Consider the following 144,179-nt stretch of genomic DNA (forward strand, 5'->3'; position numbering starts at 1 on the left):
GTTCAAGGGGGCCGAATACTTTCGCAAGGCACTGTATCTGTGATGGGAGAAATATTGGGTTGTCTGAAATACAGCTGTACAGGTCCTTTGGGAAGAATTACACTTGGTTAAAGTTCTCTACTGTCCGTGAGTTATTTACCCTGAAAAATAAGAACCTAACAATAGGTACTGTAATTGTTTGCTCCCAGGCAACAGGAAGGCGCCGTATCAGTGGAGGAGAGCATTAGAAATTCTGCTTACTGCATTAACCATGCAGGGAAAACCGAGCATCAGGCTCTGGACCAATTGCCTCGCCTGCCTTGACACTACTCTCCCAAAATGAGGTTCTGTACAGATCATAAAAATGACTGCGATTATGGAAATGGTCTGCAAGAGCCTTAGGGTGTTTTTTCACCCCAGGTCAGAAGCACGTTGATGCGGACACACATGGGAGGCAATTCTCCTTTGCTCAGTGACCATAAATGCCCAGATGGCTGATAAGCTATTGGCTAGAAACGCTAGGAATCAAACTGCCATCATTTTAAGAGCTGATTTCCCTCAGGGCTGTTCGGATGCTCTGGAACTACCCCAGAACAGTGGAGCAGAGGAAGAGGAAGAGGAGAAGGGGGAAGGGTTAATGTTGGTCTATTACCCCTCAGTGCCCATGCAGTCAATGAGACACTCCACTCAAAGTGCTGTTAAAAGGTGAAGACAATGTCGTAAGTGAGCAGGCTATGACTTATGAGTCCTCCTGAATCAAATAAGTCCTTGTGCATCAAAGCTATGATCTAGACAATAAACGTTTCTGAGGGAGGGAAGAGGACAATTGTGGGAATGACATACTATGTTTAGACTGCTTGCCGTGACTATATGTCCCTGGGGAATGACCTGTGTAGTCACAGGGAGTGAATTTCTCTTAAACATTGTAACATGGGGCCCTGAGCTGTTTCGATCTCTGTCTGAAGCACTCATCCTTTGGGGACCCTGAACAAGTTTGACTCACAGAACAGCTCAAAGACAGGCTTGCTGACAGACACACCCTCAGGTTGGAGAATGTTTGGTCACTGTTTTATTCTCAGCAGTTTACGATCGTGTAGACCAGGACCTTCAATAGATGTGAAGAGGCACTGAATATTTCCATGCCACAAATGTAAATCAGTGGGACTAGGTTGGAATCTCTGTCCAGTTGCCAGAGGTTGCCAGAGGTTGTTATTTCAAAGGAACTGTTGTTGTAGATGCATGCAGAGGGTATGTTGCATTCACAAATCTACATACATTATCCGAGGCTGTCAAAACAGAACAGTATTCTGTTCGGATATGCACACATGTATTCTTGCAAGTAAACATCCACGCAAAAACAATTGTTATGCCCAAGGAACTCATCACCTGGCTCATCACCTGGCTCATCGCCTGGCTCATCACCTGGCTCATCACCTGGCTCATCACCTGGCTCCAACAAACTGGGAGTTGTTCTGCAGTCTACAGACAAATGTAATCTGATAAGCTGCACAACCATGGTTAAAAATTATTATGAAAATGCCTTTATCATATTTTACTGTACACACACACCGTTCCACTAACTCAATGAGTGACAGGCACCTGAATGCAATGATTTCTTACAGTATAAAAATACTTCACTATTATGGTAACTACTGAACAAAAATATAAATCGCAACAGTTTAGTTAGTTACAGTTCATATATAAGTAAATTGGTCAATTGAAATGAATTCATTAGGCCCTAATATGTATTTCACATGACTGAGCAGGGGTGCAGCCATTAGTGGGCCTGGGAGGGAATAGGCCCCACAGACTTGGGAGTCAGGCCCAGCCAATCAGAACAAGTTTTTCCACACAAAAGGGCTTTATTACAGACAGAAATACTCATCAGCACCCCCCTCCACCCCATTACACAATAGCGCAGATGAAGAATCCGGATGTAGAGGTCTTGGTGTGGCGTGGTTTTAAAAAACAACATGTATCACTAGTTGGTTGCTAGTTGGTTGCATGTTTCATGAGCTGGAACAAAATATCCTAGAAATGTTTGATTCACACAAAAAGCTTATTTCTCTGCACAAATTTGTTTACGTCCGTTAGTGAGCATTTTGTCTTCGCCAAGATAATTCATCCACTTGACAGATGTGGCCTATCAAGAAGCTGATTAAACGGCATGATCACTACACAGGTGCACCTTGTGTACACAATAAAAGGCCACTCTAAAATGTGCTGAAAATGTTCCACGTGTAGCATGTTGGCACGTAGGGTGCACGGATTGGCTTCAACTCGTTAGTCAGTATGGGTTACAACTGTGCTGGTTGCCATCTCAATGGTAGTGTTTCACCTGTGCTGTCCTAAGTGCTATTTAAGAGTGGCTGGCCCAGTGCTCCAGTTGTCTGGATAGATGCAAAGGGTTAACATCGTTATTTGGCCCTCCCTATTTTTATTTCTAGAAAAACAATTGTTTATCGGATTTTCCTGATTTTGTTTTGCTCCAACTTTTTGGTTTGCTTCCTGTCTTTAAGTTTGGTGTCTTCATTTGTTTTCCTCTTGGGTAAAATGTTGTGGGTGTCTTAGAAGTTGTTGTTGCTAGTCAACTCTCAGTGGACAGCCCCATGAGTGTCTTTCCGAACACCTCCTAAAACCACACCTGTTTTGTTATAGATGTTGGTCATTGACTGTTAGTTCCCTCTTACTTTTTAGCAACCTTTTTGCTGTGGAATGTAAGGAAATGGGGTCTCAGCCAAGATCTTGTTTCCCATGAGTATGGTACTCGTTCTTGTCACCTACTCAGAAGCTCTGCTGTGCCCAGATATTTGAGTGTTCAAAATACACTTTTGTAGTAGAGTTGGTCACAGACATCCACCTTGAGTGGTTATAAGATTGGTGGAATAATTTTGAAAGGTTCATAAACAAAGGCTTACAAATTGAAAAAGCCATGGACTTTAAGTTGGAAGCATTTGTGGAAAACACTAGACAAATGTACAAAGGTAAATATGCTCTTTTGGCAATCCAAAAGCATTAGTCAGAGTTGATCGGCACTGCTTTGGCGGAGAAGGAAATCCCTTTGAAGAGGGAGGTTGATGAAAACGTGCAACTGTGAGAGTTAGAATTACAGGCAAAGTTGGAACAATATAAATTAGCATTAGAGCTCAAGAACGTGAGGAGAGATTGGAGCAGATCCTCTCAAACTCTGACAGGTTGGATGGGAAGCGTCGCTACACAGCTATGTCCATGTCTCTCCAGAGATGTTCGATCGGGTTCAAGCCCTGGCTCTGGCTGGGCCACTCAAGGACATTCAGAGACCTGTCCCGAAGCCACCCCTGCATTGTCAAATGCCCTCCGCAAGGCAATCAAACAAGCTAAGCGTCAGTATAGAGACAAAGTAGAGTCGAAATTCAACGGCTCAGACACGAGAGGTATGTGGCAGGGTCTACAGTCAATCACGGACTATAACAGGAAAACCAGCCCCGTCGCGGACCAGGATGTCTTGCTCCCAGACAGGCTAAACAACTTCTTTGCTCGCTTTGAGGACAACACAGTGCCACTGACATGGCCCGCTACCGAAACCTGCGGTCTCTCCTTCACTGCAGCCGACGTGAGCAAAACATTTAAATGTGTCAACCCTCGCAAGGCTGCAAGCCCAGACGGCATCCACCACTGAGTCCTCAGAGCATGTGCAGACCAGCTGGCTGGTGTGTTTACGGACATATTCAATCAATCAGCCCTCTCCTGTATTCCCTGTTCACCCACGACTGCGTGGCCATGTACGCTTCCAACTCAATCATCAAGTTTGCAGACAACACTACAGTGATTACCAACAATGAGGGACGGCCTACAGGGAGGAGGTGAGAGCCCTCAGAGTATGGTGTCAGGAAAATAACCTCACACTCAACATCAACAAAACAAAGGAGATGATCGTGGACTTCAGGAAACAGCAGAGGGAGCACCCCCCTATCCACACCGACGGGACAGTAGTGGAAAGGGTAGAAAGTTCACAGTAGTGGGTAGGGTAGACTGTTCACCCCGCTATCATCCAGAAGGTGAGGCCAGTACAGGTGCATCAAAGCAGGAACCGAGAGACTGAAAAACAGCTTCTATCTCAAGGCCATCAGACTGTTGAACAGCCATCACTAACATTGAGTGGTTGCTGCCAACATACTGACTCAACTCCAGCCACTGGAAAAATTCATGTAATAAATGTATCACTAGCCACTTTAAACTTTGCCACTTAATATAATGTTTACATAACCTACATTACTTATCTCATATGTATATACTGTACTCTATACCATCTACTGCATCTTGCCATCTTGATGTAATGTATTACTATCCACTTTAAACAATGCCACTTTTATATGCTTACATACCCTACATTACTCATCTCATATGTATATACTGTACTCTATACCATCCACTGCATCTTGCCTATGCCGTTCTATACCATCACTCATTCATATTTGTTTATGTACATATTCTTATTCATTCCTTTACACTTGTGTGTATAAGGTCATTGTTGTGAAATTGTTAGTTTACTCGTTGGATATTACTGCATTGTCGGAACTAGAAGCACAAGCCTTTCGCTACACTCGCATTAACATCTGCTAACTATGTGTATGTGACAAATAAAATTGGATTTCATAACGTCACAAACAGAAGGGGGAACTAATGAAATTAAACAGGTGGGGTTTTAGGAGTGGTTCAGAAAGACAGTCATGGGGGTGTCCACTGAAAGTTGACTAGCAATAACAACTGGAACCTAAAAGACACCCAACATTAGCGCTCACTAAATTTGCCCAAGAATAGAAAAACAAAATAAAAACCTACACCAAACTTAAAAACAGGAAGCAAACCAAAAAGTGGAGCAAAACGAAAACTGGGAAGATCAGATAAAGGATTGTTTTTCTAGAAATTGAATAGCCAACTAAAAGGTGTTAACCCTCCACGTCTCTCAAGATAACTGGAGCACTGGGTTAGCCACTCTTAAATATCACAAGGTGGACAAGCCAGCACAGGTGTAACACATACTTTTAAAGAAAATACCAACCGTTCTTTTGTATTTGTACCATCATCTTTAAATGCAAGAGAAAGGCCATGATGTTTTATTCCATCCCAGGTGCAATTTCGATTCGAGTATTGTATGTGCAAAGTTTGAGACTGATTTAATGAACCATTGCATTTCTGTTCAAAATGTTGTATCAAGATGTGCCTAATTTGTTTATTAATAACTTTCCATGTTCAAAATTGTGAATTCTCCTCAAACAATAGCATGGTATTATTTCACTGTAACAGCTACTGTCATTTGGACAGTGCAGTTAGATTACCAAGAATTTAAGCTTTGTGCCGATGTCAGATATGTCTATGTCCTGGGAAATGTTATTGTTACTTACAACCTCATGCTAATCGCATTAGCCTACGTTAGCTCAACCGTCCCGTGGAAGGGACACCGTTCCAGAAAAGGTTGACGAGGTAACATCAATCGGTTCGCCCCATTTGCTAACCTCCCACCTCGAAATATAAATGGAAAAACCAAAGGCTGTAACAGTTGCAACTTGAGATGATCAAGTCTCCAAATATACAATTAGTCACCTCCATACCAATTGGAAGGGTTGCCATAAAAATACATTATTGAGAGCAACCAACACATGTAATTTCCTGGAGTTTGCGAAATGGCATTGGCACTTAGAGCTCTGGCCATGCACACCAGTGGTGGGTTTGGCCTCAAAAGAAGGATGCATATGCATACGGTATGTAAAATATGGTGGTGGATCTTTGATGTTATGGGTCTGTTTTGCGTCCACTGGTCCTGGGGCCCTTGTTAAGGTCAACTGCATCATCAATTCTACAAAGTACCAGGACATTTTAGGCAAAACCTGATTGCCTCTGCCGGGAGGCTGAAAGTCGGCCGCAAATTAATCTTCCAGCAAGACAATGACCCCAAGGACACATCAGAATACACAAAGAAAAGGTTAATTGACAACAGAATAAACATTTTGCTATGGCCATCACAGTCTACGGACTTGAACCCCAATGAAAACCTGTGATTTGAATTGTGGAGGGTAGTCCTAAGGATGTCAAGGATCTGGAAAGATTCTGTTTGGAGAAGCCATAACAGCAGCAGACTATGATCGATAATGTCAAAGGCCACACTTACACATCAGTCATTTGTGTAAGTGCTGTGCTTGTTGAAAACGTTTTTTCCCAAAAGTTTACCAACGGTTGGTAACAGGTTGATTGGTTGGCTATTTGAGCCAGTAAAGGGGTATTTGCTATTCTTAATGGCGGAATGAATTTTGCATTCCTCCAAGCCTGAGGGCACACACTTTATATAATTTATCTTTTTTTCATAGAATAGTTTCTTTTAATTTAGTTTAGTCACATTATGTCTTAATTTGCAGTATATTTGCCAGTTAGTTGGGCTGTCAGACTTATTTGCCATACCTTTTGCCTCATCCCTCTCAACCATACACTTTTTCAATTCCTCTTCAATCCAATGAGATTGAACATATTTTACTGTCATTTTCCTAATGGGTGCGTGCTTATTAGTAACTGGAATAAATGTGTCAAGTGCAGTGTCTGTTTTCTCCTCATTACACACCACAGACCAACAGATATTATTTACATGAATGACACAGGAATCACTACAATACTTATTGTATGACCTCTTATACACTATATTTGTAAGGGCCAACGCCGGACAGGAGAAGCAGTTATGGGGAGTCAGATATTATTTCGGCAACAGACATAGAACAAGACTGGAACAGCGTCAGCACACGGGTAACACGGACATATGACAAACATTAATCTAGCAGCGGGAAACAGAGCTGGGGAACAGACAGATATAGGGGAGGTAATAAACAGGTGATTGGGTGAGTCCAATATCGCTGAAGCGCGTGACGAGGGAAGGCAGGCATGGGTAAATTATGGTGGCAGGAGTGCAGGGTGGCGCGGGAGCAGGCATGACAATATTAGGCCCAGCCTTTGGGCCTTTGTATTTCCTAGATATGGCTACTATATTGTGATCACTACATCCGATGTACATGGAAACGGCTTTCATGCAAATTTCTTCAGCATTAGTAAAGACGTGATCAATACATGTTGATGATTTTATTCCCGTGTAACTACCCTGGTAGGTTGACTAATAACCTGAACCAGGTTGCAGGCACTGGATACAGTTGGAAGCTTTTTCTTGAGTTTGACGAAAGCCAGTCAATAATTAAATCACCCAGAAAATATACCTCTCTGTTGATATCACATACATTATCAAGCATTTCACACGTTATCCAGATACTGACTGTTAGAGCTTGGTGGTCTATAGCAGCTTCCCACCAGAATGGGATTTAGGTAAGGCAGAATGGGCTTTAGGTAAGGCAGTAATATGTATATATATTACTTCAAGAGTAGTTGACACATGAGATCCTCTCTAATTTTTACAGGAATGTGGAAATACAGCATTTCTATACAGGAAATACAGCATTTCTATATTTTCTATAAATGTTATATCCTTGCTACCACTGTATCGTCAAATGTATTATCTAAGTGAGTTTCAGAGAATATGTGAGAATATGAATGTCATCTGTTACTAGCAAATTATTGATTTTCATGAGCCTTGTTTCTTAAGCTACATAAACTCAGCAGAAAAAGAAACAGCCCTTTTTCAGGACCCTGTCTTTCAAAGATAATTTGATAAAATCCAAATAACTTCACAGATCTTCATTGTAAAGGTTTTATACACTGTTTCCAATGCTTCTTCAATGAACCATAAACAATTAATGAACATGCACCCGTAGAACAGTAATTATGACACGAACAGCTTACAGACAGTAGGCAATTAAGGTCACAGCTATGAAAACCTAGGACACTAAAGAGGCCTTTCTACTGACTCTGAAAAACACCAAAAGAAAGATGCTCAGGGTCCCTGCTCATCTGGTCCCTGCTCATCTGCATGAACGTGCCTTAGGCATGCTGCAAGGAGGCATGAGGACTGCAGATGTGGTCAGGGCAATAAATAACAATGTCTGTACTGTGAGATGCCTAAGACAGTGCTACAGGGAAACAGGACGGACAGCTGAACATCGGTGTGGGTCGGTGTGTCACAGCATCATTGGACTGAGCTTGTGCGTTACAGGGAAGACATCCTCCTCCCTCATGTGGTACCCTTCCTGCAGGCTCATCCTGACATGACCCTCCAGCATGACAATGCCACCAGCCATACTGCTCGTTCTGTGCGTGATTTCCTGCATGACTGGTGTGTCAGTACTCTGCCATGGCCAGCGAAGACCCCGGATCTCAATCCCATTGAACACGCATGGGACCTGTTGGATCGGAAGGTGAGGGCTAGGGCCATTCCTCCCAGAAATGTCCGGGAACTTGCAGGTGCCTTGCTGGAAGAGTGCGGTAACATCTCATAGTATGAACTGGCAAAACTGGTGCAGTCCATGAGAAGGAGATGCACTGCAGTTCTAAATGCAGCTGGTGGCCACACCAGATGCTGACTGTTACTTTTGATTTTGATCCCCCCTTTGTTCAGGGACACATTATTCCATTTCTGTTCGTCACATGTCTGTGAAACATGTTCAGTGTATTTTCAGTTGTTGAATCTTGTTATGTTCACACAAATATTTACACATGTAAAGTTTGCTGAAAATAAACACATTCAACAGTTCTTTTTTGCTGAGTTTAGAATTTCAGAAGTATGCTTGTGGTCATTGTCCATTTGGAAGACCCATTTGCGACCAAGCTTTAACTTCCTGACTGACGTCTTGAGATGTTGCTTCAATATATCCATATCATTTTCCCTCCTCATGACACCATCTATTTTGTGAAGTGCACCAGTCCTTCCCGCAGCAAAGCATCCCCACAACATGATGCTGCCACCCCCGTGCCTCACAGTTGGGGATGGTGTTCTTCGGCTTGCAAGCCTCCCCTTTTTCCTCTAAACATAATGATGGTTATTATGGCCAAACAGTTTTATTTTTGTTTCATCAGACCAGAGGACATTTCTCCAAAGTACGATCTTTGTCCCCATGTGCAGTTGCAAACCGTAGTCTGGCTTTTTTACGTCATTTTTTGGAGCAGTGGCTTCTTCCTTGTTGAGTGGCCTTTCAGGTAATGTTGTTATAGGACTCGTTTTATTGTGGATATAAATACTTTTGTACCTGTTTCCTCCAGCATCTTCACAAGGTCCTTTGCTGCTGTTCTGGGATTGATTTGCACTTTTCGCACCAAAGTACATTCATCTCTAGGAGACAGAACGCTTCTCCTTCCTTCCTATGACGGCTGCGTGGTCCCATGGTGTTTATACTTGCGTAATATTGTTTGTACAGATGAACGTGGTACCTTCAGGCATTTGGAAAATGCTCCCATGAATTATTTTCTGAGGTCTTGGCTGATTTCTTTTGATTTTCCCATGATTTCAAGCAAAGAGGCACTGAGTTCTTATTAAAATACACCCACAGGTACACCTCCAATTGACTCAAATAATGTCAATTAGCCTATCAGAAGCTTCTAAAGCCATTACATAATGTAAACTTCTTATCCACTGGAATTCTGATCCAGTGAATTATAAGTGAAATAATCTGTCTGTAAACAATTTTTGGGAAAATTACTTGTATCATGCACAAAGTAGATCTCCTAACCAACTTGCCAAAACTATAGTTTGTTAACAAGAAACTTGTGAAGTGGTTGAAAAACGAGATTTAATGACTCCAACGTAAGTATATGTGAACTTTCGACTTTACATTAGAGGCTCAGTAATTGAGGAAGAAAGATACTGATTTCACCATAGGGCCACCAATCTCATCATGACCTGCTGCTAATAGCTTTAATTTACCAATTACCTCCATTACATCAGGAGGATCAATCTGAGTAAGAGAAGGGAAATGTCCCTAATGTAATCCAAGGGATTTCCATCAGTTCTATATTTTCTTCGACAGAGAGGAACCCACATGAACAAAGTTAATACATTCAAATGGAATAAAATCAGGATCACTGTCTTATTTCCAACAATAAATTGAGATTGGAAAGTTGTCGATGCTTTTTTCATATCCAGCAGTTGATTAATTATTTTCCAAGTTGACTTTATATTATTTAAGGATAATTGGAATTTGTTTGTAAAATTTATTTTTTGAGATATCCGAAGTAGGTGAGTAAATTTGTTCTCATACTTTTGGAAATTTGCAGAATTCAGGGGAGAGGGATTTGTGAGTTACTTTTTATACCACTTGGGTTTTTTTTTTTTACTGGGGAGGGAGAGTAGCCTAGTGTTTAGAGCGTTGGACTAGTAACCACAAGGTTGTAAGTTCAAATCCCTGAGTTGACAAGGTACAAATCTGTTGTCCTGCCCCTGAACAGGCAGTTAACTCACTGTACCTCGGCTGTCATTGAAAATAAGAATTTGTTCTTAACTGACTTGCCTAGTTAAGTAAATGTAAAATCTATAAATAAAAACAGAGGTTTCCAGAAGCCATCTCCTGCTCTCTCAAGTGGTTTAACTAAGGGAATGCAGTGGTGAAAAAAGTCTGGTCAGCAGACTCCACTTCAGCCTGATTATTAAAATGTTCCCATGAAATATTTTAAAGCGCTCACAATTACAGAACTTTGGTGAAATATTCTACTCCCATTTGTTCATTTCCAGCTGCCAAAGAGAAGTGGAACATTGGAAAGTGGTCAATAATGTCATTATAAAGTATACCTGTATTAGCCACATTATTCAAAAAATTTGTAAAAATATCAGTAAGGGTGGAAGATGAACGGGTCGCTCTTGTGTGGTTATAGATTAGGGGATACAGATAGCTGTATAAAGTTTTCAAAAAGTCAGATGTCAGTGAGTAGTTCTCACTTTTAATTGTTTGTTGTAGAAAACACATTTTTATCTTCATTATTAAACAAATCCAAGGTTGATGCAAGGATATCAATGGAACGACCAATTTCAGAATCGGGTGGGCCGATAGATGCATCCAATTACCATTTTCTTACCACCAAAAAATGTACACAAGGGAATTTATGTAAAAAGAGATGAAACATCAATAGTATCAGATGTCATTGCAAGGTCCTCTCTCACAAATAAAATAAAATAATGAACAAAAATGGACACTAATCCTCCCATTCTTAAGGTTCTACAGTGGTGAACAGCATTATAAGGAGACTTGTTATAAAGCATGGCTGTATCTTCAGTCTGAAAGGGTAACAATGGAAAATTCAGGACTGAGAGAAGACAGATATTGAACAAGGAGGTCATGATTTTGAGGAAGACTGTGAACGTTCAAATTAAATCTAGAAAATAAGCTTGTCTTGGAAATAGATAAACGGCTGTACAGGTTGTTAAATTGCTTATCATTATAGTAATCACAAGTGACAGACTCATCTCTTGTAAATCTCAGGAAATATGAATCTGGATCGACACAATCATTATATTTATTGTTTGCTTCATTAATAGCTAATGGGTTAAAGACCATGTTATCAGGGTTGATATCCTGCCCAACTAAGAGAGATACACAGTCGGAATCATTCAGAGAATGGAACGGAAACACATGCCTTACATGTCTAATACAACAAAACATTTGTCTTAGTTTTATCGATAGGCGTGCACTTCCTATGGAATGCACATTGACACTGTCCACATAACACCACTGAAGACTTCAGACGTTAGGTGAAACACATGAACAAAGTAGAATAAATATGTGTGTGTGTATGTGTGGGTGTGTGTGTGTGTCAAATCAGTTGATTATAGCGGAGTCACTTACCTTAGGCCTAAGAAAGGTGGGGTGGGCTGGTGAATTGACCAGCTGATCATACTTTAGGTATGTGATGTTGCCTTGTTTCAATTCTTCACTTAGTCATGGCAGCAGTTCCTTTCTTTTGAGGCATACCTTTTCAGACAAATCTTAATTGATGAAGATGTTGGTTACCTTCTGGCACTTCGCTCTCCTGAGAATCTCCTTCCTTGTCTTTGAACCTGAGCAGTTTCACCAGTATAGATCTGGGCCGTCCTTCGGAGAACAAAGTGCCATTCCTGTGCACCCTCGATGAGTTTGGTGTCCAATTTGAGTTGATCTGCCAGGAGTTTCTTGGCCTTAACTTCTGTGTTATGCCAAGTTTCTGTCTTTATGTCTTGAAACCATCAATTCAAATGCTATTGTGCCTCGATTGATTTTCGAGGTTGTCTCCTTTTGGAAGAGTGCTTGTCAAGTGTTTGGAAAATTGCAAAATGCTCAGAATGCAGTCTGGCTTTTGATATCAACCCTGATTCCCTTTAGCTCCTCCACCTCCAACTGCCTAAATTCCAAACTATGTTTAAATTCCATTACATCCTTAAACAGGTAAACCTTTTTGTTGGTAGAATCCATAAAGGGTTGCAGGAAAGAGTTCAAGTTATTTTCCTGCAGATCTATTAGATCTTTATAGAAATTTATGTTGATCGAGTAGTAAGTCGCTTTGGATAAAAGCGTCTGCTAAATGGCATATATTATATATTATTCATGAGTGTAGTGCTTGATACTATTCCTCCCCCGCATTGAGCTTTGCCAAGATTTTCTGTCTAGTATTCATCATGCTACAAGCTTGTTGTGAGCTAAAATTAGTACTCAAACACCACTCACACCCCGCTTCCCGAAAACAAAACAAAGTGAAATGACAAACACACACAAACAAAACACACTTCATCACACACGCGCCAGTATGATAAACAGAGAGAAAGTGGAAAACTGGATCTCTGTATGGATCCTGGCTGCACTTTACTAACGGGACAAGCAGTATTTATTTATTTAACCTTTATTTAACAAGGCAAGTCAGTTTACTTCCCCAGTCAGATGAACTCGTCGATACCACTGTTATGTCTCTGTGTCCATTATGAAGGAAGTTAGAGATAGTTTTGATAGCCAATGATAACTACATTTAGCCCAATGACTGAAAGTCTATGGGTTTCTGCTAGCATAGACTTCCAGTCATTGCGCTAATGCTAGTTAGCAATTTTGCTCAGCGCTAGTTAGAAACTTCCTCCAAACCTTTTAGATGCTTCCAGAATCTTTATACATGCAAATCACTATAAAGTATTGAGGCTGTAAACTTTGCATCAACAGCATGCAAAAATACACATTGGTTATACAATCAAATAAAATGTATACAATTTGTATACAGTATAGTGAATTGCTTACTTACAAGCCCTTAACCAACCATGCAGTGTTCAGAAAGTGTTAAGTATTTACTAAAATAAACTGAAGTAACACAACAACTATATAACAACTATATAACAATATATACAGTTGAAGTCGAAGTTTACATACACTTAGGTTGGAGTCATTAAAACGGATTTTTCAACCACTATAGTTTTGGCAAGTCGGTTAGGACATCTACTTTGTTTCATGACACAAGTAATTTTTCCAACAATTATTTACAGACAGATTAATTCACTGTATCACAATTCCAGTGGGTCAGAAGTTTACATACACTAAGTTGACTGTGCTTTTAAACAGCTTGGAAAATTCCAGAAAATGATGGCTGTAGAAGCTTCTGATAGGCTAATTAATTGGTTGAAAATTAGTTTTAATGACTACAACCTAAGTGTATGTAAACGTCTGACTTTAACTGTATATATATAATAAAGAGTATTAAATATTAGACAAAAAAAGAAAAATAAATAAAAATATCAAATAACTAAAAAGCAACAACAAAATAACAGATGCAAGGCTATATACAGGGCTACCGGTACAGAGTCAATGTGTGGGGCCACAGGTTAGTCGAAGCAATTGAGCTAATATGTACAGGTAGGTAGAGGTAAATTGAGTGTGCATAGATAATAACAGGGGGGTCAATTAAAATAGTCTGGGAAGCCATTTGATTAAATGTTCAGGAATCTGTGGATTCAGCCTTTTGTACCTAGACTTGGCGCTCCGGTACCGCTTGCCGTGCGGCAGTAGAGAGAACAGTCTATGACTAGGGTGGCTGGAGTCTTTGGCAATTTTTAGGGCCTTCCTCTGACACCTTCTGGTATAGAGGTCCTGGATGGCAGGAAGCTTGGCCCCAGTGATGTACTGGGCCATACGCACTACCCTCTGTAGTGCCTTGCGGTCGGAGGCCGAGCAGTTGCCATACCAGGCAGTGATGCAACCGGTCAGGATGCTCTAGTTGGTGTGGCTGTATACATTTCTGAGGATCTGAGGACCCATGCCAATCTTTTTTTGTGCCAAATCAAGTCAATTTGAAACTCTCAACCTGCTCCACAACAGCCCCATCGATGAGAATGGGGGGCATGCTCGGCCCTCCTTTTCCTGTTGTCCACGATCATATCCTTTGTCTTGGTCATGTTAAGGGAGAGATTGTTATCCTGGCACCACACTGCCAGGATATTCTCTCAACCAGCTTCACCTGGAATGCTTTCCAAACAGTTCCCACATATGCAGAGCACATGTTGGCTGCTTGTCCTTCACTCTGCTGTCCTTCATTCTGCTGTCCAACACATCCCAAACCATCTCAATTGGGTTGATGTCAGGTGATTTTGGAGGCCAGGTCACCTGATGCAGCACCATCACTCTCCTTTTTTATTAAATAGCCCTTACACAGCCTGGAGGTGTGTTTTGGTCAGTGTCCTGTTGAAAAACAAATGACAGTCAAACTAAGCGCAAACCAGATGGGATGACGTATCGCTGCAGAATGCTGTGGAAGTGTGCCTTGAATTCTAAAGATACTCTATAGGAATGAGGCAGTCCATCAAAATCATCTTTGCTCCTGGGCTCTGTCCACGCATTTCAAGGCTGCGTTGAAACAATCACTTATCAATGACCCAAGACCAGCTCAGTTAGTCCCTACCATTGTATTTGTATTTGTATTTATTATGGCAGCAGCTACTCTTCAGGGGGCCAGCAAAATTAAGGCAGTTATATACTTATAAAAACATTACAATACATTCACAGATTTCATACTGTGTACCCTCAGGCCCCTACTCCACCAATACCAAACATCTACAGTACTAAATCCATGTGTATGTATGGTGCGTATGTTATCGTGTTTGTGTGTGTCTATGTATGCATGTGTCTGTGCATGTGTTTGTGTTGCTTCACAGTCCCCGCTGTGAAGGTGTTTAAGTTTTTTTTTTATCTGTTTTTTTAAATCAAATTTTACTGCTTGCGTCAGTTACTTGATGTGGAATAGAGTTCCATGTAGTTATGGCTCTATACAGTACTGTGTGCCTCCCATCGTCTGTTCTGGACTTGGACAGGGGAAGAGACCTCATGTCTTGTGGGGTATGCATGGGTGTCCGAGCTGTGTGCCAGTAGTTTAGACAGACCGCTCAGTGCATTCAACATGTCAATACCTCTCATAAATACAAGTAGTGATGAAGTCAATCTATCCTCCACTTTCAGCTAAGAGAGATTGACATGAATATTATTAATATTAGCTCTCTGAGCCAACTGCAATTTTCCTAAGTCCTTTTTTTGTGGCATCTGACTACATGACTGAACAGTAGTTAAGGTTCGAATATTACTAGGGCCTGTTGAACCTGCCTTGTTGACAATGTTGTTAAGAAGGCAGAGCATCGCTTTATTATAGACAGACTTCTCCCCATCTTAGCTACTACTGTATCAATATGTTTTGACCACGACAGTTTACAATCTAGGGTTACTCCAAGCAGTTTAGTCATCTCAATTTCCACAATATTCATCACAAGATTTAGTTGAGGTTTAGGGTTTATTGAGTATTTTGTTCCAAATACAATACTTTTAGTTTTAGAAATATTTATGGCTAACTTATTCCTGGTCAACCACTCTGAAACTAACTGCAGCTTTTTGTTGAGTGTTGCATTCATTTCAGTTGCTGTAGTAGCTGACGTGTATAGTGTTGAGTCATCCGCATACAGTTGAAGTAGGAAGTTTACATACACTTAGGTTGGAGTCATTAAAACTCGTTTTTCAACCACTCCCCAAATTTCTTTTTAACAAACTAGTTTTGGCAAGTCGGTTAGGACATCTGCTTTCTGCATGACACAAGTCATTTTTCCAACAATTGTTTACAGACAGATTATTTCACTTACCATTCACTGTATCACAATTCAAGTGGGTTAGAAGTTTAAATATACTAAGTTGACTGTGACTTTAAAAAGCTTGGAAAATTCCAGAAAATGATGTCAAGCTTCTGATAGGCTAATTGACATTATTTGAGTCAATTGGAGGTGTACCTGTGGATGAGCGTGGTTCCTTCAGGCGTTTGGAAGGCCTACCAGGCGTATTTCAAGGCCTACCTGCAAAGTGCCTCTTGACATCATTGGAAAGTCAAAAGAAATCAGCCAAGACCTCAGAACATTTTTTGTAGACATCCACAAGTCTGGTTCATCCTTGGTAACTATTTCCAAACGCCTGAAGGAACCACGTTCATCTGTACAAACAATAGTACACAAGTATAAATACCATGGGACCACGCAGCCGCCATACCGCTCAGGAAGGAGACACGTTCTGTCTCCTAGAGATGAATGTACTTTGGTGTGAAAAGGGCAAATCAATCCCAGAACAACAGCAATGGACGTTGTGAAGATGATGGAGGAAACTGGTAAAGAATTGTCTATATCCACAGAAAAATGTGGATATCGACATAACCTGAAAGGCTGCTCAGCAAGGAAGAAGCCACTGCTCCAAAACCGCCATTAAAAAGCAACTGCACATGGGGACAAAGATCGTACTTTTTGAAGAAATGTCCTCTGGTCTGATGAAACAAAAATAAAACTGTTTGGCCATAATTACCATCGTTATGTTTGGAGGAAAAAGGGGCAGGCTTGCAAGTCGAAGAACACCATCCCAGTCGTGAAGCACGGGATGGCAGCATCATGTTGTGGGGGTGCTTTGCTGCAGGAGGGACTGGAGCACTTCACAAAATAGATAGCATCATGAGGTAGGAAAATGTTGTGGATATATTGAAGCAACATCTCAGGACATAAGTCAGGATGTTAAAGCTTGGTCGGAAATGGACTTCCAAATGGACAATGACCCCAAACATACTTCCAAAGTTGTGGCAAAATGGCTTAATTAAGGAAAACAAAAGGCAAAGTATTGGAGTGGCCATCACAAAGCCCTGACCTCAATCCTTGAGAGAATATGTGGGCAGAGCTTAAAAAGCGTGTGCTCTGACTCAGTTACAACATCTCTGTCAGGAGGAATGGTGCAAAATTCACCCAATTTATTGTGGTAAGCTTGTGGAAGGCTACCCAAAATGTTTGACCCAAGGTAAACAATTTAAAGGCAATGCTACCAAATACTAATTGAGTGTATGTACACTTCTGACCCACTGTGAATGTGATGAAATAAATAATAACTGAAATAATTAATTCGCTGTACTATTATTCTTACATTTGCCATTCTTAAAATAAAGTGGTGATCCTAACTGACTTAAAACAGGGAATTTTTATTAGTATTAAATCTCAGTAATTGTGAAAAACTGAGTTTAAATGTATTTGGCTAAGGTGTATTTTTACTTCCGACTTCAACTGTACCTACATAATGGATGACACAATGGAATATCTTTCCTCCACCCAAGTGGAATTATATTTGAACTATTTTAAAGGAATCATTAAAACGATAACATTTAAGCACAATATATTAATTCTAAAACATATTCCCATTACATAATGGAAAACACTATTATAATCCATAGTGAATTATTAAAAACTCAAACCTCAAAGTCTGATAAAGCTGATGCTGATAAAACCTTAAAATGGAACTATGCAAAACAAGAAAACACACTGACAGTGGAGAAGTGTTGGAAACCTCTATCAAATACTTGGGTGTTCGATAACCCATTCTGGAAATAGATTTTTCGGAGGCGAAAGAAACACGCATCTGTTCAGGCGAGTTGCTGGCTAGCGGAGTAGAACACTTGAAAGAGAAAAGGAGAGCCGCATCCTCTAAGAGCTCCTATGCAATATTTTAATAATCAATGTTTCACACAGAACGCTATGCTTTCTGATATACAATAGATAAATAAATACAATGAGAGCTGCCCTAAAATAATAGATACACGTTCTAACGCTCTAACAAAGCACTCCCAGTACACTATATGCTCGTCGAACATCTCATTCCAAAATCATGGGCATTAATATGGAGTTGGTGTCCCTTTGTTGCTATAACAGCCTCCACTCATCTGAGAAGGCTTTCCACTAGATGTTGGTACATTGGTATGGGGATTTACTTCCACTCAGCCATGAGCATTAGTGCGGTGGGGAAGTGATGTTGGGTGATTAGGCTCGCAGTCGGCATTCCAATTCATCCCAAAGGTGTTCGATAGGGTTGAGGTCAGGGCTCTGTGCAGCCCAGTCAAGTTCTTCCACACTGATTTCGATAAACCATTCCTGTATGGACCTCGCTTTGTGCACCGGGGCATTGTCATGGGGCACTGAAACAGGAAATGACCTCCCCTAAACTGTTGCCACAAAGTTGGAGGCACAGAATCATTTAGAATGTCATTGTATGCTGTAGCGTCAAGATTTCCCTTCACTGGAACTACGGGGCTTAGCCCGAACCATGAAAAACAGCCCCAGACCATTATTATCTTCCACCAAATTTTACAGTTGGCACTATGCATTCAGGCATTCTCCTGGCAGATTCATCCATCGGACTGCCAGATGGTGAAGCTTGATTCATTACTCCAGAGAACACGTTTCCATTGCTCCAGAGTCCAATGGTGGTGAGTTTTACACCAGTCCAGCCGACGCTTGGCATTGCGCATGGTGATCTTAGGCTTGTGTGCTGCTGCTCGGCCATGGAAACCGATTTCATAAAGCTCCTGACAAACAGTTATTGTGCTGATGTTCATCCTGAGGCAGTTTGGAACTCGGTATTGAGTGTTTCAACCGAAGACAGATGATTTTTACGTGCTTCAGCACTTGGCGGTCCCGTTCTGTGAGCTTGTGTGGCCACTTCTCGGCTGAGCCGTCCAATGACGATGCCACATTGAAAGTCACTGAGCTCTTCAGTAAGTCCATTCTACTGCCAATGTTTGTCTATGGAGATTGCATGGCTGTGTGCTTATTTTTATACACCTGTCAGCAGCAGGTGTGGCTGAAATAGCCGAATCCACATATTGAAGGGGTGTCCATATACTTGTGTACATATAGTGTATATACTATGTCGTCAAAACCAGACTTTACAAAGCAAAGAGGGCTACACTAGTAATTATAATTATATAGGGGACAATGGAGTCTTAAAACAGAGGTTGTAGGGGGATGACAGTGTGGTGATGTGGGAATATATGAGGAAACATAGTGCGAGGCAGGGGGTGAAAGGACATAGTCATGGGGCGCAGGCTCGGTCGTGCCATGACAGAAATTGGGTCTTGGTAAATAAAGGGAGAGTGACTGTGTGGGCAAACCTCTACCCCCAGTGGCAGGTGAGTGAAGGGGAGGATAGGCGACATGAGTAGGGGCTGTGGCTGGAGAAAGTCAGCATGGTGCTGCAGGAAAGTCTGGTGGATGGTGATGGAGGTAGATAATGGTAGAGGAAGTTGTACAGGGTGTAGTACTATGGGGGAGGACACAGGGATGTGCGGGCTGGCTAAAACTGGTTTCAGTTTGTCAGGGAACGTTTGATAGTCCATAGCCTTCCTGTGGGCTTGGATATGTTGGAGGCAATGCTTCTCCAGTCTGTCCAGTGTGGACCTGTAACAGTCCTTTGAGTTAAATGATTCCTGCTCTAATTTTGTGTAGCTAGCATTCAAGGTCTCTGACATTTTCCCATTGCCTATTGGTAGAAAGCCATCACTCTTACTGTGAAAGTTGGGCTGATCTGGGCTCATCACAGACTTATGTGCAACAATAACATCTGAGCCCTTAGCTCCGGAATCAAAAATATACCTCTTGAGATCTGACCCATTGATCTGGCCTTTGCAGCTGGATCTGACATTTACACTGTCAATACTCTTCTCAAGTGCATCAGGGTTCAATTTATCCTCAGGTCCAGGGGAGTCAGAGCCAGTGCATGGGCTAAGGCCATTTGCTCCTCGACTCTGCTCATATCTCTCTCCACAGCTCACGTCAGCCACTGAACTCTGATGAGCTCCACATGCCCTTCTCCTCCTTCTTCGCCTCTTGTTTGGTTTATGCAAAGAGTTCACACAAGTACTACCGACAGTTTGGTCATCCATAGTCCTTTTTCGACATCTTCCACCTTCCTGTAACAGTGATTCAGGGAGTGGCTGGTGTTTTAAGAGTGTAGGACATATTTTATTCGTCTGGTCTGCACTTGTGATGACCGGGTTGGTCTGGAGAGATCCACAGTTGAGAGATGTGTGTTCTATGGCATTTATGTGTTTGGACTGCTGATTGCGCATATTGCCCTCGTTGATCTGTCCTGGACCCTGGAGAGCCTCATCAGAGTGGGCCAGACTAGCTGCTGTGCCATTCACACACTCTGCCAATGCCTGCCTCACAACACCTGCTGTGTCTCTGTAAGTTTCAATTCTCCCCTCGTTGCCCTCAATTGAGGGTGATTGCTTGGGCTCGTCTGGCTGAAATTGTTTTGCACTGCTATCACTTATTTGGTCATCAAGTCTTTCAAAATGATTGGGAAGTGTCAGGCAATTACCAAATCTTTCTGTTGCCCCTTCATATCTGTCACCCCCCTGGTGAGTCATCCGTCTGTGCCCCTGCCGCCTTCTCCTCCTCTGGCTTGTGCTACAACACCTGCGTGTGTCCACAGCCATAGCTGTGTGTGTCAAGCTTGTGGTTGCCAACTGTGCTGAATAATTGCAACACTGCTCATCCTTTCTGATGAGTGTGTTGCTTGGCTCCTCGCAACCATGACTTTTAGGCCTCTCGCAATCCTCCTGAGCAAGGATGCACTCTGGGCTTGGCAAGCTCTTAAACAGCTCACGTGTTTCCAGGGTTGCTTCATCGCTGTAGGACTTCTTAGCTAATTCAGCTGATTTCTCGACATCTCTTTCCACCACTCTGCAGCCAGCATCTTTAGTGGAGGCTCTGAAGTCAAAATGGAGTGGGTTGCAGCTGAAGGAAATAGATGGACTTGTCCTGGTGAATGTCAACATCTCAGAGGGCCACTGGAGCACCGTTTTCCCATTTCTACTGAGGATAGAGTAGAAAGGTTTACATGGCCTTGCAACTGTCCATTTCTCATCCTCTGACACACGTAGATCTTTGTCTTGTGGTTGAGTGTAAATTGCTTCATTCGAATGATTAGCGCAGTTCGACAATGGGTGTCCTCCCTTATGGGAGACATTATCTGCTAACAGGATTTTGTCAGGCTCTGTCCTCTGTCCTTGTTCCAACTCAGTTTCCTGTCTTCGTTCAGCCAAGTTGCTTTTTAGACTTCCCTGCACCATGTCCTGTTCACAGTCATCTAATGTGTTTGAACGGGAGAGAAACATGGAAGATTGGACTGTGCAGGGAAAAGCCACATCCTCAGAATAAACGAGGATGGTGCACAAATCAGCTGGGGGCATCGAGCCGTCTGACCCCGGTGGTGCATTGGTTAACCCCTGAACCTGTGAGCCTGCAATGTGAATCTTCCCCTTGTTATGCAGAGCCTTCTCGCTGGCAGGGGGGCTGGGGGAGTCGAGGCCAGTGGGAGGCCGTGGGGAGTTGAGCTGCACACTGAGCCTCTGTCTACATGCATGCCTGCTTGACCCGTCCTCCCCGGCCTGGCAGAACACCGCCGCCGAAGACTCCAGCTTCAGAGAGGCCTTTTTAGGGAAGGAGAAAGATATTTTTTGGCCACACTTTCCGGCCACAGTGCTGGGAGTTTGCTGGGCCTGAATGGTGCTGGTGTTATCTGCAAGTGTGTCTAAGGTGACGTTTGGACACATTGTGTGTTCCTGGGTGCTGTTCTGTGGCCGGCTGCTGGCTCTGTCACCACGGGCTCCCCTGTAGCCTCCCTCCACGGCCACAGTGGTGGATCGGAACATGGGTCCACTACCAGGTACGCTGCACAGAAAGGAGTTGACACTAGAATCAGTATGATAGCAGCCAACATCCAAAAATCAACACCAAAAACAACTGGTGACGATGAGTATGTTTACATGCACAATAATAATTATATATTAAACTGATTATGGCAGAAGGCAGAGTATGGCATTAGTCATGCAAACACCTTACTCTGCTTATCGTAATCGGCGTAAGGTCATAATCAAAGTAAACATACACCGATTTAAAACACCTGGTTTTCATACAAACTGTATATGTCTGAACTCAGAATCAAATAGTGTTATTGTTATTATAACACAATAACATGGTCACTGTGGTAGAACGTTTATTTTGATTGCCGATTTTCTGCATTTATCAAAAGTCCCATCAAGCAGCCAGATTTGAGATGTGTCCATGTAAACATAATTGTTAGGGAAATTGTTCTTCTTGCAAAGCAGGACATGTCCTAAATGAACTATTATATTAACTAGACTATCCACACTACTATCACATTGTGTGCATGTAACCGTGCTCATCGTCTTATTCATCCCCCCAAAAATAAATACATCTAACATGTATTTTGATAGGTATTTTAACTTACGTAAATTACAATTCCAACTCGTTCTAAAACTAATTTACAGCCTGTTGCAATTCTGTCATATAGGGACACATACGAATCCATTGGCTGTTCCACCCACCGTTGGCCCTCCAGCCGCTGTTCGGCCAGCTCATGTAAACGTCTTAGTGCTCTCTCTTGCTTTCTGCCATCCTTCTTGGATTTGGAGGACACGTTCCGGGCAAACTCCCGCTGCTTCAGCTCTTTCAGTCTCTGGCAGAGAGAAGAAATATCACCAGACTCATTATCTACTGTACAGAGTCAGCCATTGGAGTAGCTTACTTTTCCGGCCAAACTAATTGAATTAAGTGATATTACTCTTTCAGATCATTTTTTATTTCCTTAGATGGTCCTCTCCAATATAAGGCATTGGATCCCAATGGAGAGATCATTTCTCTATGGAGAAGGTTTTAAACTAACTGTACAGTATCAGACAGCCACCCACAGTGCTGTAAATCTCCGGAGGCACGTGTTGTAAGAATATTATATGTGCACATTTTATGCCACAACAAACTCACATCTCATTCATTCACGTTGGCTAACCTTATCCAACGTATTCTAAATCAGCAATCCTGACGTTCACTAATTGGTTACCATATCCTTACAGTTAACCGTACAACTGTTTTTAGTTCAACGAAAGCACATATCAAAACAAGACAATATTGCAGTGATTGGGAAAATGAGGTTTATTGATCACATTGCTTCACAATTTACAACAGTGGAACAGAAGTTATACAATCCATTTTCCACAACTGTTGTGTGACAAACCAAGGACGTGGTGGACCATAAACACAAATGCAGATTATGCACATTTTGCAATTAGCGTTTATGCCCCTAGTGTTCGTTAAATAAGTGTTTAGCGTTGCTCGCCACAACTATTGTGTGTACAACTGTTGTTACCCCTGAGTGAACTAACCCTACATTTGACATAATATATCTTTATTTTTCACCTAATAGAATAGATCATCTATAGGGTTCTATAATTACCCAAACCCACGAATGGCTCCACCTTATGTATTCTACACAGGCTCTTTTGTATTACACACAACTCAGCAAGGCTATGTGACCTTACCTCTTTGAAGTACTCTGGTGGTTGCATTTAGAGTGACTGGGTCACAAAGCCAGAAGATTATTTGTATGCATCCGAGATCATTTTGTCATGTTAAGTAGCCTCTTCTCTCAGGATTATCGAGCAGAGGGGCCAGGCAATTAATGTGCTGGGCTTACAGTATAGGACGAGCCTGTCCAATAGACACATGTTATTGAGCTTCTACTTCTTGCAGGCTCTCCAAAATGTTTAGCCTTTTCATTCTACAAGTGAGGTGTAGGTACAAGTGACTATTGATGCAAACGTTGCCCTCGAAGGTAGAATGTAATGTAGATAAATGACTGTATATGCAGACACAATCTTTTGTTCAGCCAAATGTCATAGTCTTTACATTACTTATTAATATATTATACAACAGGTGGGTCTAATCCTGAATGCTGATTGGTTAAAATCGCATTACATCCTGTGTCTATTCCACAAGTTACCACCGGCTTAATCTTTTAAAATGCCTATTTACTCTATTCCATCTGACTGTGCAATCCAATCCAGCACAGCCAGGCACTTTATACACTTGATCTCCACTATAAAAAGCATCTAGACATTATCTCACATTCCTTTTGAACTAACATTTAGTTTTCAACAGCCGAGATTTGAAAAAACCTTGCTCTCTGTCTCTCCGACTTTTGCAACATTATTTCAATATTCAAATTCGATCTCCAGCTGTCCCATAGTAATGAACGGAACAGACAGGAACAGACGTTTCCCACCCAGTCGAAATCATGAATCAGCTAGCATCATGATTGATTATATACTTTAAAAAATACCTAAAGTTCGATTAGGAAAGTTGTTTGGACAAAGATTACAGGTAACTTATTAGATATTTTGTAGTCATGTTGCGCAAGTTGGAACCGGTGTTTTTCTGAATCAAACGCGCCAAATAAATGGACATTTTGGAGATATAACGATGGAATTTATCAAACAAAAGGACCATTTATGATGTTTATGGAACATATTGGAGTGCCAACAGAGTAAGATCTTCAAATGTATGGCATGAATTATATAATTATTTCTGAGTTTTGTGTCGCGCCTGGTGGGTTGAAATGTGAATGGGTTAAACATTTCGGGTAGCCTTCCACAAGCCTCCCACAATAATTTGGGTGAATTTTGACCCATTCCTCCTGACAAAGCTGGTGTAACTGAGCCAGGTTTGTAGGTCTCCTTGCTCACACACACTTTTTCAGTTCTGCCCACAAATCTTCTCTAGGATTGAGGTCAGGGCTTTGTGAGTCAATACCTTGACTTTGTTTTCCTTAAGCCATTTTGCCACACCTTTGGCAGTATGCTTGGGGTCAATGTCCATTTGGAAGACCAGTTTGTGACCAAGCTTTAACTTCATTAAGGATGTCTTGAGATGTTTCTTCAATATATCCACATAATTTTCCTACCTCATGGTGCCATCTATTTTGTGAAGTGCACGAGTCTCTCCTGCAGCAAAGCACCCCCACAACATTATGCTGCCATCCCCGTGCTTCACGGTTGGGATGGTGTTCTTCAGCTTGCAAGCCTCCCCCTTTTTCCTCCAAACATAAAAATGGTCATTACTTTTGTACTTTTGTATGAAAAGTACGATCTTTGTCTCCATGTGCAGTTGCAAACCGTAGTCTGGCTTTTTCATGGCGGTTTTGGAGCAGTGGCTTCTTCCTTGCTGAGTGGCCTTTCAGGTTATGTCGATATAGGACTCGTTTTACTGTGGATATAGATACTTTTGGACCTGTTTCCTCCAACATCTTCACAAGGTCCTTTGCTGTTGTTCTGGGACTGATTTGCACTTTTCGCACAAAAGTACGTTGATCTCTCGGAGACAGAATGCATCTTCTTCCTGAGCGGTATGACGGCTGCATGGTCCCATGGTGTTTATACTTGCGTACTATTGTTTGTGCCGATGAACGTGGTACCTTTAGGTGTTTGTAAATTGCTCCCAAGAATGAACCAGACTTGTGGAGGCCTACAGTGTTTTTCTGAGGTCTTGGCTGATTTATTTTGATTTCCCATGATGTCAAGCAGAGGCACTGAGTATGAAGGTAGGCCTTGAATACATCCAGCTTCTAAAGCTATGACATAATTTTCTGGAATTTTCCAAGCTTTTTAAATTCACAGTCAACTTAGTGTATGTTAACTTCTGACCCACTGGAATTGTGATACAAGTGAAATAATCTGTCTGGAAACAATTGTTGGAAAAATTACTTGTGTCATGCACACAGTAAATGTCCTAACTGACTTGCCAAAACGGCGGTTGAAAAACGAGTTTTAATGACTCCAACCTAAGTGTATGTAAACTTCCGACTTCAACTGTACACTTGCAAGTTCCACGCATATGATGAAGCATCATCACAGGCGTCCCAGATCTTGTTTCCATATTTTGTGGGCTTGATTCCATATTTTGCAGGTTTAGACGGTATGTCCTACCTGAAGGGGCAGCGGCCCCAAAATGGCATAAACTGCTCATCAACAGTAACGTTGGCCCAGGGTTGTAAAACCGTGGAAGGCGGTCCACCCACTTGTCCCATACTGACCTGATTGCAGCTAGCTTGTCTCTCTTCCTCCGAGCTGGTCTGCTGTCTCGGTTATCGAAGCGGCTAATCCTTGAAATAATGTGGACGTTTTCCAGAGACATTGTTGCACAGATGTCAGTTTCTGCATCCCACAGGGATTCAAACCCACTTCCCTGGCATTTCAAGTGCCATGCTCTACCAACTGAGCTTCAAAGGACCACACACTTTGTTGAAGGCATGAACATGAATCCCCTTTAGTGGAATAATGTGTTCACTGTAGTTCAGTGTTTCCCAAACTCAGTCCTGGGGACGCCAAGGGATGCACATTTAGTTTTTTTGCCCTAGCACTACACTGCTGATTCAAATAATCAAAGCTTGATGATGAGTTCATTATTTGAATCAGCTGTGTAGTGCTAGGGCAAAAACCAAAACATGCACCCATTGGGGTGCCCAGGACAGGGTATGAGAAAAGCTGCTGTGGGCAAAGGGGGATATAAATGTGTACACTGTAGTAAATGGGGAAAATGCTCATTCAGGGCACAGGTCAAATATTTTTCGCAGGTTAAGCAAGTCATGCAAATACTGTAGTATTTGGAAGAACAAACACCTTTTTATCCCCTCATATTCATCTGATATGTACTTTGAAATCAAATATGCCCTTTTTTTTGGGAGATGTTGATGTTTTCTTTGTCATTCGTAGATTATATATTTTTTTCATTTGGCAACGTTGAAATGTAACTAGTCTGAATGAAATGCATGGTAGGAGGTATTAGGTGCACCATACCTGTTTGTGAGCATGGTCGTAAGAGTTGATGTGGTTGTCAAACTCCTGATGCTTGTAGTACTGCTTGTCACACAGCTCACAGTAGAAGTTAGCCTTCAGGTCCTCAAGTGCCTCGGCCATAGTCCTCTCCTTCTGTGAGTAATCCTGGTCAGAGAAAATTTAGAAAAAATGCTAAACTCAATAATATATCACTAGCTAGGTTTCCATCCAATTTCAAGTGAATATTCAAAAATGTGCATGAACTAATATGCACCTTTTCCCACCAGCGATGTGTTTCCATCAAACAGACTTATTGGGGAAAAAAAGTCTGTACGTGATCACGTAGTGCACATGACAATAATGTTTGTGGTTAAATTCCAATGTGACAAATGAAAAATACAAGTTAAATGGGTTTCCATCGCATTCAACTCTGCTGATGGTTTGGTCACAACAACTGTTGGGTTATATAGCAAATGTGCACACACTGGTCTTGGCACGTGCGCTCTAGCCAACAGCTCGCAGATACATGTAGGTTACCTACATTATGAGATAATTATGGAAATATATACATTTATACAATAGTTACCCGGAGGAAAATGGAGGAGGGTCCTGCTTTTCAATTTCAGTCAGTGGGAGGGTTTAGTATTTATTTTTTTTGTCCAGGGGAGGGTCATGTAAATTTGTAGTCGATTACATGTCATATTTCTCAGGGTTTGAGAATCAGTTGCTTATTAAAGTATCTCATGTGTGCCCCATGATGCCCCCCATCCTTGATTCTCTGCTGGGCACTCAATATAAGTGTACCTAATGTGGTCTCAATAAAATTATCCATAGCCTATATTTCACTGCTGGGATGGTGTGTATACAAAACTAAGCTACATTGCATTACACTGCAATGGAGAGGCATTCCCAATTATGAGCCCTGACCCGCCCTGCTCTTGCTGATGTGAACCCTTGTGTAGTGCCTAAACAATGACTGTACAGTGGCACTTCAGGAGGTGAGTACATTTGTCATTCAAACGCATATAAATACGTCTGGATTTGACGAGAGCTTTGATCGGCATAAAAATTCAACCCTCATGCTACCTGAGCCTGATAAGCCTTACATTAAATATGTTTCATGAGCCCTACATTAAAAACATTTTATGAGGCCAAGCCCAAAAAAAGCCAAAATAATTGTTCCCTTATCAAATACATGGCATATGATATATAGGCTAACGCACATTATACACTACAGAAAAACATAAAAGCCCATTGATGTAGCTATGCTCTCTTGATAAAATAAATTAAACTAACTCCAGTAAGCTAATCTCTTTGAGTGTTGTCTGTAGTACTGTACTGTACATATTGTATTATATGAGCAGGAATTAAGCACCTTGTTCAAACCATGACGCTGGGAGAGAACATGGGATGCTGGTGCAGGTCATGCAGCCTACAATGTTATATAGCTACTTTGCAACTACTTTTGCATGTTAGCCAACCCTTCCCCTAACCTTAACCCTTTAACCTAACTCCCAACCTTAACCCTAACCCCTTGCCTAGCTAACGTTAGCAAGTTACCTAACGTTAGCCACCTAGCCAATGTTAGCCACAACAAATTGTAATTCGTAACATATAATACAAAATGGATGATGGACATCCACATATTAATACATACCATACAAAACATAACATATCACCCTGAATGGTGTGTCGCTTGTTTACGTACAGAATAATACGAAATAGTCTGAGACCAGGTTGGTCAGCCATGAATAAGACCGTTTGCTGAATGGGTCAAAGTTCTGTTTGTTGAGGACATGGTGATGACCTGGTCATTTATGAAAACACCATGTCTGCTCTGACAGCACCAAACAGTAGATCAATCAGCTTTCTCCTGCCACACCACTTAGTGTACATCAACCCACCCACACTCTCACGCTGTGATAAACCAATATATAGACCAGCATGGCTCTAGCAGTAGAGAGAATCGTTCATACACTCACAAAAGGTCATGTGGGACCAAAAAAAGTTTTGAGAGTTCAAGAATGATCTTACATGACTTTGAAACATCAGTGTTTCAGAGTGAATCAAAGTGAATCATCAGTGAATAATTTATCTCAGTAAAAGAGAATTTAATTATCTCAGTAAAAGAGAAGTAAAGCAATGCATAAGAAGGTAAATGTTTTAAGTGGTTGTGGTACTGACAGAAAAAACAACATTTGAAGTTTATAAGATCACAAGTCACTCAAGTATGGATGTTTCATTCTGGGCGGGAGAATATTTAAAATGTCAGGTTGCTTTTAATCTATTCTCTGCCATCAGGGAATTTAGACTAGAGGCATTTAACCTTGTAGTATTCACACTGTGAAAAGATAATTCTATTATATTCATTATTTATTCATTATTTAATTTGTGGTTGTAATTATATTTGGTCTTTTTCAAGTAGTTACTGATTTCCATATGTTGAATGTTATGAAGACAGCTTTGCACACAGGTATTATGTTTGACTCTTGTATTTCAAAGATGACTGAAATGATTGATTTTACAGCTAACTCAAAGTTATTGCAAACCAAAGATTGCATAATGCCTATGTAACGAGTATTAATATGGTCTTATATATTTCATCTAAATCCTTTCATTTGTTTTTTATTTACCATATCCATGGATTGTGAGTGTATCGATTGCTTTTTGGTATTTTGCTCTGGCCTGCAGTATCTTCAAGTGATTCTGCTGAGGAGAGGTACAGTATGTGTTCACGTGAGTGCAAAAGTACATACGGTATAAACATTTTTAACAAGCAAAATGTCATTGTCATCTATTTCGTTGCATTACAACCTGTAATTTAAATATATTTTTATTTGGATTTCATGTAATGGACATACACAAAACAGTCAAAATTGGTGAAGTGAAATTAAAGATTTCAAAAAATATTGAAAAAAATAAAACATGGAAAAGTGGTGTGGGCATATGTATTCACCCCCTTTGCTATGAAGCCCCCCAAATAAGATCTGGTGCAACCAAATACCTCCAGATGTTATATAATTAGTTAGATTGCACACAGGTGGACTTTATTTAAGTGTCACATGATGTGTCATATGATCTCAGTATATATATATGCCTGTTCTGAAAAGCCCCAGAGTCTGCAACACCACAAAGCAAGGGGCACCACCAAGCAAGCACCACCACCAAGCAAGCACCACCATGAAGACCAAGGAGCTCTACAAACAGGTCAGGAGAAAAGTTGTGGAGAAGTACTGATCAGGGTTATAAAAAAATATCAGAAACGTTGAACATCCCACGGAGCACCATTAAATCCATTATAAAAAAAATGGAAAGAATATGGCAACACAACAAAGATGCCAAGAGAGGGCCGCCTACCAAAACCCATCGACCAGGCAAGGAGGGCATTAATCAGAGAGACCAAAGATAACCCCGAAGGAGCTGCAAAGCTCCACAGCGGAGTATCTGTCCATAGGACCACTTTAAGCCGTACACTCCACAGAGCTGGACTTTACGGAAGAGTGTCAAGAAAAAAGCCAATGCTTAAAGAAAGAAAGAAATAAGCAAAGACGTTTGGTGTTTGCCAAAAGGCATGTGGGAGACTCCCCAAACATATGGAAGAAGTTACTTTGAGTCAAATGAGATTAAAATGTAGCCTTTTTTTTCATCATTACTTTGGAGTAATGGTATTATTTCAAATACATTTTTTAGATCCCTTGAATGTACACTATCTGTTTTGATTCTGAGGAGATGTATGCACTGTGTGCAGCATTGAGGTTCACCATTCATTGTATTGCATGTATTTAATCCAATCCAGATGAATAAAGGACCAGAAACCGGCAACTAGCAGACTGATGTGGAGCTACGTTCCTCTGGTCCACTTTCTCGGTCAATCCAGACAATTTTTCTCCCGGTAAAATGATAAATGATCTACCTTGCTTTTTCAATGTGCGCTCATTTACTTGTGTGGCTGCCAGCCAAATTGTGTTGCACTTCTGTTGTCATCTGATTAAAATGTTCTGCCGACTGTGTTGCTCTACTGTGTTTTGTGTTTAAGAGAACTGTAGATGCAAGTTCCTGATCACTATATTAAAGCAACAAAAACACTTAACTTTCATTATAAAATGCGACCCCCAGCTGGACTGACCTGCTCCTGCCTTCTCCCTTTATGTTATTTACAAACAAACATGTGGCTGGCTCAACTGTTCTGGGGAACTCTGGTACGCTTTATGTTAAAATAATGTTCAAAGTGAAATGGAGAACGCTTTATCTCCTAAAGTATTGCACAAGTTGACTGCAGGTATTTACTTAAAAGTAGCTCCTTAATATGAAAATGTCTTGAAACACTTTAAAATAAATAATTTTATTGGAAAAACCATCCCGTGGCTATTTACAAATACCCTGACATATGGTATACCACCCAAACCAAACGTTAACACATTGTCTGGCCAAATCCCATAATTTTGATCAATACAGAATTAATTTAGACAGAGAAATTGCAACCCCATGTTGCCCCAAAAATCTATCTGACCCAATGCAACCTCCAAAGCAAATTGATACATTTGCCAAAACTGCAGGCGACAGAGATTATGGAGTGTGTTGCCATTTTAGTTTTGGAGTGTGGTGCCGTCTGTAGATTATGGAGTGTGTTGCTGTTTTAATTCCGGAATATTTTGCTGTCTGTTAGTTGTCAGTCAAACTGTGCAAAACTGAAATAAGTTTAAGCGTTACTTCAGAGTGGGATGTGTTAAACTTAAGGTTAGGCATTAAGAGAGGTTATGGTTAGGGATAAAGTTTGGGATAGGCTTAAAACAAAGCCAAGCATTGGGATCGAACATGTGATGCTAGGAGCTGTAGCTCATGATTTAAGCTTATCACCAAACCCATCCCTAATGCCCTAGCTTGACTAGATGGTAACATGTTGTCCCTAGTGGACGGTTGGAAATTGCCATGCCATAACTTCATTCCAAAAATGGCCGGACAGCCCATATTCCACTGAAGTTTGGGCTGATTCCACCATCTGTGTATGATACTACGAGCTAATCCTTATTAATTAACATATTGAAAACAGCAATGAAAAGATGTCTCATTGATTTTAAAGTTGAATAAAAAAGTTTTTACTGGACAATTACTACACAACGGTTAGGCCTAGTTCCTCTTTTTGGTGTTTAATTATTTGTAGTGGAGAGACTGTTACCACTGTTAGTGTAGTAGATGGGGGGGGGGGGATCTGTGAAACTCAAGCCTCAGCCTGAATTATCACTGATTGCACCACTAAAAACTGAACATTTGGTGGTGTGATGGGTTGTAAAGCTTCAGGAGGGTTATCACGTGTTTGCAAGGCAGATGTCCCAAGTTCGAACCAGTTACTGTAGGTGCCAGATCATGGGGAAGTGGTCCTCACTAAGCAAGCAGTGTAATGTTCTTTACAATTGTACGCGTGGACTTGGATCTACAGTTGCGCTCAGCTCAACTGCTGGGGTCACCGTGGAGTGTGATTGGGGGGTGAATGTAGCAGACAGAGATCTGGGAAACTCAGTCCATCTCTATGATGAAGATCAATGTCAGAACCAAGTCCCTTTATTGTTATCTGGCTCACTTATGTTGACAGGTAACACTTTATTTAACCATGTCATAACCAGTGGCGACCCCCCATTCAGAGCAAGTGGGGCAGATATCACATATCAGTTTGCAAACAATGTAAAAATGCAAAATGTTATTTGAGTCAATAAAGCCGCATACAAACATGGTCTCTCTTTTGTTTTCTTGAGTAAGACAGCTTCATAATGCAGGTGTTTCAACCTAGCTCAGTGCTTTCTGTGGTGGTGGGGCAGCCAGCGGAATATATGAAGCGTAGTGGTTGGTAATGTTCTCTAGTTGCGCTGTGATTGGCTCAGTGTTCTGTCACTCATGGGGACAAAAAAGTGTTAAACAAATCAAAATATATTTTATATTTGAAATTCTTCTAAGTAGACACCCTTTGCCTTGATGACAGCTTTGCACATTCTTGGCATTCTCTCAACCAGCTTCACCTGGAATGATTTTCAACCGTCTTGAAGGAGTTTTTGAGCACTAGGTGCCTGCTTTTCCTTCACTCTGCTGACCAACGCATCCCAAACCATCTCAATTGGGTTGAGGTCAGGTGTTTGTGGAGGCCAGGTCATCTAATGCAGCACTTCTTTGTCAAGATACATCTCACAAAAACACGGTGATTGGAACCAAAAATCTCAAATTTGGACTCATCAGACCAAAAGACAGATTTCCACTGGTCCACTATGTCTATTGCTCGTGTTTCTTGGCCCAAGCAAGTCTCTTATTTGTGTCATTTTAGTAGTGGTTTCTCTGCAGAAATTTGACCATGAAGGACTGATTCACGCAGTCTCCTCTGAACAGTTAATGTTGAGATGTGTCTGTTACTTGAACTCTGAGGCATTCATTTGGACTCTCATGAGGCTGGTAACTCTAATGAATTTATCCTCTACAGAGGTAACACTGGGTCTTCCATTCCTGTGGTGGTCCTCATGAGAGCCAGTTTCATCATAGTGCTTGATGGTTTTTGCGACTGCACTTGAAGAAACTTTAAAATTTCTTTACAATTTCCGCATTGACTGACCTTCATGTCTTAAGGATGGACTGTCCTTTCTCTTTGCTTATTTGAGCTGCTATTGCAATAAAATGGACTTGATCTTTTACCAAATAGGGCTATCTTCTATATAGCACTCCTACCTTGTCACAACACAACTGATTGGCTCAAACGCATTAACTTCTTAAGGTATAGGGGGCAGCATTTTCACTTTTGGATAAATAGCGTGCCCAATTTCAACATCCTGCTACTCATGCCAGGAATATAAGATATGCATATTATTAGTATATTTGGATAGACAACACTCTGAAGTTTCTAAAACTGTTTGAATAATGTCTGCGAGTATAACAGAACTTGTGTAGCAGGCAAAAAACGGAGGACTAACCGTTCAGATTTGTTTTTTGAGGTCTCTGTCTGTTCAGTGAGTTCTCATTGGCAAACGATATTTCTTAGGAACCTGTTTTCAGTTCCTACCGCTTCCACTGGATGTCACCAGTCTTATTCATTTGTGCAATGAAGAAATAGGTCATCTAGGAACTGGGTAGATGTGAAAAGGAGCATGGTTTGTTGTCTTTCTGTATTGAACACAGATAGACCCGTCTACAATTTGATCGATTATTAACGTTTAAAAATACCTAAAGTTGTATTTCAAAAGTAGTTTTGGCAAAGTTTACAGGCAACTTGTGAAATATTTTGTAGTGGCGTTTTTTGGAAGCTGTTTTTTCTGGATCAAACGCGTCAAATAAATGGACATTTGGATAATCTAACAAAAGGACCAATTGTGATGTTTATGGGACATATTGGAGTGCCAACAAAAGAAGCTCGTCAAAGGTAATGCATGTTTTATATTTTATTTCTGCGTTTTGTGTAGCGCCTGCAGGGTTGAAATATGCTACACTCTTTGTTTACTATTGTGCTATCATCAGGTAATAGCTTCTTATGCTTTCGCCGAAAAAGCCTTTTAAAAATCGGACATGTTGGCTGGTTTCACAACGAGTGTAGCTTTAATTGAGTATCTTACATGTGTGATTTAATGAAAGTTTGATTTTTACATCATTTTTTTTTGTTGCTGCGCTGCATTTTCCCTGTTTTTGCCCAAGTTGGACGCAACCATCGCTTATCCTAAGAAGGAGAGAAATTACACAAATTCATTTTTAACAAGGCATGTGCTAATTGAAATGCATTCCAGGTGACTACCTCATGAAGCTGGTTGAGAGAATGCCAAGAGTGTGCAAAGCTGTCATCAAGGCGAAGGGCTACTTTAAAGATTCTCAAATCTCAAATATATTTTGATTTGTTTAATCCTTTTTTGGTTGCTACATGATTCCATATGTGTTATTTCATAGTTTATGTCTTCACTATTATTCTACAAAGTAGAAAATAGCAAAAATAAAGATACATTCTGGAATGAGTTGGTATGTCCAAACCTCTCACTGGTACTGTATATATTAGGTCTCTTTCACAAGGGAGCCCTACAAAGATTTATAAAACAACTCTTCAAGTTGCAATATAGTCAAGGTATAATGTGAAGGAGTTTGTAGAGCAGTGGTTCCCAACCAGGAGTACTTGGCCTATATACTTGAGGTCTACTGGTAAAATGCACATGATGGGGTACTTCAGGAGTACTCTAGGCAGAGCAAAATTCAACTGGTGGTACTGTAAGTGAAAAATGTAAGCGAAAATTACTCCTCTGTGTTTGGAAATAATGAATTTTTTTCCAAGCACATACCCATTGAAACCTGTCAACAATGGCAGTAGTAAAGTGGTTCTACACCACATAATCAATTTTTGTAGGCTGTGTGGCAATTTGTTTTGCTCTCACACTCAATCAGATTGTGGTTGAATTTTGTGACTGAGGTGTTGGTATTCTATTATAGCCCTTACACGGGGAAAAAGAGCATGATGGAATTGAATAGAGCTTCCGTCCCCGAGAGAACATTGTATTACAAACTCAATAATGTCTGGTCTTTCACTCCACTGTAATGCTTTCCTCTGAAAGGGCTAAAGAGAACAGAGCTTTAAAAAAAATCACTCAGGTGCTGGCTTCTCCTGAGTGCTTAACCCTTGTGTTGTCTTAAGGGTAAAAAAAAATGACCTGCCACTATGTATAACAGCAGAGAAACCCCCCTAAAATGTTTTATTTTTTTACTTGAAATTTGATGACTTTTCCTAGAGTGACCCCAACATTAGAAAAAGTGAAACATTACCATTGTCAATATTCCCATAAAACCTGTACACCACCAGAGTACAAATATTGTCATAGGGTCATTTTCCCCGGCAGTTCTAAAATCATTTACGCATGTATGCACGCAACGCACGCACGCATGCACGCACGCACGCACACACACACACACACACACACACAATGAGGAATTGAGATTTATGTGTGCTACTGATTGAACTCCTGTAGAGGAAGATCAGCATGGTTGGCACAGTTAGAAAGAGCAAGCCTGAGCTCCCCCTGCACTCCTCGCAACACGGGAGAGAGAGGCCTTCTCATCAAAGTTTGGCTTCACCCCCACCACCACTATAGTTTTTTACCTCCCAAAGAGGAACAAGAATGTGGTCCTACAGAGCACACCACAGGAAATGGCTGAGATCAGTAATCGTGAGGACAGGAAGCCAGCCATCATCCTGGACTACAACCACAACAAAGGAGGTGTGGAGAACCCGGACAAGGTGATTGGAACTTACAGCTGCAGGAGGATGACTGCCCGCTGGCCCCTGGTCATCTTCCATAACATCATTGATGTGTCCTCATACAATGCCTTCGTGATTTGGAACAAGATCAACCCTACCTGGATGCCTGATATAAGCGGAACAAGAGGAGGGTGTTTCTGGAGCAGCTGGGAAAGACACTTGTAACTCCACACATTCAAAGAAGGGAGCGCCTCCCCCGCACAGCAGCCTCTGCAACGCTTGTGAAAGCTTTTCAAGGGGCTGAATCTTGTCCTGATCCACCTGTGGCTGCAGCTGGTGCAGGCAAGAGGAAGAGATGCCAATTCTGCCACCCAAAGAAGGACTGTAAAACAAACACTATGTGCTGCACGTGAGAAATACATTTGCAAAGTCCATGCACACTCCCATGCATACTGTCCTACATGTGCTAATTAGAGTTGATTGATTTATGTTCTTCACATTTTTGTTTTGTATCTATTATCTTATTTTATTCTTATTTATTGTTGTTGTTTATACACCCTGTGGGTGGGGAAATGGTTAAAAAATGGGAGAAGACTAGTATTTTGTAGTTGAATTCTTAATTGTACAGTGTATATAGGAATATATCACTATGTTGCAAAACAAGTTCAAGACTGTTATTGTTTCCTACAATAAAATTCATTCAAACTACTATCTGCAATTTTCTGCACATTTCTTAGGCTATACAAGTGCTATCGGTTGAGTTTTTTTTTTACACCTCTGCAATACCTTTAGCAATAATAATAATAAACCTCTACTTTAGTAAAGAAAACAATGACAGATGTGTTGTAATAAAAATTAGCGGTGTCCACTGATTAAATGCAGTCTTTCTGCATTGTGAAGAGGGAAAACCCAGATATTCACAAAGTTTGTGATGAATGACAGGTTGATTCTTCATGCAAAATAGATTTGGGGTTTAAAATTCAATTAAGCTGCTTTATTTAAGGGGTTCAGTGAAGGCGGGTAATGTTTTACCCTTAGGGCAAGGGGAATATACACAATGTTAATACTACACAAGGGCTTAGAAAATACACAGGTAAGCCTGGGTTAAAAAAGATTGAAAAGTAACGCAAACACAGTAGGTTAGAGTCTGATTTGATGTACTGAAATTATGGTTAATTCATTATCTTCTTGGTACAGATATAGGATCTTAATTTGAGCCAGTTTGCTACAGTAGGAAAATAATCCTGCAGCAACAGAAAGTTAATTATTATGTGGATTATAATTAATAGAGACTTTTTGTAGGGGTTGATACATTTTTTGTTAGGGCAAATCAAATATGACATTTTGAAGTGGAAATTACAAACTTTAGAATCATTCTATGCAGGAAAATTCCTGAAACAACAGGATGACCAAATTAAGATACGGCATCTGTACACATCCTCACTACACTATAAGGCTGCGTTGAGACAATGATTTATCAATGACTCAAGCCCAGCTCAGCTAATCCCTACCATTGTGATGCAGAGTTGTCATAATGCTTCAGCAATTGTACAGTACACCAGGGGCGTCAGTAGAAACAATATAAGTAACCTAATTTGCCCTGAATGCCTCTACTGATGCTACAGCTATTGTATGCAGTAATCAAGTGCCTATGAACCAGATGTATACTGTTAGCACTAAGCCGGTGTGCCCAAGTAGGTCCACTGTGAGCAGCTAACTCTGCACTAACATAAAGAACATGAGCACATCTACTGCTGCTAAGCTTCCCGGTAAAGCAATGAAAGCAAGTAAGCATCCCATAAGACAAGTGCTCAAAATTAGCCCACGTTTATATATGTAGCTTAAGAAACAAGGTTAATGAAATCAATATTTTGCTAGTAAAAGATGACAATCATATTCTGACAATCTCTGAAACGCAATTAGACAACACCTTTGACAATACAGTAGAAGCAATTCAAGGTTATAACATTTATAGGAAATATAGAAATGACAATGGTGGAGGTGTTGCTTTTTATATTCAGAACCACATTCCTGTAAAGATTAGAGTGGATCTCATGTCAAGTACAATTGAAGTAATTTGACTACAGGTTAATCTGCCTCACCTAAAGCCAATTTTAGAGGGAAGCTGATATAGACCACCAAGTGCTAAACGTCAGTATCTGGAAAACACGTGTGAAATGCTTTAAATTGTATGTGATATCAACAGAGGTATATTTTCTGGGTGCTTTTGAAATATTGACTGGTTTTCATCAAGCTGCCCACTCAAGAAAAAGCTTCAAACTGTAACCAGTGCCTGCAACCTGGTTCAGGTTATCAGTCAACCTACCAGGGTAGTTACAGACAGCAGAGGAATGAAATCATCAACATATATTGATCACATCTTCACTAATGCTGCAGAAATGAGCTTGAAAGCAGTATCCAGATCCATCGGATGTAGTGATCACAATATAGTAGCCATATCTAGGAAAACCAAATTTCAAAAGGCTGGACCTAATATAGTGTATAAGAGGTAATACAATAAGTTTTGTAGCGATTCCTATGTTATTGATGTAAAGAATATTTGCTGATCTGTGGTGTGTAATGAGGAGCAAACAGACACTGCACTTGATACATTTATGAAATTGCTTATTCCAGTTGCTAATAAGCATGCACCCAAACCTGTTGTGACTAGGGGGCAGTATTTTCATTTTTTGAAGAAAAAAAAACGTTCCCGTAGTAAACAGGATATTTTGTCAGGACAAGATGCTAGAATATGCATATAATTGACAGCTTAGGATAGAAAACACTCTAACATTTCCAAATCTGTAAAAATATTGTCTGTGAGTATAACAGAACTGATGTTGCAGGCGAAAGCCTGAGAAAAATCTAATCCGGAAGTGCCCCATGTTTTGAAAGCGCTGCGTTCCAATGAGTCCCTATTGAGCAGTGAATGGGCTATCAACCAGATTACTCTTTCCCCGTATTCCCGAATGTGTCTACAGCATTGTGACGTAGTTTTACGCATTTATGTTGAAGAATTCCCGTAAGCGGCTACATTGCGCAAGTGGTCACCTGATGCTGAAAAACGAATTGTCCCGATGGATATATTATCGAATAGATATTGGAAAAACATCTTGATGATTGATTATAAACAACGTTTGCCATGTTTCTGTCGATATTATGGAGCTAATTTGGAATATTTTTAGCTGTTTTCGTGACTGCAATTTCCGGGCTATTTCTCAGCCAAACGTGAAGAACAAACGGAGCTATTCTGCCTACAAAAATAATCTTTTGGGGTAAAAAGGAACATTTGCTATCTAACTGGGAGTCTTGTGAGTGAAAACATCTGAAGCTCATCAAAGGTAAACGATTTAATTTGATTGCTTTTCTGATTTCCGTGACCAAGTTACCTGCTGCTAGCTGGACAAAATGCTATGCTAGGCTATCGATAAACTTACACAAATTCTTGTCTAGCTTTGGCTGTAAAGCATACTTTGTAAACCTGAGATGACAGGGTGATTAACAAAAGGCTAAGCTGTTTCTCAATATATTTCATTTGTGATTTTCATGAATAGGAATATTTTCTAGGGATATTTATGTCCGTTGCGTTATGCTAATTAGTGTCAGGCGATGATTACGCTCCCGCATGCGGGATGGAGAGTCACTCGAGTTAAGAAAATGACTGTAAAAACTGTTAAATCCCTGTGGATTGATGAGGAATTAAAAAATTGTATGGTTAACCGATTGGCAAACTTATTGCAAATTGATAAATCAAGTAATATAATATATGCCATTTAGCTGACGCTTTTATCCAAAGCGACTTACAGTCATGTGTGCATACATTCTACGTATGGGTGGTCCCGGGAATCAAACCCACTACCCTGGCGTTACAAGCGCCATGCTCTACCAACTGAGCCACAGAAGGACCAAGTGACTAAACTGAATAAAAAGAAGAAGAACTACACTATGAAACCAAAAATTATTGTTGTCTATCAACAATGACAGGCCACCCGGGTCTGACAACTTGAATGGAAAATGACTGAGGATAATAGCGGACAATATTGCCACTCCTATTTGCCACATCTTCCATTTAAGCCTGCAAGAAAGTGTGTGCCCTCAGGCTTGGAGTGAAGCAAACTACTATTCTTAGGTAGCGGAATGACAAGTCCCCTTTACTGGCTCAAACAGCCAACCAATCAGCCTGCTACCAACCCTTAGCAAAGTTTTGGAAAAAATTGTGTTCGACCAAACACAATGCTATTTTACAGTAAACAAATTGACAACAAACTTTCAGCATGCCTATAGAGAAGGACATTCAACAGGCAGGCACTTACACAAATGACTGATGATTGGCTGAGAGAAATTGATGCTAAAAAGATTGTGGGTGCTGTTTTGTTAGACTTCAGTGCGGCCTTTGACATTATCGATCATAGTCTGCTGATGGCAAAGTGTATGTGTTATGGCTTTACACCCCTTGCTATATTGGGGATAAAGAGTTACCTGTCTAACATAACAAAGAGGGTGTTCTTTATTGGAAGCCTCTCCAACATAATCCAGGTAGAATCAGGAATTCCACAGGCAACTGTCTAGGCCCATTGAAAAAGGTAATCTTTACTAATGCCACTGGCTTTGAGGAAAGCCAGAGTGTCTATGTATGCAGGTGACTCAATACTATACACGTCAGCTACTACTGCGACTGAAATGACTGCAACACTTAACAAAGAGTTGCAGTTAGTTTCAGAGTGGGTGGCAAGGAATAAGTCAGACCTAAATATTTCTAAATTCTAAAACTAAAAGCATTGTATTTGGAACAAAACACTCACTAAACCTCAAATAAATCTTGTAATAAATAATGTGTAAATTGAGCAAGTTGAGGTGACTAAACTGCTTGGAGTAACCCTGAACTTCCTTGGCATTAGCTAATGGGGATCTTTAATAAATACAAATACACTGTTCTTGTATCCTGTCATAACCATGCCCATGTTTGAAAAGCGGGGTGACTTGAGGAATTAATGATTGGTTTCATAGATTTTCTTCTACCGGGCTTGAGTGTCCCCCAAACCCTGCTAAAGAAAAAGTGTGTAAGTTTGTTGATAAATACATGCCAGCTGCCTGACACACACATTATGCCAGCTGCTCCACATTTTGGCAGCTGTAAAAGCAGAGACAAAATTTGAAGGCTGAGATATTTCAACTTTAATATTAAATGTTGTCTTCTTCCTGTGCCTGAATTTCTGATATTTATTGATATCTTCATTCATAACATGGTAAAATGAAAAAATATCTGATGGTCCATTCAAAGTAAGGGAGACCGGGGTTGGTTGTCACAGCACCAGTATATCTTAAATTACTTGTTTCAATATTAGGAGAAAGACCACGGTCTTGGGTTGAAATTTGTTTCCACATATCTCATTCCAACATGGCATAAGCCATCAAACACACTCTGTCCACTTGTGTCAACCAGTATGGGGATGGTCATCACAATGTTATCCCTGATATTAATATTAAGGGTTGCAATGTGTTTAGAGCTGACAGACAGAGTAGAGGTGGTGGATTGGCCATTTTATATATTTTTTAAATCTGTCTCTTTACTGAAATCCATTTCCCTTGCCAATTTCTTTTAGCTAACTTTGTCTGGGGATTTTTTTGTCATAACATTATAAGGGTCCAGCTAACCTTTGTTCACTTGAGGAGTTAACAAGTTTGTTGTCTTCTTTTACTAAATCAGAAGTTATTATCTTGTGTGACCAAAATTATGATTGGGAAAAGCAGGCTTCAGACAATCTAAATGATGTGTAATAATGTAAACCTAACGCAGCTGGTGACTAAGCCTAAATGGCCCAGCCCTAAAAACTTATACTAATGCTGCTACTGGTGTCTTCTCCCAATATATTAGTGACCATTGCCCAGTTGTTTGTGTTTGAGATACAAAAATCTAAGCCTCATATCATCACATAGACAAACTTTAAAAACTTCAGTGAGCAGGCTTTTTTTAAACATTATTTTAGTGTCCTTGATTCTATTTTAGTTCTCCTTGAACCTGATTTATCTTTCAACAGATTTTTTACCAGGTACATTGACATTCTAATTTACAGCAATGACCTGGGGAATAGTTACAGGGAGAGGAGGATTAGGTGATGGTCAGATTGGGAATTTAGCCAAGACACCACACTTAAGACCCCTACAATAAGTGCCATGGGATCTTTAATGACCTCAGAGAGTCAGGAAACCCATTTAACGTCCCATCCAGAAGACAGCACCCTACACAGGGCAGTGTCCCCAATCACTGCTCTCGGGTATTGGGATATTTTTTAGACCAGAGGAAAGAGTGCCTCCTACTGGCCCTTCAACATCACTTCCAGCAGCATCTGGTCACCCATCCAGGTACTGACCAGGACCAAACCTGCTTAGCTTCAGAAGCAAGCCAGCAGTGGTATGCAGGGTGGTATGCTGCTGGTAGATGTCTTCAATAATACTATGGATAATCATGCTACCTTCAAAACACTAAGGGTTAAAGGCAGGTTGAATGCCTGGAACACGCCAGAATAATCAGAAGTCATTCATAAAATAATGTATGCTTCGGTCAAGGCCAGGAACACAGGCTTAGGCCTGAACAGGCAAGCTTTTAATTAACTGAGGAATCAAGATTTTAATGGGATTCAGAAAAAGTTTTGAAAAATCACAAATCCCCGAAGGTTTCTACTTCCTCCTCTCTGCCACAACACATTAATTCAGACTCTGACCTCAATACGGGAAAAAAAGCTATCATTGGTGCATTTCTTCACCATTTTATTTCAGTGGGCTCTCTCTTTCAAAGAAATTTGAAGCCTATTCACAATGATACTGGGCTGGATGCTGATAGGGGAAACTTGCTGAATGATCAAATACATTGTTGTCAAAGCTTTCCTTTTAGGCTACTTACAGAAAAATATGTCCTGGATGATTTGCAAGCAATAGACAACATGAAATCCACTGGGGCTGATCAATTGGATCCCGTTCTACTTAAGTGTGCAGCGCCCATCATTGTTGGCTCAATAACCTACATGTTTTATTTAACGTTGTGATCAGGAAATTTGTGAAAAGTATGGAAATCACCTCTTGTGTTGCTACTCCATAACGGCGGGGATAGTAGTGATCTTAATAATTATCACTCCATTTCAAGGCTTCACTGTGAGGTCTGATGCCTGTTTATGGTTTCATGATTATCTTAGCGACAGAACCCAGGTCATCATGATTGATGGTGTTAAGTCTGAGTGCATGAAGGTGTGCCACAGGGGTTGATTTTGGGACCTGTTCTCTTCACTATTTATATAAACACCATTGGTCAATCTGTTACATTTTTTAACTTCATCTATATGTGGCTGATACTATTATGTATGCTATTGCCTTTGACTGTTGATCTGGCTGTGTCAAACTACAGTCAGATTGTATAGCTATGCAGGAATCCTTTGCTGATGTATAACTTGTGCTTAATAGGGATGAGCCAGCCTTAACTCGGACAATCACCTGTCAGTCTGCACAGCGCCATATCAACCCAGAGCATATCGGACTGCTTCTCTCTACCATTTCACCGGATTCTTGACGCTCTGGATCATTACTCAAGATTATCGCAGCTAGCTAGCTGAAAACGAGTGGCTAATGTTAGCTAACGCCTCTGTCCTGAAGCAAGCACCAGCTAGCCTTGAGCTAGCCTTATACCAGCTAATTATAGGGCTACAATACCTCCTTTGCCAATTGGCCTCAACCCTTTATTGTCAACATGGAGCCCCGCCAATCCATCACGACTGGACTGCCAACTTGATCGCCCAATGTGGTCTCAACGGACTATTCTGTAACGATATCGCCGAAGAACCTTCTCGCCTAGCATAGTAGTGACTACCGAACAGCACCCTGACTCACCTATTGCTGCTCTTTTGAGCCTATGATCACTCGGCTACACAGCTGCCCCCTGGACTGTTTCAATAACACGGCACCTCATTTTGTTTACCTACTGGCCCCAGTCTCGAACTCAGGTTCTGTATGTACCTAACTGACCCACTCTGCCCGTTGTTGTCTTAGCTCTCCTGATCAACACCTGTGATTGCTTTACGCCTCTCTCTAATATCAATATTCCTTTTCTACTGCTGTCTTGGCTAGTTTTTGTTTTATTTCACTGTAGAGCCCTCAGTCCCACTCAAAATGCCTTAGATATTTCTTTCGTCCCACCCCACACACATGCGGAGACCTCACCTAGGGTAACCGATGCCTGCAGAGACGAAACCTCTCATCGTCACCCAATGTATAAGTTTAACTCCACTGTACTCACAGCCTATCGTACCCTTTTCTGTACATTATGCCTTGAATATATTCTACCATACCCAGAAATCTGCTCTTTTCTGAATGCACTAGATGGCCAGTTCTTATAGCCTTTAGCCGTACCCTTATCCTCCTCCTCCTCTGTTCCTCTGGTGTAGAAGTTAACCCAGGCCCTGTAGCCCCCAGTATTAACTCTATTCCCCAGGCGCTATCATTTGTTGACTTCTGTAACAGTAAAAGACTTGGTTTCATGCATGTTAACATCAGAAGATTCCTCCCTAAGTTTGTTTTTCACTGCTTTAGCACTCTCTGCTAATCCTGATGTCCTAGCCATGTCTGAATCCTGGCTTAGGAAGGCCACCAAAAATTCTGACATTTCCATCCCCAACTACAACATTTTCCACTAAGATAGAACTGCCAAAGGGGGTGTTGTTGTCATTTACTGCACATACAACCTGCAGAGTTCAGTCATGCCATCCAGGTCTTTGCCCAATCAGTTAGAGCTTCTACTTTTAAAAATCAACCTTTCCAGAAATAAGTCTCTCACTGTTGCCGCTTCCTATTGACCCACTTCAGCCCCCAGCTGTGCCCTGGACATCATATATGAATTAATCGTCCCCAATTTATCTCCAGATTTTGTACTGGTAGGTGACCTAAACTGGGATATGCTTAACACCACAGCCATCCTACAATCTAAGCTAGATGACATCAATCTCACACAAATGATCATGGAACCAACCAGGTGCAACGCTGTATCTGAAAACATGGGCACCCTCATAGATATCATCCTGACCAACCTGCCCTCTAAATACACCTCTGCTGTCTTCAACCAGGATCTCAGTGATCGCTGCCTCATTGCCTGCGTCTGTTATGGGTCCGCAGTCAAATTACCACTCCCATCACTATCAAACGCTCCCTAAAACACTTCAGCGAGCAGGCCTTTAGTAATCGACCTGGCCCGGGTCTCCTGGAAGGATATTGACCCCATTCCGTCAGTAGAGGATGCCTGGTTATTCTAAAAAGTGCTTTCCTCACCATCTTAAATAAGTGTGCTCCATTCAAATAATGTAGAACAAAGAACAGATATAGCCCTTGGTTCATTCCAGACCTGACTGCCCTTGACCAGCACAAAAACATCCTGTGGCGTACTGCATTAGCATCGAATAGCCCCCACAATAAGCAACTTTTCAGGTAAGTTAGGAACCAATACACACAGTCAGTTAGGAAAGCAAAGGCTCGCTTTTTCAAACAGTAATTTGCAGCACAAACTCCAAAAAGTTCTGGGACACAGTAAAGTCCATTTAGAATTAAAGCACTGCCCACAGCTGCCCACTGCACCGAGGCTAGGAAACACTGTCACCACCGATAAATATACGATCATCAAGAATTTCAATAAGTATTTTTCTATGGCTGGCCATGCCTTCCACCTGGCTACCCCTACCCCGGTCAACAGCTCTGCACCCCCCTCAGCAACTTGCCCAAGCCTCCCCATTTCACCTTTACCCAAATCCAGATAGCTGATGTTCTGAAAGAGCTGCAAAATCTGGACCCCTACAAATCAACTGCGCTAGACAATCTGGATCCTCTCTTTCTGAAATGATCCACCGCAATTGCTGCAACCCCTATTACTAGCCCGGAAAGATGCCGCGGTCATCCCCCTCTTCAAAGGGGAAGTTACCCTAGACTCAAACTGTTACAGACCTATATCTATCCTACCCTGCCTTTCTAAAGTCTTCGAAAGCCTAGTTAACAAACAGATCACTGACCATTTTGAATCTCACTGTACCTTCTCCTCTATGCAATCTGGTTTCCAAGCTGGTCATGGGTGCACCTCAGCCACGCTCAAGGTCCTAAACAATATTATAACCGCCATCGATAAAAATCAATATTGTGCAGCCGTATTCATCGACCTGGCCAAGGCTTTCGACTCTGTCAATCACTGCCTCTCCTGGTTCACAAACTACTTCTCAGACAGAGTTCAGTGTGTGAAATCGGAGGACCTGTTGTCCAGACCTCTGGCGGTCTCTATGGGGGTGCCACAGGGTTAAATTCTCAGGCCGACTCTTTTCTCTGTATACATCAATGATGTCGCACTTGCTGCTGGTGATTCTCTGATCCACCTCTACGCAGTCGACACCATTCTGTATACTCCTGGCCCTTTTTTGGACACTGTATTAACAAACTTCCAGACGAGCTTCAATGCCATACAACTCTTCTTCTATGGCCTCCAATTGCTCTTAAATGCAAGTAAAACTAAATGCATGCTCTTCAACCGATCGCTGCCCGCACCTGCCCACTTGTCTAGCATCACTACTCTGGATGGTTCTGACTTAGAACATGTGGACAACTACAAATACTTAGGTGTCTGATTAGACTGTAAACTCTCCTTCCAGACTCACATCAAGCATCTCCAATCCAAAATTAAATCTAGTATCTGCATCCTTCACTCATACTGCCAAACATACCCTCGTAAAACTGACTATCCTACCGATCCTTGACTTCGGCGATGTCATTTACAAAATAGCCTCCAAACTCTACTCAGCAAATTGGATGCAGTCTATCACAGTGCCATCCGTTTTGTCACCAAGGCCCCATATACTACCCACCACTGCAACATGTATGCTCTCTTTGGCTGGTCCTCGCTTCATATTCGTCGCCAAACCCACTGGCTCCAGGTGATCTATAAGTCTTCGCTAGGTAAAGCCCTGCCTTATCTCAGCTTATTGGTCACCGTAGCATGCGCTCCAGCAGGTATATTTCACATGCACCCCCAAAGCCAATTCCTCCTTTGGCCACCTTTCCTTCCAGTTCTCTGCTGTCAATGACAGGGAACCATTTGTAAAAAGCTGGAGACACATATCTCCCTCACTATCTTTAAGCATCAGCTGTCAGAGCAGCTTACAGATCATTGCACCTGTACATAACCCAACTAACTACCTCATCATATTGTTATTTATTTTTGCTCCTTTGCAACCACATTCGTCTTCTGCTCATATATCACTCCAATGTTTAATTGCTGAATTGTAATTATTTTGCCACTATGGCCTATGTATTGCCTTACCTCCCTAATCTTACTTCATTTGCACACACTGTATATTGATTTTTCTAGTGTGCTATTGACTGGATGTTTGTTTATCCCATGTGTAACTCTGTGTTTGTTTCGCACTGCTTTGCATTATCTTGGCCAGTTCGCAGCTGTAAATGAGAAATTGTTCTCAACTGGCCTACCTGGTTAAATAAAGGTGAAATCAAATAAAGTAATTAAAACTGGGGCAAAACGAAATACATGTTTTTAAACTCTCGTAAGAATGTTTCAGATGAATTACATGTTCATTCATTAGATGCTTCTCCAATTGAACGTTTTCCCGCATTTGGATTGATATTGATTTGACGTTTAAAAAATACATATATAGATGAAGTTAAGATTTAATGTTGGCTTTTTCTACAGAAACAGATCATGCCTTAGTAGGAAGCAGGTTATTCAATGAACCCTTTTATCTGTCCTTGATTATTGTCAGAGTGAGCGCAACTGGTCGAAGGAAGTCAGGTGCAGGAGAGCAGAGATGAGTGAACAGGCACACTTTATTTAGGCAGAGGAAAACAGCCGTACTGCGTCACAACACTCCGGCCCAAGGAAAAAGCGAGCGCACAAATACAAAAAAATTGTATGAGTAACCAAACCACGTGTTACAAATAATACCCGGCGCAAAACCAGCCTGTAGCGTCACACACGTAACGTAACGAATTTAACAATACCACACACAGACATGGGGGGAACAGAGGATAATATACATGTAGAGTAATGAGGGGTGCGGAAAAACAAGACAAAACAAATGGAAAATGAAAGGTGGAGCGGCGATGGCTAGAAGACCGTCGACGTCAACCGCCGAACACTGCCCGATCAAGGAGAGGGACCGACTTCGGCGGGAGTCGTGACAATTATGGAGATATAATTTATCAAGTGCAGCTGCTACTACTCTTAAACCTTTGGGTGTCGTTTGGCAGTTTAGAGTACTGATTGGGGAATTATTTTTGGAGGAATGTAACTGTTTTTCTTGTTGATTTGTGATGTTTTTCTTGTGCTTCACAATTTAAAAAGTTTAAGAAAAAAGTAAAGGCTTTACTTGATGAAACATTATTTCTGTAAAAATTCAACACAGTATTTGATTTGACATTTGAGTTCTTACTCCACTCAAATTGTCATATCAATAGTTAGTTACTGTTTGTTTTATTATCTGTTATGTGGAGAAAAATGCAATAAGTGCTTTAGCCAATTGAAACAAGGAATGCTTTTAAAAAAAATAACAGTGTGTGTGTGTGTGTGTGTGTGTGTGTACCAACATGTGAAGTTCATAGGAGAATGTCAAATGAATGTCCAGACCAAATCTGAACCAATCAGACGTCTATGTTTTACAGGTTTCTACATTAGAGTACATTACTGTACTCTATTGGTGCAGAGGAATGGAATGGTGTACCAAACTTTATAAAATCCATCCCTACGCTTGGGAGTTTTAAGATAAACCTTAAGAAATGGTTTAAAACTGCACAGGATTAAAGAAAGCATAATTGTTCAATGAGCATTACTTGGTCATCTATTTTATTCCTTTCACAGTTTTCTCCCTATTGATGAGATGCATTTTATTTTCATGTTGTATTCTTGTGTATATTTTGTTTATGTCTTTTGAGAAGGACCACAATTGAAATAAGTTTACTCTCGATTATTTGAATAGCACTGTACTGTATCAACGTGTGTTTTTTCACTGTGTTTAAAATGGTCAACAAATGAATCAAAATTAATTGTTACAATGAGGATGGTGACAACCAACCCCAGCATCAACGTGACAACCACCCCCAATGGCAACTATGCTCCTAGCTATCACATGACTTAAGCTAGCAACTCACAAATGTGCTTGAAATAAAGCTCTCCCTTTTCTCTTTTCAATCAAAGTAATTGTTTATGGATACTCCCACCATACACATATTTATTAAAGAAATGACAACCATGTGAATATTTACTTTTGACCCATTAAAAAGTTCCTCTCACCTCAATGTTTTGTGATCCTGACCTGAATTGACCACGTGGATCTCTCCTACAGAGGTCACACATTTTTATCTTGAAATTATTACACAGCACCCTCTGAATTTTGTGTAAGAAGCATTGTGACAACCAACCCTGTGACAACCAACCCAGGTCTCTCCTAATCATATTCAACCATGTTCACTTCTTGCTTCACCGAGGAGAGAAATACACATTTAAAAAAACACACACACACACTTTACACATTCAACTCCAGCGAGCTCTAAAGGGGCTCTAATTTTCAGTTGTGTGGAGTTGTGGCTACTGTATGCGATGCGAGTGGGGAGGTTTGCCCAGTGCAGCTCTAGTCACAGTAAGGGGAATGGATGGATGGCTGGATGAGCACTCAGTGGGAGGTGAACACTGGGAAAAGAGGAATTGGATTGAAAAGCTACAGTTTTCTCTGTCATCCTTCATCTGGAGACTCAACCTCACTCATAAGCAGTGCTACACCGAAGCCGATGTGTAATACACTCAGTCTGTTGCTCTCCCACCTGTAAGGATTTATAGCCTTCCTACAGATGTAGGATCTTAATTTGAGCCAGTTTGCTACAGCAGGAAAATAACCCTGAACCAACAGGAAATGTGACTTATTGTAATGAATAGATATTTGTAGGGGTTGATACATTTTTCGTCTGACATTTTAAAATGGAAACTACAAACTTTAGAAGCCTTTTTAAACCTTGAATACACGTATCATATCCTGCTGTGAAGGAAAATTCCTACAACAACAGGGTTATCAAGTTAAGATACGTCATCTGTACTCTCTTCAGAGGGTAGGGGTAAAATTAAGTAGACTTCCTCTAAGACAAGAACATGAGAAAGGCCTTCTTATCATCCAGATTCATAACACTGGTGTGTACAGTAGGATGTAGGGCATAAAGCCCTAGGATGAGCTCTTCTCTATTTGTATCTTCACAAATGTCCCATTACTCCTACCAGGTTGTCTCAACATGGTGCATACTGATATAACACAATGTCCAAACTGATGTAAAAGATCGACTCCTTAGAAAATATGAGATTATGGAATACAGTCAGTTTGTATCAAGATAGCATCGTCTGACAGTATGGAACAGTATAACAAGGTAGCCTTCGTCTGGTTGTGTGCTATGAAGCTGTAATCAGTCAATTTCACCAGCATTCATCTGAAGTCGAACAGCACACTTTTCACTTAATCTCTTTTTAGCACTACGAACAATCACAAGCAGTGTCCTGCAATTACAATTATAGTTATTTTATCTATCCTCGTCTCCTTCAGACATCCTCAAAATTACATTTATGATAAATGTGACTAGATCGAATTATGATTATGCAAAACGTAGATAAGGCCTTTTTCAATGAACCAACATTTTCACATTTGAACAACTATACAGCCATATTGATGTCAGGAGTTCTAGATATTCCAGGTGGGGTTTCAGGTGTCTCCGGAAGGTGGTGATTGACTCCGCTGTCCTGGCGTCGTGAGGGAGTGTGTTCCACCATTGGGGAGCCAGAGCAGCGAACAGTTTTGACTGGGCTATACAGCCATATTGATGTCAGGAGTTCTGCAGCATATCATTGTTCAATCAGTAAATCTTGACAATGCAACAAACTTTATTCAAGCTAAAACCCAACCTGGTCACAGAGCATTTCATATTATTCTGTACGTAACCCAAGACACTCCATTCAGTATGATGGAGTGTCATACAGAATAATAGGTATGGTATCTATTAATTTATGGATGTCCATCACCCATTTCATATCATATGTTATGAATTCCAATTCATAACATATAATATGAATTGGAATTCATAACATGTGATATGAAATGGGTATCTAAAAACGTAGAATATGTTACACAGTTACAAATTCTAGCTAGGTGGCTAATGTTAGCTAGCTTGCTAACGCTAGTTAGGCTAGGGATTGTGGTTGGGGGTTAAGTTTAGGAGTTAGGGGAAGGGTTAGCTAAAAGGGTTAGGGTTAGGGGAAGGGTTAACTAAAATTCTAAAGTTGTCCCTGTGATGAGATTCCAACTTGAAACCTTTGGGTTGCTAAACGTTTGCGTTATACACCCACACATCCACTCCGACCAACTACCCTCCTTTTGTTTTTGCCTTTAGTAACCATCTGTCTTGTGTAACCATACCAAACGCAACATATCATACTAAATTAGTATCTCGGATTTAGATACAGAATAATATTAAATGCTCTGAGAGCAGGTTGTAAAACCAGGTGCACGTTCCTACTTGTTTAGAACCGAGTTGCCTAATGGATTTGACTGTTTTTTACCTCTGACTTGCTCACATTGACTAGCATCCTGATTTAGGGGGATTCAATCAAAGGCCCACTTACAGCAGACAATGTAATTTTAAATGGCTTTTCAATGGCTTTTAAGTGGTCTCCCAAGTGGTGCAGGAGTCTAAGGCACTGCATCTCAGCGCTAGAGGTGTCACTACAGACCTTGTTCTATTCCAGGCTGTATCACAACCGGCTGTGATTGGGAGTCCCATAGGGTGGTGCACAATTGGCCCAGTGTCGTTAGGGTTTGGCTGGGGTAGGCCGTAATTGTAAATAAGAATTTGTTCTTAACTTCTTATGGCTGGGGCAGTATTGAGTAGCTTGGATGAATAAGGTGCCCAGAGTAAATGGCCTGCTCCTCAGTCTCAGTTGCTAATATATGCAATTTATTATTAGTATTATAAGTCCTGTTCTTTGGACAGTAAATTGCTCTCTCCTGCTCCTGACTCCACACCCACTTCTCCTTTGGGAGATTGTTGACACAGGACCATTTTTCCATAAGTAGACAGGTATTTACCTCTCCATGGTTGCAGGATCATGTTTATTTTTTACACGTTTTCTATTGAAATTCATTGTGGAGAGCTTATTTATATATTTTGTGATATGAATACCGAGTATATCTCCTTCACCATCAGCCCATTTTATTAGCTTTTTAGCCCATTTTATAAGCTACAAGGTAATGTAAAGGTTGTATTTTTTAAGGATCCAATACGTAATATTGTACACATATCATAATTAGGTTTTAGTCCAAAGAGTACAGAAAAGTTATCTTTAACCTCTCTTGGGTAGGGGGCAGTATTTTCACCTCCGGATGAAAAGCGTGCCCAAAGTAAACTGCCTGTTACTCAGGCCCAGAAGCTAGGATACACATATAATTGGTAGAGTTGGATAGAAAACACTCAAAAGTTTCTAAAACTGTATAATGTCTGTGAATATAACAGAACTGATATGGCACGTGAAACCCTGAGGACAAACCTTCCAGGGAAAAAAATTGAGGTCATAGGATTTTCCATTTGTTTTCTATGTGATACCCTTATTATTAAGAACCTGGTTGCAGTTCCTATGGCTTCCACAAGATGTCAACAGCCTTTAGAAATTGTTTTATGTTTTTCTTTTGAGAAATGTAGTGCTATTCATTGTAAGTGTCACTCCAGGTGGACTCTACTGTTTTGATGCGCGTGAACTGGATCGCTCCTCACATTTTTTTAATCTGGTATTGGAAACAGTTTATTCCGACTTCAATTTTATAGATTATTTACGTTTTAGGGTACCGGAGGTTGGATTAGGAACGTTGTTTGAAATGTTTGGACCAAGTTTACAGGTAACTTATTAGGCATGTTGGGCGAGTTGAAAACGGTGTATGTCAAACAAAAGGACCATTTGTGATGTTTCTGGGACATTTTGGAGTGCCAACAGAAGAAGATCTTCAAAGGTAAGGCATGAATTATATCGCTATTTCTGACTTTTGTGGCTCACCTGCCTGGTTGAAATATGATTTTCATGTGTTTGTACGCGGGGCGCTGTCCTCAGATAATCGCATTGTTTGCTTTCGCCGTAAAGCCTATTTGAAATCTGACACAGCGGCTGGATTAACAAGAAGTTAAACTTTTTATATATAAGACATATATTTTCAAGAAAGTTAAATATTTGAATTTGGTAATTTTGAATTTCGCGCTCTGCAATTTCACTGGATGTTGGCCAGATGGGATGCTACCGTCCCACAAGAAGTTAATGAGACATTGCAGGGATCTAGCTTGCAGACTTAACATGAAACTTGAGTCATCGGCATACATGGACACCTTTTTTTCAAGCCTTGGACTTCTAATCCTCTAATGTTGTTATTGGATCTGATTTTAATAGCTAGCATTTCAATGGCCATAATGAATAGATATGGAAAATTAACAAATGTACAGAAAAATCAGGGTGAAGGCGAAATTACAGAGGAATAACTTTGAGGCTATTAAATACTTTCAGTCTGGAAAAACTCCAGGGCTTGATGGCATACCTAGGTATATCAAGTATTTTTTGATATACTAAAAGCTCCACTGTTAGATTGTTTTAACTACTCCTATAGAAATGGTAGTCTGTCAGGTACTCAGCAGGAAGGTCGGATTTCTCTATTATTAAAACAAGACCCAGATGGCAAATATAATGGCAAATTTTACAGATGGACAATGACCCCAAGCATACTTTCAAAGATGTGGCAAAATGGCTTAAGGACAACAAAGTCAAGGTATTGGAGTGGCCATCACAAAGCCCTGACCTCACTCCCATAGAAAATGTGTGGGCAGAACTGAAAAAGTGTGTGCGAGCAAGGACGCCTACAAACCAGCTCTGTCAGGAGGAATGGGCCAAAATTCACTCAACTTATTGTGGGAAGCTTGTGGAAGGCTACCCAAAATGTTTGACCCAAGTTAAACAATTCAAAGGCAATGCTATCAAATACTAATTGAGTGTATGTAAACTTCTGACCTACTGGGAATGTGATGAAAGAAACAAAAGTTGAAATAAATTATTCTCTCTATTATTATTTTGACATTTCACATTCTTAAAATGAAGTGGTGATCCTAACTGATCCTAATTTTTACTAGGATTAAATGTCAGGAATTGTGAAAAACTGAGTTTAAATGTATCTGGCTAAGGTGTATGTTAACTTCCGACTTGAACTGTACATTAGATTACTTACATTGTGTCTATCAATACCCCTGGTAAAATATACATTTGTTGAAGCCTTATGATTAATTGAGCTAGGCTTAGGTCATTGATAAGTCATTTTCTCAAGGCATTCGTATTATGCTTTGAAAGGATCCAGATACCCACATGATTTGGGTGGATCCCATCCTCCTAATAAAATGTGTTTTGTTTCCAAAAGTTGGAAGCTGCATTGAGCTGCAATAATCACGTAGCCAGTTGTGAAAAGAAATAATCCTGCTAAAACTTTCAATGCCATGATTCAGGAAGGACACAGGGCCAGATCTGATGGGTATTTTATTAGTGCCTAGCAGAGAGTCAATAAGCTCCTTGAAACACAGTTTCAACAGTTCAGAGCTGCCCTTCATAGTGTCATTAAATCCCACATGGGAATTGATGTCCATTTCCTGGTGTAGTACATTCAAGAGCAGCTTAGTAATGTCATTTACTCAAGCTCCAGGATAAGACCATTTTTTTGCACCAAGTACAGTGACATTTCTTACCATAGAGCTGCCCAAAGTCACAGGTGGCGAGAAGACCTAGGAAATGCGGCCACTCCCACGCTTCACAGGATGGTGCAGACCTCCGACAGATGGAGAAGACCCACTTGATAAAGAGCAGGGACAGAGGGTTGCCGACGTCGACTTCAAAATCATAGGGGAAGGAGTAGGCACAGTGGCCGCAGACACAGGTACCTACAGCGACGAAGGTGTATGAAGATCAGGCTCCAGGGCGGCAAAATGATTTGTTGTTTGTTTCCACTCCTGGCCGCTCATTGAGTGTGTAGACTACTTTGCGGGAGACTGCTGTTTTCAGCTTCCATGGCTTGTGACATGCGAAAATAGTTGATTTCCATGCTCCTCTTGCTGTGCTCTTTCGACTCCGCTACCAGATGGGGGAGGAGAGGCAGGAGATGACAAGACATGCATCTAACATGCATGAACACCATCCAGCCACCGGCATAGAAAAGGTAAAGGTTTGAGTCTGCATTTTCACGAGTTTCATACATAGGCTGGCAACCTGCGTTATCATGGAAGCCACTTCAAGCCTATAATCCTCTGCAAGCAAACAATTGCCGCATTGGAACTCTGAGCGAAAGATGAAATCGATGAATACGGCCTTACATGTCGTCCTGTGAGACCAAACTGTCACTGAAACCATCTTGTGGACCGTCCTGACAGAAGTGGAAGGAATACTGAACTCCAAACCTTTGGAATATATCTTTACAGAGATCGCTGATCCAGATCCGAATCTGCTCTTTATGCGGCTCTTAGACGCTTCATTTCCTTAAGCCATGTATGCTGATGCCAACCTCATTGACAGACACCGGTAGCGGCACAGCCAGATCTCTGCAGACCATTTCTGAGCCCAATTTATTTCGGATAACCTACCAAGCCTACAGCGCAGAGGGAAATTGCGAAGAGAAATGGCCAGCCTGGACACTGGCAAAGTAGTAATGATAGTCGACACTCAACTGCCTCGAGCCTTCTAGCCGATGTGCCATATCACCAATACAATGCCTGGGATCGATGGTCGTGTAAGATCAATGGAGATCCAGGTTATAGAACCGGACATACAGTATTTCCGTCCAGTTGCCCAAATAATTCCTCTCCCTGAGATGACCAAGGATGTGGAGGGATGAGCATTTTGAGGAGTGTGGAATTTAACACAATTGAGGTGGCTGTGGAAAAGGCCCATGGAATTGGTGGAATTGCCCTTTAATTCATGACCACTTGCCAGCTGGGCCAGAGTGCTTTAATTAGATCAGGTGGAAATGTCCAACAGATCTCAACTCATTAAAAGGAAGAAATCACCCCCGCCTGACCTTGCTTCTTTCTCTCCCCCAACTCCGTCTAAGACATTGTGTGTGTCCACTAATCAACGTAAGTCTACCGTATCTGTTATCTGTCATCTGAGCTATTATCTGTTGCGCTCGGGAGAGTGGGCCAACAGTTATTGTTCATAGTTATTACCTCGGAGAGTGGCTTGGAGCGCACACTTCAAACCTATTGTGTTACATACATCAAAGGACAATGATCAAGTCCCCTACCGATCATCACAGGACAATTATGCCATCGAGAACTACAAATGTTTTGCTACTTTTCTCAACCACATTGATGATCTGAATTTAACAGGCACTATCGACAAATCAGTTGGAAAAAGTTATGGGCAACTTTCTGCACACGCCATGGTCAGTGTGAACCGGAGTAATTTCACACAACGCTGGCCAAACAAGATGTAGCTACAAACAAAATGTAGTTACATGGTTTGAGTCTGCCGTGAAGTGTTCATCCATGTGTTGTATATGGGTAAGAGTCTAGCTACATTTTGAGTTTCTAATTTTGTTAGAAAGTTTTTATTGTTTTTATTGCAAGGTAAAGCATACAGTTAGTTAGCTAACACATTTTGGCTTGCTGGCTCGCTAGCTATCGTTACGTGTATGATCTAGATGTAGTAATATTATTCGAATCAGAAATCCATTTATACTGCTAGTTTTAGCCGACTGTTAGCTGGCTAACAAATTTTAGTTTGAAAGCATGTTTTTTTCTCTCAGTTTTATCCTCTCTCCTAACCACAGCCCTAACCTTAAACATGTTGGTGTTCCAATTCAGTTTCATTGTGTCACTGAACACATCAATTTGACGAGTAAATGTCATAATGTTGACGAGTCAAGGGACATAATTCAAGTCAAAATTGGACATCTGAGGCAAGAAAGACATACAGGTGAGTTTGTTGGACATAAAGTAAGATGGATACAGCCATTTAGCATACCTCATTGAAGACCAGGGTAGACAGGCTTCTGTAGAAACCGTTAACGAGTTACAGAGACATCTGAGGATGTCTGCGGGAGATGATCTCACTCACACCTGCAGTTATGGGTCATTAAAAATAATGTCCACACTATAATTACAAACAAAACCAATGTGAAAGAAGAACCTGCCTGCTGGCACACACACCCGAAGAGACATTGGGACAGTCCCCAAATGCTTTCTTATAATCCATTACAATGAAAATGGCATTTATTAGCACCCCTTTCATCCAGATTGAACACCCCTTGTGGAAATTCAATTATGGTTACAGATTTTCTATATCCCCACATCAAAGGGAATATCTGGCCAATAGGACATGCCTGGTTGGCCCCAACAGCAGTTGTTGGATGTTAAATGACTGTCACAAGTGATGATGTTCCAGAGGTAGAGAGTGTGCATGGGCAAATCAAATCAAACTTTAAAGACTTTACAAAGTGTAGACTTTACTGTCAAATGCTTACTTACAAGCCCTTAACCAAAAGTACAGTCAAAGAAGAAGAAAATATTTACTAAGTAGGCTGAAATAAAAAGTAATAATAAAAAGTAACACAATAAGAATAACAATAACGAGGCTAAATACAGCAGGCACCGGTACCGAGTCTGTGTGCAGCGGTACAGGCTAGTTGAGGTAATCTGTACATGTAGGTGGGGTGAAGTGACTATGCATAGGTAACAAACAAACAGCGAGTAGCAGCAGTGTACAAGAGGGTGGGTGTCAATGTAAATTATTTAGTGGCGATTTTAATGACTCTTTCAGCAGTCTAATGGCTTGGGGGTAGAAGCTGTTGAGGAGCCTTTTGGTCCTAGACTTGGCGCTCTGGTACCGCTTGCCATGCAGTAGCAGAGAAAACAGTCTATAGGGTGACTGGAGTCTATGACAATTTTATGGGCTTTCCTCTGACACAAGCTATTATGTAGGTCCTGGATCGCAGGAAGCTTGGCCCAGGGATGTACTGGGCCGTACGCACTCCGTAGCGCCTTACGGTCAGATTCTGAGCAGTTGCCATACCAGGCGGTGATGCAACCAGTTAGGATGCTCTCGATGGTGCAGCTGTAGAACCTTTTGAGGATCTGGGGGCCCATGCCAAATCTTTTCAGTCTCCTGAAAGGGGAAAAGGTTTTGTCATTCCCTCTTCATGCCTGTCTTGGTATGTTTGGACCATGATAGTTCGTTGGTGTTGTGGACACCAAGGAACTTGAAACTCTCGACCCGCTCCACTACAGACCCATCGATTTTAATGGGGGCCTGTTCGGCCAGCCTTTTCCTGTGGTCCACAATCAGCTCCTTTGTCTTGCTCACATTGAGGGAGTCGTTGTTGTCCTGACACCACACTGTCAGTTCTCTGACCTCCTCCCTACAGGCTGTCTCCTCGTTATTGGTGATCAGGCCCACCACTGTGGTTTCTTCAAACTTAATGATGGTGTTGACCAAGCAGTTGTGGGTGAACAGGGAATACAGGAGGGGACTAAGTACACACCCCTGGGGGATCAGCATGACAGACGTGTTGTTGCCTACTCTTACCACCTGGGGGCGGCCCGTCAGGAAGTCCAGGATCCAGTTGCAGAGGGAGGTGTTTAGTCCCAGAGTCCTTAGCTTAGTGATGAGCACTATGGTGTTGAACACTGTCGATGAACAGCATTCTCACATAGGTGTGGAGAGCGATTGAGGTTGCATCATCTGTGGATCTGTTGGGTTTGTATGCAAATTGGAGTGGGTCTACGGTGTCCAGGAGGATGCTGTTAATGTGAGCCATGACCATCCTTTCAAAGCACTTCATGGCTACCGACATGAGTGCCACAGGGTGGTAATCATTTAGGCAGGTTACATTTGCTTCCTTGGGCACAGGGACTATGGTGGTCTGCTTGAAACATGTAGGTATTACAGACTCGGTCAGAGAGATGTTGAAAATATCAGTGAAGACACCTGACAGTTGGTCAGGCCCAGCGGCTTTGTGAATATTGACCTGTTTAAAGGTTTTGTTCACATCGGCTACCGAGAGCATTATCACACTGTCATCCAGAACAGCTTGTGCTCTTGTGCATGCTTTAGTGTTGCTTGCCTCCTAGCGAGCATAAAAGGCATTTAGCTTGTCTGGTAGGCTCGCTCCTGGGTTTCCCTTTGCAGTCCGTAATAGTTTTCAAGCCCTGCGACATATGACGAGCATAGTAGGATTCAATCTTATTCCTGTATTGACGCTTTGCTTGTTTGATGGTTCATCTGAGGGCATGGCAGTATTTATTTTAAGCGTCCAGTGCCTTAGACCGAGTGGCACAGCGGTCTGAGATACTGCATCTCAGTGCTAGAAGCATCACTACAGACCCTGGTTCGATTCCAGGCTGAATCATAACCGGCCGTGATTGGGAGTCCCATAGGGTGGCGCACAATTGGCCTGTGTCATCCGGGTTTGGCCGGAGAAGGCCTTCATTGTAAATAAGAATTTGTTCCTAACTGACTTGCCTAGTTAAATAAATAAAATAGAAATGTGTACCGTGATCAGGACCCTGTCAGGTGACATTAGCAGCGGGGACTCTTTGTGTGAATGTTGAAGCCCAAAGGCAGTGGAGCGAGGAAGGCAGGCATAGGGGACACATCTGCTCAGGACACCACCAGGGACAGCTGGGCTCCATTACCAGGGACAGCTGGGCTCCATTGCCAGCACATGGGGCCCTGTAGCCAGCCACACAGCCCCAGGGATGGGAGCAGGGGCCTGGGCTGTGATTTGCCTCTAGGATCTGGATCACTGACCCATTGGATTGAAGCTCACCAAGCTGATGGTAAGATACGCAGCATTACGCGTCTGATTACAGAAGCTATTTCATAAAGTCATCTTGTGAAAGATAAGGAACTCTGATGTTTTATAGATAGATAGAAGGTAAATGAGATGAGTAGGAAATCAAATTATTAGGGTATGCACATGACAAGCAATACTTCTAAGCACCTGTAAGAAGCGCTTTAACTGAGTATGTTTGTGCAATTCACACACTTACGAACCTAAGCAGCTAATAAAGCCTCTTATATTTTGGATGATTTAAAATGTTGTTCATGCCCTGTCTGCACAAACAAGAGTGACTCCTAAAAGACTAAAAACCTGTGATGTTAAATCATAAAACCTTGTGCACAAAATGATTGTGCTAGTTCTAAGCACCTGATATCTTATCTGACCCTCCATCTCTCCCTCTGGCTGTGTTTATGTTTACACTGCTGTCTGACACATATTTTATTAATACTTCCTGATTACCATGTGTATGTTTGCACTTCATATTTAGGTAGGCTACTGTTTTTACAGTTTTTAAGTGCTTGGAAGCATCCTGTCTTTTTTCTTCAAATCATGCTATGGTAGTGTCATTCATTATAATACATATTTATTTCACTGGAAAACATACTGTATTATGCACTGTGCATATCATTCATAATTCAAATTGACACAGTGAAATCCACCATCATCAACAACAACATCTTTCAGCGTGATAGAAAATAAATATTCCAGGCATTGTGATCGGCTTAACCAGGACATTTCAAGAGCCATTTCATTATTTCTCATTCAGCATTATAAAGATTGCAAGATGAAAAGGATGCATAGGTTGCCTCCATGGGAGAACTTGAGAATTAATCTTATATAACGGCAGCTAATGAAGGATGAAACATTCATTGATTCTACAGAATCCCTGACTCGATAAGGGTACCAAATGTAGAAGAGTTAATTATACCCAGATTGGGGGAAGTGCTCTGAAATATGCTTACATTAACCAAAAAGGAGGTTCATTATGGATAATTGCAATGAGTCACAGTGGTCTCTGTTATTCTAGTTATTTATTGATGACTGCCAAATAAAGCTTATGAAGACACGACTAATTCCACTGATACAAACTGCTCAAAATATGTTTACATCATTAAGGTACAGTAATTAGGCATAGACAAGGAGCGAGAATTCACCTCGCCGAGGACGCATTCCCCATTTGCGATCTGTATGCATAACTAAATCTAGGCATACATCAGACAACGATAAAAATATTTTAATCGTTGGAACACTTACATTATGCACATTTGTTTGCATAATCCTGTCATCCTGACCGGTGTGTTCACATTACACGAGTTTGGTCACATTGCGACCTGTCTAGACCCCTCCATGTCCTGCGACTACCAGATATGTCGTAGCCCGCCTACTATTCTGTGGCTGTAGCCAAGCAATGGAGAACAAGTTGCAATTTGCATCGTAGCACCCCCCCCCCCTCACTACACAAGTTATGACCAAAAATGTCAGAAAAATTATCGGGACTTAGGATGTGGATCGGTAGAGTGCAAGACCCATAATCGCACGTCTTTCAATCGCTCACTTAATGCGATCAACAACGTTTTGGTCGGAGCCTACGATGATAGGATTTGCGATGGATCCCAAATCATGGCAAAGTCGCCGTTTAAAATCATGTAATGTATGGCCAGCATAAAGTGGCATGCAAATCTCTTAAATGCTTAAATTTAAAGTTAGGATTAGTCTCATGGTTTGCAAGATCTGCATAGGCTACCATCATGACCAATCAACGAAATGTAAACAATGATGCTAATGCATTCCCATTTTCACATGCAAATAGCACTTGATTAATACAATATACTGTAGTGCTCAAGGAATGTTTTAATGGTCAAGTCTGATCCTGGACGCGGATTGGTTGATATCCGTTAGTTATTCACGATTATCCATGGGTAACGCCTGTTAACAGTTCCATGCCTCAGCCGGCTCGTCAGGTTCCCGCGCCTCAGCCGGCTCGTCAGGCTCCCACGTCTCAGCAGAGGCGACCGGTCCGCTCCTGGTTCCTTTGGTCGGCATCCTGCGGCTAGAGACGTGCATCAGGAAGGGGGTACCAGGCTGCTCTTTATTACGCACACCTGTCATCATCATTATGTGCACCAGCACCTCCTCAGACTCACCTGGACTTCATCACCTTCTTGATTACCTTCACTATATCTGTAACTCCCTTTGGTTCCTTCTCCAGGCGTTATTGTTTATTGTTTCTGTTCAGGGCTGTACGCTACCCGTGTTTCTTGTGTTGTCCTATGTTCATTTAGTTATTAAATACACTCCCTGAACTTGCTTCCCGACTCCCAGCGTACACGTTACATAGCTGACCAATCAGCCTAAAACCAACCCTTAGTAAACTTTTGGAAATAATTGTGTTTGACCAGATACAATGCAATTTGACAGTAAACAGACTTTCAGCATACTTATAGGGAAGGGCATTCAACATGTACGGCACTTACACAAATGACTGATGATTGGCTGAGAGATGACTCAGCACGTCAGCTACTACAGGAAGTGAAATCACTGCAACACTTAACAAAGAGTTGCAGTCAGTTTCAGAATGGGTAGCAAGAAGTAAGTTAGTTCTAAATATTTCAACAACTTAAAGCATTGTATTTGGGACAAATCATTCACTAAACCCTACACCTCAACTGAATCTTGTAAATGAATGATGTGGAAATTCAGCAGGTTGAGCTGACTAAACTGCTTGGAATAACTATGGATTATAAACTGTCGTGGTCAAACATGTTGATAGAACAGTAGCTAAAATAGGGAGAAGACTGTCTATTAAAAAAGTCCTGCTCTGCCTTCTAACAACACTATCAACAAGGCCGGTCCTACAGGCTCTAGTTTTGTCGCACCTAGACTACTTTCCAGTCGTTTGGTCAGGTGCCACAAAGAGGGACTTAGGAACTTTGCAATTGGCTCAGAACAGAGCAGCACGGCTGGCCTTTAAATGTGCACGGATAGCTAACATTAATAATATGCATGTCACTCTCTCATGATTGCCTTCATTCACTACTTGTCTTTGTACGAAGTGGGGCGGCAGGGTAGCCTAGTTAGAGCGTCGGACTAGTAACCGGAAGGTTGGAAGTTCAAATCCCCGTGCTGACAAAGTACAAATCTGTCGTTCTGCCCCTGAACAGGCAGTTCACCCACTGTTCCTAGGCCGTCATTGAAAATAAGAATTTGTTCTTAACTGACTTGCCTAGTTAAATAAATGTAAAATAAGCTCATAACACACAGCTCGGACACCCACTCATGCCCCGCAAGACATACCACCAGAGGTCTCCTCACAATCCGCAAGTAAAGAAAAGACTATGGGAGGTGCACATGGCCAAATGGAACTATATTCCACATCAGGTAACTGATGCAAGCAGTAGAATAAGATTTTTTTTTAAATTCGTGGAAGAGCGGGGACTGTGAAGAGACACACACAGGCACACGCATACACATGCACTCTACACACACGTGCACATTGGAATATGTGTGGTAGTAGAGTAGTGGCCTGAGCGCACACACTTAATGTGTTGTGAAAATTGTTATGAAATGTAATGTCATGTAATATTTTTTATTGTATATAACTGCCTCAATATTGCTGGACCCCAGGAAGAGTTGCTATTGCCTTGGCAGCAGCTAATGGGAATCCTTAATAAATACAAATACCTTGCCAATAGAATGAATAACCAGTGCTTTTGGCTTGCAACCTCAGATATAGAACAAATGACTAGGATCACTCATTAAACTGTTTTTAATGAAAACATCTTCTTCTTTAAAAAAAATATATGTTGGTAAGTGTTTTATAAAATCAAAAGGCACTGTTAATAAGGGCTGTTTCCCAACACTCCACTTCTCGTACATAAAAACAGCCCTCTTTGTCATGGGTTATTCACAATGATCCACGGGTTCTCATGCTTTATTGCTTAACATACTGTACCATGAACACAACCCATGCCAAAGGGAGAACATATGTTCGATACCACACCAGCAAACAGTTTATACAAAAGTTGCAGATTTGAACATCTTTAAGGTGCTTGTGTTATTTAGGCAACTGAAATGCATCTTGAAACTACTACTGTTACTGCTGTACATGTAGATATTCACCACAGTAAAAAAAAAAGCCTAGGCATTTGTATAAAAAGGTCAAGTCTGCTATTAAGGTTTCTTTGTGCTTCTCTGCAATGATTGATACAAAAAGAAATCAAGGTATAAACTGTCTTTATGATTGGCAGCCTTGCGAATGGTTTTTTGGAACACTAGCACATTGGAAACAACTCCATTTAAAAATCGCATGATGGTTCTAACAATGATCTTAATGCTATGTACAGTACCTATGTATAAGTACAACTAACAAGGCTGCATTAACTAGGTGTCTGGCTGGTGGGGGCCTAAAGAAATGGCTGGCATAAAACCATCTGTAAAAGCACTTAAAAAGGACGTGAAGACCAAATGACAAACGGTGACTCTTAAAGGAAACCCAACACCCTGAGACAATATCCAATCTATGGCCAGTTGTGGTAAAATTAATTGGCATCACAAAATAAATCAATACCCACAGTGGCCTTCTCTTTCCCTCATACACTCATTTGTAATTTGAGCAAGTGAATGCAGAGAAAGACCCTGAAACATGCTGTTATTAAACACAGTCCCCATATGGCACCACTCTTAGTTCTGCTTAAGCGGTCCATAACAGCTCCCTCTATCCCAGGAAAGAGGGGGAGAGAACAATGTCGCGCCAAAAAAAAAAACGATCAACTGCAGGAGGATTTCTGGATTGCTTTTCCTCTCTCTCCCAAGATGGAAGAACATAAGACACATTATTTAGAAACATTCCAGCAAGTACAAAGTGATATTGCTGAATTGATAGACTTTGGGTGCCAAGCTGGTCACTGGAAAAGCGATTTCCACTTTCCTGATATCCACCCTTCTGACAGTGAGAAAGGGAGTGCTCTGTGTACATTAACAATTTCAAGCCCACACAATTGCATCTTGGGAGAGCTGAGCGTGTGACGGTTTGACAGCATGAACAATACCCCAAGCAATTCAGCAAATGGATATGAAGGAATACGCTCATTCCAGCTGGGTCAAGCATGTACTCTTTACTTGAAACGTATTATTTCAGATCGTATTTTTTCACAATAAGATCACAGACCTGATCACAGACCTGTAACTTATTCTTTAAGAGGCTCCTCTGTCCTTACAGGTCTGTGATAGCCAGAAATCTTGCATGTTTGTAGGTGACCAAATACTTATTTTCCGCCATAATTTGCAAATAATTTAATAAATTCATTAAAAATGTGATTTTCTGGATTTTTTTCCTCATTTTGTCTGTCATAGTTGAAGTGTACCTATGATGAAAATTACAGGCCTCTCTCATCTTTTTAAGTGGGAGAACTTGCACAATTGGTGGCTGACTAAATACTTTTTTGCCCCACTGTATGTTTTGTTTTACAACCCTACGGCCATGGTTTGAAATACACTGTTGTGTGCTGAAAAGTCTCTCAATCCATACATTCAGCTCTAGGAAAGGAATAGCACTGTAAATACCAACCATGCACAAATCAGCTGCAATATGTAGTGTGATCAATCCAGTATGGGGCTGTCAGGTACAGGCACTCTCTGCATTAATTAGCTCCAGAGGGTGAAACTCATCTGGATGTACACCTCTGCACTCACAGTTCCGGGGCTCTGTGTGTGTGTATATGTGTGTGTGTGTGTTTGAGGGGGGAGCATGGGGGACTGGATCAGCCGATGATTGCGAGACAGAAAGGAGCTTGACATCAGAGAAGGATAAGAGATGTAAGGTGGTTGGGCTATAATTGGTACTGCCTCTATCAAGCAGAGCATCTGAAGCACTGTGCACAACGCACTCTACTGCTCTGCACGTCTGTTTCGGAGTCTGACTGCATCATCAAAACAAAGCAGGGGACATTGACTGTGCACATTCATTAAAAATATATATTTTTCTCCACCTGTAAGCTGACACGTTTCATATATTCTAGACAAAAGATCACCAGACATTGTGCTCACCCTCTTGATAACCAGACGTGCCTACCCTCTGAGAGGAATCTTGTTCAAGGCATTGTAAATGCCAATGAAAAATATAGGGGCTGTGAGAGTTCATGAGACGTAACAGGTTTTTATCTCGGCCAGGAAATCTTGTTGATAGCACTTTATTGTTTACTTAGTATTGTCGGTCTTATCTGAAGAGAGAAAACATTGTTATTTTCTTCCAAGGGTGCACCCAAAGCCTGGCGTAGGAAAAAGCACAAAATCTGTGAAAATCTCCTCTAAATGATCAAATGTCTTTTTATCTGCGAAATTAAGCCTGATACCAGTTTATAGGCTTGCTGATGTTTCTTGTTCCATTCCTACAAGATGGATGGGGAGAGCGCTGTCTCTGCAATAAACCACTCAGCAATTATCCATTAGGACATCAGAGCCTGGCCTGGAAGAGAGCCAGGTGCTGCACTGAATCCCTAAGGCTTTCCCACACACTAAAGCATGTGCGCACATACACACATGCACATGTGTGTACACACACACACACACACACACACACACACACACACACACACACACACACACACACACACACACACACACACACACACACACACACACACACACACACACACACACACACACACACACACACACACACACACACACACACACACATACGCGCGCGCGACAGGCTGGCAGGTATGCACACATGCACACGCACGTATTGGTGTTAGATTGCCCAAATACAACTCATACCTGGTTGAGGCTGACCCAAAAAGCTAATCATCCATCCACTGCGTATCAAAGTTGGGTAAGCTCTTCTAAAGCTAAGATGGGATATTGTATGTTTCAATGTGTTTTGGTGTTTTCTGACTTCATAATGCTGTGATGAACAGCAGTAATATACCGCGGGCAAGGTGATTTTAATCTTGCATCTCTCCCTCTCTACCTCCCTCTCTCTATTCCTCGCCAGGGTAAATGTATCATGACTGACCAGAGGCTGACAGGAGGGCTGAGGTGCTCATGGTCTTGGTGCCAAGTCACTGACCTGAACTCAGCCAGCCCACATGCCTCCCCCCCCACAGCCCTCTGCCTTGATAAACCCGAACTGACAAGCACCTGCTTTATTAGGCCTTTGTCTCGCAAAACATCAATGACCTCTGAAGATAGTTTAAGCATCATGATACATAGTGATCTGGCTCCTTCAGCCATAATGACTAAGGTGGAGAATGGAGGAGATGATCGGTAGTAACATAAACCTATGGCTTCCTGTTCATTAAGGATGAGAGAGAGAGAGATTGAGTTGGATAAGATTAGATGGGATTACACGTTGGACGGTATCATCATCTCTGTAACCATCTTGTTTGCGGTCAATTCCATTTTAAGCAAGTACATTTCAATTTCAATTCCAATTTCTTCTCAGAGTAGCATTGAGGAAAATAGGAGAATTTCAGTTTTGACTGACTTGAAAAGGACTAGACCCCAACCCTGATGGTAAGCTCTGATAAAGTCATATCTGAGGACTTGTTTTAGGACCTGCTTGTGTTTGGGTGCTGGATGCATGACAGTCTACTGCATTGTGTGGAGTCAAACCCTTCTCTTTATAGTTTAGGTCCAGACTTATTGATCAAGATACAGACTCATTGATCCCTCTGTCCCATAAATTGAGACCCCACTCAGATAGTCTTCCCTATCTCCATTTTCCCAAACACCTGTCCAATCTCTCCATCCTCCCCTGTCCAACCGTTCTATACTATTTTCTCCACCCTCCCTTCTCCCCTGTCCAATCTCTCCATCCTTTCCCCCCTGTACAGTGTCCTTATTAGGACAGCCTCAGCATCACAAGGAGTTGGTGTCAGTCACAAAAGGTTAGTGTCGCAAGACTTTCTGACCAAATGCTCCATCCTCCCTTTTCCCTTGCAGTCTGATCACTTTAGATGGCAGAGCTGGGGGGAGGTTGTCTGAACAGCGCTACCCCTCATTACAGCAGTGACTCAGCGCTGGGAGCACCAGACAGACCATTAAGCAGGCAGAGAGTTACAGTATAATAAGCCATCAAGCTTATGGCAGGAGGTAGAGAACATAGTTTATCACATATGATTCCCATACATTTCCCCTAGCTGTACAAAAAATCTTCAGAACATTCACCCGCTTGGCAAAAATGTATGTTAGTTTAGCTTATATCGAACAGCTATGTCGAGGAACTACATTAGGAGGGTAAAGGTCATGTAAGAATGTAAAATAAGCAAGTGGCGAAGAATGGCCAACTGAGGTGTCATTGATGATGAAATCTAAAATACTGTAGTACACACAGACACACACACAAAACCAGAGAACCCTTCTTTAATCTAACATATCGTTCAGCTAGATTGAAATCTTTCATTCACACAGCCAGCCAGCAAAAGCACAGCCAAGCTGACCATGCACATTTCCCATGGTTCCTTCTACTGCTATTAGCTATTCAGCTGTTTCAAGCTGAGATGAAATGAGTCCAGCCACAGATACAGTACATTCTATGGGATCTGCCTGGAGATAGAGGAAAAATCTATGCTTTACTATGGGAGAATTTTAATGAAGGTCTGGCCCTTACAAATCATGGCAGGCTAATCCTGGGGGGGTATGCCTTAAAAGGACACCATTTTGTACCCATATACCCCTATTTACATTTGGATATTTGAGCCCATCACATGATATGACTTACTGATGGATTCTCATGTTATAACATGCCAATTACATCAATTCACATGAGGACGTCCAAGACATCACTGTAACATGACAATTACAACAGTTCACATGAGGACGTCCAAGACATCACTGTAACATGACAATTACATCAGTTCACATGAGGACGTCCAAGACATCACTGTAACATGACAATTACATCAGTTCACATGAGGACGTCCAAGACATCACTTACTTCAAGCGTATTGTGTACGTTCTTGTGAAAACGGTGAACAGCAAAGTTAGTGTGTGTGGAGGACGGAGTTGGAAGTTGAAGCTCATTCACTGCATTTTTACACCCACATTTTTTTAAAGACCCCAGACATTAAATATCGTCACAATATTTGGGTTGAAGGTCTGTGGAACAGCATATACAATGTCAACCTCATCACAACTTGACAAATTTACATACAGTGCATGTGAAATTGATGAGTTATATAGCTATCATGTCACAGCAAGGCCGACTTCAAATGCTGACATCCATAGGCTTGTGAGTTTCAAGTTTGGGGAAGCAATTTATTTACCATAAAATTGCACCTTTATCATAAGGTATTGCATGCATCTATCATCACGTTTGCAGATTAATGTAACATATGCTACTGTTCCTAATGTGATGAGTAGATTGCATAGTCATAATTTTGTCTAATAATATGAATAAATCAGTGTCAGCAAAACAGACAGTTCTGAACAATGCAGAGTAGCTCTAATCAGAGACATTTCTTCTTCTTTCTTTGCACAGGAAAAATGTGGCCCTTTTATTATTCTAACTTTATTTCAACAAGGAACACAGACTGAGACCAAGGTCTCTTTTACAGCTGGGCCCTGCGTATACATGTGTACACATACAGTTTAGGCACAATGATTAAGAAACTACACAAGACAAACAAAACAATCACAGTGCTGTTCAATCAGTGCTATAAAAAGACAGCAGCAGATTGTTACATTTACACATAGGTTTTCTCCTAACAGCACAAGAACTTGCATTACCCAAAGCAGTTACAAGCAATTTCAACAATAAAAATCCTTCAATAAATGTTTAAAATGGGACAAGGGGGACAAGTCTCAAGTTTAAGTTTGGTCTGCAGGCTATTCCATAAGTAAGGAGAGTAACAGGAAAAGACAGCCATACCCAACTCTGTGGAGATCGCATGGGCCTCAAGTGTAATCCATGCTTGAGACCTGGTTTTAGGAATTCTAGTTCTAATGTTGATGAGTGATGATAATAAGAAGGACGTTTATTCAGAAGTGCTTTATAGACAAACAGTAGAGCATGTTGTTCTCGTCTCATGGACAGCGAAGTCCAACCCACATCATTAAATGTGTTTTCTTTGCATTTAAAACAAGCTTTATAAAATACCCTTGTAATATCTTAAAATCTGTCTCCAATTGTGATAATGCTTGGTCAGCTGTTGAAGCAATAGAATAGAGTGAGTACATGACAGTGTAATCAGGACATAGATTCATTTTACACGTTCTTATCTCATCACCGATATTGTTTATGAAGAGAGTAAACAGTAATGGACCAAGAATAGAACCTTGTGGGACCACTTTAACCAACTCCAATGACTCCGACTGGATGCCGTCGACTCTAACAGCCGCACTTCTATCCTTTAGATAGTCATGAAACCAATGACAAGCGTCCGATCCCAGTCCTATTAACGACAGCTTACCCAAAAGCATTGCATGGTCTACAGTGTCAAAAGACTTAGACAAATTTATAAAAAAGGTGGCACAGTACTTTCTATTATCTATGGTATTAGTCATATCTTTACAACACGTACCGTAGCCGTAGTGGTACTGTCTGAAGCCAGATTGAATGCTAGAAAGAGTATTGTTAACAGTTAAAAATGATTGTAGTTGCCAGACCAATGACTGTAGAATTTTAGCCAAACAGGAGAGCTTAGAGATGAGCCGATAATTATCCAATTCACTACAATCACTTCCCTTGAAGAGAAGTAAAACAAAAACTGTTTTCCAAGCTTTAGGAATCTTTACTAATGTTTGATTAAAAATATGGGTCACTGCCCTTGCAATGATAGGTGCCGCACACTTGAGTAAACGTGGATCCAGATTGTCAGCGCCTAAAGATTTCTTTGAATCTATAGCAGATAAGACCTCATCTTCTGTGACTTTTTGGAAATTCAGTTGAGGGCCGAGGGGCTGAAACAATAGACCTTTTCTTTCAAAAAGAAAACCAGCAGAAGTAAAGCGCTTATTAAAAACATCACAAATTTAAATTCGGTCACTGTTGATCCCAGATTCTGATGTAATTTGCTTCGGCAGGGAAGTCATGGAGTTTCCTTGATTAAGTGAGTTAACCTCTCTTGAGTAGGGGGCAGTATTTTCACCTCCGGATGAAAAGCGTGTCCATAGTTAACTGCCTGTTACTCAGGCCCAGAAGCTAGGATATGCATATAACTGGTAGGTCCGGATAGAAAATCTCTAAAGTTTCCAAAACTGTTAAAATCATGTATGTGAGTATAACATAACTGATATGGCAGGTGAAAACCTGAGAAAATCCATACAGGAAGTGGAATCATTTTCATGTGGCTGTTTTTCAACTCAATGCCTATAGGGAATCAATTGGGTTAGGAATCAGATTGCAGTTCCTATGGCTTCTACTAGATGTCAACAGTCTTTAGACATGGTTTCAGACCTCTATTTTGAAAAACGACGAGTAAACAGCCATTTTGGTCAGAGGACAGAGGAACTTTGCAGACCTGATTAACACGCCGTTTGTTATTTTTCATTTGAATTGAAAACAGTATTGTCCAGTTGAAATATTATTGATTATAAAGACAATAAACAACCTGAGGATTAATTATAAACATTGTTTGACATGTTTTGACAAACTTTACCGGTACATTTAGTATGTATTCGTCTGCCTGCTGTGCACCGCCTTGGAGAAATTGGATTACTGAACAAAACACGCCAACAAAATTGAGTTTTTGGGACATAAAGAGTGACTTTATTGAACAAAACAAACATTTACTATGTAACTGGGAGTCTTGTGAGTGCAACCATATGAAGATCATCAAAGGTAAGTGATTCATTTTATCGCTATTTCTGACTTTTGTGACTCCTCTACCTGGCTGGAAAATGCATGTATGCTTTTGTGTGCTGGGCGCTGTCCTCAGATAATCACATGGTATACTTTTGCCGTAAAGCCTTTTTGAAATCTGACACAGCGGCTGGATTAACAAAAAGTTCATCTTTAAACCGATGTATAATACTTGTGTGTTTTATGAATTTTTATTATGAATGTTTCTGTTTTTGAATTTGGCGCTTTGCAATTTCACCGGATGTTAGCCAGTTGGGACGCTACACACCCTAGAGAGGTTAACAGTTTTCCAGAATTTAGAGGGATCACCAGCAGACTCTGTCATAGCACTAAGAAAATACCTCCGGTCCATTTATCCGTCCCCTAAAGGTCCTTCTGATAACTTGCTAGCCCTGGTCAGCTAACTTCTTGCTTGCTAACCCAGTCTGGTAACTGCTAGCTTGCTAGTCTCGGTATGCTAACTGCTAGCTTGTTTTGCCCCGGCCTACAAACTGCTAGCTTGTTAGCACCGGCCTGCTAACTCTCTGAATCGCCCTGTCCCCAAACAGCCCAACCACTCACTTGGCTACGCATGCCTCTCTATAATATCAATATGCTTCGTCCATTGCTCTCTTGGTTAGTGATTACTGTCTTATTTCACTGTAGAGCCTCTAGCCCTGCTCAATATGCCTTAACCAACCATGTTCTTCCACCTCCTACATATGCGATGACATCACCTGGTTTAAACATCTCTAAAGACTATATCTCTCTTATCATTACTCAATGCCTAGGCTTACCTTCAATGTACTCACATCCTAGCTTTGTCTGTACACTATGCATTGAATCTATGCTATCGTGCCCAGAAACCTGCTCCTTTTACTCTCTGTTCCGAACGTGCTAGAAGGCAAATTCGTATGGCCTTCAGCCGTACCCTTATCCTACTTCTCCTCTGGTAATGTAGAGGTTAATCCAGGTCCTGCAGTGCCTAGCTCCACTCCCACTCCCCAGGTGCTCTCATTTGTTGACTTCTGTAACCGTAAAAGCCTTGGTTTCATGCATGTTAACATTAGAAACCTACTCCCTAAGTTTGTTTTACTCACTGCTTTAGCACACCCTGCCAACCCGGATGTCTAAGCCGTGTCGGAATCCTGGCTTAGGAAAACCACCAAAAACCCAGAAATCTCCTTAACTATAACATTTTCCACCAAGATATAACTGCCAAAGGGGGTGGTGTTGCAATCTGCTGCAGAGTTCTGTAGTACTATCCAAGTCTGTACCCAAACAATTTGAGCTTATAGTTCTAAAAATTCAACTTTCCAGAAACAAGTCTCCCACTGTTGCCACTTGTTATAGACCACCCTCTAACCCCAGCTGTGCCCTCGATACCATATGTGAATTGATTTCCCCCATCTATTTTCTGAGCTTGTGCTACTTGGTGACCTAAACTGGGACATGCTTAACACCCCGGCCATCCTACAATCTAAGCTTGATGCCCTCAATCTCACACAAATTATCAATGAACCTACCAGGTACCACCCCAAATCCGTAAACACGAGCACCCTCATAGATATCATCCTAACTAACTTGCCTTCCAAATACACCTCTGTTGTTTTCAATCAAGATCTCAGCGATCACAGCCTCATTGCCTGCATTCGTAATGCGTCTGCGACCAAACGACCACCCCACATCACTGTGAAACACTCCCTAAAACACTTCGGCGAGCAGGCCTTTCTAAATCAACCTGGCCGGGGTATCCTGGAATGACATTGACCTCATCCCGTCAGTAGATGATGCCTGGTTATTCTTTAAAAGTGCCTTCTTCACCATCTTAAATAAGCATGCCCCATTCAAAAATGTAGAACTAGGAATAGATATGGTCCTTGGTTCACTCCAGACCTGTCTGCCCTTGACCAGCACAAAAACATCCTGTGGCGTTCTGCATTAGCATCGAATAGCCCCCGCGATATGCAACTTTTCAGGGAAGTTAGGAACAAATATACACAGGCAGTTAGGAAAGTTAACAACAGTGAAACCCAGGCTACCTAAATATGGTTCTCAATCAGGGACAACGATAAACAGCTGCCTCTGATTGGGAACCATATCAGGCCAAACACAGAAATAGAAAAAACATAGAAAAAACACAAACATAGACTGCCCACCCCAACTCACGACCTGACCATACTAAATAAAGACAAAACAAAGGAAATAAAGGTCAGAACGTGACAAATACACTCAATTAGTATTTGGTAGCATTGCCTTTAAATTGTTTAACTTGGGTTAACTGTTTTGGGTAGCCTTCCACAAGCTTCCCACAATTGGCCCATTCCTCCTGACAGAGCTGGTGTAATGGAGTCAGGTTTGTAGGCCTCATTGCTCGCACACATCTTATCAGTTCTGCCCACAAGTTTTCTATGGGATTGAGGTCAGGGCTTTGTGATGGCTACTCCAATATCTTGTTTTGTTGTCCTTAAGCCATTTTGCCACAACTTTGGAAGTATGCTTCGGATCATTGTCCATTTGGAAGACACATTTGTGACCAAGTTTTAACTGTTGTCTTGCGATGTTGCTTCAACATATCAACATACTTTTCCTTCCTCATGAAGCCATCTATTTTGTGAAGTGCACCAGTCCCTCCAGCAGCAAAGCACCCCCACAACATGATGCTGCCACCATGTGCTTCACGGTTGGGATGGTGTTCTCGGTTTGCAAGCCTCCCCTTTTTCCTCCAAACATAACGATGGTCATTATGGCCAAACAGTTCTATTCTTGTTTCATTAGACCAGAGGACATTTCTCCAAAAAGTACCATCTTGAAAACCGTTGTCTGGCTTCATAATGGCGGTTTTGGAGCAGTGGCTTCTCCCTTGCTTAGCGGCCTTTTAGGCTAACCACAGCCAATATAGACTTCAAACACCTCTCTGGAGAGGAGAGGGGAGTTCTCGCTCTCTTCAAAAAGTGTGAAGCTGAATGTGCTCCTCAGACCTAGCTCATTAGTGTGGCAATCAGGGGCTCTGAAGCACAGAAATGATGAGGAAGAGAAAGAGAGAAGGCTAATTGACTTTTGCAGCAATGATGGCTCGCTTGCTGTCCTCCTACAATACCCCCGGGGTTTGACAGAGGTGAGAGATGTGTGAACGCCCACTCGCACCTCGCACACTCGTTCAGTTTCCCCGGTAACGTGACAGCATGTCAAGACAGTGTTCCCCGGTATACATTTTTATTTTTTATTTCACTAGGCAAGTTAGTTAAGAATAAAATCTTATTTACAATGACGGTGCTGGGAAAATTGTGCACCGCCCTATGGGACTCCCCATCACAGCGAGTTGTGATACAGCCTGGAATCGAACCAGGGTCTGTAGTGACACCTCTTGCACTAAGATGCGGTCCCTTAAAATGATGCATCACTCGGAACACACATACTTACAGTAGCTATACTTTGTGTTGCTCTAGACTGAGGGAAAGCCAAAGCACGTATCTGTGGTGGGGTACTGCATCTTGGAGATGCTGAATTGAGTTTCTTCTAAATTAGGGGTATGAAATCGTTTAAAAACGTTTAAAAACATATTACAAAAGAAAATGAGGATTATCGTTTCTTATTGGACAAATCCAAATAGTCCCTCTCTGTTTCAGTCAGTTTTCTTCTGTTCGGTGCTTTATTAACACAACCCTGGAGGTGTAGAGAGAAATTGAAAGTGTCTAAAATCTGTCCTGTTTGCTCAACAAATTACAGTTCTAATCCCCCGACCATTGGAACACAGAGGGCGGTGATTCCCAAACTTTTTATAGTCCCATACCCCTTCAAATGTTCCAGCTGTGTACCCCCTCTCGCACCAGGGTCAGTGCACTCTGTTTTTTGACATCATTGTAAGCCTGCCACGCACACACTATACGATACATGTATTAAACATAAGAATGAGTGTGAGTTTTTGTCACAACCCGGCTCGTGGGAAGTGACAAAGAGCACTTATAGGAACAGGGCACAAATAATAATATAATAATGATCAATAATGTTGCTCTTTCTTTAGCCATCTTACAAAAAAACAAAACATATTTGTCACCACATGTGATGAGAAGTAATGAGAAGGGTATGCTTGAAAGGATGCACATAGACTCTCTCCAATACAACCCAACATTGCAGAGTTATCTTAAATCATTTTCCACACAGTCTGTAACTGTATTTAGTTTTCATGCTAGTGAGGGTCGAGAATCCACTCTCACATAGGTACATGGTTGCAGGGGCAATATTGAGTAACTTGGATGAAAGGTTCCCAAAGTAAACGGCCTGCTCATCAGTCCCAGTTACTAATATATTCATAGTAGAAAACACTCTGAAGTTTCTAAAACTGTTTGAATGATGTCTGTGAGTATAACAGAACTCATATGGCAGGCAAAAACCTGAGGATGAATCCAAACAGGAAGTGAGAAATCTGAGGTTGGTCGGTTTTCAACACAGTTCCCATTGAAATCCCATTGAGATATGAATGAAGTTGCACTTCGTAGGGCTTCCACTAGATGTCAACCGTCTATAGAAATTTGAATGAGGCTTCTACTGTGTTGTGGGACTGAATAAGAACAGAATGAACAGGTGTCTGGCAGTCAGCCATTTTCTGGTGCGCATTCCACATGATTTCCACTTGCGTTCCGTTGCTCCTCAAGACACAAAGGAATTCTCCGGTAGGAACTTTATTGAAGATATATGATAAAAACATCCTAATGATTGATTTTGTACTTAGTTTGAAATGTTTCTTCGACCTGTAATATAACTTTTAAAAGTTTTTATCCGAGGTAACGCTCGACTAGAACGAGCGTTTGGATATGTATACCAAACGCGCTAACACAAGGAGGTATTTGGACATAAATAACGGACATTATCGAACAAAACAAACATTTATTGTGGACCTGGGATTCCTGGGAGTGAATTCTGATGAAGATCATCAAAGGTAAGGGAACATTTATCATGGAATTTATGGTTTCTGTTGACTCCAACATGGCGGCTAATTTGACTATTGTTCTGAGCGCCGTCTCAGACTATTGCATGGTTTGCTTTTTCAGTAAAGTTTTTTGAAATCTGACACAGCGGTTGCATTAACTTCTTAAGGTATAGGGGGCAGCATTTTCACTTTTGGATAAATAGCATGCCCAATTTCAACTTCCTGCTACTCATGCCAGGAATATAAGATATGCATATTATTAGTATATTTGGATAGAAAACACTCTGAAGTTTCTAAAACTGTCTGAATGATGTCTGTGAGTATAACAGAACTTATGTTGCAGGCAAAACCCCGTTCAGAATGATTTATTTTTTGGTCTCTGTCTGTTCACTGAGTTCTCATTGGCAAATTATATTTCTTAGGAACCTGTTTTCAGTTCCTACCGCTTCCACTGGATGTCACCAGTCTTTGGAATTTGGTTGAGGTTATTCATTTGTGCAATGAAGAAGTAGGCCATCTAGGAACTGGGTAACACTGTTGAGAGTGCACAAGACGTGAAAAGTAGCATGGTTTCTTGTCTTCCTGTATTGAACACAGATAGACCCGTCTACAATTTGATCGATTATTAACGTTTAAAAATACCTAAAGTTGTATTTACAAAAGTAGTTTGAAATATATGGGCAAAGTTTATGGGCAACTTTTGAAATATTTTGTCGTGAAGTTGCGTCTTTTGAAAGCTGTTTTTTCTGGATCAAACGCGTCAAATAAATGGACATTTGGATATATATGGACGAAATTAATCGAACAAAAGGACTAATTGTGATATTTATGGGACATATTGGAGTGCCAACAAAAGAAGCTCGTCAAAGGTAATGCATGTTTTATATTTTATTTCTGCATTTTGTGTAGCGCCTGCAGGGTTGAAATATGCTACCCTCTTTGTTTACTATTGTGCTATCATCAGATAATAGCTTCTTATGCTTTCGCCGAAAAGTATTATAAAAATCTGACATGTTGGCTGGATTCACAACGAGTGTAGCTTTAATTGAGTATCTTACATGTGTGATTTAAGGAAAGTTTTATATAATTATTATAATTTTTTAACCGTCTGTCACGCCTTGGTCATTGTATCTTGTGTTTTTGTTATATGTTTGGGTAGGCCAGGGTGTGACATGGGTTTATATGTTGTATTTCGTATTGGGGTTTGTATTAATTGGGAGTGTGTATTATTAGGGGTGTGTCTAGTTAGGCTTGGCTGCCTGAGGCGATTCCTAATTGGAGTCAGCTGATTCTCGTTGTCTCGGATTGGGAACCGTATTTAGGCAGCCTGAGTGCGCGTTGTATTTCGTGGGTGATTGTACCTGTCTTAGTGTTAGTCACCAGATAGGCTGTATTAGTTTCACTCGTTTGTTGTTTTTGTATTTTCAGTTATTTCATGTACCGCATTATTCTTCATTAAAAGTCATGAGTAACCTACACGCTGCATTTCGGTCTGACTCTCTACAAACAACAGACGAAGTTCATTACAGAATCACCCACCACGATTCACAGACCGAGCAGCGTGTGAACTGGCAGGAGCTAAAGGAGGACGATATGGACGGCAGAAGCAGGGATTATACGACGTGGGAAGAAATCGACAGGTGGGCGTCCGACCCAGTGCGAGTGCAGGAGCCCGCCTGGGATTCCCTACAGCAATGCGAAGAGGGCTATACACGGATGGAATCGAAAAGGAGAGCACGGCTTTACAGAGCGAAAACCGTAGGTAACGGGGAAAGTGCAGAGAGAGAGTGGCAGAGTCAGGAGTCAGACCTGAGCCTACTCTCCCTGTTAATTGTGAGGAGCAGCAATATGAGGACTTCTGGTCTTGGGAGATGATATTAGACGGAAAAGGACCCTGGGCGCAGCCGGGAGAATAGAAAGTCACCCAAAAAAAAATATTGGGGGCTAAAAGGGAGAATAGTTATGCCAGGTAGTAAACCTGCGCATACTCCCTGTGCTCACCGTTGGGCTAGAGAGACCGGGCAGGCACCGTGTTATGCTATGGAGCGCACAGTGTTTCCAGTGCGGGTGCAGAGCCAGCTGCGACACATACCAGCCCTTCCTATTGGCCGGGCTAGAGTGGGCATCGAGCCAGGTAAGCTTGGGCAGGCTCGGTGCTCAAGAGCTCCATTGCGCCTGCACGGTCCGGTCTATCCAGAGCCACCTCTACACGCCAGTCCTCCGGTGGCAGCTCCCGCACCAGGCTTCCTGTGCGTGTCCTCGCGCCAGTACCACCAGTTCCAGCACCACGCATCAGGCCTCCAGTGCGCCCGCCTGTTCAGCGCAGCCAGTGCTTTTTCCCCTCCTGCGCTGCCGGAGTCTTGTTTAGCGCAACCAGAGCTGTTCTCTTCTCCTGCGCTATCGGAGTCTCCCGCCTGCCCAGTGCCGCCAGTCAGCCCAGCGCCGCCAGTCTGCCCAGCACCGCCAGAGCTCCCAGTCTGCCCAGCACCGCCAGAGCTCCCAGTCTGCCCAGCACCGACAGTGCCGCCAGTCAGCCCAGCGCCGCCAGTCTGCCCAGCGCCGCTAGTGCTCCCAGTCTGCCCAGCGCCGCCAGTACCGCCAGTCTGCCCAGCGCCGCCAGTACCGCCAGTCTGCCCAGCGCCGCCAGTCTGCCCAGCGCCGCCAGTCTGCCCAGCGCGCCAGTACCGCCAGTCTGCCCAGCGCCGCCAGTACCGCCAGTCTGCCCAGCGCCGCCAGTACCGCCAGTCTGCCCAGCGCCGCCAGTACCGCCAGTCTGCCCAGCGCCGCCAGTGCCGCCAGTCAGCCCAGCGCCGCCAGACAACCAGTCTCTTCCAGATCTGCCAGACAACCAGTCTCTTCCAGATCTGCCAGACAACCAGTCTCTTCCAGATCTGCCAGACAACCAGTCGGATTAACTTCCAGATCTGCCCGACAACCAGTCTCTTCCAGATCTGCCCGACAACCAGTCTCTTCCAGATCTGCCCGACAACCAGTCTCTTCCAGATCTGCCCGACAACCAGTCTCTGCCAGATCTGCCCGTCAACCTAGATCTTCTAGATCGGCCAGACAACCAGGATTTACCGGAGCCTACTACCTGCCTGAGCTTCCTCTCAGTACTGAGCTTCCTTTCAGTACTAGGCTTCCTCTCTGTACTGGGCTCCCTCTCAGTACCGGGCTTCCCCTCAGTACTGGGCTGCTTCGGTCCCGGGCTGCTCCTCTGTCCCGGCTGCCCCTCTGTCCCGGCTGCCCCTCTGTCCCGAGCTGCCCCTCTGTCCCGGGCTGCCCCTCTGTCCCGAGCTGCCCCTCTGTCCCGAGCTGCCCCTCTGTCCCGAGCTGCCCCTCTGTCCCGAGCTGCCCCTCTGTCCCGAGCGGCCCCTCTGTCCCGAAGCTGCCCCTCTGTCCCGAGCTGCCCCTCTGTCCCGAGCTGCCCCTCTGTCCCGAGCTGCCCCTCTGTCCCGAGCTGCCCCTTGGTCCCGAGCTGCCCTCGGTCCCGAGCTGCCCCTCAGTTATGTGGGGATCAGGGTGAGGACTATTAGGCCATGGTCGGCGGAGAAGGTGGATTATCCTAGGACGCGAAAGGGAGGAACTAGGACATTTATGGAGTGGGGTCCACGTCCCGAGCCAGAACCGCCACCATGGACAGACGCCCACCCGGACCCTCCCTATGCTCTTGAGGTGCGTCCCGGAGTCCGCACCTTAGGGGGGTTCTGTCACGCCTTGGTCATTGTATCTTGTGTTTTTGTTATATGTTTGGGTAGGCCAGGGTGTGACATGGGTTTATATGTTGTATTTCGTATTGGGGTTTGTATTAATTGGGAGTGTGTATTATTAGGGGTGTGTCTAGTTAGGCTTGGCTGCCTGAGGCGATTCCTAATTGGAGTCATCTGATTCTCGTTGTCTCGGATTGGGAACCGTATTTAGGCAGCCTGCGTTGTATTTCGTGGGTGATTGTACCTGTCTTAGTGTTAGTCACCAGATAGGCTGTATTAGTTTCACTCGTTTGTTGTTTTTGTATTTTCAGTTATTTCATGTACCGCATTATTCTTCATTAAAAGTCATGAGTAACCTACACGCTGCATTTCGGTCTGACTCTCTACAAACAACAGACGAAGTTCATTACACCGTCCCCTATTCCACAAGAAGCTACGGAGAGCTATATCTATAATTCCATGTCTATAACTTGTATTGTCATCAACATTTATGATGAGTTTTTCTGTTGAATCGATGTGGCTATGCAAAATCACTGGATGTTTTTGGAATAAGTGAATGTAATGCGCCAATGTAAACTCAGATTATTTCATATAAATATGAACTTTATCAAACAACATACATGTATTGGGTAACATGAAGTCCTATGAGCGTCATCTGATGAAGATAATCAAAGGTTAGTGATGAATTTTATCTCTATTTGTGCTTTTTGTGACTACCTTTAAAACAGTATAAAATACATGTATGTTTGAGGAATTTTAATTATGAGATTTCTGTTGTTTTGAATTTGGCGCCCTGCACTTTCACTGGCTGTTGTCATATCATCCCATTAACGGGATTGCAGCCCAAAGAGGTTTTTTAACAGCGTGATTTGCGAAGGCAAGATACTGAGCGCAGACCTATCCAGAAATCTGGCAGTGGCTTCTAATTAAATTAACTAAGCATTACATTGTAAGGTAGCGTTGATTTGTTGTATTCGGCTACACCTGTTGTATTCGGCGCACGTGACAAATACACTTTGATTTGATTAGAAATTCAATTTTCACAGAACCACTTGTTTCAATTTCGATGAGGCTTTCTTGTTCAGATATCGGTAAGTGGACTGGAGGCAGGGCATGAAAGGGATAACGAATCCAGTTGTTTGTGTCATCCGTTTCAGGAAAGTACCTGCATAATTGCACACCCAGCTCAATCTGGTGCTTCGCTATTTCACATTTGACATTGTCTGTAAGCTTGAGTTCATTTTCACACAAAAAAATCATACAATGACGGAAAGACCTGTGTGTTGTTCTCTTAAGGATCTGCCCCTTTTTTTAAATATTCGCCTGAAATGACATACTCAAATCTAACTGCCTGTAGCTCAGGCCTTGAAACAAGGATATGCATATTCTTGGTACCATTTCAAAGGAAACACGTTGAAGTCTGTGGAGATAATATCAAGATAATATAATATAAAGATAATATAAAAAAACGTTATTTTCTATTTTTTTTTGTACCATCATCTTTGAAATGCAAGAGAAAGGGCATAATGTATTAATCCAGCCCAGGTGCAATACACATTTTGACCACTAGAAGGCAGTGTATGTGCAAAGTTTTAGACTGATCCAATGAAGCATTGCATTTCTGTTCAACATGTTGTATTAAACTGCCCAAATATGCATAATTTGTTTATTTCTAACTTTTCATGTTCAAAGTTATGCACTCGCCTCAAACAATAGCATGGTATTCGTTCACTGTAAAAGCTACTGTAAATTGGACAGTGCAGTTAGCTTTCTGCCAATATCGGGTATGTCTATGTCCTGGGAAATGTTCTTGTTACTTACAACCTCTTGCTAATCACATTAGCCTACATTAGCTCAACCGTCCTGTAGAAGGGACACCAATGCCGAAGAAGTTTTAATGCAGACAGAAAAGAGCTCCAACTTCTTAATCATAGCTTTAATTTTGTCCCGCACATTGAATATAGTTGCGGAGAGTCCCTGTAATCCTAGTCTCAGATCATTCAGGCGAGGAAAAAACATTACCCAGATAGGCCAGTCGTGTGAGAAAGTTGTCATTATGCATGCAAGTGGTCAGACAAGTGAAAATTATTGTCAGTAAAGAAAACTTTTAGCTCGTCTCTCAATTAGAAAAATGCGTCAGTACTTTTCCCCTTGATAACCAGCGCACTTCTGTATGTTGTAAAAGTGTTTGATGGTCCCTGCCCCTATCATTGCATAATGCAGAAAATACTACTTACTTACTACTTGAAAGTCATCTTTATTCTCGCTCTAAAAACTCCCGTGGTTTATTATTCAAATTGTCATGTTTTGTTTCTAAACGTCTGCGCAAGAGTGAAGGTTTCCAATGTGATTGGATGTTAATTATTTGACTAGTCTACCTGTATTTGACATTGTGTTATTTCGCTGAAAATCAGATGATTTAATTTGATTTTTGGCAGTGAAACGAGGCTACTCAGATGAGAAAAAAAATATATAAATATAACTGTTGGAAAATGTGAAGAAAAAAATAACTTTTTAAAATTTTATTTGTAAAAAATAAATAAATGTGAATCACATTTTATTTGGCGCACCCCCGATGGCATTTCTTGGAATACCTACCATAGGGTAGGGTAACATAGGGTAACATAGGGTAACAGTCTGTCGTATCAGACGGTGAACAAGCTTCATTCACACATACATGTAACACTGACCTCGTTGCTGCTAATTTCTTTTTGTATTTTTAATTTAACCTTTTACTAGGCAAGTCAGAGAAGAACAAATTCTTATTTACAATGACGGCCTACACCGGCCAAATCCGGACGACGCTTGGCCAAATGTGTGCCGCCCTATGGGACTGTCACGCAGAGCAGAACAGGTGAAACCAAGTGCAGACTCAGTCGAGGATACTGGGAGGAGGTAACGAAGGTATTTATTGAAACACGAGGGGAAGATGGAGTGCAGGCCAGGGGAAGCTCGGGCGGGTTGCCGGAAACCAGGTGCAGAGGACGAGGCTTTAGAGAGAGGTGTTAGGACAGGGTAAGCAGGTCCGGAGCGGAATCCAATGGATCATAGAGTGGGGAATCCAAGATAGAGTAGCAGGACTGGAGACAGGGACCAGAGTCAGAGCGGGCAGAACTGTAGTGGAGAGGAAAACAGCGGCAGGCAAGGGAAAACAGGCACAACAGGAACAAACGGGTAAAAGCATGGACTGACTGAGCAGAGATTACGATCAGGCTGTGTGGAGGTGGCAGGACTGAGTATTTGTAGAGGTCTTGATAATGGAACAGGTTGCAGCTGGTGGGAATCTGCTCTGACTCCAGCACACCTGTCCACCCACACAGTCACACACACAAACACACACACACAGATACAGAGAGAGCACTGGTGGGAGTGGCTGCAGGTCAAGGAGAAACAGGATGAGCACTAGAGGGCGTGGCAGGAGCAGATGTGACAGGGACTCCCAATCATGGCTGGTTGTGATAAAGCCTGGATTATTGGGTCAGCAATTGTCAAGGGAGCAGCTGCTGTGATGAAAAGAAAGACTCTGGCAAAGTATTTAGATTACATTGGATGAGTTTAATTGGACTGAACCAGGGTGCAGTGGGCTATAGCCAGTCACATGACTGCCAAAACCGGTGAGGTCAGAGCGCCCTGCTAAAACTGAACAGTAGCATGTGACAACATGGAACATTATCCCGGTATTCCAGATGCTTGACATACACGACTTTGTTTTGAGCCAACTTCACCATCACCATGTCATAAAAAAAGTTTGTGAACTAGTCTTGAGCGTTATACTATATACTGTATAATAGCCACAGGATGGTTTTTCAATACCATCAACACTGTTGAAAATATTTATTTTCTATACATTTTAATATTTCTAGCTTACTTGTTTAAGAAATTCCCTGCAGTTAACTTAGAAGATAAACAAATTGTGTTATTCATTTCACCTGTTACATTATAAAGCTTACCGTAGTTCCCCAGAACAGTTGAGCCAGTTAAGTGTTTTTTTTGTAAATAGCACAACTAGAGAAAGCGGGAGCTGGTGAGTCCAACTGTGTATTGACAGGGGTTGCGTTTTATATTGAAAGGCAAGTGTTTTTTTCTTCTTCAATAGAGTGGTCAGGGACGTGCAACTATAATTGTCCTTCACAGAAAATACATTAGTGCAACACATTCGTCACAATATAGCTTCATTTTCATCAGTTGACAACACAATTTGGCTTGCAGCTAAATGATCTTACAATGATAAAGCACGGCATTTTTTGCAAAAACTATGCATGGCCATCATATTTCTGTTTATCATAGAAAGAATGTAGCCGGCTACATTTTCTAATGTTTTTCACAAAGTTAATCTTGTATTTTACCTGAGAAAAGTAGGGCTTCACCTAGAAAAGTAGTTACACATCAGCCAGAGCGCTGTCTGCTGATAGAATGCCAGTTCGTTAAGTGCAACTGGTGCACAAAAATTGTCTGATGCCGAGCAGAAATTATAATAAGAAGCATTTTAGATCTGCGTTTACAACATGTTTGAGAAGTCAAAGCCCTTTGGATGAGTTAGCTGTACCGTTGCTACTGCCATCTTATGATTTCTCCTCCTAGATCTCGCACGACTGCTCTTCCCCCATCTTCTCCGACCACACAGACACAGCGTGTGTACACATGCTGCTCCAGAGCCAATAATGTTCATTTGAACAATGTCTCTCATTCACACTTGCTTGTAAATGTCAAAACTCATCAAAAATTATATTCGTTAGTTCCTACCTATATATGTATAACTGTATGAGCTGGACTGCCTGACTTTGCAACAACTGAAAAAATCTGTTTGCACTAGTTAGCATATTTAGCTAGCAGCCTCCATGGAAATTCGCTATTACTTTAGCTAAATTTGTTCCGGTTATAGACGCCCAATGGGCTTAAAACATTTTAATGGCTCCCCCTTGTGTACTAAGCCGGAAATACCATTAATCCCGGGATGAGAGAAGGACGGTAATATCTATGTGAAAATCTGGCTTTCACCCAACCCTATTATGAACCAAGTCAAACACCATAATCATAAGTAATGTGTATATTTGTTGATATGAAAAGCTTAGTTTTTTATTATTGGAAGCCATATATGTCAATTAAATAACTGTTATATAAAGGAAATATACATATCAATAATTTAGCCTCAGGCAGCGATGGTATACCACTAAAACAAAAACAAGTCCTGTAGCCATTGTGAGATTGCATTGAATAAATGGCATTATTTGTAGAGATTGTACATTGAAAAGAGCTGTGCGAGGGAGCACTGCTCCTCATGAACACAGTTCTCACATCAGCTGTTAGGTGCCCCTCAGCCACTCTCTGTGAGCACAGACTCTGGTAAGTGTTCAGAAGCTCTGCAGTTACACTGCATAAAATCTAATTTTCTGCTAATGATAACAGTTTGGGGCCTTTAGAGTGGTGCTGCACTGGGATGCTGAGACTGAGTTTTCCCCTTAGAGTGCAAGGTGCACTGGTCTGATCTCAGCTACCATGAATGAATGTACCTGTAGCTTTTTTAGCAGTATTTACAGTTGAAGTCGGAAGTTTACATACACCTTAGCCAAATACATTTAAACTCAGTTTTTCACAATACCTGACGGGTGCGGGACCAAAATCAGCGGACATTTCAGAGCGCCAACTGTAGTACTCGATAAAACTCTATCTAACTCTAACTCTATCTATTTTCTCTTGCCATAGACAATACATAGACTGGCGGATTAATATTTTTTTGTGTTTTTTGTGAACAGTTTTCCTTGGGATTTTTACTCCTAAACACGTTCTGTTATAGCCACAGACATGATTGAACCAGTTTTAGAGACTTCTGAGTGTTTTCTATACACACATACTAATCATATGTATATACTATATTCCTGGCATGAGTAGCAGGACGTTAAAATGTTGCGCGATTTTTTACAAAAAGCTGCGAAAATTCGCAGCATCCCTAACAGGTTAGGATGGTGTCTTCGGCTTGCAAGCCTCCCCCTTTTTCCTTCAATCATAATGATGGTCATTATGGCCAAACAGTTCTATATTTGTTTCATCAGACCAGAGGAAATTTCTCCAAAAAGTAAGATCTTTGTGACGCTGCAAACCGTTGTCTGGATTTTTTATGGCGGTTTCAGAGCAGTGGCTTCTTCCTTGCTGAGAGGCCTTTCAGGTTATGTTGATATAGGACTCGTTTTATTGTGGATATAGACACTTTTGTACCTGTTTCCTCCAGCGTCTTCCCAAGTTCCGTTGCTGTTGTTCTGGGATTGATTTGCACTTTTCACACCAAAGTACGTTCATCTCTAGGAGATTGAACGCTTCTCCTTCCTGAGCGGTATGACGGCAGCGTGGTCCAATGGGGTTTATACTTGCGTACTATTGTTTGTACAGATGAACGTGGTACCTTCAGGCATTTGGAAATTGCTCCCAAGGATGAACCAGACTTGTGGAGGTCTACAATTTTTTTCTGAGGTATTGGCTGATTTCTTTTGATTTTCCCATGATGTCAAGCAAAGAGGCACTGAGTTTGAAGGTAGGCCTTGAAATAAATCCACAGGTACACCTCCAATAGACTCAAATGATGTCAGTTAGCCTATCAGAAGCTTCTAAAGCCATGACATAATTTAATGGATTTTCCATGCTGTTTAAAGCCACAGTCAACTTAGTGTATGTAAACTTCTGACCCACTGGAATTGTGATACAGTGAATTATAAGTGAAATAATCTGTCTGTAAACAATTATTGGAAAAAATGACTTGTGTCACACACAATGTAGATGTCCTAACCGACTTGCCAAAACTATAGTTTGTTAACAAGAAATTTGTAGAATGGTTTAAAAACGAGTTTTAATGACTCCAACCTAAGTGTATGTCAACTGTCAACTTCAACTGTATATACGGCTGGATCCGGATGGACTTGGGACCTGACCCGAATAGCAGTCATGTCACTAACATGTCACTACTCAAATAATGTAGCGCACATGTACTATAATGTAGCATGAAACACAAGGTAAATACAAGGTAGGATCTGCAAATCAGGCCGTTAAATAAATAGCCTGGATAGAATATAATTCACAGCTAGAGCAACAAGTGAAGTTATTGCTTTGCATATCTAAATACATCATCTATTGAAGTGTAAGTGAGATGATTCTTAGCGAGGGTAGCATATTGAGAGTAGCATAGCTCTAATTACAGGATATCTCACTAAGTCTTACCGAGTGGCTTATCCAAAGCATTGAGGTGGCTTCTTAGCAGTCACATTGATTCCACATGTGTAGAATGAAACCACTGGCATATGGTACATTTGGGATCCTTACTGTTATATGATTATATGGTTATAAGGTTCCTGCAAATGTGTTGACTGTAGTGAGAAATCAACTGTCAAATGGATAGAGTGAGTCTGCTGAGGGAGGATTGGGTACCCTTTTGCTTTCCAGTTGACTGGAGACAATCTATTGCTGTTTGATGGCGACGTAGGCCCAACACACCAACTGCATTAGTCTACTTAACCCTGGGAACAGGGTTCCTACGAAGCAGTGGTCTCTCATAGCCTCACAGTGAGTGCATCAATATCTCATCTAATATGATTCCACTTCTTTAGAGCGGAGGCTCCTCCGCCGCGAAAGCCCCCGGAGTGCCTTAGCGAGGTGTAAATCCGGACTAGAGAGAGAAAGAAACGGAACAAGGGAATGTGTGCATTTTCAATAGTGCCTTGAAAGCTTTGCAAGGCTTTTTCCTTCCAGGAATCCACAAATTTACTGTAATTAAATTACACTGAAGGGCTGCTGCCACATCATTGTTATCATTGTCATGTATAATATAATTTGTGATAAAGAAGTGGCCCGTGGTTTGGACACAGGGAGGCTTGTGTGTGTGTGTGTGTGTGTGTGTGTGTGTGTGTGTGTGTGTGTGTGTGTGTGTGTGTGTGTGTGTGTGTGTGTGTGTGTGTGTGTGTGTGTGTGTGTGTGTGTGTGTGTGTGTGTGTGTGTGTGTGTGTGTGTGTGTGTGATCTCTTTTACAGAGCTGATATTCTGTAATATGTAACGCTTTATCACTGTTGTCATTACTAATACCCGGCTTCCTCAGCCCACAATCAAACAGGATTCTATATAGCACATATTTTCACAAATGCATACATATGGGTACCTAATGCAACATTAGATAAATGTAAAATGTTGTCTTGTTCAGAGGTTTATGAGATGGTGCATGCCTTACCAAGTTCTTGCTGCCATTCTTATTGAGGGGACCCTGGAAAACTCCCTTGATGTTCCTGAAGTGTCCATTGCTGAGGTGTGTGGAGCTGATGACAATGTAGTAACAAGCCATTGGAGGCCAGTGGCTTCCATGTGCAAAATGCACACTGTCTGGTAAAAGCGAGAGAAAAAAAGTAAAGTAAAGTGTGCGGATGTAAACAACTTTACTAATCACAGAACGCATAGGATGGACTCAGTAAGGCGTGAGAGTCGGGGCTGTCCAGATGCGGATGGAGAGGGTGGGAGGGCTTTTTCAGATTCTCTCGTCACAGCAAGGGGAGACTCTCCAAACTCTGCAGCCCATCAAAACAGAAGGCTCAGACACACTATCTCTTTATTTCTCTGTTCTCTCTCATGTTCTCTACGGCAGCGTGCTCTCTTTTCCTCATTCATCTCTTGCTGAGGTGCTCATTCTCCGGCTCGGTCGGCGAGCATCTGCTGGGGAGAGGATGTTTCCACAAACTGTGGCGACAGGCATGCCTTTATACAGTGTTTGGTGTTGCTGAGCTGAGCCAATGGCTGAGAGCCCTCTACTCTGATGGCCAGGGCTGGGAGGAGAAGGGGCCGTCGCACACTGTAGCTACCTCTCCTACATTCCCAGCTCATCCTGCGCTTCCCGGCCAATCAGGTGCTATCTCTCAAATCAATTCAAGGTGCTTTATTGGCATGGGAAACAAATGTTAACATTGCCAAAGCAAATGAAGTAGATAATATAGAAAAGTGAAATAAACAAAAATTAACAGTAAACATTACACTCACAGAAGTTCCAAAATAATAAATACATTTCAAATGTCATTATGTATATATACAGTGTTGTAAGGGTGTGCAAATGGTTAAAGGTTTTAATTAAAGTACAAAAGGGAAAATAAATAAACATAAATATGGGTTGTATTTACCATGGTGTTTGTTCTTCACTGGTTGCCCTTTTCTTGTGGCAACAGGTCACAAAACTTTCTGCTGTGATGGCACACTGTGGTATTTCACCCAATAGATATGGGAGTTTATCAAATTTGGATTGTTTTCAAATTCGTTGTGGATCTGTGTAATCTGAGGGAAACATATGTCTCTAATATGGTCATACGTTTGGCAGGAGGTTAGGAAGTGCAGCTCAGTTTCCACCTCATTTTGTGGGCAGTAGCTTGTCTTCTCTTGAGAGCCAGGTCTGCCTGCGGCGGCCTTTCTATATAGCAAGGCTATATTCACTGAGTCTGTACATAGTCAAAGCGTTCCTTAAGTTTGGGTCAATCACAGTGGTGAGGTATTCTGCTCCAGTTGGAATATTATTGAAGATTTATTATAAAAAATACCCTAAGGATTGATTGTAAACATCGTTTGACATGTTTCTACAAACTGTGATGGAACTCTTTTGACTTTTCCTCTGGATTTTGCGCACGCGCATTGTACCTTTTGGAATAGTGAACTAAACGCGCGAACAAAACGGAGGTATTTGGACATAAATATGAATCGAACAAAACTAACATTTCTTGTGGAAGTGGGAGTCCTGGGAGTGCATTCCGGCGAAGATCTGCAAAGGTAAGTAAAGATTTATAATGCTATTTATGACTTCTGTTGACTCCCCAATTTGGCAGGTAACTGTTAGGCTTGCTTTGTGACTGAACACTGTTCTCGGATTAATGAATATTGTGCTTTTGCCGTAAAGCTTTTTGAAATCTGACACAGCGGTTGCATTAAGAACAAGTTTATCTTTAATTCTATGTAAAACATGTATCTTTCATCAAACTTTATGATGACTATTTCTGTTATTTGATGTGGCTCTTTGCAATTTCTCCAGATGTGTCATGGCTGTCGAATTAACTGGACCAAGGTGCAGCGTGGTGGGCGTACATATTATTTTTATTATTATGACGCCGACAAAAACAATGAACAATCCAAAAACCAACTAGCTAAAGGCTATAGTGCCAACAAACAAAGACAACTACCCACAAAGACAGGTGGGAAAAAGGGCTGCCTAAGTATGGTTCCCAATCAGAGACAACGATAGACGATAGCTGTCCCTGACTTAGAACCATACCCGGCCAAAAAAAAGAAATACAAAACATTGAAAAATTAACATAGAATGCCCACCCCAAATCACACCCTGACCAAACCAAATAGAGACAATAAAAAGCTCTCTACGGTCAGGGCGTGACAGGATGTTTTGGAAACATTTTTGAACGCCAATGTAAACTGAGGTTTTTGGAAATAAATATGAATTTGATCGAACAAAACATACATGTATTGTGTAACATTTAGTCCTGGGAGTGTCATCTGATGAAGATCGTCAAAGGTTAGTGATAAATTGTATCTATATTTCTGCTTTTTGTGACACTTCTCTTTGGTTTGAAAATGGCTGAATGCTTTCTGTGACTAGTTGCTGACCTAACATAATGATATGTTCTGCTTTCGCCGAAAAGCCTTTTTGAAATCGGACACTGTGGTTGGATTAACGAGAAGTGTATCTTTAAAATGGTGTAAAATACTTGTATGGTTGAGGAATTTTAATTATGAGATTTCTGTTGTTTTGAATTTGGCGCCCTGCAATTTCAATGGCTGTTGGCGAGGTGGGACGCTAGCGCCCCGAATGTTCCCAGAGAGGTCAAATAAGCAAGCCCCATTCAAAACATGTGGAACCAGGAACAGATATAGCCCGTGGTTCACTCCAGACCTGACTGCTCTTGATCAGCACAAAAAAAAATCCTGTGGCGTACTGCATTAGCATCGAAAACCCCTGCGATAAGCAACTTTTCAGGGAAGTTAACAAATATACACAGTCAGTTAAGAAAGCAAAGGCTAGTTTTTTCAAACAGAAATTTGCATCTTGCAGCACAAACTCCAAAAAGTTCTGGGACACTGTAAAGTCCATGGAGAATAAGAGCACCTCCTTCCTGCTGCCCACTGCACTGAGGCTAGGAAACACTGTCACCACCGATAAATCCAAGATAATTGAACATTACAAAAAGCATTCCACCTGGCCAACCCTACCCTTGTCAACAGTGCTGAAACCCCCACAGCAACTTGTCCAAGCCTCCCCAATTTCTCCTTCACCCAAATCCAGGTAGCTGATGTTCTGAAAGAGCTGCAAAATCTGGACCCCTACAAATCAGCAGGGCTAGACAATCTGGACTCTATCGAAAATGATCAGCACAAATTGTTGCAACCCCTATTACTAGCCTGTTCAAACTTTCGTATCGTCTGAGATCCCCAAAGATTGGAAGGCTGCCGCGGTCATCCCCCTCTTTAAAGGGGGAGATTCTCTAGACCCAAACTGCTACGGACCTATATGTATCCTACCCTGCCTTTCTAAGAAAGCCATGTTAACAAACAGATCACTGACCATTTTGAATCCCATGCAATCTGGTTTGAGCTGGTTATAGGTGCACCTCAGCCACGCTCAAGGTCCTAAATGATATCATAACCTCCATCGATAAAAGACAATATTGTGCAGCTGTATTCAAAACCTGGCCAAGGCTTTCGACTCTGTCAATCACCACATTCTTATTGGCAGACTCAACAGCCTTGGATTCTCCGAATGACTGCCTCGCCTGGTTCACCAACTACTTATGAGACAGAGTTCAGTGTGTTAAATCGGAGGGCCTGTTGTCCAGACCTCTGGCAGTGTCTATGGGGGTGCCACAGGATTCAATTCTCAGGACGGCTCTTTTCTCTGTATACATCAATGATGTCGCTCTTGCTGCTGGCGATTCTCTGATCCACCTCTGATCCACCTCGTAGACGATACCATTCTCCAGACGAGCTTCAATGCCATACAACTCTCCTTCCGTGGTTTCCAACTGCTCTTAAATGCAAGTAATACTAAATGTATGCTCTTCAACCAATCTCTACCAGCACCTGCCTGCTCGTCCAGCATCAATACTCTGGACAGTTCGGACTTAGAATATGTGGACAACTACAAATACCTAGCTGTCTGGTTAGACTGTAAACTCTCCTTCCAGACTCACATTAAGCATCTCCAATCCAAAATTAAATCTAGAATCAGCTTCCTATTTCGCAACAAAGCATCCTTCACTCATGCTGCCAAACAAATCCTCGTAAAACTGACTATCCTACTGATCCTTGACTTTGGCGATGTCATTCACAAAATAGCCTTCAGCACTCTACTCAAGAAAATGGATGTAGGGCCACAGTGCCATCCGTTTTGTCACCAATACTACCCACTACTGTGACCTGTAATCTCTCGTTTGCTGGCCCTCGCTTCACATGCGTTACCAAACCCACGGGCTCCAGGTCATCTATAAGTCTTTGCTAGGTAAAGCCCCGCCTTACCTCAGCTCACTGGTCACCATAGCAGCACCCACCTGTAGCATGCGCTCCAGCAGGTATATTTCACTGGTCACCCCCAAAGCCAATTCTTCCTTTGGCTGCCTTTTCTTCCAGTTCTCTGCTGCCAATGACTGCAACGAATTGCAAAAATCAATGAAGCTGAAGTCTCATATCTCCCTCACTAACTTTAAGCACCAGCTGTCAGAGCAGCTCACAGATCACTGCACATAGCCCACTGATTGACTGACTTCAGATTTGGTGACAGAAGCACTCTGATCATCAGAACACTTAAACAAACATGTAACTCAAGTCACAATAAATTTCACATGCTGTTGTGAAAATGGAATAGACAACAGGTGGAAATTATAGGCAATTAGCAAGACACCCCCAATAAAGGAGTGGTTCTGCAGGTGGTGACCACAGACCACTCCTCAGTTCCTATGCTTCCTGGCTGATGTTTTGGTCACTTTTGAATGCTGGCGATGCTTTCACTCTAGTGGTAGCATGAGACTGAGTCTACAACCCACACAAGTGGCTCAGGTAGTGCAGCTCATCCAGGATGGGACATCATTGCGAGCTGTGGCAAGAAGGTTTGCTGCGTCTGTACAGCGTAGTGTCCAGAGCATGGAGGCGCTACCAGGAGACAGGCCAGTACATCAGGAGACATGGAGGAGGCCGTAGGAGGGCAACAACCCAGCAGCAGGACCACTACCTCCGCCTTTGTGCAAGGAGGAGCAGGAGGAGCACTGCCAGAGCCCTGCAAAATAACCTCCGGCAGGCCACAAATGTGCATGTGTCTGCTCAAATGGTCAGAAACAGACTCCATGAGGGTGGTATGAGGGCCCGATGTCCACAGGTGGGGGTTGTGCTTACAGCCCAACACCGTGCAGGACGTTTCACATTTGCCAGAGAACACCAAGATTGGCAAATTCGCCACTAGCGCCCTGTGCTCTTCACAGATGAAAGCAGGTACACACTGAGCACATGTGACAGACGTGACAGAGTCTGGAGACGCAGTGGTTTACGTTCTGCTGCCTGCAACATCCTCCAGCATGACTGTTTTGGCAGTGGGTCAGTCATGGTGTGGGGTGGCATTTCTTTGGGGGGCCGCACAGCCCTCCATGTGCTCGCCAGAGGTAGCCTGACTGCCATTAGGTACGGTTGGCCCTGGGTTCCTCCTAATGCAAGACGATGCTAGACCTCATGTGGCTGGAGTGTGTCATCAGTTCCTGAAAGAGGAAGGCAAATGAGCACATCTGGGACATCATGTCTCGCTCCATCCACCAACGCCACATTGCACAGCAGACTGTCCAGGAGTTGGCGGATGCTTTAGTCCAGGTCTGGGAGGAGATCCCTCAGGAGACCATCCTCCACCTCATCAGGAGCATGCCCAGGCGTTGTAGGGAGGTCATCCAGGCACGTGGAGGCCACACACACTATTGAGCCTCATTTTGACTTGTTTAAGGACATTACATCAAAGTTGGATCAGCCTGTAGTGTGGTTTTCCACTTTAATTTTGAGTGTGACTCCAAATCCAGACCTCCATGGGTTGATAAATTTGATTTCCATTGATAATTTTTGTGTGATTTTGTTGTCAGCACATTCAACTATGTAAAGAAAAAAGTATTTAATAATAATATTTCATTCATTCAGATCTAGGATGTGTTATTTTAGTGTTCCCTTTATTTTTTGAGCAGTCTATATGTTTAAGAGTGTGGGGCTTAAGCTGCATCCCTGTCTGACCCCACGACCCTGTGGGAAGAAATGTGTGTGTTATTTGTGTTGTTGTTTGATTAGTGTTTCCCAATTTCCCAGAAGTGGTTAGAGTCTATGGATTCTTCAATTACATTGAGCTGATTTCTGACGTGCAGTTCCTTCTTTTTCCGTAGTGTATTTCTGTATTGTTTTAGTGATTCACCATAGTGAATGCATAGACTCAGGTTTTCTCGGTCTCTAGTTTTTGGTTGGACAGGTTACTCAATTTCTTCCTTAGGTTTTTGCATTCTTCATCAAACCATTTGTCATTGTTGTTCATTTTCTTTGATTTTCTGTTTGACATTTTTAGATTTGCACTTACACTTTCACAATTACTGTGGAACGTTTTGTTCTTGCCTAATTGTTTTTTGGTAGGTTTCCACACTGCATTCCTTCCATTTATAGCATTTCTTAATATTAATCAGTTCCTTTGGCTTTGATGCCTCATGATTGAGTATTACTCTGTTCAAGTAGACTGTGATTTTGATGTGATCTGATAGGCGTGTCAGTGGGCTGACTGTGAAAGCTCTGAGAGACTCTGGGTTGAGGTCAGTGATAAAGTAGTCTAAAGTACTACTGCCAAGAGATGAGCTATAGGTGTACCTACCATAGGTGTCTCCTCTAAGCCTACCATTGACTATGTACATACCCAGCGTGTGACAGAGCTGCAGGAGTTGTGACCCATTATTGTTGGTTAGGTTGTCATAGATGTGCCTAGGGGGGCATATGGGGGAGGGAATGCTCTCACCTACAGGCAGGTGTGTGTCCCCCTGTGTGCTGCGGGTGTCAGGTTCTTGTCCGGTCCTGGCATTTAGGTCGCCACAGACTAGTACATGTCCCTGGGCCTGGAAATGATTGATTTTACCGCAGGCTGATGTGTTCAAGACACTGAGGTCGTTAATGCTTGAACAGCTACTGTATGTGCTCAGAGGCATCACGCAAATAAACTCTTAGAAAAGAAGGTGCTATCTAGAATTTAAAAGGGTCCTTCGGTTGTCCCCATATGATAACCCTTTTGGTTTCAGGTATGACCCTATTGGATTCCATGTAGAATCTTTCCCCCAGAGATTTCTACATGGAACCCAAAAGAGTTCTACCTGGAACTAAAAATAGTTATCCTATCCGGACAGCCAAAGAATCCTTTTTGGAACCCCATTTCTCCTCAGATAAGTCCTGTTTAATAAATATATATTTTTTGTTAATGTTACTCTGTAATACTAATAGCCACCTAGCAATTTTATGAAGTTGGCTTTAGGTTCCCAATCTGGGCTAGCTATCTCCCAAACTCAACTAGCTACCAATAATCAATTTCAGGCTATACACTAAAAACAAATGGTTGTGTATAGTGCCAAATACGGGTTATTTGGCTTGTAACCATAGCTGAAGCCTTTTTGGTGTAATATGGAGGGTTTATAAAGAACCATGGTCATAAAGTTCTAAATGGAACTTGTATGGTGGTTTAAAGAAATCCTTTCTTACAGTTCTATATAGCACCAAAAAGGGTTCTGTTATGGTTACAACCATTTTTGGGCTATACAGAACACTTTTTTATGGTTCTTTACAGAACCTTTAAGGAGAATGATTCCTTAAATAACCTTTCTCAAACTCAAATCTTCTTTGTAGAACCATACAGGTTTTTCTATTATGGTTTAATAGCCATATTATATTGTCAAAATTACATACGTTTAATTATTGTGTTTTTTTAACAAGTTGAATCAGGTGTGCTAGCTCTGGAATTCCTGGGGGGTCCCTGAGAAGAGAATTGAGAATTACTGACTTAGTCAACCATTCTCAATTGACACAAGGCCATACGCGACTCTTTCACAAGACACCATCACTGGGCATAGTCAAATTCAACATGTAATAACATAACACAACAGAATACAACAACTGGAATGACACTTGCATAATAAAATCTGTGCACAACATTTTCGAGTGAACTGCCCTTACATTTAAATGTTCACTAAAATAACCCTTTTCTTAAATGCAAAGAACCATTGAAGGACTCAAAGGGTGTCACGTTCGTCGTATGAATCGGACCAAGGCGCAGCGTGGTATGCGTACATAATTTATTAATATAAGAATGAACACTGACTGGGAACCGCCTCTGTAGACCCCGGGCTGGGGATCGTCGCTGGGGCTCCGGACTGTGGCCCGCCGTTGGAGGCTCCGGACTGTGGCCCGTCGTTGGAGGTTCCGGACTGTGGCCCGTCGTTGGAGGTTCCGGACTGTAGCCCATCGTTGGTGGTTCCGGACTGGGAACCAGTTATTATTATTATTATTATTATTAACTGTCGCCAGAAGCTCTGGACTGGGAACTGTCGCCGGAAGCTCTGGACGGGGAAATGTCCCCGGAAAATCTGGACTGTGTAGGCGCACTGGAGACCTAATACGTGGGACCGATACAAGTGACACCGGGCTGATGACATGCACCTCAGCACGCCCGCTCTGCAGCGCTCTCAATGCTATCACCTCTCTCCGGAATCTTGCGTCAAACTCCTCATCGGACTGGCTCTGGTTTGCTCCTTGCCACCGCCGACTACTCCATGTGCCGCCCCAAAAAAATTCTTAGGGTTTCAGTGGCCTACCTCGTTGGTATAACTCCTCGTAACGTCGCCGTTCCGCTTTTGCTCCCCAGCCTGCGTCCAGGGTCCTGCTCCATCCAGGATCTCCTCCCAGGTCCATTCCTCCTGAACACGCTGCTTGGTGCATTTTTGGTGGGATCTTCTGTCACGTTCGGCGTATGAATCGGACCAAGGTGCAGTGTGGAATGCGTACATTCTTTATTAATATAAGAATGAACACTGAACAAACTAACCAAAATAACAAAACGGCACGTGAAGCTATACAAAAGAGTGCTGACAGGCAACTACACATAGACATACAAAAACCATAGACAATACAAAAACTAGCGTACCCACCCTAGTCACACCCTGACTTAACCAAAATATAAAGAAAACAGAGATCTCTCAGTTCAGGGCGTGACAAAGGATTCTTTGGGTCAGTATGGTTCCACATAGAACCATCACCTTTCCCAAAGAAAAATGGGGAACCATCCTTTTTTTGTGAGTATAAATCAATTTAGAGTAGCTAGCTTGTCTAACTATCTTAGCTGGCAGGTTGGTAGAATTAGCAAGCAATTATGACATTAACTGAATAAATACAATATTTTACTGAGATTTTAGCAGAGATGCAGAAAGGAATATTACGTTTATTTCAAACTTTAACCATCAGTTAGAAAGATACACACAGCGAAAGAGGTATGCTAAGATATGCAGGAAAATATCAATATTTTTTACATAGAATTAAGCATAATGATTATGGCACTAGATTACAGGAAAAAGCTGTTTCAGGTGTTTGAAAAATAAGAAATTATCCAACTTCTAGACGGGGGTCCTAGCTCCACTCCGGACTACCCCCAGTCATTCTAATCTTATTTTGTGCCCCCCCCTGAGGTGCCTGATGGCCCTGTGCATAGTCCAGAGGGTATGCACCTTACTTTTCACCACAATATTTCTTAATCTTGGTCCTAGAGACCCAAAGGTGTGAAGGTTTTTTTCTACTCACCTGATTCCAACAATATTTTTATTTTTTTTGCACTCACCTATCTTTCACCTGTGTCTCTCTCTATCCAATAAACATCCCAAAAACCTATGAGGTCATGACAAAGGTAATTCAAGGAGACCTAAAAGAACAAATTGTTCAACAACTAAGAACTTTGAAATGGAAAAAGTTCCACTAATTATAGTTTGTCCTAATGCCACAGTGACATGTAAAAAGCACCCAGTCGCCTGTTAGACAACAACAAAATTGACGTATTGATAGTAATATAACCTTCCTTCTAATAGAGCAGACAGATGAGCACAGAAGGCCCCGGCTGGAGCATTTAAATGTCAAAGACGACAATTGGAAATCAAAGCACTCAGCAATGGGAACAAAAGCATCATCTGTGTTAAGAGTCTCATTTTAGACAGTAGAGAGGGAGACAAAAAGTAAGGGCATTGACAGAATATGCTCAACCAGACTCTGGCAGATAACACTGAACTTGAAATTATACCAATATATTATATTGGTATGGAGAGAGTCGCAACATATAAACCGGATTCAATTAAAGGGGAAATCTGGGATTGATATATACATTTTTGGACTTATGATAGCTATATATTATTTAAGCAATAAGGCCCGAGAATGTGTTCATTTATGGCCAATAACCCGCGGCTAAGGGCTGTTCTTAAGCACTCAATGAGGATTTATTTTTGTCATAACTGTGGTATACGTTCTGATATAACACATATTTCAGCCAATCAGCATTCAGGGCTCAAACCACCCTTTTTATAATGAATAATATAACTTATTAATGTGTCATGAGCTGAGTTCCACTGTCTTACCCCATCAGACCCTCTAACTATAACCTTGCTTTACTCGATTGCTTGTAAAAAAAAAATAAATAAAAAAAAACATTATAGCTTCAAAACATTGTTTAAATTACAATTTCTTCTCACCCTGATCTGTTTCACCTATCTTGTGATCGTCTCCAACCCCTACCAGGTGTGTCCCATTACCTCATGTGTATTTTTACCTGCATTTTCTGTTTGTCTGTTGCCAGTTTGTCTAGTCCTACCCGTAATTCCTGTGCTGTAGTTTTTATTTTTCTAGTCTTCCCAGTTCTGAGATTTTTGCTTGTCCTGCTCCTGCCTGCCGTCCTCTACCTGCATGACTCTGCATGACTCTGATTACGACTGCCTTGACCTACCGATTGCCTGCCCCTTGTATTGTAATAAAATCATACTATCCACCTCCTGTGTCTGCATCTGGATCTTAGCCTGAGCCGTGATAGTACGAACTGGCCATGACTGACCCATCAGACTCAGACCAGCTCTGCAAAGTTTTAATCTCAAGGAGCCACCATTGGAAGACACGGAGTTACTGCAAGGACTTATTGAGGGACTCCATACCCTGGCAGAATGCCATGACCATGTGTTCAATACATTGCTGGAGCAATTCTGCAGATTCCCAACTAGGCAGCAAGCCATGGCGGTGTGAGAGCAATTTTCCTCAGTCTGGAGGAGTTTGTGGCAGATGTACGAAAAGTGTTAGATTCTCCATTGTCTGGGAGGGAGGCTGCTCGTTAGCTGCTCCAACTACATCAAGACTCCCGTTGTGTGGTACACTACACATTGGAATTTCGCATATTAGCAGCTGAAAGTGCCTGGAACCCGGAAGCCCCGTTTGACACTTTCCTTCACGGATTATTGAAGGTGATTAGTTAATCAGTTAGTTAGTTAGTTAGTTAGTTAGTTAATCGTAAGGATCAGTGTCCCGTCCATGGGATGGTTGAGCTAATGTAGGTTAATAAGATTAGCATGAGGTTAGAAGTAACAAGGAAATTTCCCAGGACATTAACATATTTGATATTGGCAGCAAGCTTAAAATCTTGTTAATCTAACTGCATTCACAGTGGCTATTACAGTGAAATAAATAAATTGCACAATTTTGAACATGAAAAGTTATTAATATACAAATTAGGCACATACGGGCAGTCTTGATACAACATTTTGAACAGAAATGCAATGGTTCATTGGATGAGTCTAAATCTTTGCACTGTCTTAAAAAAAAAAAATTAATTCCATGTCTTTTATGCATTTTTTTCAAATTATCCTTGAAGAAAGTCCTTCCCGGTCCTTTGTTTTGACACTGCTGACTAACATTAAATCATTTTTGCACATACACTGCTGCCATCTAGTGACCAAAATCTAAATTGCACCTGGGCTGGAATAATACATTATGCCCTTTCTCTTGCATTTCAAAGATGGTACAAAATAAATAAAAAAGAATGGTTGTTATTTTCTATGTATTATCTTTTACCAGATCTATTGTGTTATGTTCTCCTATATTCCTTTCACATTTCCACAAACCTAACATTGTTTCCTTTCAAATGGTACCAAGAATATGCATATCCTTGCTTATGGTGATGGCCTATAAGAACCAGGAATATCTCCTACAGCCCGGGGTCCAAGAATGTGAAGCCTGATGCACTCTCACGTCTGTACAGCCCCACTACTACACCGTCGGACCTCGAGACCATCCTCCCTACTTCCTTTCTAGCGGCTGCTATCATCTGGTGAATAGAAAGTCTGGTCTGCAAGGCGCAGTGTTCCCCGGGCAGGGGCCCAGCAACCGGATGTTTGTCCCGTGCTCTGGTCCTGGAATGGGCATATTCCTCAAGACTCATCTGTCATCCTGGCTCTCGTCTCCTTGTATATTGTCAAACAACGTTTTTGGTGGCCCACCACGGTTCCTGGCGGATTCCAATACCTGGTTGACTGGGAGGGTTATGGCCCGGAGGAGAGGTGTTGGGTCCCCACCAGGAATATCCAGGAATATCCTGGACCCAGCCCTTATCAAGAACTTCCGCCGTCTACACCCCGGTCAACCAGGTCTGTCCCAGGGTAGGTCGCCAGGTGGTGCCCCTAGAGGGGGAGGAGGGGGGTGCTGATCTGATCTGTTTCACCTGTATTGTGATTGTCTCCAACCGCCGCCAGGTGTCTCCCATTACCTCATGTGTATCTAAACCTGATTTTTTTTGTTTGCCTGTTACCAGTTTGTCTTGTCCCATCAAGTTCAACCAGCATCATGTTCCTGTGTTTCCTGTGCTCTAGTTTTGGCTTTTTCTAGTCTTTCCAGTTCTGTCCATCCTGATCCTGCAAACTCACTCGTACTATCCGCCTCCTGTGTCTGCATCTGGGTCTTAGCCTGAGCCGTGATACATTTTGAATTACCATGGATGGTCATTCTTTGCATGCACTTCTCCAGACCCATCCCTCAACTGTTTACTCCAAAAAGTGGCTGGGTGACGGCTTTGTTGTTGTTTAAATATGTACTTTAAAAGGGTGTATATGAAAAAGTGTAATGGAGAAGGAAACCCTTTACCAGGCACCATAGTATTGCTTTTCTATCTATTCAATCTATTTGTATCCCTAAAAATAATCTATATTCGTTTTATACCAACGGTTTGAAAACTGCTTTTGAACGTTCTTGACGTTCTGAATCAATGGACGTCACTTGGAAACCAGTTGATCTGCAGCATATTACTATAGCAGATGCCATAGAAATAACTGGGAAAAGGATGAATATTTTTGTTGAAATGATAGCCAGTTGCCTAATACCATGATTTAGAAGGACCTGCCTATTCATTCATATAGGTATCTGATTCTAGAAAGAAAAATACAGCTACTGGAGCATTCAGACCTATATTTTGTATTTTTATTGAATATCCTAAACATACAATATACTTGCAGTGAAGCCGCTCAACAACTACATCATACCAGTCATCCAACAGACTCCCATTCAGAGCAACACACAGAAGCATCCAGGGTCAATGCCTTGCTCAAGGGCACGTTGACAGATCTCCCACCAGGCTAAAAAAACTTGAACCCAAACCTTCCAAGATCCCCCCACAGTTCACCAATAGCTGTCCCTCAACCATTTGAGACCCCTGCCACAACCAAGGAAAAAACGACAACAATTTATTCCATTCCCCCCCCAGAAGAAAACAGCAAACAACAATGCAAAATTAAAAATTTTTTTTTTTTTTTTTAAACAAGAACATCAAGGACAATTAAAATCATAACAGCAATGCCAACTGTATATGTTTGTGTGCGTGTCTGGCACTATTACATGTATGCGTGTGTTCTTGTATGCGTTTATTTGAATGAGAGTGTGTGTGTATCCGCATGTATACAAACACCTGCACGGCATCAGCCTCAGGCAAACTGGCATTAGTTGCAAAAAACTGCCCCTCGCTGTCATTCAAACGTTCTGACTGTACATTCTCAGTCAGTAGCCATATGGGTAGGCTACGCTACTCCCCTGGATAGGCCTTGAGTTGGACAGTGAACGGGTTGTTTGTTCAATGAACATCCCCTGATCAATCCATTCCTGCGTCTCATATGTTATATTACAAAATGACTGTGTTATTATTATGATATTACCGCTGTTATGATCGGCACATTTCAGTGATGAATATGCCTATACCTTGCAAATCACCTCATCATCTATTTATCACTCTATCGTAGGACATGGACATCTGTAAATTATCCAAAATGTTGTGATGTAATTGGCTACTGGGCTATTGTTTTAGAACATTTTGTTCCAAAATGATTTCATAGAATGATCTAAAATGCTAACCATGTGTGCAAGGTTCGCAGTTCCAGTGCACTCAGTCGCATCGATTCCTATGCCACCAGTTCAGCAAGTTGTCCCCCCAGTGATGTCACAGAGCAATTGACAGAAACTAACAGTTTTTCAGAATGTCTCTACAAATGTACATACAAAGTATTGTAATTGTATTTCTTTTAATTAGCTGAATATGAATTTACATTGGTTGTGAATAGGCTACCTTTTAACAAAAAGATAATATGCCTACTAGTATATTTCCCGCTATTATCTGTATGAAAGCAAAGACGAGAAACACCTTGACTCAAACTACTCCCTGCAAATAGGCTATGCATCTTGCACTCCCACAGATATATGTAGGGCCTCCACTGTGGGTTTCAATGTATATCTTACAGACTCCATCATGCAGGGTCACACATTTCATAAAGAATATTCCTTACCTCTAAAACCCCTTTCAAGGATGAGAGGCGTGGTGTACAGTGGGAGGAGAGCAGGGAAAAGTGTCATGTGGATGCCCTCCAGTTCAACTTGCCATCTCAATCAGCTCCCTAAATCAAATCTGCTACATCAGTCACGCTAAAATACCATGGACACCATATACCATATGTAAGACATTTGGGGAGGATATTATATATTATCCTCAGACAGTACAAGTCATACCTGATCCATGTTGACATGAATCTCTTGATTTAGAGGTAGCAGGCAAGTGGGTTAAACAAAAGTTCTGGTTGATGTGTTGTTATTGTTGATGCAAAATTATGTCAGATAACCAGATAGAATACACCCAGGTAAAGATATGTTTCTGGAAACACAAAAATTATGTCTAAACACAAAACCGGGTAAGTAAGTAAGCCTTGGACAAGTTAGCTTTGTCAGTGCCAGACCAGTCACGTCTGTAGCGTGAGGCAGCATGATGTACAAGTACACTGCCTGGATAGGATGTTAGTCTATCACAGAGCCTTTCCCCCTAATCCATATCTTTAATGCTGTGTGCCAAGCAGAGACATCAGGTCCCTTTCTTGGAGTCTTCGGTATTACTCAACCCGGGATCAAAACCCCAAGCTTCCAATCTCAGGTTGGACACCAAACCAAAAAGCCTCTGAAAAAACTGTGACAAACCCCAATTGTCCCCATGTTGGGGAATAAGAGATTTGAACATCTGGTTTTGAGATAAAATATGGTCGCCAATTTTTGTCAGATCTTTCCTCTTATGGTTGCACTCTAAACCTACGCAAATTCCCATTGGTACAGTACACAGCCATTTTAAAAGTGCAGGGCTTGTGCCGCCTGCATAGATTCTTATGACATTTCCAGCAGTAAGATTTGAAAGCCAACGGTCCAATATTTTAGAACACTGCTGTGCCTACGCTTATGTTTGGACAATGATAAACCCTTAATCCCATCTGCTTGCTGGTCACTGGTGTTTCTGACAGACTGCTTCACCCCAGATCTGACCATTGGATCCTTTCAGTCATTATTCCCCTGTCTACATTTGCACTGCAAGAGAGATGACCGGTGTGAAAGAAAGGCGATTGATGCAAGCTGAGATGATTTACAATTCTGGTTCTGTATAACATGACGAGGAAACGGCAAAGGAAAGAGACAATACAGCCTCCTGCAGGCTTTCAAAGTATGATTCTAAACACAGGATTCCAAAAGGTACACTCTTAGAAAAAAGCGTTCCAAAAGGGTTCAACGGCTGGCCCCATAGGATAACCTTTATTTGTTCCAGGTAAAACTATTTTGGGTTCCACCTAGAACCCTCTGTAGAAAGGGTTCTACATGCAACCAAAATAAGTTATTCAAAGGGATCTCCTGTGGGGACAGCCGAAGAACCCTTTTAGGTTCTAGATAGCTTTTTTTAAGTGCCATATCAGCATCCCTAAGACAGTTCCTGTGCTCACTTTCATCCAAAACTTTCTCATTCTCGTCTGCAGATACAAACCATATTAGCATATATATTGTGCTGCCCCTCTGTGCCTCTGAGCAGAGCCAACATGGTTGTTTGTTCAAATTATATTTTTCACTTCTGATTCTCCCAGCACAGCTCTCTACATTAGAGTCTCTGCTTTGGCGAGAAGAACTGTCATATTCAGTCAGTCTCACATACCGATATACATATTAGTAATAATAACTTGGTTGTTATTGTTGAACATGTGGGTGGTAATCAAAAATTGCAAAACTCTACAGCCAACTTCAGAAGGACAGCAGAGTAGTTGGTTGATGTTATAAATGTAATATTTAGTCATATTTGATTTGTTCATGTTTTTTTTAAAACACTGCTTAGAAAACTTAAACTGGCTTAGTACTGCTTCTTACCATATCATAATCCAAAATACAGTAGTTTCAAGGACATAAAGACGTTTTCTATTGCTAATGTTTTTTGCTATTGTCGTCAACCTCACAAATGAGTACCAACCGTAATTCAAGAAGTTGTGTATACAACAACAGCCGGACAGCTAGACGCTTAAAAATGTGAATTAGCTATAATGATGCTAATAAGCAGCGTCAAGCGGCGTTCTAGATGTATTTGTATGTATTATGGATCCCCATTACCAGCTGCCAAGGCAGCAGCTACTCTTCCTAGTGTTCAGCAAAATTAACGCAGACGTAAAAATGTTAAAACATTACATTACATTCACGATAGATTTCACAATACATTAAGTGTGCGCACTCATGTCCCTACTCTACTACCACATATCTATAATCCAAAATCCATATGTACGCTGTGTGTATAGTGTGTATGTTATCGTGTGTGTGTGTATGCATGTCTGTGCCTAAGTTTTTGTTGCTTCACAGTCTCCATTGTTCCATAAGGTGTATTTGTATTAGTTTTTAAAAATCTATTTGTACAGCTTGCATGAGTTACTTAATGTGGAATAGAGTTCCATGTAATCATGGCTCTATGTACTATTGTGCGCCTCCCATAGTCTGGGGGACTGTAAAAATACCTCTGGTGGCATGTTTTGTGGGGTATACATGGGTTTTCGAGCTGTGTGCCAGTAGTGCAAAACAGACAGCTCGGTGCATTCAACATGTCAATACCTCTCACAAATACAAGAAGTGAGAGCCAGTTTGAGCCAGGAGAGAAAGACATGCATACCTCTTGATTCTAGCCATCCCGGATCTGGGATCGTGAATACAGCCTCAAGCTCATTACCATAACGCAACGTTAACTATTCGTGAAAATCGCAAATTAAATGAAATAAATATGCTAGCTCGCAAGCTTAGCCTTTTGTTAACAACACTGTCATCTCAGATTTTCAAAATATGCTTTTCAACCATAGCAAAACAAGCATTTGTGTAAGATTATTGATAGCTAGCGTAGCATTTAGCGTAGCATTCAGCATGCAACATTTTTACAAAAACAAGAAAAGCATTCAAATAAAATCATTTACCTTTGAAGAACTTCAGATGTTTTCAATGAGGAGACTCTCAGTTAGATAGCAAATGTTCAGTTTTTCCAAAAATATTATTTGTTTAGGACAAATCGCTCCGTTTTGTTCATCACGTTTAGCTACGAAAAAAACCTGTATCCAGGAGTGTAATTATCCCGCAAGCTCATTAGCATGACACAACGTTAACTATTCATGAAAATCGCAAATGAAATTAAATAAATATATTAGCTCTCAATCTTAGCCTTTTGTTAACAACACTGTCATCTCAGATTTTCAAAATATGCTTTTCAACCATAGCAAAACAAGCATTTGTGTAAGATTATTGATAGCTAGCGTAGCATTTAGCGTAGCATTCAGCGGGCAACATTTTCACAAAATCAAGAAAAGCATTCAAATAAAATCATTTACCTTTGAAGAACTTCAGATGTTTTCAATGAGGAGACTCTCAGTTAGATAGCAAATGTTCAGTTTTTCCTGAAAGATTCTTTGTCTAGGAGAAATCGCTCTGTTTTGTTTGTCACGTTTGGCTACCAAAAAAAAACGAAAATTCAGTCATCAAAACGCCAAACTGTTTTCCAAATTAACTCCATAATATCGACTAAAACATGGTAAACGTTGTTTAGAATCAATCCTCAAGGTGTTTTTCACATATCTCTTCGATGATATATCGTTCCTGGAAGTTTCCTCTCTCCTCTGAATCACATGGACAAAGGACACCAGGCGGACACCTGGTAAATGTAGTCTCTTATGGCCAATCTTCCAATGATATGCCTACAAACACGTCACAATGCTGCAGACACCTTGGGGAAATGGCAGAACGTGTAGGCTCGTTCAGGGCGCATTCACAGCCATATTAGGAGACAATGGAAAACAGCGCCTCAAAAATGTTGCTCATTTCCTGTTTGAAGTTTCATCTTGGTTTCGCCTGTAGCATCAGTTCTGTGGCACTCACAGATAATATCTTTGCAGTTTTTGAAACGTCAGAGTGTTTTCTTTCCAAAGCTGTGAATTATATGCATAGTCGAGCATCTTTTCGTGAAAAAATATCTTGTTTAAAACGGGAACGTTTTTTCATCCAAAAATGAAATACTGCCCCTAGTGTTCCAAGAGGTTAAAGTTAACTCTCTGTGCACATCTAAAGGCCAGCCGTGCTGCCCTGTTCTGAGCCAATTGCAATTTTCCAAAGTTCCTCTTTTTTCCTCCTGACCACATGACTGAACAGTAGTCCAGGTGTAACAAAATTAGGGCCTGCAGGACCTGCCTTGTTGATAGTGTTGTTAAGGCAGAGCAGTGTTTTATTTTGGGACTCCCCATTTTAGCTACTGTTGTATCAATATATTTTGACCATGACAGTTTACAATTCAGGGTTACTCCAAGCAGTTTAGTGACCCCAACTTGCTCAATTTTACTACAAATCACTACAAAACGTATTGTATGACCTGTTATTTTTGTATTTGTATTTAGGTGCTGCCTTGTAGCAGCTACTCTTCCTTGGGTCCAAACACATTATGGCACTTGCATTTCATATACAACAAAACATAAAACAGTACATCATAACATTATTGCACCACTGCATATCTACAATACATATCATTCCTGTGCTGTGCACTATAACTTTGGTTTGCCTTGATATGGCTACTATATTTTGATCACAACATCCGATGGATTTGGATACTGATCTATATACATTTTCTGCAGCATTGGTAAATATGTGATCAATACATGTTGATGATTTCCTGTGCTGTTTGTAACTACCCTGGTAGGTTGACTGATAACCTGAACAGGTTACAGTTTGACGCTTTCTCTTGAGTAGGCAGCTTGATGAAAGCCAGTCAATATTTAAATCACCAAGAAAATATATCTCTCTGTTGATCACATAATGTCATGTGTGTGTGCACCCTCTCCAGTCTCTTGGTCACCAGGCTGCTCGTTATGGCGCAAACGTGTCACCATCAAACTACACACAATACCCCATAATGACAAAGCAAAAATGACAAAGCAAAAACTGCTTTTTAGAAACTGTATAAAAAAATATCTGAAATATCACATTTACATAAGTATTCAGACACTTTACTCTGTACTTTGTACCTTTGACATTGACTACAGCCTTGAGTCTTCTTGGGTATGCAACTACAAGCTTGGCACACCCGTATTTGGGGAGTTTTTCCTATTCTTCTGAAGCTCTGTTAGGTTGGATGGGGAGCAGCTATTTTCAGGTCAAGGCTCTGGCTAGGCCGCCCAAGGACATGTCCCGAAGCCACTCCTGCATTGTATTGTCTGTGTGCTTAGGGTGGTTGTCCTTTTGGAAGGTGAACCTTCACCCCAATCTGAGGTCCTAAGTGCTCTGGGGCAGGTTTTCATCAAGGATCTCTCTGTACTTTGCTCCGTTCATCGTTGCCTCGATCCTGACTCGATTCATTGTTGCCTCGATCCCAGTCTCTGCAGCTGAAAAACATCCCCATAGCATGATGCTGCCACCTCCATGCTTCACCGTAGGGATGGTGCCAGGTTTCCACCAGACGTGAAACTTGGTATTCAGGTCAAAGAGTTCAGTCTTGGTTTCCTCAGACCAGAGAATCTTGTTTCTCATGGTCTGAGAGTCCTTTAGGTGCCTGTTCAAGTCAAATCAAACTTTAATTGTCACATGTCCTGAATACAACAGGTTTAGACCTTACTATGAAATGCTTACTTACAAGCCCTTAACCAACAGTGCAGTTCAAGAATAGAAAATAAATAAAAAGTAACAAAATAAAATAACCACAATGAGGCTATATACAGGGGGTACTGGAACAGAGTCAATGTGTGTGGGTACAGGTTGGTCCTAGACTTGGCGCTCCGGTACCGCTTGCCATGCGGCAGCAGAGAGCATATAGGTCCTGGATAGCAGGAAGCTTGGCTCTAGTGATATACAGGGCCGTACGCACTACCGTCTGTAGCGTGTTGCCAAGCAGTTGCCATACCAGGCGGTGATGCATCAGGTCGGGATGCTCTCGATGGTGCAGCTGTATAACTTTTTGAGGATCTGCGGAAGAATACCAAATCTTTTCAGTCTCCTGAGGGGGAAAAGGTGTTGTCGTGCCCTCTTCATGACTGTGTTGATGTGTTTGGACCATGAAAGTTTGTTGGTGATGTGGATACCAAAGAACTTGAAACTCTCGACCCGGCTCCACTACAGCCCCGTCGATGTTAATGGGAGCCTGGTCGGCCCGCCTTTTCCTGTAGTCCACGATCAGCTCCTTTGTCTTGCTCACATTGAGGGAGAGGTTTTTGTCCTGCCACCACACTGCCAGGTCTCTGACCTCCTCCCTATAGGTTGTTTCATTGTTGTCGCTGATCACGCCAACCACTGTTGTGTTGTCAGCCAACTTAATGATGGTGTTAGTTGTGTTTGGCCATGCAGCCATGAGTGAACAGGGAGTACAGGAGGGGACTAAGCACACACCCCTGAGGGGCCCCAGTGTTGAGGATCAGCGTGGCAGACGTGTTGTTGCCTACCCTTGTAACCAGAGGGTGACCCATCAAGAAGTCCAGGATCTAGTTGCCATCCAGGATCCTTAGCTTAGTGATGAGGTTCATAGGCACTATGGTGTAGAACGCTGAGCTGTTGTCAATGTAGAGCATTCTCATATACTGTAGGTGTTCCTTTCGAGCAGGTGTGTAGTGCGATTGAGATTGTGTCATCTGTGGATCTGTTGGGGCGGTATGTGAATTGTAGTGGGTCTAGGGTTTCCTGGATGATGCTGTTTATGTGAGCCATGACCAGCCTTTCAAAGCACTTCATGGCTACAGACGTGAAGTGCTTTTACCTCATCTGGTAGGTTTCGCGTCACTGGGCAGCTCGCGGCTGGGTTTCCCTTTGTAGTCCGTAATAGTTTTCAAGCCCTGCCACATCCGACGAGTGTCATACCAAGTGTTGTAGGATTCAATCTTAATCCTGTATTGACACTTTGCCTGTTTGATGGTTCATCTGAGGGCATAGTGGGATTAGTATCCCGTTCCTTGAAAGTGGCAGCTCTAGCCTTTAGCTCGATGCAGATGTTGCCTGTAATCTATGGCATCTGGTTGGGATATGTATGTACGGTCACTGTAGGGACAACGTCGTCGATGCACTTATTGATGAAGCCGATGACTGAGGTTGTATACTCCTTTTTTCCCCCTCTGGTTGCACATGTAACATGCTGGTAGAAATCAGGTAAAACGCATTTAAGTCTGTCTGAATTAAAGTCACTGGCCACTAGGAGCGCCTCTTCTGGATGAGCATTTTCTTGTTTGCTTATGCCCTTATACAGCTGGTTGAGTGCAGTATTTAATATTAGACATTGGGCACCAGCTGTTATTGACAAATAGACACACATATTTAACTTTCATAAAAAAGAACGCGCTCTCTTCCACGCACTTGGAAACACTACAGCCAAAATGGGAGCCACCTAGAAAAACTACAATTTATGGCTCATTTAAAAAAGAAAAACAGCATGAAACTCTTTCTAAAGACTGTTGACATCTAGTGGAAGCCCTAGGAACTGCAATCTAGGAGGATTTCGCCTTATAATAAAAGTGACAGCCATTGAAAACAGTGGTAGGCTGAATTTCTCTCGGGGGGGATGGTTTGTCCTCGGGGTTTCGCATGCCATATCAGTTCTGTTATACTCACAGACATAATTTCAAGAGTGTTTTCTATCCAAATCTACCAATTATATGCATATCCTAGCTTCTGGGCCTGAGTAACAGGCAGTTTACTTTGGGCACGCTTTTCATCCGGATGTGAAAATACTGCACCCTACCCAAGAGAGGTTAAGAAAAAGATAAAATTGGAGGTAGATTTGAACTGTGGTGGGAGAATTCTCACACGGGGCACAAATGACCTAGGCGATTCTCCTCACACAGGGTGTACTAGTCATGTTTAGCATTGTCCTATTTGTAAGGATGTGCTATTCTGAAAATTCCTAAACAATGGATAACTAAAGTAAAGCCAACTTAATCCCCATCTAACAACAAGCACTAATCTATTCTGGGATGCTGGCCTTCTAGACAGAGTTCCTCTGTCCAGTGTCTGGGTTCTGGGTGTCTGGGTTCTTTTGCCCATCTTAATATTTTATTTTTATTGGCCAGTCTGAGATATGGCTTTTTCTTTGCAACTCTGCCTAGAAGGCCAGCATCTTGGAGTCACTGTTGACGTTGAGACTTGTGTTTTGTGGGTACTATTTAATGAAGCCGCTAGTTGAGGACTTGTCCTCTTGATCAGTTGTGCACTGCTACCTCCCACTCCGCTTTCTATTCTGGTTAGGGCCAGTTTGTGCCGTTCTGTGTAGGGAGTAGTACACAGCTTTGTACGAGATCTTCAGTTTCTCGCATGGAATAGCCTTCACTTCTCAGAACAAGAATAGTCTCACAAATTTCAGAATTAAGTTATTTGTTTCTGTTCATTTTGGCCTATAATCGAACCCACAAATGCCGATGCTCCAGATACTCAACTAGTCTAAAGAAAGACAGTTTTATTGTTTTTTTAATCAGCACAACAGTTTTCAGCTGTGCTAACATAATTGCAAAAGGGTTTTCTAATGTTCAATTAGCCCTTTAAAATTATAAACTTGGATTAGCTAACACAACGTGCCATTGGAACACAGGAGTGATGGTTGCTGATACTGGGCCTCTGTATGCCTATGTAGATATTCCATTAAAACATCCAGCTACAAAAGTAATTTACATCATTGACAATTTCTACACTGTATTTCTGATCAATTTTATGTTATTTTAATGGACAAAAAATGTGCTTTTCTTTCAAAAACAAGGACATTTCTAAGTGACCTCAAACTTTGAATGGTAGTGTATATGTGCCTAATTTTCCACGTACCAATCATAACATGACTTCAAGCTTACATAGAAGCAATATCTGCTTTATTTACACAATCTTTGCATGCCAGAAGAAAGTCATTATTCAGATTTGATTAAATAACATTGAAGCTTCTCTATGAAATCAAAGACATTGGTTCTCTGTGACAATTTTCTACCCATATTATCCACATTTGTCCTGAAACACAATAGAATTCACATTTGTCAATGTGGTAAAGAAACAATTGTTTCCCTCAGACAGCGAATTACACCCACAATATGCTCAGAGAATCAATTGCCTGGGCCCACAAAATAGTGCCGGTTTAACACAGAGAAAAAGTGAAAAGGACGCTCGACGGAAATGGGTATAAATATTAATTGAGTGCTGTTGTAGGCTACTAGAGTAACTTCAGTATGATTATTTGACATGGACTGTTTGGCATTGATTGGATTAGCTGATATCGTGTGTTCATCAATCATAATGCATGGCCGTAACCATCCATTGTACAAAAAATCCTCCTTGATACTGCTATAGTTGTAATGACATTAAATCCATTAACTCTTTCCGAATAGGACTATACAGTATTCTGCCAGCTTGCTAAATGTGCAGTAGAAATGCTGAATAAGGACTCATAGATATTGAAGGGATAATGTACTCTGGAATTTCTGGTTTTGTTGAACGGTTGGGCATTAGTGCAGACTCCTGACAGGTGTAGCAATTGAATGGGGGTGGGGGGAGGAATAGAAATAAAGCGAGTGGGTGAGAAGGAGAGAATAATATTACTTGATTGCCATGCAAAGGTCTCTTTAAAACCATTTTTTGTAGTTTATAAAACACCTTCTTTTATGGAGAAGTAGTATAAAATCATAATTAATGTACACCATTTAGAAGTTAGCTACTAAACAACCTGCTCTTCATCAGAACATCCAAACCCCACTGGACTAACTCTCGCCTCACTTTCTGAGTTGAATAAAGTTCTTCAAACAAGCCTGAATAAAAAGGAGTGCTGGGGGATTCCAGTCCGCTGAACACGCTCATCACTCTTGAAATCGATTATCCCTTTCTCAGGTCCATGCAGATTTACAGCCCATCCCCCTCATCCTCAAGCTGTAACTGGCCATGATTGAGATTCTGAGTGCACCCAGACTGGCTAGTCTACTGTATTCCCATCTCTTTCTCTCTCTCTCTCTAAAGAAAGGGCAGAGAAAAACACAAGATGAACTGCATACATCATGCAGCCCTGTCATAAGAATCACTGAAACAGAGCGGGTAAACAGCAGTGCTAGAGAATGAAGGAAACATGAATGTTGCATGTTCTTTTTTCCGTACACTAAAAGGATTTGTACAGCTGGCTGAATTGTTTCCCAATAACATTACATAACATGTAGTTGGAGAATACAAATAGCATGTCTATGCTATTTTTTTTAACTAATACAAATGTTTGACAAGCATACATTGCTCTTATGCGTACAGCCGAAATTGGGCCTAAGGATTGCAGAGTTTGGTTCCTCTTGACAGAGCTAGGATTTGTTCACAATACTGCACTCTGTATTCATAAGGAGAGCAGAGCATTCCTCATGTATGGAGAGATATTGCTGACTCGTAATTTAGCAGCACTAGCGCTTGCCAACGAACAGAAATGAGGTGTGGTCATATGATAAAGCTAACACATGCTTACATGGTCTCCTCCCTCCTCCAAGGTATAGGGACATCAGCACCACACAAATCAGCAGGCAGACAGTAATGGGAATATTAATGTTTGTGCTTTTCTTATAACTAATTTCAGTGTTCTACAAACCAATGTGTTCATGCAAGTGGCTGACTACAAATCACACCTATCAGTAGCTGTAATTTGGCAATATGCCCAGACCGTGTTTTGAGAACAAACCACCGATCTCAGTTGCAAGGTCTCAGCTTAGAGAGGAGAAGCCTCGTGATGTGTTGGTCTGTCACATGTTATGAAACAGTGTTGGTCGGCCACATGAAACACGGTAATGATTAATTAATTGCGCAAAATCATGCAAATATAACTTGCGTGTGTGTAGCCGTATAACTGCTGGGTCTGCCCAAGGATCCTGATTGACATGTGTACATTGAGTTGGAACCTCTCCAGCGCACCTACTCATTCAAGGGTTTCTTTATTTGTACTATTTTCTACATTGTAGAATAGTGAAGACATCAAAACTATGATATTACATATGGAATCATGTAGTAACCAAAAACAGGACATAGCCCTATTTGGTTAAAGACCAATTCCATATTATTTCAAGAACAGCTCAAATAAGCAAAGAGAAATAACAGTCCATCATTACTTTAAGACATGAAGGTTAGCCAATCCGGAAAATTTCAAGAACTTTGAAGAGGTTTCTTCAAGTGCAGTTGCAAAAATCATCAACCTCTATGATGAAACTGGCTCTCACGAGGACCTCCACAGGAATGGAAGACCCAGAGCTACATCAGCTGCAGAGGATAAGTTCATTAGAGTTACCAGCCTCAGAAATTGTAGCCCAGGTAAACGCTTCAGTTCAAGAAACAGACACATCAACATCAACTGTTCAGAGGGGACTGCATAAATCAGACCTTCATGGTTGAATTTCTGCAAAGAAAACACTAATAAAGGACATCAATAAGAATGAAACACTTGCTGGGCCAAGAAACACGAGCAATGGACATTAGACCGGTGGAAATCTGTCCTTTGGTCTGGAGTCCAAATTGGAGATTTTTGGTTCCAACCTCCGTGTCTTTGTGAGACGCGGTGTGGGTGAACAGATGATCTCCGCATGTGTATTTCTCACCGTAAGCATGGAGGAGGAGGTGTTATGGTGTGGAGGTGCTTTGCTGCTGACACTGTCTGTGATTTATTTAGATTTCAAGGCACACTTAACCAGCATGGCTACCACAGCATTCTGCAGCGATACGGCATCACATCTGGTTTGGGCTTAGTGGGACTATCATTGGTTTTTAACAGGACAATGACCCAACACACCTCCAGGCTGTGTAAGGGCTATTTTACCAAGAAGGAGAGTGATGTAGTGCTGCATCAGATGACTTGGCCTCCACAATCCCCTGACCTCAACCAAATTGAGATGGTTTGGGATGAGTTGGACCGCAGAGTGAAGGAAAAGCAGCCAACAAGTGTTCAGCATATGTGGGAACTCCTTCAAGACTGCTAGAAAAGCATTCCAGGTGAACCTGATTGAGAAAATGCCAAGAGTGTGCAAATATGTAATCAAGTCAAAGGGTTGCTATTTGAAGAATCTCAAATATAAAATACATTTTGATTTATTGAACACTTTTTTTGGTTACTATATGATTCCATATGTGTTATTTCATAGTTGTGGTGTCTTCACTATTAATCTACAATGTAGAAATAGTACAAATAAAGAAAGTAGGTGTTCTAAAACTTTTACCAGGTAGTGTATTCCCAATACACACAAATATAAGTAGGAATGAATTAAGACTATATACATATGGACGAGCAATGTCAGAGCAGAACGGACTTAGATACAGTAGAATAGTATAGATTACGGTATATATGAGATGAGCAATGCAAGATATGTAAACATTATTAAGTGAATGAGATACCGTAGAATAGTATATAAAACAGTATATACATATGAGATGAGTAATGAGTAATGCAAGATATGTAAATATTATTATGTGACTAAAATACCATAGAATCGTATATAAAACAGTATATACATATGAGATGAGTAATGCCAGATATGTAAACTTTATTAAAGTGACTAGTGTTCCATTCCTTAAAGTGGTCAGTGTTTTCCAGTCTATTCCTATAGACAGCAGCCTCTAATGTGCTAGTGATGGCTGTTTGACAGTATGGTGGACTTGAGATATAAGCTTTTTTTCAGTCTCTCAGTCACAGCTTTGCTACACCTGTACTGACCTTGCCTTCTGGATGAAAGCGGGGTGAACAGGCAGTGGCTCGAGTGGTTAAGGTCCTTGATTATCTTTTTGGCCTTCCTGTGACATTGGGTGCTGTAGGTGTCCTGGAGGGCAGGTAGTTTGCTCCCGGTAATGTGTTGGGCAGACCGCACTATCCTTTGGAGAGCCTTGCAGTTGCCATACCAGGTGGTGATACAGCCCAACAGGATGCTTCAACTAGGGGCGGCAGGGAGCCTAGTGGTAAGAGCATTGGGCCAGAAACCAAAAGGTTGCTGGAATAATTCAGAGAGCTGACAAGGTAGAAATCTGTCGTTCTGCCCTGAACAAGGCAGTTAACCCACTGTTCCCCAGTAGGTCATCATTGTAAATAAGAATTTGTTCTTAACTGACTTGCCTAGTTAAATAAAGGTTAATTTTTTTTTAAAGTGTGCATCTGTAAAAGTTTGAGGGTTTTAGGTGACAAGCCAAATTTCTTTAGCCTCCTGAGGTTGAAGAGGCTCTGTTGTGCCTTCTCCACCACACTGTCTGTGTGGGTGGTCCATTTCAGTTTGTCAGTGATGTGTACACAATAATAATAATAATATATGCCATTTAGCTGACGCTTTTATCCAAAGCGACTTACAGTCATGTGTGCATACATTCTACGTATGGGTGGTCCCGGGAATCGAACCCACTACCCTGGCGTTACAAGCACCATGCTCTACCAACTGAGCCACAGAAGGACCACACCAAGGAACTTGAAACTTTCCACCTGAGCGCACACCCTTGTGGCGCCCCAGTGTTGAGGATTGACGGAGTGGAGGTAATGTTTCATACCTTCACCACCTGGAGGTGGCCCGTCAGGAAGTACAGGACCCAGTTGCACAGGGCGGGGTTCAGACCCAGGGCCTCAAGCTTAATGATGAGCTTGGAGGGTACTATGGCATTGAATGCTGAGCTATTGTCAATAAACAGCATTCTTAGAGTATTCCTCTTGTTCAGATTTGATAGGGCAGTGTGCAGAGTGATAGTGATTGCATCGTCTGTGGAACTATTGGGGCGGTAAGCAAATTGAAGTGGGTCTAGGGTGACAGGTAAGGAGGAGGTGATATGATCCTTTACTTGTCTCTCAAAGCACTTCATGATGACAGAGGTGATTGCTACGGGGCGATAGTCATTAATTTCAGTTGCCTTCTTGGGATCAGGAACAATGGTGGCCATCTTGAAGCATGTGGGGACAGCAGACTGGGATAGGGAGAGATTGAATATGCCCATAAACACACCAGCCAGCTGGTCTGCACATGCTCTGAGGACATGGCTAGGCATGCCATCTGGCCCTGCAGCCTTGCGAGGGTTATCACGTTTAAATGTTTTACTCACTTCAGCCACTGAGAAGGAGAGCCCACAGTCCATGGTAGCGGGCCACGTCGGTGACACTGTGTTATCCCCAAAGCGTGTGAAGAATGTGTTTAGCCTTTCCGGAAGCAAGATGTCAGTCTCGGTAATGTAGTCTGTGATTGTCTGTAGTCCCTGCCACGTATGTTTAATGTCTGAGCTGTTGAATTGCGACTCCACTTTATCTCCATACTGATGTTTAGCTTGTTTGATTGCCTTGCGGAGTGAATAACTACGCTGTTTATATTCTGCCATATTACCAGTTGTCTTGCCATTGTTAAATGCGGTGGTTCGCATTTTCAGTTTTGCGTGAATGCTACCATCTATTCTGATTCTGGGTAGGGTAGGTTTTAATGGTCCCATTGGGTGCTACATCTTCTATGCACTTCCTTATAAACTCAGTTACCGTATCCGTGAATGCGTCTAGGTTGTTTTCACAAGCTACCTGGAACATATCCCAGTACACGTGATCAAAAAAATCCTGAAGTGTGGATTCCGATTGGTCAGACCTGTGTTGAATAGTTTGAAGCACAGGTCCTTCCTGTTTGAGTTTCTGCCTATAGGACAGGAGGAGCAAGATGGAGTCGTGGTCAGATTTGCCGAAAGTAGGACGAGGGAGGGCCTTGTAAGCATTCTGGATGTTTGAATAGCAATAGTCGAGAGTCTTAGCAGCGCGAGTGGTACAGTCAATATGTTGATAGAAGTTCGGCAGCCTCGTCCTCAAATTTGCTTTGTTAAAATCCCCATTTACAATAAATGCAGCCTCAGGATATGTGGTTTCCAGTTTGCATAAAGTCCAGTGAAGTTTTTTGAGGGCCGTCAAGCTAACAGCTTGTGGTGTGTTGTAAATGGCCGTGGCGATGGCGGAGGAGAATTCTCTTGGGACATAATATGTGAGGTATTCTAGGTTGGGTGAACAAAAGGATTTGAGTTACTGTATGTTTCTAGAATTACACCATGAGTCGTTAATCATGAAACACACCCCTCCTACCTTTATCGACTCTGACAGAGTATCCCGAGAGAGCCATGTTTCCGTGAAACAAAGTGTGACATGTCTTTCTGGAAAGAAATCCTTGCTCTAAGCTCATCAATTTTGTTACCCAAAGACCGAACATTAGCGAGTAATATACTCTGAAGTGGTGGGTGGTGTGCGAGAGTGAACAAAGGATCTGCTCCAGGGAAGTCGTATTCCTGGTGGTAATGCTGGTAGTTCTGGTGAATTACCGCCGCTCTATTATCCAATAGTTCTTCCCGGCTGTATGTAATGACACAAAACATTTCCCAAGCTAATAATGTAAAAAAGAATACATAAAAAAAACAAAATATTGCAAAGTTCCCTAAGAGCTAGTCGCGATGCTGCCCTCTCCGTTGGCGCCATCTTCGATGTCTTGTCTCCATTACTACCGATGATGGGGCACCCGATCTGGTAGGCCACATTCGTGGGTTCGTTGCATTTTGCAAACGAGATTATTCTTTCCCGGACTTTCTTAGTTATCACTACGTAATTCATCAGTAAACTTTGTGCGTGAAGATGTTAAACATATGAAAGAGGTGATGGATGTTGCAATAAAGATTTTGTGTTCTATTCAAGCAAGAAGCCTACAGCGGAGTCTATTTTGTGCTCACTTAGAAGAGACTGAAGCGTAGCACATAAACCTGCTGCTGCACATGGATGTGCGGTGGCTGAGCCGATGTACATTTTTAGGGAGATTAAGCGAGTTGTTGCCTGAAATCAAGGACTTGCTCAAGGTCTTCAAACATGCAGGATATGCACAGCTGGAGGACACACAGTGGCTCCTGGATTTAGCTTTTCTCATTGACCTAACTTACATGCTTAATGATGAATTGAATGTAGAGCTGCAAGGAAAAGGCAAACATGTAATCGTCGTGATCAGCTCTGTGTACACTTTAAATGCACCTACAACTGCTCGTCAGGGCAAGGTTACAGCACAGCTTGACGGTGCACGTTACGTGGAGCAAGTCCAGAGCATCTTATCTGAGTTTGACAGTCGTTTCACTGACTTTGCATCACTTGATCCTATTTCCACTTACATATATGTGCTTTTCGTTTGGCACAGACATAAATGCGGAAGTCATTGCCTACCAAATGGGATCACTTTTCATTTGGACACAACCTTCGCAGAAACTGAAATTCTCACCCTTCAAAATTACATTCAGCAGATATCCAGGGGAACCACTGAGCTGAAGGAAGAGTTCTGGGAGCTACTACTAGAGGGGAAGTATCCCAACATAAGATGTGCTCTCAACTTATGAGCACTTTTTGGATCAACCTACTTCTGTGAGTCTGCTTTTTCTCACATGAAGATAATAAAGTCCAAGTGGCAGGGTAGCCTAGTGGTTAGAGCGTTGGACTAGTAACCGAAAGGTTGCAAGTTCAAACCCCTGAGCTGACAAGGTACATTCTGCCCCTGAACAGGCAGTTAACCCACTGTTCCTAGGCTGTCATTGCAAATAAGAATTTGTTCTTAAAACACAGGGTACTGAATTAAAGCTACACTCGTTGTGAATCCAGCCAACAAGTCAGATTTTTAAAATGCTTTTCGGCGAAAGCATGAGAAGCTATTATCTGATAGCATGCAACACCCCGAAATACCCGAAGGGGACGTAAACAAAATGATTAGCATAGCCAGCGCTACACAAAACTCAGAAATAAAATATAAAACATTCATTACCTTTGACGATCTTCTTTGTTGGCACTCCTAGATGTCCCATAAACATCACTATTGGGTCTTTTTTTTCCGATTAAATCGGTCCATATATACCCTAAATATCGATCTATGAAGAGTGTGTGATCCAGGAAAAAAGACCGTTTTAAAACGCAACGTCATTTTTTAAATTAAAAAAGTCGATGATAAACTTTCACAAAACACTTCAAAATACTTTTGTAATCCAACTTTAGGTATTAGTAAACGTTAATAATCTATCAAATTGATCAGGGGGTGATGTGTATTCAATAGCTCCACGTCTTGAAATCATGTTCAGAAATTTCTACTCCAAAACATCCTGTCGGAGACCGGAAGGAATGGGCTCTCTCTTACTCGTTTGACCAAGAAACAAAGCGCAGGCAATTGACAAGACTGGCAACATCGTGTGGAAGCTGTAGGACTTGCAATCTCAGCCCCATCTAATTTGCTTTCCAATAGACAAAACATGCAAGTGGCGCATTGATACTTTTTCCAGTTTTCAGTGATCAGTTTTTCTTGCGCTTTTCGATGAAACGCAGGCTCTGTTATAGTCACAGCCGTGATTTAATCAGTTTTAGAAACGTCAGAGTGTTTTCTATCCACACATACTAATCATATGCATATACTATATTCCTGGCATGAGTAGCAGGACGCTGAAATGTTGCGCGATTTTTAATAGAATGTTCGAAAAAGTAGGGGGTAGCCTTTAGACAACAAAGCAGCTAAAAAGATACCCGCCATATTGGGTAGTCAACATTCAACGAAATAGAGGGATAGTTTCTAAAACTAAAGGTGCTACAGAGGTAGCCATTACTAACAACTTTTCAATCGGTCCTACTGAATAAAAACTAATTGTCTGTGAAGTTTCTAAAACTAAAGTCAACTAAACTAAAGGATATATTATCAAATAGATATTAGAAAAACACCTTGAGGATTGATTATAAACAACGTTTTCCATGTTTCTGTCGATATTATGGAGCTAATTTGGAATATTTTTCGCCGTTTTCGTGACTGCAATTTCCGGGCGATTTCTCAGCCAAACGTGAAGAATAAACGAAGCTATTTCAAAAATAATATTTTGGGCAAAAAATGAACTTTGGCTATCTACCTGGGAGTCTCGTGAGTGAAAACATCCGAAGGATCTTCAATTTCCGTGACCAAGTTACCTGCTGCTTGCTGGACAAAATGCTATGCTAGGCTATCGATAAACTTACACAATTGCTTGTCTAGCTTTGGCTGTAAAGCATATTTTGAAAATCACAGCTAAGCTGTGTCTCAATATATTTCATTTGTGATTTTCATGAATAGGAATATTTTCTAGGGATATTTATGTCCGTTGCGTTATGCTAATTAGCTTCAGGCGATGACTACACTCCCGCATGCGGGTTTGGGAGTCACAAGAAGTTTAAGAGCTGTATCTATTATGCACTGTTTCTGGACAAACCGGACCACTCAGAGTTCCAATGCGGCAATAGCTTACTTGCTGGGGATTATAGGCTGGAGGTGGCTTCATTGATCACGCAGGTCTCCAGCCCACGTAAGAAACTGGAGAAAACGCAGAGTGGAATGTTTGCATTTTCTACACCGGTGACTGGACGGCCTTCACACTTGTTGGATGCAACTCTGCCTTGTTGTTTGTTGTTATTTGACTGTCCGGTGTTTCCAGGAGCTCCCCCATCTCATAGTGGAGTCGAAGGAGCACAGCAAGATGAGCAAGACAATCAACGATGGTTGCATGTCACGCGCCGTGGAAGCCGAAGACAGCGACTTCCCGCAAAGCGATCTACACTCCCAATAAGAGGCCCGGAGAGGATACAAACAACAAGTAGTTTCACTGTCTTGGAGCCTTATCTTCCTGCACCTTCATAAAGGGGGTGAATCATGTGTCCAGTGGCCATAGCGCCTACTTGTCAGCGCATGGTAAGCTCCATGTGGAAATTCCATCCCTGTTGCAAAAGCAATGTCTTATCCCAGAGCTACTGCCACAGGCGCCGGGGGCAACGGATTCTATCATATCCTGAGTTTTGCCTGTCCATTAAAGGGTTCTGAATCATTGAAACTGGCATTTTAGAGATGATTGACTCTCTCCTAAACACTAACGTCCTACCCATCATATCTACTTGTCCTTCTCTTCACAACTTGTCCGAGATTATTGCAGCTCCATGGTAAGAAATGTGACCATTCCATTTTTGAAACAAAACATGTTTTATCCCAGAGCCACCCAAATCATTTGGGAATGTCCTTTCACAGCACTGTAAGGCTGCATGAGAAATGATTCTATCAATGACTAGCCCAGCTGAGTTCCCATGACATTATGAAGGGCATAATGCTTCTGAAAAGTTGAAACTGGAGTCAGTAGACACAAAATGAGTAACTCCTAAACTTTAACTCCCTGAACAAAATACCCATCTATTATATGCAGTAATTTTACATTTACATTTACATTACATTTAAGTCATTTACAGAGCTCTTATTGCAGCTCAATGGGTGCATTCACCTTATGACATCCAGTGGAACGATACATTTTGGAAACAAAACATGTTTTATAAGGAGGATGGATCCACCCAAATCATTTGGGATCCTGGATCCTTTGATTGACTGTAAGCTGCTGCATTGAGACAATGACTTCCATCAATGACTCAAGCCCAGCTCAGCTAATCCCAAACATTGTGACGCAGTTGTCATAATGCTTCAGCAATAGTAAACTACACCAGGGGCGTCAGTAGACACAAAATAAGTAACTTAATGTATGTCCCTTTAACTTCCCTGAATGGCTCTGCTGATCCTACAGCTGTTATATGCAGTAATCATGTGCCTGAACCATATTTATACCGTTAGCACTAAGCTGGTGTGCCCTAGGATGAAGTCCACTGTGAGCAGCTCACCCTGCACTGACATAAAGAACATGAGCACATCTACTATTGCTAAGCTTCCCAGTGAAACAAGTAAGAAACCCAGAAGAAAAGTTTTCAAAATAGCTCACGTTAAGAAACAAGGTTAATGAAATCAATAATTTGCCAGTAACAGATGACATTCATATTCTGACTATTTCTGAAACTCACTTAGCCTGTTGAGTGTAGGGGGCAGTATTTTGATGTTTGGATGAACAACTTACCAAAATTAAACTGCCTATTTCTCAGGCCCAGAATCTAAAATATGCACACAATTCGGATCAGGATAGAAAACACTCTAAAGTTTCCAAAACTGTCAAAATATTGTCTGTGAGTATAACAGAACTGATATTGTAGGCGAAAACCTGAGGAAAATCCAACCCGGAAGTGCTGTTTTTCCTGAAAGCTCTCTGTTCCATTGCCTGCCTTCCCTCCATTTAAAGGGATATCAACCAGATTCATTTTCCTATGGCTTCCCCATGGTGTGAACAGTCTTCAGACATAGTGTCAGGGTTTTATTGTGAAAAATGAGAGAGAAAGATCACATCGCGTCATTTTATGGCTGGGTGCCAGCAGCGTATTGCATGCGCAACTGCTTGGAGCAGCCATTTTCTCTCTCTCTCCTATTGAAGTAGCTACAGTCCCGGTTGAAAATTATTGATTATATATTGTAAAAACAACCTGAGGATTGATTATAAAATGTTTGACATGTTTCTGAACATCATACAAAGTGATTTTCTTGATTTTTGTTTTAGATTCCGTCTCTCACAGTTGTATGATAAACATTACAGACCTCTACATGGTTTGTAAGTAGGAAAACCTGTGAAATCGGCAGTGTATCAAATACTTGTTCTCCCCACTGTATGTGGCAGTGGTGGAGTAGGGTGCTGAGGGCACACAGTCTGTGAATGTCTTGTAATGTTTTTTAAATTGTTTTAAAATTAAAACAGCCTTAATTTTGCTGGACACCAGCTAATGGGTATCCATAATAAATACAAATACCCAATCACAACCCTCCATGTTAGTAGTTAATAGTCTGTTTGATTTAGAAGTATTTTTATTTCATTTTTCACGGGTTAGAAAGGATGCTGTACACAAATGAAAGTTTCTATTGTCAGAGTTTTGGTTGCACACATGTACATTCTCTTTATTAGACGAAATATACTGAAAAACCCAATGTAAACCTGGTACACAAAATGTATGAAATATCTTTAAATAATGTCTGAGGAACAGGAAAACAAACACTCACTTAATAGGGCTCACTGACCTCTGTTCTGACTTCCTGCTGAGGCCTGATCACCCTTACTAGGAAGATAGCCCCCAAAAAAGAAAATTCTGCTATGAAAAAACACATAATTAAGAAGTTTATAATTTATCAGTAGTCCTGTGTGTGATTAGGACAACAAGAAGGACAGATAGATGGAGTGCTGTCTCTAGTCTATTTTACCATTACCTTAGGGGATACAATTATTTCCTTACAGAGTTACAGATAATTCGATTTGATTTATTCTGATATGTTATTTTTGATTTAACAGGCAGTGTTGTTTTTTCCGGACACATAGATCATCATGTGAGTCATGTGTCCAAAGGGGGAATTTCCGGGCCCTTCACCAGGCCCTTTGTTACATACAAAAATGTATTTTATTCACGTCTGCCTATAAAAGAGAAAAAGAGATGTTGGTTTTCCCCACCTCGAGTGATATACATGTATTGCTGTTGTTGTTTTATTTTATTTGTTTTTGTCTCGCTTCAATAACAAATCTCACCATATTGGGTCTGCTGGATGGTCGGGATTTCTCCCTAAGGATTAGCCCTCTGACTCCTTGACCTGTAACTCCGCAATGAGATCGCCAAGATGGTAGGGGAGTATAAGCCAATTTGGGGGGGGGGTAAATAGTTTTCCTGAATTACAAATGTCCTAATCTAAACTGTTGTTCTGGTCTGTCCTCTCTCGAGGTTATGGCGGAGATGGTATCTAGATGCATGGAAGATCATTCGATCGAAGGACAGTGTGAACCTCAACACCCCTCTAACCGGCAGAAAATGGCGAAAATGGCATTCAGTATGGTCCACCACTTCTACCGTGAGTCTAAGCCAACAACCTATACACAGCAGGTGAAGATATCAACTTCCTTTTCTCTCATGTTTTTTTTTCTCTTTGGAGCGACATGGGGTGCATGTGGAGTGAGCATGGAGAGAGATCCAGTCCAAACTTCTCTCATGCTGCTGGTGTACTGGTAGAAAAATGGCCAAAGACATAATGGTATGTAAAGGATAGTGAGAGACATTATCAAGGCCCATCCACTTTGAACATGTGCCATTAAAAGGACGAACTGAAACCGTATCTGAAGAAGAACATGAAACGGCAAGAAAGAATAATGAGTGCAGTGAAGGGGGTGGTCAACCGTGCCCATAATTGATTTTGGCTTATCCAAAATGGTTTATTTGTGGTATCAGATTTATTGTGAAGATCTGCACACTACAGAATATAGTAATTTAGACTAAGAATGCATTGAAATACCAATCTGTCATTACCACAAGTGATGAGAAAAGTGAGGGTCTTAGATGAAAGTGATTGAGTCCTTAGTGCTTCATGTTGATTCATTCTAAATTTGGGTTGGATAATATATCAATAATTATGATTTGGAAAGGCAAGGCTTCTAGAGACGGAGCTGTGCCCTAAAAAAAAATGCAACAAGAGACACTAGATTGTAGCTTGGGCTAACCTTGCAGCAAGGTTGGTGTGAAACTGTTATAACGTGTTCTCTTTCTCTTCCCTGTGAAATGTTATTAACATGCTGCATGGCGTTGTGCCTCTCTGGCTGATAGGATTTCAGTAGCTATCTTGTTTTATACTCCTCCAGAGGATGTGAAACAGTTAGACGCCAATTCTGGATGAGCCCCATTACCTCTGTAGATACAGGACGATGAGTAATGATTGAATGATGTTTTCTTTTAACAAATTGAGAGTAAGGTTATCTAAACCCTTAACTTGTTTACATTAAGTGGAACCCTGAGCAGTTGAACAAGCACCAACCTTTTGAAGATCTTAGCAGAATCGTTAAACAACTGGGTTTTATATTTTGACTAGGTGGATGTCCCAGGGACAGTTACTGAAAACAGGTCAATGCAACCCGACTGTGGTAAGAAATATGGAAACAATGCTTAACGTTGAGATATTTATTCACCTCTGAATCTACAGAACCCTTGTGTACGTGTGTATTGTTTTAACACACTCTCATGAATTAAGTATAACTTTATTATGGTTATAGTATTACCATATTAAGTGGATTGTACAACCCAGAATGAAGGGTCTGAAATAGAATGTCTGTTTTTTTCTGTGTTGATTTCCCTTACTTTAAGAATCATAAAACACGGGACTAGATGTTAAAAACTGTCCATTGTGCCAATAGATGGAATGCACTCACATGAGATTTGCCGTGATGTTGACAGAGTGGCATGGGAGGTTTATTTCTTAGACTGGGGTAAGATGTCAATTTTGGGACACATCCTCAGTAGTGTGCCTTCGAATCAGTGGGTGTTTCGGCCTTTAATCACTAAACACCCTCATCAAAGGTGGCCAGCTAAAGGGTAATCAAGCCTTAGCTTGTGTCCCATGCCAAATTAAGATGTCCCACGGGACTATGCAAGGCAGGGGCGTCCTCTTCCCTGAGCCAGCCATACAGCTGACCGCATACCTCATATGCCCTCCTCAAGTTGGAGGGATCTGAATTGGGTTCTCAGGTGGGGGTGGGGGTCATGAAGTTATAGCCCAGCAAGGGTCCTTCCGTTTGATCCAGATCCACTGGCTGCCTCTTTCAGCTGCTTGAGAAACTGCTCTGACGGTCTGCCGCAGAGCCTGTCCATGGATTCCAAGTTCTTTCAGCAACCTGATGATGGAAGAAGCCACGAATCCTCTGCATCCCACTTCAACTGGCCAGACCTTTGCATTCCAGCCACGCTGAGTTGCGTCTGCTGCCAACTCTGTGTAACGCAGTTTCTTACGCTCGTAGGCCTCTTCAACAGAGTTTTCCCACGGGACTGTGAGCTCTATGATGTACACAGCCTTTCGTGAAGGGGACCAGAGTACCATGTCTGGCCTAAGGTTGGTAGAAGCAATCTCAGGTGGAAAAATTAGTTGCTGGCCAATATCGACAAGCATCTTCCAGTCCCGGGCCATGGCTAGGTGTCCAGTTTCTGGCTTTGTAGGAGGATACTTGGGCCTTTTCTGTCCCTCCCGGATGAATGTTGTTGTTTTGACGGGATTGCTTGTTTTTGGAGGTAATGAATTGGTTGCACTCCTCTTGGTCTCAAGTGCTGCAGCCAGGCTCTTGAGGACCTGATTGTGCCGCCAGGTGTAGCAGCCTTGTGAGAGGCTGGTCTTGCAACCTGTCATTATATGCCTGAGAGTCGCTGGAGCTGGGCAGAGGGGGCAGGTCGAGTCCTCGCCATACCATTGATGTAGATTTTTTGGTGATGGAAGCACATCATAAACAGCTCTTATGATGAAGCTGATGTTGCTTGCCTCCATTTGCCAAAGCTCACTCCAGTTGATCTTTCTCCTCTCCAGGCCTTCCCACCGCGTCCATTGCCCTTGTTTAGCAAGAGAGACAGCCTTTGCACTTCTTGCAGTCTCCTCCTGTCTGCGCACCTCCTCGACCACCAGCTTCCTGCGTTCAGATGTTGTTGCCTTATGGAACGTTGGTTTGCTTGCTGCCAGGCCAAAGCCTCCTCTTCCATGCTGGATATTCCCCACAATGTCTTGGTGTCTCAGGGCTGATGTTGCTTGCTGCACAGCCTTGGATGATGTCCATTTCCGTCCAGTTTGTAGAAGAGGTGCAGCCTTGCTAATGGTCTGGTCTTTGGAGTCCTTCAATGTCATCTGAAGTCTTACTTTAGAGCACTTGTACTCCTCCGTTAGACTTGTAAGAGGTAGTTCAAGGACCCCTTTGCCATAGAGGCCGATGTTACTCAGGCATCGTGGGACACCCAGCCATTTCTTCACGTATGAGGTAATGGTTCGCTCCATCTTCTCCACTGTTGTTATTGGGACCTCATAGACGGTGAGTGGCCACATTACCCGGGGGAGAAGTCCAAACTGTAGGCACCAAAGCTTGAGCCTCCCAGGCAGTAGGGTCTTGTTGATGTTCTCAAGACCGTCGGCGATGTCCTGCCTTACTTGCTGCACTTGATCTTTATCCCGGAGGCTTTCGTTGTACCATCTACCCAGGCTCTTGATGGGTTGCTCAGATACCGTTGGTATCGGGTCATCTCCAATGCAGAACCTCACATCTTTAAGCTGTCCCTTGACTATGGAGATGCTTCGAGATTTGCTTGGCTTGATTTTCATCCGGGCCCACTTGATGTTATCCTGCAGTTTTGCAAGTAGCCGCCTGGTGCATGCTGCAGTGGTGGTCAGTATAGTCATGTCATCCATGTATGCTCGGATAGGTGGGAGACGGAGCCCTTCCTTAGTTCTCTCACCGCCGACCACCCATCTCGATGCCCTGATGATGACTTCCATGGCAATAGTGAAGGCCAGAGGAGAAATTGTACAGCGTGCCATTATGCCTACTTCCAAGCGCTGCCATCTTGTTGTGAAGTCAGGTGTTGTGAAACACAATTGCAGGTCTTGGAAATAGGCCTTTACCAGTGTAGTGATGGGTTCTGGTACGTGGAAAATGTTGAAGGATTCCCAGAGGAGTTCATGGGGAACTGAGCCAAAGGCATTGGCCAGGTTGAGGAAGATGACATAGAGGTCTCTCTTGTCCTTGTTAGCTGTTTGGATCTGGTGCCAAATCATACTAGTATGTTCCAGGCAACCAGAGAAACCAGGAATGCCTGCTTTCTGTACAGATGTATCAATGTACTTGTTCCTTTCCAGATAAGTGGACAGCCTCTGTGCTATTATACTGAAAAAGATCTTCCCTTCGACATTGAGAAGGGAGATTGGTCGGAATTGACTGTCTGTCGCATCCTTCTCTTTCGGGATTAGCACACCACCAGCCCTTCGCCATGCCTTTGGTATTATTTCCTTCTGCCACACTATCCTCATGAGCCTCCAAAGAAAGCGTAGAACATCTGGGGCGTTCTTGTAGAGCTTGTATGGTACTCCATTAGGCCCAGGAGCAGAGGCCGCTCTTGCTCTTCGGACAACGTTCTCTACTTCCCTCCATTTTGGAGGGTCAGTGTCCAGATTGAATTCTGGTGGTTGAATAGGTGGGATGTCATGTGGGATGACTATCTGCTCATGCCTTTTCATGTCCTGGTGGACATTTTCCAGATGTTCTTCCAGTTCAGGCTTTGGAGTTTTTAGGATTCCGCACTTTTCCTTTGCGAAGAGATCTTTGACAAACTTAAAGGGGTTTTTATAGAACCGTGTTCTTGAGTGTACCTTCTTCCTACGAAGTTTCCTTAAGTTTTCCGCTCTTCGCAAGGTTGCCAGCCGACATTTAATGTCTGCTTGGAGTAGCATGAGACCTTCTCTCTCTGCATCAGAGGCCTTCTTCCACTGCTTCCTCAGCTGCCTTCTCTCTCTGACAAGTATCTCGATCTCCTGCTGTCTCCTAGATTTGGCTGGCGCGGGAGGTGTCTTGCCACTTCTCCTTTCGTTTACGCCAAAGCGCTCTTCTCCGTAGTGGTAGATAATGTCTCCCATCCTTTCAAGCTTTTTCTCTGCTGTTCCTACCTGTTGTTCCAAGATTTTTGTCAGGTCGTTGTTGATTGTTTCCCACTCTCTCTTTTCAACGGCTTTGGGCCACTTCACACTCGGTCTGTGCCCTTTGATCTTTTCCTCTTTTAGAGGTCTCTGTGGTTGGGTGAGTTCATCCACCTGCATTTCTGTGCTTGTGTTATCCTCCTCAGTTACAGGGGTGCTGATGCTCTGCGAACTTTGGTTTGCGTCCCGTCGCTGTGCTTCATTCGACTGATTTGACTGGCTGCTTCGTAAGAAGTACTGGTCAATGCGAGGTCCCTGTCTCTGCTCTCCCAAGCACCTTTTCCTCCCTTGATGGATCCTTAACCCCCTTGCCGATGTTACTCTCTCCCAACCACAGCTGTACACCTGAAGTGTGTGTCCTGCTGCTGTTATGGTTGTCTCATGTGCTGTGTCCCTACTCGTAGTCGTTTCCGTTCCTGGGTCCGTAACCGTGTGATCAGTCGTTGAGCCATCTTGCGCCCCAGCTCTCGCAGGCTCTAGGGGTATGTTCCTTTGTTGACTTTCAGTAGCACTTAGCGGGTGTCTCCAACATACTGAAACAGCGTCGGAGACTGCCAACATGGGTAGCTAGCCCATGACAGCCCCAGTGGGGTCTGTTCCCTCTGGTCAGCTGTCTCTCCAAGCTGTCACACAGACTTTCCTATGTTGTCAGCTGTCCTTTCACAGCAGTCACTGGACTGGTCCAGATGATCAGAATCATAAAACACGGGACGAGATGTTAAAAACTGTCCATTGTGCCAATAGAGTGGCATGGGAGGTTTATTTCTTAGACTGGGGTAAGATGTCAATTTTGGGACACATCCTCAGTAGTGTGCCTTCGAATCAGTGGGTGTTTCGGCCTTTAATCACTAAACACCCTCATCAAAGGTGGCCAGCTAAAGGGTAATCAAGCCTTAGCTTGTGTCCCATGCCCAATTAAGATGTCCCACGGGACTACTTTAATAGAGTATAGAACATCTTGATATAGAAGCTAACATCTAAATGCTTATATTAAAATGTAATGATTATTATCACACATAGTGATAAGAGGATGGAATGTAATGGGAATTTCTTATATCGAATTTCGGTGTTCTATTCATGTGCTGTTCTATAAACCAATTTCTGTGTTCATGCAAGCGGCTGACTGTATAAATCACACCTATCAGTAGCTGCAATTTGGCAGTACGCCCAGACCGTGTTTTGAAAACGAACGACCATGTTTTGAGAACAAACGAAAGATATCTCAGTTTCACGGTCTCAGCTTAGAGAGGTGAAGCCTCGTGGGGTGTTGGTCTGTCACATGTTATGAAACAGTATTGGTTGGTCACATGAATGAAACAACACTTTAATGATTCATTAATTATGCAAAATCATGCAAATATAACTTGTCTGTGTATAGCCGTGTACAAGACAACTGCTGGGTCTGCCCAAGGAGAGCTCCTGATTGACATGTGTACTATGGTGCATTGAGTTGGTTGGAACCTCTCCAACGCGCTGACAAACAATGATTCATTTAAGATTGACTTCCAGTGTCCCTGTGTAAGATTTTTTCCATAACAAGACGGAATCTTTCACTTCTCCTTCCTTCACTGGTTATTTTGTAGTAAATGTGGAGTGACGGATCATTTGTGCTCTCTGTCTTTCCTTCCTCTGTCTGTCTTTCCTTGAGTGATTTAATGACTCCAACCTAAGTGTATGTAAACTTCCGACTTCAACTGTAAGTAGCACCATCTCACCCCAACCAATATCTCAGTGCAAACATGATACCTAGCCCATAAGTCTGTCCCTAGCATCTCATTCACCCTGTTTGTCACTACAGACACCTGCCTGCAGCCGTATACACTGCACTAGCACACGCACAGCCACAGGCGCATGCACACTTACCACATGCATGCACATACACATTCACACTCACACACAAAGCAAGAGGTGTTTCATTAGCTCTTTCCTTCAATTACTGTAATGACATACTGTAGATCATGTTGCTTTCGCTAGGTATAAATACCTATAATTTGAAGGGCCATAGGGTATGGGTAAAAAACTGATATATCATAGGCAGCAGCACTTGATCAGAATGAAGGCCTTTGAGTGAGACAAAAAGACAATGTGTAGACCAAACATAATGAGGATTGTCTCAGAGATTAAGTCCATTTGTTCAGGAGCCAAACTGAACTGTATAGCTGATTCAGTGATTCTATAATGACGCTGTATGAAATATCGGGAACAATTCTAAGAAATCGTCCTAATTAAGATAGTGCTTTGAAGCAATGAATACATGGACAATTATTATGAGCGAGACATTTCCTCATTCAGCCATTTCTGTCATTTGGTTATTGCTCGTAATGCAGTGTAATGACATCCACTCATCAAGACTCTAATGACTTGTGTCTGTGCTTAGTAGGAAAGACAGAGAAATACCTGTTATTGGTATTTGTGGAAGAACCACCAGGGGGCAGTCTGGTCCCACAGATAGTAGCCCAGCTCAGAATGCGAGTCAAGGTGATCAGAGGCAATTAAGCACAGCTGACAGTACTAATGACCTGGTCTCTTCCCCCTACAAGAGAGAGGAGGGAACCAGAAGCGTGGACCGGAGAGAAAAAAAAAGAAAAGAGTGATTGCGTCTCCAAAGGAGGGGACTTACCGGAAGGGAGAAGAAGAGGACAAACTACCTCTTGGGAATGGCAACCACGGATCTGCACCAACACCCGAAGGGAGCTCTCCACGAACGGATAGTTAAGGCAGTGACACACCTGTAATTTCTGTTATAGTTAAAAGTTACTCAACTTGTGTTCCTTATTCGTGTAAAAAAAAAAGAAGAAAAGATTGGTGTTTTCCTTGTGAGATCATCCTTGATTGTGTGGGATTGTTAGAGGAGAAAGAAATACTTCAATAGAGAACTTTGTTCAGTGTAAGAGATCCTGCTCCCGACTAGTTTATTCCACCTTTCCGCTTTAGAGCAACCTCAAAGTACTTGCTCCGTTCACATTTAGTATTATATTGCAGTCACAGGAAAAGCAATTAACAAGTAATGTTTAAGTGTTCATACTGATTATGTTTAACTCTTGTCATTCATGATGAAAGCCCATTTTCTCACGCTGTACTGTACCACCACTTCAAGGATGGAAAACAGCTAAGTGCAATCAAGAACACTATTGATCTCTCAAACTGTCTGACTCATTTTAGAAGTAGTTCTTGAAAGAAGTAAAAATTGCTCGTGTCACTTCCCTTCATTTTGAACATTAAATAATCACGCAAATCAAGAAAGCAATGTTTTAATGTGAAATGCTTCGGCCAATCCCAAGGGCTATGCCTCAAATGACACCCTATTCCCAATAGTACACTACTTTTGAGCATACCCCTATGGTCAAAAGTAGTGCACTACTGTATATTGGGGATAGGGTGCCTGTGTTACAATTGTGTGAGAACTGACTGAGTCATGTTGGTTGTTTCTACCAGTTATATGTGCTTGTGTCTGTGTGTGACAGCATGGCAGAGGCACTGAATTGAACCAGCGGAGCCAAGACGTCTGTTCTGCATGGCGTGTCCTGATAGATATACTCTGCTCTGTGCGGCTGCCCTGGCAGAGTAGGGAAAGCAATGTTGGGATTGACGGCTAACATTAGGGCCTCAGAGCCAGCTGATAGGGCAGGAATCTAGTTCAGTGAAGAGCAATTTAACAGGATTCTGCTTCGCTGAACCCATTGTTGTCATTAGATGATGACTTAAGGTCCCTACCCCTTCACATGAGCCATCAACATGGGAAATCTTTCTGCAGTTGAAACACAACACCACTGAAACAGGCTCTAAGTGTGTGTATGTGTCTACTCTATGTCCTCCAGGGGAAGGGGCGGCGGGGTATTGGGGAATAGCATGGTATGTCAGACAAATGTCACCATTCTTTTAACCCAGTTCAAGTGTGGACACTGGAATGTGAAAATTATTTAAACTTCATAAAAATAGCAGGGGCATACACTCTTGCATCAAACCACACAACTACTGTAAATGTAGACAAATCCAGAGTCCATGTCACCTACAGGGGACAAAACAACAAATGACACCTTCATTGCACCTCAGGGGAAATACATTCAGCTTTACTGGACACTTTTGATGTGCACCTGTGGGTTGAGAATTATCTACAAGTCTCTGTTGTGACTTGTATACTGCCTGGCTCTCTGTTTTGGAGTAGCTGTGTGCAGAGGGTGGCAAGCGTGCCAGGGAGGAATAGATCTGCTATTGGTTGTGTGAGGTTTTCTGACCCCTGAAATGTGTCCATCAAGGCGCCATGCCCCACCCTTGTTCCAGTGAAATGGATGTTGTATTTATGCATTTGGTTTATTGGGAATGTCACAGAGTATTAAAGCACACAGCTCTTTTGCTTACTGTGAAATGTAATGACTGACTATGAACACAACAGTTGTGATACAATGGAGATTTTTTTCTGAACAAAAGTAATTGCACAACGGCTGTTTAAACATTTCTGTGCAGACAAACTTTCTGTTGTATGAAATACGTTATCAAATTGTTGTACAACTTGAGTGTTTACGGGGCATGTGAGGTAGGCATCAATATCCTGTTAGGAGGGTTGCTAGTTCAAATCAAAGTATTTGTCACGTGCGCCGAATACAACAGGTGAAATGCTTACTTACAGGCTCTGACCAATAGTGCAAAAAATGTATTAGGTGAACAATAGGTAAAGAAATAAAACAATAAAAAGACAGGATATATACAGTAGCAAGGCTATAAAAGTAACGAGGCTACAAAGACACTGGTTAGTCAAGCTGATTGAGGTAGTATGTACACTGTACATGTAGATATGGTTAAAGTGACTATGCATATATGATGAACAGAGAGTAGCAGTACCGTAAAAGAGGGGTTGGCGGGTGATGGGTGGGACACAATGCAGATTGTCCGGTTAACAGTGCGGGAGCACTGCCCAATTGAGGAAGTATGTACATGAATGTTTAGTTAAAGTGACTATGCATATATGATAAACAGAGAGTAGCAGCAGCTTAAAACGAGGGGTTGGGGGTTGGGGGGGCACACAATGCAAATATTCCGGGTAGCCATTTGATTACCTGTTCAGGAGTCTTATGGCTTGGGGGTTAAAACTGTTGAGAAGCCTTTTTTTCCCTAGACTTGGAACTGCTTTAGTAGAGAGAACAGTCTATGACTGGGGTGGCTGGGGTCTTTGACAATTTTTAGGGCCTTCCTCTGACACCGCCTGGTGTAGAGGTCCTGGATGGCGGGCAGTTTAGCCCCTGTGTTGTACTGGGCCGTACGCACTACCCTCTGTAGTGCCTTGTAGTCAGAGGCCGAGCAATTGCCGTACCAGGCAGTGATGCAGGATGCTCTTGATGTTGCAGCTGTAGAACCATTTGAGAATCTCATGACCCATGACAAATCTTTTTAGTTTCCTTAGACTTTGTCGTGCCCTCTTCACGACTGTCTTGGTGTGTTTGGACCATTCTAGTTTGTTGGTGATGTGGACACCAAGGAACTTGAAGCGCTCAACCGACTCCACTACAGCCCCATCGATGAGAATGGTGGGCGTGCTAGGTCCTCCTCTTCCTGTAATCCATAATAATCTCCTTAGTCTTGGTTATGTTGAGGGATAGGTTGTTATTCTGGCACCACCCGGCCAGATCTCTGACTTCCTCCCTATAGGCTGTCTCGTCGTTGATCAGGCCTACCACTGTTGTGTCGTCTGGAAACTTAATGATGGTGTTGGAGTCGTGCCTGGCCATGCAGTCGTGGTCGAGATGATAGGAACACTATGACAATTTTCAGCAGTTGGCAACTTTGAAATATACTTAAACAGTTTTAAATAAACAAGGTCTAAAACATGTTTAATACCTCTTTGGGCTAGGGGGCGATATTTTCATGTCCGAAAGAAATGCGTGCCCAAAGTAAACTGCCTGCTACTCAGGCCCAGAAGCTAGGATATGCATATAATTGGTAGATATGGATAAACTGTTTCTAAAACTGTTAAAATTATGTCTATGAGTATAAAACAGAACTTATTTGGCAGGCGAAACTCCGAGGACAAACCATCCAGGAAAACATTTTTTTGAGGTGACTGTGTTTTCAATGTGAATCTAGTTTTCTGAGGCATCTGGTTGCAGTTCCTATGGCTTCCACAAGATGTCAAAGGTCTTTAGAAATTGGTTGATGTTTTTATTTTGAGTAATGAAGAAGTAGCCCTTTCCTTTCTGGGTGTATAGCCAAGTGGACTGTTTTGTTTGGAGCTCGCTCCACTTTCATTTTGTCCACTATTGAACACAGTTTATCCCGTCTTAAATGTTATCGATTATTTACGTTTTAAAATACCTAAAGTTGGATTAGGAAAGTTGTTTGAAATGTTTGGACAAAGTCTACAGGTAACTTATCAGATCATTTGCAGTCATGTTGGTCTTTTTCTGTATCAAACGCGCCAAATAAATTTACATTTTGGAGATATAACAACAGAATTTATCGAACAAAGGGACCATTTGTGATGTTTATGAGACATTTTGGAGTGCCAACAGAAGAAGATCTTCAAAGGTAAGGCATGAATTATATTGTTATTTCTCAGTTTTGTGTCGCTCCTGGCGGATTGAAATGTGATTTAATTGTTTGTATGATGGGGTGCTGTCCTCAGATAATCGCATGGTTTGCTTCCTCCATAAAGCCTTTTTGAAATCTGACATGGTGGCTGGATTAACAAGAAGTTAAACTTAAATTTGGTGTATTGCACTTGTGATTGAATGAAAGTTAACTATTTATAATAATTATTTTAGAATTTCGTGCTCTGCAATTTCAACGGATGTTGTCAACGTTCCGCTAGCGGAACCCCTAGCCGTAACATTCACACAATTTGTAAGTACAAATTTGTGCAGTACTGGTAGTCGAGATGATTGGAACAATACGAGACAATTTTCAGAATGTTGCAACTGTGAAATATAGTTATAAACAGTTTTCCATAAACAAGGTCTAAAAACATGTTTGAAGCCATTTGTAAGTAAAAACTGGCGCAGTACTAGTAGTAGAGATGATAGGAACACAGACAATTTTCAGCAGTTGGCAACTTTGAAATATAGTTATTAACAGTTTTCAATAAACAAGGTCTAAAACATGTTTTATGCATTCAGTAGGAACAAATTCGTGCAGTACTGGTGGTCGAGATGATTGGAGCACTATGAGATCATTTTCAGCATGTTGCAACTGTGAAATATAGTTATAAACAGTTTTCCATGAATAAGGTCTAAAATCATGTTTGATGCAATTTGTAAGCCAAGGTTAGTGCAGTACTGGTAGTAGAGATAATAGGAACACTATGAGACCATTACCAGCAGTTGGCATCTTTGAAATATAGTTATAAACAATTTTAAATAAACAAGGTCTAAAATCATGGTTGATGCAATTGGTCACCATAGCAACACCCATAGCACGCTCTCCAGCAGGTATTTTTCAAATCCCCAAAGCCAAGTCCTCCTTTTGTCGCCTTTCCTTCCAGTTCTCTGCTGCCAATGATTGGAACGAATTGCAAAAATCACTGAAGCTGGAGACTCATATCTCCCTCACTAACTTTAAGCATCAGCTTACCGATCACTGCACCTGTACACACCCCATCTGTAAATAGCCCACCCAACTACCTCACCCCAATATTATTTATTTTTGCTCTTTTACACCCCAGTATCTCTACTTGCACATCATCTGCACATCTATCACTCCAGTGTTAACGCTAAATTGTAATTATTTTGCCGCTATGGCCTATTTATTGCTTTTACCTTCCTAATCTTACACATTTGAACACACTGTATATAGATGTTTTTTATTGTGTTATTGACTGTACCTTTGTTTATTCCATTGTTAACTTGTGTTGTTTTTGTCGCAATGCTTTGCTTTATCTTGGCCAGGTCGCAGTTGTAAATGACAACTTGTTCTGTAGATTTTGCCAGATGTTCACTGTCTGAGGAACAGGCCGTGGAAGCTTTATTGCTGGCAATAGTGTCCATAACCAGAGGTAATTCAATTGTTCTGTCTTTTTTTTTTCTCCATCGCTGCCTGTCTTGTTGTACATGGAACCTGTCTCGCATGCATTAATTTAAAAAAAAATTAAGATGTCAGATGCTAATTTTCAGATTTACACCACATAAACACAACCATTTTCACTGGACTATCTGTTGCTGCCAAGTCTTGATTTTCCTGGGGGTTAGCCTTGCAATAACCAAGTGGTTAGACACAAAGCCCTCTATTTTTAAATGTTTCAGGTACACTCTGATAGGTGTCTACATCACATACAGGATCTTCTACTGACATTATCTTCTATTGTTTGTCCTCATGTGTCTGTTTTTCAGGGTTAGGGTTAACCCTAACCCCCCCCCACACACACACACAATAACAGTCTCTCTTCTTCACTTCATCCCTGTCCCCCTTCTCCCTAACTCCTCTAGGTTATATCAGCTGTTTAGGTGAACCCCTCCTGCAATCTGATCACCGCAATTGTGATGAACTGAGAGAATATTAGGGTAGCACTGTAATTCATGAATCATATTGTGTCTGCCGCTGTTCTTACCTATTTTCCTTTCTGTCTTCTACACCTCTTCACAAGGTCCTCTGCTGTTGTTCTGGGATTGATTTGCACTTTTTGCACCAAAGTACGTTCTTCTGTAGCAGACAGAACGTGTCTCCTTCCTGAGCCGTTTGACGGCTGCGTGGTCCCATGGTGTTTATACTTGCGTACTATTGTTTGTGCAGATGAACGTGGTTCCTTCAGGCGTTTGGAAATTGCTCCCAAGGATGAACCAGACTTGTGGTGGTCTACATTTTTTTTTCTGAGGTCTTGGCTGATGTCTTTTGATTTTACCATGATGTTAAGCAAAGAGGCACTGAGTTTGAAGGTAGGCCTTGAAATACATCCACAGGTATACCTCCAATTGACTCAAATTATGCCAATTTGCTTATCAGAAGCTTCTGATGCCATGACATCATTTTCTGGAATTTTCCAAGCTGTTTAAAGGCACAGTCAACTTAAGTGTATGTAAACTTCTGACCAACTGGAATTGTGATACAGTGAGTTATCTGTCTGTAAACAATTGTTTGAAAAATTACTTGTGTCATGCACAAAGTAGATGTCCTAACTGACTTGCCAAAACTATAGTTTGTTAACAAGCATTGTGTGGAGTGGTTGAAAAATTAGTTTGAATGACTACAACCTCAGTGTATGTAAACCTCCGACTTCAACTGTATGTATTTAAAACACCTGGATAATGAACCTCTTTCAATAAAACGTTTCATATTCTCCACTGGTTGCAATTAAGTATCTCATTGAAATATGTTTTTAGTCTATTGCATAGTTACAGTGTGTAATCATTGATCTCCCAGGAGCAGGAGTGGTAAACCTTTTTTCTTTAGGGGGTGGATCAGCTTAATATTGCGGAAAGATTGTTTCTTCCATCAATGTAATTATCTGCATCATTCCAATCCCCCATATCTTTTTTTGGTAAATATATATATATATATATATATATATATATATATATATATATATATATATATATATATAAGCATACATGTACATTTTGTACATTTTTTTTTTAATGACTTAAAATGTACATACACATACCTATATAGATATATATCCTTTTTTTAGAATATACCTTTATTATTCCCTGCAAACCCTATCACCCCTCCCCCAATTGGAGTAAACTAATAAAGAATCACACTTAGGCTTCTACCTTCAATTTATACACCTTATACACATTTTAGTGACACAATATATTTTACAATAGTTATATATTTTTTGTTTTTAGTCCTTCCTCTATTTCTGATGTCCATCCAGTTTGATTTCTATTTGTAACTGTGCTATTTCACAACATTTCTGAACCTATATACATTTTACAGACTCCGTATGTTTTACATTGGTTATCTTGTTATTAGTCTACCCTTCAGCTCCATTCAACCCCTCCCATCTATCTCTTAACACCATCCATTTTGGATTTTGCCATACATCTTTCAACTGTGCTGTGATGTTTCACAAAAGTACTGAACCTTTCTATTCTTATAGCTTCCACAGATTGTAAATTAAAAATAAACATTTTTGCTAAAATAATAATTATTAACTATTTTGCAATTTATATGGCACAGCTGTCAGTTTTTGGTCCTTAAATGAAATTGGTGTACGTTTTTATATATCACACTTTTCTTCAACCATTTCTGTTGTTTAATGCAGAGCCGACATACAAGTTCGTTACTTTTTCCCCTTCCAATTTTGTGGTAATGCTGCAATTAGTTGGTTGTAATTTTGGGTAGAGCAGACATTTCCATATGTCTGTGTTAGCTGCATGTGTGACATAACTCCACCAGTCCTATTTATGATATCATTCACAAACATTTTACATTTTGAAAACTTTTCTTCAAAAAATACATTTTTTTTAATCAATTAGTATATTTGAGTTTAACCACAATATTTGGTGAATTACTTGTTCTGTCTTTTCAGGCGGATTAAACTGAAATTGCAACCAACTTTTTAAAAAAATAACGAGATTTTGGAGATTTATTTTTCAAACCACCGAAAGTGAGCAGGTGTAATCTGAATAAAGGGGAAAAAGGCCATTCTTGAACATTGGTAGGGATGTCTCATGCTATTTACTAGAGAACCAGTTTGGATTTAAGTATATATTTTGAATATATGAATATATTGTGAATATATTAAATGTGCAGGCCACAATGTGGGAATCTCATACGTGGTAATAACTACATGTGTATATAGGACTTGCATCCTAGGCACAATAAAGATATTATATTTTACTCTGTCCACATGTAACAGTATACAGTAGCTTCCGTCCCTCTCCTCGCCCCTACCTAGGCTTGAACCAGGGACCCTCTGCACACATCGACAACAGCCACCCTGGAAGCATCGCTCTACAAAAGCCGCGGCCCTTGCAGAGCAAGGGGAACAACTACTTCAAAGTCTCAGAGCGAGTGACGTCACCAATTGAAATGCTATCAGCGCGCACCCCGCTAACTAGCTAGTCATTTCACACCGGTTACACAGAGTACATGATCAGAGAATATATTCAATGTACAGACCACAATGTGGGGATATCATGCGTGGTAATAACTACAGTACGTGTATATAGGACTTGCATTCTTGGCACAATAAAGTTATTATATCCTACTCAATCCATAGGCTTCATTGATGCCATTCAGACTTGAAGTTGATACAACAACTATGATAGCTGAGGTTCATAGATTGGTATGAATATTAGTTCAGAACCTAACCACCTCGCCTCCATCTTGGCACTCCCCCACCTTTGAAAAATATATTTTGTAAGCTTTAGAAATACACTGCTCAAAAAATAAAGGGAACACTAAAATAACACATCCTAGATCTGAATGAATGAAATATTATTATTAAATACTTTTTTCTTTACATAGTTGAATGTGCTGACAACAAAATCACACAAAAATTATCAATGGAAATCAAATGTATCAACCCATGGAGGTCTGGATTTGGAGTCACACTCAAAATTAAAGTGGAAAACCACACTACAGGCTGATCCAACTTTGATGTAGTGTGTGTGGCCTCCACGTGCCTGTATGACCTCCCTACAACGCCTGGGCATGCTCTTGATGAGGTGGCGGATGGTCTCCTGAGGGATCTCCTCCCAGACCTGGACTAAAGCATCCGCCAACTCCTGGACAGTCTGTGGTGCAACGTGGCGTTGGTGGATGGAGCGAGACATGTCCCAGATGTGCTCAATTGGATTCAGGTCTGGGGAACGGGTGGGCCAGTCCATCTTGCCTTCCTCTTGCAGGAACTGCTGACACACTCCAGCCACATGAGGTCTAGCATTGTCTTGCATTAGGAGGAACCCAGGGCCAACTGCACCAGCATATGGTCTCACAAGGGGTCTGAGGATCTCATCTCGGTACCTAATGGCAGTCAGGCTACCTCTGGCGAGCACATGGAGGGCTGTGCGGCACACCAAAGAAATGCCACTCCACACCATGACTGACCCACCGCCAAACCGGTCATGCTGGAGGATGTTGCAGGCAGCAGAACGCGTCCCACAGCGTCTCCAGACTCTGTCACGTCTGTCACATGTGCTCAGGGTGAACCTGCTTTCATCTGTGAAGAGCACAGGGCGCCAGTGGCGAATTTGCCAATCTTGGTGTTCTCTGGCAAATGCCAAACGTCCTGCACGGTGTTGGGCTGTAAGCACAACCCCCACCTGTGGACGTCGGGCCCTCATACCACCCTCATGGAGTCTGTTTCTGACCGTTTGAGCAGACACATGCACATTTGTGGCCTGCTGGAGGTAATTTTGCAGGGCTCTGGCAGTGCTCCTCCTGCTCCTCCTTGCACAAAGGCGGAGGTAGCGGTCCTGCTGCTGGGTTGTTGCCCTCCTACGGCCTCCTCCACGTCTCCTGATGTACTGGCCTGTCTCCTGGTAGCGCCTCCATGCTCTGGACACTACGCTGTACAGACACAGCAAACCTTCTTGCCACAGCTCGCATTGATGTGCCATCCTGGATGAGCTGCACTACCTGAGCCACTTGTGTGGGTTGTAGACTCCGTCGCATGCTACTACTAGAGTGAAAGCACCGCCAGCATTCAAAAGTGACCAAAACATCAGCCAGAAAGCATAGGAACTGAGAAGTGGTCTGTGGTCACCACCTGCAGAACCACTCCTTTATTGGGGGTGTCTTGCTAATTGCCTATAATTTCCACCTGTTGTCTATTCCATTTGCACAACAGCATGTGAAATGTATTGTTAACCAAATCAAATCAATTTATTCATTTAGCCCTTCGTACATCAGCTGATATCTCAAAGTGCTGTACAGAAACCCAGACTAAAACCCCAAACAGCAAGCAATGCAGGTGTAGAAGCACGGTGGCTAGGAAAAACTCCCTAGAAAGGCCAAAACCTAGGAAGAAACCTAGAGAGGAACCAGGCTATGTGGGGTGGCCTCTTCTGGCTGTGCCGGGTGGAGATTATAACAGAACATGGCCAAGATCTTCAAATGTTCATAAATGACCAGCATGGTCCAATAATAATAAGGCAGAACAGTTGAAACTGGAGCAGCAGCACGGCCAGGTGGACTGGGGACAGCAAGGAGTCATCATGTCAGGTAGTCCTGAGGCATGGTCCTAGGGCTCAGGTCCTCCGAGAGAGAGAAAGAAAGAGAGAAAGAGAGAATTAGAGAGAGCACACTTAAATTCACACAGGACACCGAATAGGACAGGAGAAGTACTCCAGATATAACAAACTGACCCGAGCCCCCTGACACATAAACTACTGCAGCATAAATACTGGAGGCTGAGACAGGAGCGGTCAGGAGACACTGTGGCCCCATCCGAGGACACCCCTGGACAGGGCCAAACAGGAAGGATCAGTGTTAACCAGTGTTGCTTCCTAAGTGGACAGTTTGATTTCACAGAAGTGTGATTGACTTTGAGCAGTGTACATTTATTAATGTCTACATGTTATTTTTTCTCTCACTTTATTTACTCTATTAAATGTCAACTTTGGGTATGAAAAACAGTCAAACTCCACCTCTTTATTTTGAAATAGAAATTGGGGTGTGCCTTCGGTGGTTGATCAATGATGACAATAAGTTACTTTTTCTGACGAGTGGAAGTAACTGTATTAGTTGACAGTGGAGGGTTTCTATCATAGCTATCCACTGTAGCTACAGTTAGCTTACGTAAGATAACATAGCACTAGTAGCTAGTACTATGAAGATGAGCTTACTGTAACGTAGCTGATTCCACTATAGTATCTGGGCAGAGAGGGAGATGTGAAAGATAGATTTGCATCTCCCCCTTTTCAGAGTCTGCTGTGCCGACTCCTCCAATATTTGTTCCCGCCATTTCAGAGGATTTAATTTAGGACGGAAGCTGTAGAGATCGATAAGTGGCATTTCTGTAGCCAAATATCTTATCTATAAATGTTTGCAGTTGTTTTTAATTTAAGCATTAAATGTCATGGTATTTTATTTTGATTTTATTTATTTGACCTTTATTTAACCAGGTTGGCAAGTTGAGAACAAGTTCTCATTTACAATTGCGACCTGGCCAAGATAAAGCAAAGCAGTTCGACACATACAACACAGAATTACACATGGAGTAAAAAAAACATACAGTCAATAATACAGTAGAAAAATAAGTCTATATACAATGTGAGCAAATGAGGTGAGATAAGGGAGGTAAAGGGAAAAAAAGGCTGTGGTGGCGAAGTAAATACAATATAGCAAGTAAAACACTGGAATGGTAGATTTGCAGTGGAAAAAAAGTGCAAAGTAGATATAGAAATAATGGGGTGCAAAGGAGCAAAATAAAGTGCTTAAAGCTAGTGTATGAAGCGAGGGCCAGCCCCTGCGACCTGTATGCTCTCGTTGGCTGGCCCTCGCTTCATACTCGTCGCCAAACCCACTGGCTCCAGGTCATCTACAAGACCCTGCTAGGTAAAGTCCCCTCTTATCTCAGCTCGCTGGTCACCATAGCAGCACCAACCTGTAGCACGTGCTCCAGCAGGTATATCTCTCTGGTCACCCCCAAA

The 144,179-nt window shown here is 41.9% G+C and overlaps 1 protein-coding gene across 1 annotated transcript; it reads right to left on the bottom strand.

Annotated features, from left to right (window-relative positions):
- Window positions 1-19,155: 19,155 nt before the first annotated feature.
- LOC118369966 (zinc finger protein 804A-like) lies at window positions 19,156-88,895 on the bottom strand. The gene is made up of 4 exons (XM_035754726.2): window positions 88,587-88,895; window positions 26,869-27,012; window positions 22,567-22,697; window positions 19,156-21,889 (listed from the first exon to the last, which is right to left on the bottom strand). The coding sequence occupies exons 1-4, from the start codon at window positions 88,806-88,808 to the stop codon at window positions 19,156-19,158; spliced, it is 3,231 nt and encodes a 1,076-aa protein (XP_035610619.2). The 5' UTR covers window positions 88,809-88,895.
- Between the last annotated feature and the right edge of the window lie 55,284 nt (window positions 88,896-144,179).

The sequence above is a fragment of the Oncorhynchus keta genome, chromosome 37 (assembly GCF_023373465.1).
Source record: "Oncorhynchus keta strain PuntledgeMale-10-30-2019 chromosome 37, Oket_V2, whole genome shotgun sequence".
Taxonomy (NCBI): domain Eukaryota; kingdom Metazoa; phylum Chordata; class Actinopteri; order Salmoniformes; family Salmonidae; genus Oncorhynchus; species Oncorhynchus keta.

Coding starts and splice junctions, on each gene's coding strand:
- LOC118369966 (XM_035754726.2), bottom strand. CDS start 88,808: ATGCGTTCTGTGATTAGTAAAGTTGTTTACATCCGCACACTTTACTTT. Junction 27,013..88,586: donor AGAATGGCAGCAAGAACTTG/GTAAGGCATGCA, acceptor TTCTCTGACCAG/GATTACTCACAGAAGGAGAG. Junction 21,890..22,566: donor CAGCGGCTGGAGGGCCAACG/GTGGGTGGAACA, acceptor CTTTCTGTGCAG/CGTACCTGGTAGTGGACCCA.